The sequence below is a fragment of the Candoia aspera genome, chromosome 5 (genome assembly GCF_035149785.1).
Source record: "Candoia aspera isolate rCanAsp1 chromosome 5, rCanAsp1.hap2, whole genome shotgun sequence".
Lineage (NCBI taxonomy): Eukaryota > Metazoa > Chordata > Lepidosauria > Squamata > Boidae > Candoia > Candoia aspera.
The window spans coordinates 5903980-6048158 of record NC_086157.1 but is presented as its reverse complement, the minus strand read 5'-3'; the positions used below and the strand labels follow the sequence as shown (position 1 = coordinate 6048158).

Genomic DNA, 144179 nt, shown 5'->3' with positions numbered 1-144179 from the left:
GAGCGGCGAAATGGCAGTATTTCTCTGCTGTTATTGCATCCGCAGATTGCTGTCCGACAGCCCTGTTTAAGATCACACGTACCCTTTTGGGGAAGGTGGGCCCAGTGACCCACCTACAGGGCCATGCGGAAGAGTTTTCTGAGCATCTGCAGGATAAAATCACTCAGATCCATTCCAAGTTGGACTGCACGCATGAAGCAGGGTCTGAGGAGATGCCGAGGGAACATTTTAGCCTTATTATCTGGGAGCAGTTTGATCCTGTTGGACCCAAGGAAGTGGACAGGATCCTCCAGATTGTGAATGCCATGACCTGTCATTTAGATCCATGCCCCTCCTGGCTGGTGATGGCAGCCTGGGAGGTGACATGTGGTTGGGTCCAAGCGATGGTAAATACATCCTTGAGTGAGGGGGTGTTCCCAGCTGTGTTCACAGTCCAACTGTGCTGGATAATTTTTATCCAGTCTCCCACCTCCCCTTTTTAGGGAAGGTGGTTGAGAAGGTGGTGGCATTGCAACTCCAGAGGACTCTGGATGAAACAGATTATCTGGACCCCTTTCAGTCAGGTTTCAGGCCAGGATATGAGACAGAAACTGCATTGGTCACATTTATGGATGATCTCTGGCCAGAGCGGGATGGAGCATCCATCCTTGCTCTCCTTAACCTCTCAGCGGCTTTTGATACCATCAACCATGGTATCCTTTTGGGATGGCTCAGAGAGTTGGGGGTGGGCGGCATAGGTCTGTGCCAGTTCACTTCCTTCCTTCAGGGCCGATGCCAATCAGTGGTGATAGGGAGTCGGAGATCCGACCCTCAACCCCACTACTGTGGGGTGTTGCAGGGTTCAGTTCTCTCTCCTCTCCTATTTAACACCTACATGAAACCACTGGGTGAGATCATCCGTCACCATGGGATGAGGTATCATCAGTATGCCGATGATACCCAATTATACATGTCCATCCTGGGTGAGGTAAGTGATGCAGTGACTGCCCTTTCTTGGTGCCTGGGGGCTGTGGGGGTCTGGATGGGGAACAACAGGCTTCAGCTGAACCCTGGTAAGATGGAGTGTCAGGGCAGCCTTGCTCCAAAAAAGACACGGACTCACTTAGAGGGTCTAAGGATTTCCGGCTTTATTGGAACAGAATGCATGCAATGAAAAAGACGGGAATCCTTATGTGTTGGCAGGGTGTCCTGTTTATACTCCAGCGGCGGACCTTGTCCTTCTCCACCCCCCATTGACCCTTGAGCCAGGACCGGATGGGTGCTTGGGACTGTGATGCATCTGCTGATGGGCGATTCCGGCGATCTCCGGCATTCTCCTTTGTTTCCTCGCCTTCGTCCGGTGCAGGTGAATCCCCCAGGGTAATGGGAAGGTGTTCCCCCAATCTTTCAATGGGTGCCAAGTCCAGCCTGAGGGGCGTTTCTATTATGTTGGTGATTCCTTTATGGATATGGGTGCTTGAGGGATATGTGAGTGATTAAGGGATTATGATTATCCCTTCCTCTTTCCTAATGTGCATGTTCCCCATTGTGATGCACTTATGCCTTGCAATGGGGAACATGACATGGAGTGGCTGTGGATTGATGGCGCCTCGGCTTCTGGGAAATTGTCATCTTTAGTTCTGGATGGGGTGGCACTGCCCCAGATAGACTCAGTGCGTAATCTGGGGGTTCTCCTGGACTCAGAACTCCTGCTCAAAAAGCAGGTGGTGGTCGTGGCCAGGAGGGCCTTTGTGCCAGTTACGCCCATTCCTGGAACGAGAAGCCCTCCGAACAGTCACTCACGCCCTGGTCATCTCCCATATAGACTACTGCAATGTGCTCTACATGGGGCTACCTTTGAAGAGTATCCGGAAGCTTCAGCTGGTCCAGAATGCAGCCGTGTGGGCCATTTTTGGTGCCCCTAGGTTGGCACATATAACACCTTTGCTGTGCAAGCTGCGCTGGGTGCCAGTTTGCTTCCATGTCCAATTCAAGGTGTTGGTTATCACCTTTAAATCCCTACATGGCATGGGGCCAGGTTACCTGAGGGACCGTCTCATCCCCATTACATCGGCCTGCCCCACCCGATCATCCAGAGAGGGCATGTTGCAGACCCCGTCTGTAAGATAATTTCATCTGGCGGGGTCCAGGAAATGGGCCTTCTCTGCAGTAGCTCCCACCCTGTGGAACATGCTGCCCCCTGAGCTGAGGCAGGCCCCTTCACTCCTGGCCTTCCAGAAGGCCCTGAAGATTTGGTTCTGCCATCTCACCTGGGGCGGGAAAGTGGGTAACCACTCTTGGGGGTGGCTCGCACCCTAGAGTCCCTCCCACCAGCTTGGAATTTTATAGCCTCTTGGATTTTATATTTATTTATTGCATTTTATAATAAATTGTAATGTGTTTGATTTTTATGAGCTTTTAACGTTTATGACTGTAGTTTGATTTTATTGTAAACTGCCCAGAGTCCCTCTTTTGGGGGAGGTGGGCAGTAATTAAATTTGAATAATTAAATAAATAAATAAATAAATAATAAGCTATTGGTACCATAATTACAACTCCCTGATAGCAAAATACTTCCACATGCACCATGCCATTGGCTCAAGGCCTCCTGCTTCTGGGCAGCAGGAGTTTCCATCTACCCTTGTTGCAGTATTGGACTAGTCTATGTGCCTGCTACACAATTCAGACCTTGCCAGAACTTTAGCATAAAGATTCTGGAGAATGGAAAAAGACCAGGGGCAAGGATAACTGGCTTAAGGAATGAAGCTGGTACACTAGGAACCAGGCCTTACCAAGTAAAGGGAACTTTTATGTCAACACAGATCAGTGCCCCCAACGACCATCAGGAGAATGGTCAAGTATCTATTGACTTGGAAAGAGGGAAGGAACAATTCTAGGATTTAAACTCTGCAGCACAGACCTCATATAAAGGCTTTGATTTCTGTGTTCCTGTGGTGGGCAGTATCCTGTCTGTATATGGCTCCTTTCTTGTTTGCAATAGACTAATATTGCTGAGTCATGGCTGTAAGCCAATCCCTAGGTCAGGAACGTATCCTTAAAGATGAGGATTTGTATCCGAGCCAGGTAAGAAATTTGTCAGTAGGTATAAATGGAATTGGGAATGCCTATGAAAGAAAAGTCAAGATTTTTTTGACCCAGAATGGTCTTCCAGTAGCAGAAAGGTACCTTGGATCCAAATCACTGATTTTAGGAAAACATTGCAAATAGAAAATGAACAGTAGGATAAATATTAAAGCCCTCAGTATTGTGCTTAGATATCTTCCAAGTGTAGAAAGAATTACTAAAATTCTTCACAGGAGACATTTTCTGGGTTCCATCTCATATTTAACTACTTTGGTTTAGAAACAACAGCATAATAATAAAGGGGATCCATGATCCAGACTTCTGTTCTAAAGAAAGCCGTCAGCAGTTTCTTCTGAAAGCCACTGGTCTTTTCAAGACTATACTCAATTTTATTGTAAACCACAAAGTTGGAATAAAAGCAGTGAAATTTTATAACACTGCAAGCTAGGGATGTAAAATTATTCTCTCGTGACTTTTACTAGGAATCACCATTGGCAATCCACATAATGCGGACTTGGATCAAAGTTTGGCTAACATTCATCTTTCGCTGTCAAAAAATCACAAAAATAAGGTACTTTACTGAAAGTTGTTTACTCACACTGATATGTATGTTTTGAGGGTATTTGAATTTTTTTTTTTTTAAAGGTGCATTGGGAAAAATGACATACCAAACAATGAAAACAAGATGATTTATGATACAGAAGGTACACAGCCAATTTATGTTAATAGTTATATAACATAGGAGGAGATATGCACACAGCTTCCATAAACTGTCACAAACTTTTCTATAGATTTGTTTTACAAAATTGTAGAAAATGCTGCTGGGTTTATTTATTTCTGCTATGAATCAGATGCAAACGTCATTGAGTCAACCCCGTTTATGAAAAGTTTCTACCTCTTTGTTAAGTCCACAGCAGAAGCTGAAGCACAGTGTAATGTTAAATATAGATAGGACCTTGTAGTGTCAAATCTGTGGATTTCTGTCTGTCATGATGTTCACCTTTTAGCATTTTTTCCCCTTCCCAAAACAATTTTAAAGCATTCCATTTGCCTGAACAGAGGAAGTTCAATATTACGATGATGATGATGATGATGGTGATGATGATGGTGATGATGATGATGATGGTGATTTTATCAGCCTTTTCATATCCATTATCCTCTAGATGCATTCAGTTAGGGCTTCCATCATCCACAACAGCATACAATGTGCAGACTGGAATATAATTGGAATTGTAAACCAGCAACATCTGAAGAGTATTGTTTTAGATTTGACTGATCTTCAATTTTGCTGCTGCTGCTGCTGTATACAAGACATTAGCCAACTTGCAGACTTTGGTAGAAAGATCAATCATTGATGTGAATACATAAATCACCTAGGTATGTAACCTATATAATATCTGCCACATCAAAGGCCATATCCAGAACAACAGGGATTCATTTCTTCTAAACAGGGAGTGCTAGGTAGAGCTAGGTACATTAAAGAAAGGATGGTTTTTTGTCTTTCTCTTCCAGGATTCCACAAGAACTGAAAAACAGGATGTAAACTGAGTCAGTAAATAATCTGACCCTTATAACCACAGCAGATTTTCAGGATTTTTAGCTGTTTGAACTGAACCCATACAAAATCAGGGAAGCTGAGTAAGAAGACACAGAGTATGGTTTTCCCTAAAACTAGCAGGTTACCAGCCCTTGTTGCAACCTGTCAGAGGGCTTGGTATGGATGGTGCAAGCTACACACAGCATTTATTAAATAAATCAGAAGAAAAAACAATTAAGGCAAAGAAATACTGAGCTGTGTTCTTTTCATAGCAGCCAGTGGCCATAATGCAAGGACATCATTTTCATAAAAGGAAGAATGGAAAAGACCAATGCAGGCTTGAGGGTGATGAAGTTGATAATTAGGCTAAGGGTCACCTGCTTTAAATGTTGGGGCTGGAGGGCCATTCATTCCAAAAACTAGCTCTTTTGTAACAATATAAAGGAGTGAACAAAAGATAATATCATCTATTATTTACTCTATCAAAAATAAATGAATCCAGAGCCTCAAAGGAGTTGGTAAAAAGCAAGAAGGAGGGAGGCATTTTAGAATATGTTGTCATATACAGTGTAGGGGTATATAGGATAAACAAAATACGAATTTCTCAAACTCTTCCAAGAGGTCGGAAGAGTTTGAGGAATGGTTTGAGCAGAGAAGCAAAACAAGCTTTTTTCCATTTGTTGTCCTAGAGAGCCCCCTATCACTGGGTCTAAGCTTTAAAGCCAATGTTCTCAGATTAATTCAGCCATTGTTGATTTTCTTGTAGGTAACTTGGAAAACAGATGCTTCATCCTTCTCAGACATTAATCCATACACATGGAAGCCAATTTCCCCACAGACACACACACACACACACACAAACACATCCCCCCCAAAACTTTTCTTTTCTAAGAAGCCATAGTTTCCATTTGTACTTAGAAACCAATGTTTCTTGTCCAGAGTCATGTGCATTTATGCCATCATCATTCTAAAGGGAATTGTGCAGCAAGTCACATACCTTTGTCCTAGACAGTTACAAATCTAATAAAAGCTCCAGTTGAATAATGTAATTTTCTTTTTCAGTCTCTATTAGGCAGTATTACATTTTCAGGAGAGGGAGCAGATCTTTGAAGTTTCTTCATTAACCTTAATTTATAATAATCTACCATCCCATAAAGAGCCCGTTCAGTGCGGTGGTTAAGGTATCAGAATAGAAACCAGGAGACTGTAAGTTCTAGTCCAGCTGGGTGATCTTGGGCCAGTCACTCTCTCTCATCCCTGAGAAGAAAACAAAGGAAAACCACTTCTGAAAAATACAGGGATTTGTCCATATAATTGCCAGGACTCAAGATTAACTTGAAGTTGCATGCACATGTACACACACACACACACACACACCATCCCATAAGCCTCAGCAGGGGGCCATGAAGACACCAGGAGTCAAACTCAACTTGAAGGAGTGTTGCCTATTCTATGAATGCTCAAAAAGGCACTTTAAAATTAAAAAAAAAAACCAAAATATGCAAAACATACATGTAAAATAAACAAGAAAAAACACAAAAACCTATATTTGCTAATATGGAGAATAAAATAAACTAGATTTTAACTGATCTGCACATTCATCATGAAATGAGACAGTCAACTCCAAACTCTGATGTCTTTGTCCTTTTGAATTTTCCCACCCTCCCTCAGAGGGTGGGGGGGAAAAGACCTCCCGAACTTCTCTGATAGCTCCTAAGGTCTAAAAAAAGTTTGTGTCTCTGCTCCTTTTCACTCCCTGAACTGTGTGATGCTAGGCAGTATCTTTCAAGATCAGGCTCTATAATTGAGGAAAATAAGCCATACTTGCAGAGTCCATTTGATACTCTCTGTAGGCATCAGAATAGCTTCAAAATGGAATAAAAAATAACAGAACTTTGTTCAGTGATTCCTTCAGCAGAGATGGAATGCCTTCAAAAAACCTTTGAGCTACCGCTTAAAACATTTTTTATTTGTGAACAGGCAGAAAAGTGAATTATAGCCAAGTCACACCTAGTTTGGCCCTTGGAGTATTTGACAAGCATGTCTGGGCACCATGAAAAGGGCACTGTTTTTATTTTATCATTGGTCACATATGTGTCCTTGTTTTCTCACCACAGCCACACTTTTAAAAACAAATCAGACTCATACTTGTCTGGTTTTGGTTTCACAACTTCATCCTGCATGCATTATCTGTGTATTCATCCAGCCAAAAAGAAAAAGTAAAATGTACAATTTTCATCTCTCCAGAGACAGAAAGACAAACACACTCTGAGTCAGCCCCATTTCAGTCACTGGGAATTACTTACTGTAGGTCTCCTAATTCCTTGTGAGCAGGAATCACAGCCTGGAGTCAGTTGGGTTTCATCCAGCCTTTCTTAGGTTTATAAATTGGTAACTTTATGGCATGTCAAGCCAGGGAATATTTCAAAATACCAAAGCAAACAAGAACAAAATAATTTCACCAGATGGTTTATATTTCAGCTGTATCATAGATGTCCATGCTTGCTTGCTTGCTTGCTTTCAATTTAAGTCTTCTTTCAGGTTTTACTTCAGAGTCCTATACTCTGTGCTCCAACTGTCTTGTTTTCCCCAGGACTGGCTTTCCCCAAGCCATAACAGTACAAGATTCCTTAAACTAATATCCTTCTCCTGCTTGTGATACAATGAGAGAAGAATCATACTTGATAAAGGATATGATATATATGGAATATATACAACATACTTGTCACAATGGCCAAGGAGGTCAACCCACAACTGGTTGAAGATGCTGAGTTCCAAAAAAGAATTGTCAGGTCTTCAAGGTGGATCAGACTAGAAACCCAATGTCATGTAGGTCAGTACTATTTTTATTGTAAAGCTATAGTAACAGAACCTTGCAAGTCTGAATACGCTTCCCCCTTCCCCCCTTTATCTTTGTGAGAACTAGGGAAGGTCTTGTCTGAGTTTTTCAGGTTACAGTTCTGGACCGGACTCAGTCCTCTTTTATCTAACCATTGTCTTGGTATTAGGTCTTCGTCCTGTCCCTCAGGGCCATTCCTTCTGCCCTCTACAAGTTAACTGAAGGCAGAAGGATTCATTACATGCTTAAAAGAGTTCAGAGGCTCTTTCCAACAAAAATATTTCTATCTATCACCTATTCTAAGTACCATGGACCTTCTCTAGAACCCATTTCAGTGCTCTTTCTTAAGCAATTCCAAAAGGCAAGTACAATAAATTCCCATTAATTCAGAGGCTTTGCCCATGTGTATCAGGAAAAATCAAGTCCGTACAGCATGTTTTCCAACAATGTAAATTTTATTTAAATCTGTGTTCCAGGGTACTTCAGCCTTTCTTTAAAAATAAATAGATAAATAAACGCAAGCCTGGCAGAAACATGAATTTTATGTAAATTACTTTTTAGCTAGACAAGCGTTTATAAAGTTAGCTACCTAATTGCAAAATTTTGTTCTTTACCAATAAGGGCACACTATATCAGTGTTAGTTCTACAGGATAGGAAGCACTACGTGCTGATACTATTACTGTTTTATGTTTGTTTTGTCTGAATTCTGGTCTATGGCTATATTAAGGTTTATTGTTTCTTTGCTACCTGTTATAATGTAAAATTTTAGTCTATCCAATCAGGTGTCACAAAATGCCAGCAACAAACAAAGAAAAATCTGTACCATGCTAAAAAAAAATTAAAAAAAACCAAAAGTTCCACTCAGAACTTTGACTGTTCCATGATCCAACAGGTCAAAATTCTATGCCTTATGAATGTTTTGCAAGACAGAAAGCCTCTTGTCTTTTTTTGGGGGGGGGGGGGCTGTCATTTTGTGATACGATTCCCCACCCTATCCCACAAGGACAATTGCTAGTTCAGAGGCAGATGTAAATAATGCAGTATCCTTTGATTCCACTATTTTTCAATGTCTATAACAGTCACTGTCCTCTGAAAGAGGAGAAGATCTCTTCCTGTTGATCAAACAGTGTCTCCCAAAACTCAGGATTAAAAACCCTAACCCTCTTTGCTACCCACCAGACTTGGGAAGAACTGGTACTCATGCGAAGTCTATTAACTCAGTCTAGGAAGAGTACATTTATTTATTTAAAATCTTTATCAGCTCCCATAGAATCCTATCTCAAAACACATCAGTGTCTGACATACACTGAAATCCAGCCATTAACTTTTGAGCCCAGATTTCCATACCTGATCTTCAGCATCATTAGCCTTTAGCTCATCATGTTTAATTCTTATTTAAATACAAGTGAAACAACCAGCTATTTAACCCTGTTTTCCTTCTGAAGCCCTAACCATTAAATTTGCAGATGCAGATGCAGAAGTATTAAATACAACTCATTGCCAAACAAATCCTAGTTGGTGGTGGGAATGATTGTGTACAAAATCAACACCATATGCTCCTGTTTACATAATGTGTAGCAAATTAAGAAGAATATATGCCATGAAGCTGCCTTTGAAAGTGTCCAGCCTTAATTATGGTATTATACATTCTTCCAATTTTAACAAGCAGTAGTAGTAGTTATTTTATTTGTCATGCACCTATAAGTAAACATAGCATAAATTTGTTGTGCTAATTACTGGATACCAAACTCTTAAAGAGACTTGTTTTTAAAAAACAATTGCTAAACAATTAAAACACAAGCCTTTGGCTGCAATTCAAAGATTTTTTTTTTTCTGGAAAAAAGAATCTCCTGAAATCAACAGCACTTGCTTCTGAGTAACTGTTATCAACATTGGGCCATTTCGCATATTATGAATTCAGTGGTGTACTTAAATAAATCTTGAGTAGAGTGATGCTGAGCTAAATAGCAAGTTAAAATATTAAAAGTTTTTATAGGGGAAAAACCACATATAAACTTGGGGCTGTGGAGTTAAAGAGGCTTAATTTTGCAGAAGTATTTTTAAAAAGCTAAATAAATGTAATTTCGTACTTTTAACATTCTGCACTCAGTCTAAAGTACAATCGCACATTTAGAAATTCCAAGTAAGGTTAAGAGAATGAGCTATTTTTTATTTCTCTACAGCAGTGCTCTATGTAAAGTCAAATGTTTGCATGGAAGTGCTTCATGAAATCAGCTTCGAGGATCTTTTACTGTGCAGTCTTCCAATTCATCCACAACATTTTATGGACCTCCCCCCTGTAATTCTGCCAAATTTTCCCCACAGCTTTTAATATCTTTCTTCCTTTTTTTCTTTGTTGCAAAAAATAAATGAGGGGGAAAAAAGCAAAATAACACACATGTGCAGACTGGACTACTAACCAAAGATGCACCTTTGGGTGTATTGCTTCTGGGGAAATTATTCCAGGAAATGTGATGCCTTCCATCAGTGTTTTGTAGGCCTCTGCACTGGATTCAAAATGGGCATTTCACAAAATGTGTAGCAAGTGTTAAAGCATCTGCTCTCTCTAGAAGGGTCAACAGAGTTTTTTTACAGGGTTTCCCTGGCTTCCTGTACATTTGTGCTTTGAGGGAAGTCTCTGCAAAAATGTTGTCTGGGAATGCCCTTGGTAGCTTAGCAAGGTCATGCCATGTTAGTTCCTGGACAGAAAACCAGCTGGATATCCCAGGTCTGTAGCCTAGACAAGAAAGCTGAAAAGATCTCAGAAGCCACTTTTATTTTAAAATTTGAGGTGAGTGTGTATGGGAGAGAGAGAGAGAGAGAGAGAGAGAGAGAGTCTGTTGGAATTGGCAAACAAATTTATATTCACTACTTCAGTTTCTGAGGGTTGTTACATAAGGGGTTAAGTTAAAACTAAGTTTTAGGTGGAATTATCTAGGTCCGCATAGTCAAAGCAAGGGTATTCCCAGTAGTAACATATGGCTGCGAGAGCTGGACCATAAGGAAGGCTGAGAAAAGGAAGATTGATGCTTTTGAACTGTGGTGTTGGAGAAATTCTGAGAGTGCCTTGGATTGCAAGAAGATCCAACCAGTCCATCCTCCAGGAAATCAAGCCAGACTGCTCACTTGAGGGAATGATATTAAAGGCAAAACTGAAATACTTTGGCCACATATTGAGAAGACAGGACACCCTGGAGAAGATGCTGATGCTAGGGAGAGTGGAAGGCAAAAGGAAGAGGGGCCAACCAAGGGCAAGGTGGATGGATGATATTCTAGAGGTGACGGACTCGTCCCTGGGGGAGCTGGGGGCGTTGACGACCGACAGGAAGCTCTGGCGTGGGCTGGTCCATGAAGTCACGAGGAGTCGGAAGCGACTAAATGAATAAACAACAACATCTAGTGTTAAAAGGGCATTCCAAGATGGCCCATTTGTCCTCAACTTTTACCCTTCCTTTCTAAAAATGCCTAAAGATAGAAACAGGTTTGATTTTTTTTCTGCTGGACTTTTTATTTACAATACTGCAGCATCTGCAAATAATTGAAGAATTATTTAGATATTTCTTCATTCCAGCAACCTTTAAGAAAATCCAGGATGTGACCTAACGTCACCACTGGTTTAGGTTTTTGCAGTCCACTCTCACCTTCTGCTTAAAGGATGTAGACATGGCTTAACCCCAGCCACATTTTTCCCGGGGGTGGGGGCAAGTTGTGATAGTGGTGGTTTGCAACCCCTTTACCTCTTGATGAGTTGAAATCCTATGTACCATTTGGACCTTGAGTTGGGCTGTTTCAAGTAGAGAGCTGTTGATGTCTAATTCATAGCATTGACTCACACATTATTTACTATCTACAGTAGTATTTAGTTATTTATTTATTTATTATCCCACCTTTATTATTTTTATAAATAACTCAAGGCGGCGAACATACCTAACGCTCCTTCCTCCTCCTCTTTTCCCCACAACAGCAACCCTGTGAGGTGGGTTGGGCTGAGAGAGAGTGACCAGCCCAAGGTCACCCAGCCAGCTTTCATGCCTAAGGCGGGACTAGAACTCTCATACCATGCCTGATTGGCTCTTGGGCTGAGAGGGAGGGACTGGCCCAAGGTCACCCAGCCGGCTTTCATGCCTAAGGCGGGACTAGAACTCTCATACCATGCCTGATTGGCTCTTGGGCTGAGAGGGAGGGACTGGCCCAAGGTCACCCAGCCAGCTTTCATGCCTAAGGCAAGACTAGAACTCTCGGTCTCCTGGTTTCTAGCCCAGCACCTTAACCACTAGACCAAACTGGCTCTCATTTTAATATTTTAATTACTAGAACTGTGTTAAGCAAGTATTCATAGCTTAAAGTTCAAAATGTTAAATTAAAATTAAATTAAATTAAAACATTAAAGTTTGCACGTGGATTTTGACTGGAAAATGGATATGAAATAGCTTACAATATCATAATCTTTTAATGATGGATTAAAATATATTAGTTTTATGAAATTCCAGATTTGTTACTTTCCCGCCTGTATTTCCCTACCTGTCCCTGATGTTCTTTTCTGAACTATCTATTTTTTTTTTAATATTCTTTCAAAATATGTAATAATAAACTGGCAAAAAAATAAAAAGGTAGGTACCTGTTGCAGGAGAATCTGGATGTCGGAGAATCTGGTTATCTCAGAGTTGTTTTGTGTTTTGAAGTTTAAAGGGCACAACGTAATAACTACCTGCATAGAGAAGCAAACTCTGCTGAAATAAACAAGTCTATTTCCAAAGAAGCATAATTAGAGTTTTGCTGTTAATTGGAACATTAATTTGCATGCCAGAAAGTAGGAAAGCCAGGGACCCAGTCAGTCTACAAAACTTTGCTTTTGTTTTCCTGCATATTTCTCTGAGCAAACCAGCCTCCGTTAGCCAGGCAGGACCTTGAGCCAGTTTTTATGCACACCTGTGGGGAAGTGAAGATGAAGTGCACAGGAAAACACCTGTAAAAGTGTACCAGCCAGGGCACAGAAGTGGAAGCTCCCTCTGAGCCCCAGCTGATTTTATCAGAGGGATCAAAAGTAAGCTCTGCTTTCCTTCCACTCATCAGTTCCATGGGTGACCTAGCCAGAGACTGCTTTCATTCTGATCTGAACTCGCCCTGGACTCCTTGGGCAGATCTGCAATCCAGTTGTCTGATTAAGCACAATTTTAAGGGAACTGAGTTGAAATCAATGCTGACCGGGGACATTCAGGAAATAAGGCTTCCCTCGAGTTGAGCTCCTGCATGAGCAGAAGTGATTTCCTCCTGCCTTCTTCTATGAAGTTTTCATAGACTAGCCTGTTGACCTGAGATTTCCAGTGGTCTGCCATCTGAGTATGAACCATTGCCAACCTGCTTAGCTTTTACACGTTCAGTAAGGTCAGCAAGGTAAATGTCACCCCTGGTGATGGATTCATTGCAGACGGTCTCAATTGTCCATGTTTATACATTAGAAAGTCAACATTCTGATACTGCTAATGCTAAAAGAGTGGGTGCCTTTGAGTCAACGTGGACTCCTGGTGACTGCAGTTCCTGCAGTTTTCTTGGCAACATTTTTGGGAGTGGTTTGCCACTGCCTTCTTCCTAGGACTAAGACAGAGTGACTGGTCCAAGGTCACCCTGCTGGCTTGGTGCCTAAAGTGGGATTAGAACTCATGGTCTCCTGGTTACTAGCTGGCGCCTTAACCATTACCTCAGCTGGCTGTGATAGTATAATTCCACCTTTCTAAAGTTGTGAGGAAAAAAATCCTAACCCATAATGTTTTTCCTACAAATCCTCAATTTTTCAGAGTTCCTTCAAGTCATAGGAAGAAGTAAGGAGGAGGAATTATGCAATGATATTCCCATCCTCCTGGCATCTTGCTTAGCAAACCTTTCTGGATCTGAAATATCACCCAGCATTTCTCACTGGTTTTTAAAGAAAATGACAGGCATATGTGTTAAATAGAAACAGTGCTACATGTTATATTTGCATGAAACACCCCTATCTTCCTGATTTTCTGCTGAACAGAAGGCTTTCATCCTTGTTTTGTAAGGGTGAATGATACAGGAAAATCTGAAAATAGAATCAGAGAAGATATCCCAGTGAAAGGGGCAGAAATGGTCAAGAGAAGGTCATTCAAACTAGAGGCAGAATTGTGAAATATTATATTCCTCAAAGAATGAAATTAAGCAGAGCTCAAGAAAGGAGGCATCTTCTAAAATGGTATCACCGTGACCTCTTCCTTCTGAAGTATTTAAGGCGGCAAAAGAGGTGGCATAAACTGTTTAGTGCTAAGCCCTTTCCAAGACCCAATTCTATATGAGAAAGCAGTAAGGAAAGGGAACATACACCCAAACGCCAACTTTTTCTTTATGCTTTCAAAAAATGTATTTGAAGTCTGTTAATGCAGACAAAAAAATTGGCAGTCAAGATATCTAAGCTTTTCACCTCCCTTAGGAAAATTCCTTAACTGGAATTAAGATTATTACAATCAGATCATTTATAGCAGAGATGTTGATCAACAGCTTCCTATTCCACGCCATATTTATGTATTGTCTCCAGGGTTTTATTGGTCTTATTCTGGCTTCTATGTTAATTTATACTGTTCTGGGTTTTTTTTGGGGGGGGGGATCTATTTTTATTGTTTGGGTTTTTATTGCATTCTAAAATAAATACTTTTTAAAGAAAAAAAAAATAGAAGGGCAAGATGTAATGTTTCTAAATTGGCTAAAAGGGTCCAGATAATGCCTTTAACATTCATTCTCAGCTTCCAAAAATAATGTTCCACTTGCCAAAAATTATGACAGCAGCTACTTCTTCTAAATATGATTTATATGCACTCAGGGGAATTCCAGGTTTTGGGAAAAGGCACCAGGTCTGTGGGGAGACAAATAATATTCTCTATTCTCACATACCTGTACACGGTCACTCTGAGGGATTTTGAATCACACATCAGAAGGAGCAGGGAAACTGAAATTGCCTGATGACCCTAGAGGGGAAGGTGACAGATAACAAAAACCAGGTGGTTGTCTTTTCTTTGGTGTGAAAGGTGTCAACATATGGGAAAAATAAAGGACATTGTTCATGCTAAAAGGCGCTTTTATCAGCTGAAAGGGTCGGCGGTGGAGCCTCCTTAGAAATGTAGAATGCAGAGCCTTATCAGATATTACGTTCTGGCTGGAAAGGTCATGCTATAATTTACTTTGCCTTTGTGAATCCTATGTAGCATTTCACAGGGTATATAATCTGTAACCTTGTAGGCTTTGGGTCTCTTCTGCATTCTTGAAAAGGAGCCTGCAGTATGTTGTATCTATCTCCAGTTACATTTGTTCCAACTTTAAGTGGGCATTTTCCCCACAAGAGTCATGAATGCTGTTCTAGAACCCTGAAGCTTTCAATTCTTGGCAGATTATCTTGTGAAACTAAGGATCTTAATTACAAGCGTGAGGTCATTGAATGAGACAAAATTGCCAATATACAATCTCTGACATTCTTAAACCCGAAGAAGAAATAATTATAGGGGAGGCCCACAACACATAAGTGTCAATTTGTAATGGAACATGTTCCTGACACATTATAATTCATAATTCGTGATCAATAGAGTAACTCAAGAGTCAATAAACTCTCAGCATAATTTCATGCTGGATAACTTATCATAAATCCAAATATGTCTTAAAAACTTGGAAACTGTTTTTCTGTATAAATCTCTGTGATTATATCTTCAGATCAGAAGCCCACTTTAGCTCATCCAACGTTTGTTTGGTTTCAGCATCTGTATACATATATTGGGGCCAATGGAATCAGCATCCTAACAATAATAAAGTAGCATGTAAAATGTTTATTTCTATAAATTAATTGTGCCATTTTTATAATGCCAACCTGTTAGTTACTACTAAAGTACCCAGGTTATCAGGAAATGTATTTTATAATTATGAAGCTTCAATAAACCAACTTCTGCAGTCTAAATGTTGGATCCAACTAATATTGTTTTCTCTGCATCCATAATACAGATTCACAATGCAAAGCCTTCTGAAAGTGGGCTTTACTGGTCATTAATACCATAAAATATGCTATAAAGTTAGGCATATTACATACGTTGTTTTAGACATTGGCAACCATAAATACATACAGTATAGGTGGTTTTTCTTCATCCTAAGTAAATTGAATTCAAAAAATAGATTTATAAATATAAACTACTGAAAATCTATTAATCATGGAATCACATTCACTTAAGAAATTCCTTAAATTCCTTAAATTTTTTTTAAAAAATCTCATTACAGTTTAAAGGTTTCCATCAGCCATCCAACATATATACCCGTGGCATTACATTTCTAAATATTGAAAATGTATATTAGTCTTTTAAATAGCTAATTGTCAGAACTACCTCATTGCAAACCCTTGAGATTCATCCCATTTTATTGTCAAACCAGAAATCTTTTCAAATATATCAAGTAAATGTGTAGGCTTAAGAACTGTTTATACTATGAGGATAAAAAATTATTTTTGTTCCCCACTCCCTAATTTTACCTCTTTTTGTTAGACATATAGTTCATGACAGCATTTCAAGAAGCAAGTCCATCAATAAATAAGTCTAGACCTTTGGGTATTTCTTCTCTGACTATTTATGAAACATTCACAGTTTTTCATGTATAATTCAAAGCATGGCACATTTAAAACAGCAAATTAGGGGGTCATTATTAAGCAGCCCAGCATTAAAACCCAGAAAAGAACACTTACATCAGGCAGTAGGCAAAAGAGCCACAGTCAAGACAAAGTAATCAAGATCCAGAAGACTGACAAGCAAGGTGTTACCAGGTTCAGGACAGACTAGGATGTTCAGATCAAACAAGACATGGAAGCATAACCCTGTAACAGAGGTTACTCTACATATGACTGCTCTGAAGCAGAAGCATTTGTCCTACAAGTGCTGGGGCCTACCTAAAGTCCAGTCAATGGTAGTAGATATGCTAACTGAAACCAGGAACCTATTCCCACACTCCCACTTAGATCATCACTTGTAGTAGAACAACTTTTTCCAACACCTTCCAAGAAATCTGAGGTTCCTTTGTTGCTCAGCATTTCTGGGCTTGGCAATTATGTCTCTCAACTGAGGTCAAAGTTCAAGGTTGGACAAACATAGGTAGTGAAAAATGGTTTCTCCAAGTACTACTTCTAGGACCTGGTGCAGCACTGGAACACAGTTGATGAGCTTTTTACCCAACTTCTGTCCTTCCCTTTCCACAGGGCTACACAGTCTGACTACAAATATCCAGGCAGCCACTAGATGCAAGCAAAGAGACTCAGAAAGGCCAACACTTTGCTTCTCTCCTCTTATTTATTTATTTATCTATCTATCTATCTATCAAATTTATATGGCTGCCCATCTCAATAAACATGACTTTGGGCACTGTATGACAAACAATTAAAACAATGTCACAACCATTAAGACACTTTAAAAATAAATAAAAGCAAGATTGCATGAGAAAAACCTAGTATAACATAGTCATCTCAGAAGACTGGCCAATATGGGCCATGGCACCCAATGGATAAAAGGAATGGATTACCTTCTTATCAAATCCATACATGCTACAGGTAGTCCCTGCTTAACAACCACAATCGGGCCCAGCATTTTGGTCGCTAAGCAAAGAGGTCATTAAGTGAATCTGACCCAATTTTACAACCTGTTTTGCAGAAGTTGTTTAGTGAATCACTGCAGGCATTAAGCAAACCACATGGTCATTAAGCGAATCACACCGTTCCCCTTTGATTTTGCTTGCCAGAAGCTAGCCAGGAAGGTTGAAAATGCCAATCACGTGACCATGGGACTCTGCGGCAGTCATAAATGTGAACCGGTTGCCAAGCACCCAACTTGTGATCAAGTGGCCGCAGGGATGCTGTGACGGTCATAAGTGTGAGAACCGGTTGTAAGTCAGTATTTTCAGCACCATCTTAAGTCTGAACTGTCACTAAACAAATGGTTGTTAAGTGAGGAGTACTTGTAATCACTGAGCATTCTGGAAAGCAGCATTTCTTCCAGCCCATGCTTCCCAGCTTTTTACACGGCCTAAAACTGGTCATTGCCTTAAAATATGGAAAACCTTTTAGCTGGAGGACAAGAAGGTAGGGAGGGAAAGAGACTAGCCAGGTCTTGTCTATAGTCAGTATACATGTTCACCAGCTTAACCCTAGAATTACCATTAAAAGCAAACATCATGAATCTGCATTAAAGCTTCTAATACCCTTTTCTCAAGTGCTGTTTTAAAAATCCTCAAAACATATCTGTTAACTGAGGGTAACCAACCATTCTAATAGTTCCAATTGCCTTTTTTATTCTTTCCAGCCCAAAAGAATGTTGGAAGGAGATTATATATCGAAAGTTGGGACTTTATGTGTCCATCAGCAACACAAGGCTAAGAAAACAGAACAGAAATTTTGGCTATTTTGATACTAATATGTTGGTCACTTTCTGCTACTGGCATTACCCAGAATTTGGTTTTGCTTCATTTGGAAGTAACAGCAAAAGAAAAATAGAATAAATAAATAAGTAGATAAATAGTCATGCTTTAGCACAGAAAACACAAATGTCCACCTAAATAAAGCTTTTATAGGAGAGCAGAAGTTTTGAGATTCCCTGGGTAAATGGTAAATATCCAGGGAAATGCCAATCTGTACTGTTAATACTAATAGTAATGTACTGTTACAAAAATGATACTTATGCTTCAGGCTAACTCCTGATTTATACAGCTTCCCATAAAAGTAATCTTGAAAAAGAGAAGGACATACTGTTTTCCACTGAAGGGAAACTGGCATCATTTAAATATTGTGTTCTGACTGGTTAAAAGCAATCTTTCACATTTCTTCAGGAAAGGGCAGAAACACAGAGTACTCACTTTTCTTTGTCTCTTGCTCAAGATGCTTTAAGATTCTTCTTTAAAGTATCATTGTCTTAAAGAAAAAAACAACAACACAGATCTTCAACACAATATAGTGGCTTTCAGCAAGAAACTTCATTTCAGCAACAGCAACAAAGGAGGAGAGTCAAAGAGAATGTGCTGTGTGGAAGTGTGCCTGGGAAGAAAGGCAGAAGTGACCTGAGATTAGCAACCTCTTACACAAAGAACTGAAAGAGTGATAGACAAAGAGGGCCCAGAATAAATCTTTAACTTGTTATCTCCATCCTGGCAATCTGTGGTCAATAGATGCTGAAGAGTCAATGCCAGGGGAGTCACACACCCAACAATGAAGTGCGACTGTTAACTCCAAGTTAAAAGTGGGGAAACAAGATAAGACTTGAGTTGGCATGACACAGTCAACCCAAGTATAACCTCCCTCAATCATCGGGTACTCCTTTTATACAAGATAGAGTTTCACAAGGTTAAGAGACACACTGGTTCCTCTTTCCCATCTTTGTACTTTCCTTGCTAATTCTCACACTGTTTCACCGTGCTGTTCCTAATTAAAAGATGGCAATCCATTGGACAAATGAATTGCGTCCTGTAGAAGAGGCTTCTCTGTAAAAAAAAAAATGTATTCTTCCTTTAATTCTGGATAATTATCCTATAGGTGAAAATCTCATCATCTTGTGCCAACACCTGGCATGTTTGCTAGCCAGCTTCTTTCTCACTCTTTCTCTTTTCAACGTTTCTGAGACAAAATGGCTTTAAAAGCCAAAGGTCTGTGTTCATTACAACTATGTTTTCAAAAAGTAAAATCAAAATAGGAAAATCTTTTTGTCCTGTTCAAGTTAGAAACTGTGCTAGCAACCCACTATTATCAAGACCCTATAGCGAGCACTAGTGGGTAATTTTCTATTATAGGCAGTAGCTCAACCTTCAAATATGCTGCAATTTTTTTAAAAAAATACATGGCCTTCCTTTATATTACCTATGTTAGATTACAGCTGGAAAGCACTTCACTGAGAAAGTTCTTCTGAAGTTCAGTTAACTTCAGTACAAGCCATTTATGGCCATTGCTATGGACTGAAGGTGTTGTCTCAGAGGCTAATTCAAGAATGTCCAAGGGCCTAGAACTGAAGGTGTGTGGATAAATCTAATCCAAAGGTGGATTTTTTCCGCATCTTTCCAATTTCCAATTTGGATGGGCTAAGTGGGAAAAAAGCAGAGAATGCATCCAAATTCTCAGAACTAAATCCAGTGAAACTCAACACGTTTAGAATTGCAAATGTAGAAACACGTTTGCTAATTTTTATTTGGTATAGTAATATATGGTACTCAATAAAATAGTTAAGAGCAGAGACATCACACTGACAACAAAGGTCCGCATAGTTAAAGCAATGGTGTTCCCTGTAGTAACATACGGCTGCGAGAGCTGGACCATAAGGAAGGCTGAGCGAAGGAAGATCGATGCTTTGGAACTGTGGTGTTGGAGGAAAATTCTGAGAGTGCCTTGGACTGCAAGAAGATCCAACCAGTCCATCCTCCAGGAAATAAAGCCAGACTGCTCACTGGAGGGAATGATATTAAAGGCAAAACTGAAATACTTTGGCCACATAATGAGAAGACGGGACACCCTGGAGAAGATGCCGATGCTGGGGAGAGTGGAGGGCAAAAGGAAGAGGGGCCGACCAAGGGCAAGGTGCATGGATGGTATTCTAGAGGTGACGGACTCGTCCCTGGGGGAGCTGGGGGTGTTGACGACCGACAGGAAGCTCTGGCGTGGGCTGGTCCATGAAGTCACGAAGAGTTGGAAGCGACTGAACGAATAAACAACAACAATATATGGTAATGGCACCCTTTTTAGTGGAAAAGTGTGAAAGGGTAGTATCATCTAAGTCCCAATGCGAATTGTCATTTACAACCATCTTCTACTCACCAGTGACCTCTCCTGGATCTGTTTCAATTTGGAGAAACTACATCATTATTTTATTTATTTATTTTTTATCCCGCTTTTATTATTTTTATAAATAACTCAAAGTGGGGAACATACCTAATACTCCTTCTCCTCCTATTTTCCCCACAACAACCACCCTGTGAGGTGGGTTGGGCTGAGAGAGAGCAACTGGCCCAAGCTGGCTTTCATGCCTAAGGCACGACTAGAACTCACAGTCTCCTGGTTTCTAGTCCAGCACCTTAACCACTAGACCAAATTGACTATGATGATGATGATGATGATGATGAACTTAATAAATTGTTATTATATGAACTTCCCACCAAAATTTCACTCCACTAAAATAATTCAAAAGGTGTTACCAAACCAATCAATACATATACTAAATGATCCAACTTTTTATTTTTGGGCATCTTATACTGTATATTTATTTCATTGCATTTACATCCTTTTTATGCTACCCATTAAAAGTGAGTTCTTTGCAAAATCCAAAAAATTACAAATGAAAGGTAACATATGATAAATACTAAATTAAAAGCAAATCAGCACAGCACTGGAATATAGACAACAATATTACAACAGCTGAAGGCCAGGGTAATCCATCCATCTATCTCTTTATCTCTCTGCCTCTCTATCATCTATTTTGGCAAGCCTAGGCAAAAAGAGATAACAATGTTTGTTCATTTATTTATTTATCGAATTTCGTCACTGCCCATCTCCCCCCAAAAGAGGGACTTTGGGCAGTTGGTCTGTTGGGACCAGACAAACTTCTTTGTGCTGTTCACCATCAGGTTTTTTAAAAGATCTTCTTAGGAAGAGAATGTGAAATTTATTAGATCTGAATAATGACATATTGGTTTCTAATTAAAAAAGAGAACTCTTTGGACACCTAACATTCCTCTGCAGCAGAGAACAAAGCTAGAGGTGATACAGGTGAGCACTTGGCTGCAGTTTGAAATGCAGCATATGCACCTTCTGCTATGGACCCACCAGAAGCCTTTCCAAAGGTACAGGTTGGTAGGCGTAATTTCCAGTGTGCCAGATAAAAAAAATATTAAATACACAGAAGAAATCATATTAACTGTGTTTAATTAATATACTTTATATTTTATTAATGGCAAATTGGTTTTAATGCTTGTTTTTGCTTCAGATATTATATATTTGAAGGACCAATTAATGCTTCAAATATTATATATTTGAAGGACCACCTCTCCCTGGTTGCATCTGCCCATCCCACCAGATCTAGTAGAGAGGGCATGCTGTGGGTCCCACCAATACGGAGTTTCATTTGTTCGGTGTTCTGCTGAGTGTCCAGGCAGTGATCAGGTGCCCTCAATCAGTTCTTTCAGATCCAGAGACAATGAGCACACCAGTGAGGAGAGAGATTTCAGCTTTATTATTAACTTAAGCAAACAAATTTAAACAGAAACACAGTTTAAGCAGATTAAACAAAAAGCATAACATAAAGAAAAATCAGAACATACCAAGCAAGATGATACTTAATCTCCCATAGGCTGTCAGGAGCCCCTGAACAATGACAGTGGAGATACCTCAGGATGGCTCCATTTCCAGAGTGTTCAGCCCTAAGTCTGTGCAGAAGCTCCCTGAGCCAATTTTGCACACAGCACTGTGTACCAGGGTCTGTGGCCAAGTGCCCAACTCAAGAGGCAATCCTAAGGTTTTTATCAAAGTCTGGCCCTGAAACCTCATGACCCTGTTTCCATGGTACCGAGACCGCAGGACATGACCTTGACTGGATAGTTCCCAGGGGCTGGGCACTGTTTATGACATAATCCAAGAGCCTGGGAAGCTATATTGATAAGCTAGTGCTAACATAAAGAATCTTGGGGTTTTCTCTTCTCCCACCCCCCTTTCAAACAAAAGTAAAAAACAATAAGCCAGCTAAACATTACTATGACTCAGAGTAAACTCTAAGCTTTTTTGTGTGAAGGAGAAAAATCAAAATATGTCACTTCTCTTCAAATATGTCACAACTCCTCAAAATACAATGGTTTTCCACATTGCCACTACATTGGGTCCTAGGTGGCAGGCCTTCTCTGCTGTGGCCCCCACTTCATGGAACATCCTTCCCCCTGAAGTGAGGCAGGTCTCAACCCTTTTAACTTTCTGGAGGTCCCTAAAGACCTGGTTGTGTCCACAGGCCTGGGGATCCCAGGGGACTGGTGAAATATTAAGATGGCTCCTGGGGGTAACACCTCCTCTTTGCCTAACCTTTTTATTCTGTTTTTAGTTTTGTGCTTTTTATAATTTTAAAGTTTTTAATATTACTAACATTAATATTAATTTGTATATTTTGCTTTTAACTTTGTTGTACACTGCCCAGGGTCACTTGATTGTGAGATGGGCAGTCATATAAATATGATGAATAAAATTAAAATAAATAAAAACAAATAAATAATAGTGGTTAGCTGCTTTGGGCAAAGAGGTTCACTAAAAATCACATTAATAGTTTCTACCATGGCTGTCCATGTCCTTGTCCTGACATCTCCACAACTTTTATGGAGAGGATGCCCTGGCCGACTGCTGAAAAAATTACGCTTTCTGGAGTACTTGTTGATGAAGATCAAAGATTGTAGTCAGCAATATGGACTACACCTGAATGTGAAGAAGATGAAGATTCTCACAAATGGACCAATAAACAATGTCATAATAAATGGAGAAGAAATTGAAGTCATCAACGATTTCATTCTACTCGGATCGATGATAATCAAGAAATCAAATGATGTATCGCACTGGGAAAATCAGCCATCAAAGACCTATCTAAAGTTTTCAGAAGTAAAGATGTAAGTTTAAAAACAAAGGTGCGTCTGACTCATGCCATGGTCTTCTCAATTGCCACATATGCCTGTGAAAGTTGGACGTTAAAAAAGAGAAGAATTGATGCATTCAAATTGTGGTGCTGGCAAAGTTTATTGAAAATATCATGTGCCAGAAGAACAAACAAATCACTTTTAGAAGAAATACAACCAGAATGTTCCCTAGAGGCGAAGATAACTAGGCTCAGACTCTCATACTTTGGGCACATCGTCAGGAAAGACCGATCGCTTGAAAAGGACATCATGTTTGGTAAAGTCGAGGGCCAGCGGAAAAGAGGAAGGCCTTCAATGCAATGGTTTGATACAATCACCGCAACAATGGATGCAAACATTGGAAGAGTCAGGCATATGGCACAAGACCAAACGGCATTTTGTTCTGTTATACAGAGGGTCGCCGTGAGTCGTAAACAACTCAACGGCAACTAACAGCAACAACGTATGAAAGGCTTAAAAATGGAGCAGGCTAAGTCCCCCCTAAGTGGTTGGAAGGTGTCAGGAGATGCTGAAGTAGACAAAGCATCTAATCAGCAGATTTACTCCAACTCGCTTTCCCTATGCTGTAGTTGATTCCACTCATATGGAATCAGAAGGCAGTGGTTTCATGCATCAAATGTACAAATGTCAATTTCCAAAACAAAATTTGTCAGCTAAGCCTGTAATTTCCATTTAGATTTGTTTCATTTTTCAGAGCACAGAAGCTGCAGAGCGGAGAATAGCTCGGCTTATAAAGCCTCTTTTCAAGTAACCAGAACTGTATTCTAAGGACTGCTTCACCCATTAACTTTTTCTGCAGCAGCGAGGTAAACAAGGGAGAGAAAAACAAATGTCCTCTTTCATGCGACGTGCGGAGATTCTTTTTGTCATCATATCTGTCACTCCATGTTCCTGATCCAGTCCCATTAACCAATTGTCCACTTATCACAGAATTAACCTTCCAGGGTGATTCGGAATCAATCCCTCCTTCTCATCACCATTATTTTTCTGCAGCCTTTCCGAGCAAAACCTGCCTGCTTACGTGGCTTTTTTCTCCCTGTGCTGCTACAGAGTCAGAGGATGAAAGGCCCCTGAATCAGATGTATAGATCTTGCAGATGAACGGCAGTAGTTCCTCGGGCTGCACAGACTGTTTTTCAGATAATCCAAAGATACTTCTATAGGATAGTTTGTGAACAGGAGTGGAGGTTATCAGATGTGAAAAAGGCCATTCCAGCTTCAACAAGTCAGGACATATCAGTAATTTAGAAGAAATGGGCACGGCAACAGGAAGCTTGGTTTATCATAGAATATATCACTGCCATTATCTTGGGCATTTCCTAATCCTCTGCTGCCAATGTTTTTTTTTAGGAACACAGTGCCATAGAACAATTTGCAGAGCTGGCCTTCTCTTTTAAAGTCTCTCTGCATGGATCATTTTTGCATTGCTCCTACCTCAAGGCTTTCTCTTCTTGCCACTTAGTCTTCCTCTGTTCGGTGGATGAGAATCCCTCCTCCTCTCTTTGAAAGGCTTTGCTGGCTACAAGCCCGCAAAGAGAGCAACTGATTGGCTGAGTTTGTTGCTCCAGTCACACTGGGAAAAAAACACTTGTAATTCAAAGACGGCATGGTTGCAGTCTTGAAAAGTTTACCAGACTGGCTAGCAAGCTGGTAAGAAGGCTGGGGAAGTTCTGCTCTCAATGCCATCAGATTTACAAAAAGTAATAATAAAGCAGATGGAGATGGGGGCAGGGAACAGCGGCAGAAAATGTGAGTGCCTGGAATTTTAAGTGGAATGATTGCAGGGAAAGGCCCCCTGCTTTAATTCTTGGGATGCCACCATCTATCCCAGTGGACAGTGCTGGCTTAGGAAAAGCCATGATCTGATCCAGAGAGAGGATTCAGGCACTGTGCGAAATCGTAAGGGAGTCTGCTTGTTGTGTGAACCCCGCCAATTGCGCTGTGTTTCAGAAACGATGACTGAAAAGTCATAGCTTAACATGATGTATGAAGCTGAGAAATATAAGGCAGCATTCATACGTTGAAAGACAAGGAAGGGGATAAAATTGCCTTTTTAGGTGTAATTAGGTCTGGCATGTATTATATTAGTGTAAAATGCAATGAACACGTTTTTTAAAAAAATGAGGATGACCATTGCCATACCCCTCCTTCCCAAATATTATTTATCTACACTTTCCATTAACCCCCATATGTTTAGTTAGGCTGTGTCATGTTCACAGTTTCAATGTGCATTGTACATTGTAACATTTCACATGCCATGGCACTGACATGCATTTCTGTTTGGGAGAAAGCTGCTGTGAGACCTTGTACCAAGCTCTGTATGTGAAATCAGTACAATGGAATGTGCTTGGGTTATGTTATCTGTTCAAGGCCTTTTCCCACAGACCATCAGAGACCGTTAGGAGCACCTGGGATTGTGAGTTTGAGAAGACTCTATGGGGGGAGGGAACATGCCGGTGGCATGTTTGGGAAAAGGAGGCTTTTGCTGTAAAAGCCGCTTTGGAAGCCTGGCATCACCTCCTGGAAGGCACTAAATGCCCTTTCAAGGTTTGGACCGATCACAGGAATTTGGAAGCCCTCTTCACCCCCCGGCGTCTCAGTCCTAAACAAATTTGCTGGGCTCAATTTTTCAGTCACTTTAACTTCCAGTTAAAATTTATTCTGGGAAAGAAAAACTTTCTAGCCGATGCTTTGTCACGTTTACCTAAAGACCTTGACCAAGTAGCAGATGTGGTTGGGACTGTTCTCACTGAACCACAACTGGGCTTAGTTGCTGTCACCCGGAGCCAGACCCATGCGTAGGCAACCCCGCCCCCAGCCCAGTCTGGGAAGCGGAAAGTGCAAGTTCCTTGTCAGTTACAGAAAGACTTTCTCCAGGCACTGAAATCTGACACTTGGTTGCTAGCTAATAGAGACACTGTTTCTTTTGAAAACGGTCTGGTGTGGGTGCAACACCACCTTTATGTGCCTGAAACTTTAAGAGCTGATGTTTTGCAGCGTTCCCATGATGATAAACTTGCTGGACACTTTGGTTTTGTCAACTTGCATTTGGTTCGCCATCAATTTTGGTGGCCAACCTTAAGGCGTGATGTAAAAGACTATGTTGCTTCCTGTCCTGTTTGTGCCATGTCAAAGCAAAAAGAAGGGAAACCACAGGGACTTCTACAGCCAGTGGCCAGCCCATCCCGTCCCTGGGATGAGATTTCTATGGATTTTATTGTGGACCTACCTCCCAGTCAAGGGACGCGGTGGCGCTGCGGGTTAAACCGCTGAGCTGTCGATCAGAAGGTCGGCGGTTCGAAACCGCGCGGCGGGGTGAGCTCCCGTTGCTCGTCCCAGCTTCTGCACACCAAGCAGTTCGAAAACATGCAAATGTGAGTAGATTAATTGGTACCGCTTCGACGGGAAGGTAACGGCGTTCCGTGAGTCATGCTGGCCACATGACCCGGAAGTGTCCTATGGACAACGCCGGCTCCAAGGCTTTGAAACGGAGATGAGCACCGCCCCCTAGAGTCGGACACGACTGGACTTTACGTCAAGGGAAACCTTTACCTTTACCTTACCTCCCAGTCAGAAGAAAACTGTCATTTGGGTTGTAAAAGATTTTTTCTCCAAACAAGTCCATTTCATTCCATGTGAGTCCATCCCGTCCACCCCGCAATTGGCGCGCCTATTTCTCATCCACATCTACCACCTCCACGGTAGCCCCTCCCATTTGGTCAGCGACTGTGGGACACAGTCTACTTCCCAGTTTTGGAAATCATTTTTAAAATTGATTGGCACCAAACAGGCACTGTCCACGTTGTCCCATCCTGAGACTGATGGATCTACTGAGATTTTGAACTCCGCCCTTGAACAATTCCTTAGAGCATACATTAACTACCATCAGGACAATTGAGTGGACTTGCTGCCTTTTGCTGAAGTGGCTTACAACCATGCTGTCCATCAAAGTACCAGGCAAACCCCTTTTCATGTGGTTTCTGGTGACAACTTTGTTCCCATCCCTGAGCTGCCACAACCCCCTCCCCAATCCTGTTCTGCCTCTGACTGGGCTGTTAAGCTTGCTGATTCCTGGCCGGTGATTCAACAGGCTTTGGCTGATGCCCAGGCTGCTTACAAGTTTCAAGCCGATAAACATCGTTCTTTGCAACACGATTTCAAAATTGGGGATCAAGTATATCTATCTACCAAATTCATCAAGTCCCCACAACCCTTTAAAAAACTTGCTCCCAAGTTCATTGGTCCTTTCCCTATTGTTGGTCTTATCAATCCAGTTACTGTTAAGTTGGACCTGCCTCACAATTTGAAACGCTTGCACCCTGTTTTCCATTGCAGCCTGCTCAAGCCTGTCCACCACTCTTCCCGCTGGCATCCCCAACCTCCTCCTCCTGCTCCGATCATGATTGATGGCCAACAGCACTTTGAAGTCAAGGAGGTCATTGATTCTCGCAAGCTTCGAGGCACCCTCCAGTATCTGATCCGTTGGAAACAATTTCTTCATCCTGAATGGGTGCCTGCTTGCCACATTAATGCTCCTGATTTAGTTAACCGTTTCCACTTGGCTTACCCTTTGAAGCCTGCTGCCTAGTGTTTTCTTTCTTTTGGGGAGCAGTATGTCATGTTCACTGTTTCAATGTGCACTGTACATCGTAACGTTTCACATGCCATGGCGCTGACATGCATTTCTGTTTGGGAGGGAGCTGCTGTGAAATCTATGTTCATTTCAATAGAATGTGTTTGGGTTATGTGCTCTGCTCAAGGACTTTTCCCGTGGACCATCAGAAGCCGTTAGGAGCACCTGGGATTGTGAGTTTGGGAAGATTCTACCGGGGGAGGGATCTCATTTGTACCGAGGGTTTTTAGTTTGCATTTGGCGCGCTTTTTTCATTCTCGGCTTTCTTTGTGATCCTGCATACTATTCTTTAATAAATCAGATATCTTTGTGATCCTGCTCATGAGTCTGATGGTGTTCTAGAATAGGCAATCATTACAGGCTGTTTTCCAAACAGGAAGAGGAGGAGGAGGCTGATGCCAAAATGTATGGCACTCAATAAAATTGATTTGTAATTTTGCTTTGAATTTTGGTGATATTTTCCATGAACTTTAGCACTCTTAGTAGGGTTGGGGAAAACCCTGCTAAGCAGCCACCCACTCAACTATGTTTTGTTGTAGTAAAAATAAAGCCTTCTTTCTTCCAACTTGACAGGAAATGTCAAAGTTGCTTTAGAGAGCAACCTTGGGAGAATGAAGAGATGTTCATAGTTTGACAATTAATTTCATAGTGGGGGGGAGCACTGAAATTACCACCAATACTACAAATGCAAGTTGATGCTTTACCTAGGATGCCTTTCAGGATTCTATCAGCTTTCGACTTTGGTTAAAATAAAGTTTTCACTTTTTCTAGAAAAGAATTTTAAGAAGGAAAGAATCTTAGGGAAGAGGATGGGCAAAACAGAAGTGCAAAAGCTGAGATTATGTATCAGTTTGGTAGAAGAGGGAAAAGATTTAAATGATCTGAAGAAAAGCCAGAGGATCACTTTGGAATAATTACTGAAAAAAAATTGCTCCAGTTTTTAGCATTACCAGCTTGTTTCCCAATCTATATGCAAAATGATTCTTAACCATTGAATAAAAATAAGGGGGAGACCTTGAGGTTGGGAGACATTTCCATCCAAAGAACAGAAACTGGATTCACATCTGAGAGCTTGCACACACAACAGAAAATGTCTTAATGTATATTTGCTGGGAGGGGTGGGGGGTGTAGATGAGATAAGAATAGATACTATACTTGTTCCTAGCCAAAATGCTGAAAAGTAATATATCAAGTGTAGTGTGTGGCATGCTTATAAACACACACATATAAGCACAAAGATCTGCTGCAGAGTTTCTATTTACTGTTTGGTCCCTTGAAAAATAAAATAGGACTCTGAATCATTGTAACTAATGATCACAATAACATTGTAAGTGACAATATGTAGCAGATCATTGTATTCAGGGTCCTGCATAGTAAAAGAACATTGGCTGCTCTCATAGATACAAAACCAGATTGATAGAGTGTTTCAGTTCTTGAAAAATGAGTCCACTGAGTAGCTGACATCTGTACTCATTTTTTAAACATATTCTACCACGGGACCCAGTGGAACATTTAGGGTTTTTTTTAATTGTGAAAATTAACGTACATAGGTAATTCATATTTAAATAACAAGTTTCTTCATAAACTTCAAAGCCACTATTGTCTTAAGAATATGACCTTGGCCATGCACTGAAGTGTGTTTATAGTATAGCAACAGCGCTAGGTTGCTGGGGTGAAAAGATGAAGGTCTCCTTTTCAAGAAACCTTCTGGAGTTACTCACACTAGCTCCACTTTCTGCCTTGGTGTAGCAGCTTAGTAGTTACTGCTGCAACCATGTATTTTCCAGGGTGATGCCTTACTTGGTTTCATTCCACTTTAAGCATGTGAGTGAGTCAGGTACCCCCACAATCAGTGCAGCTTACTGGCAAGTAAGAGGAGAAAAGATGATAACAATGAAATAACTGCTGCAGTGCCACCTCTTCACCCTAGATCACTGAGACGTGGAACTACGGAAATCATGCCTCCTCTCTTGGAGCCAGAATGTCACAAGGATTAATAGGATCAGACTGTATTTTTGAAAAAAGAAAGTAAAAAAATGTAAACATTCCTTTTTAACTTTAGTCATATGAAGAGCATTCAGTGGTAGAGAAGAGAAAAATGCAGACCTGTTAAAATCACAGCAGCTTAAAAGCATCTCCCACCGAAAAATTATAAAGGGCAATAGAGGATTCTGAGCAGATCACAAAATGATAGACCTGCTAATGACACAGAAGCATCTCTGATGTAGAGAAAGCTGCCACTGCGTACTGTAATAACACACCATTTACTGAATATGTACAGAAATACATACTGACAATAAGCATTAACTACCAGACAGAAAAGAAATTAAACTGAATGCAGTTCTTTGCTAACTTTTCTTGTTCCTGTAGATATTAGACTAATCCCCAAAGAGATATTACCTTTGTGCCAATTTGTTACCAGGATAATACAGCTTCCAGCAAATTCTACCTCAATTTACAGGCTGAATATCGTTGTTAATATCCCACTTAAGTCCTCCTGTTTTCAGCCTCTCGTACAGCAACTTCTGCTTGATTTTACAAGAAGAAAATGTTTTGTTTTGTTTTCTAATTAACAAAAACAGAGAGGTATGGGGGAATCTGCTTGTTGTGCATGTATTAAAACCCATGAATTTCTGTTTGAGATGTATATTCCATGTCTGGGAAGTAGCTGTCCATGTTGTGAATGGTGGGTGACATCACAATCTTTAACCAGGTTAGGACAAAATAAGTGGACTGCACAATAGTATAAGAATCATAGATCTTAGCTTGCCTGACAGCCCAGCTTTGGACAGAAAGCCTCACTTTCTATTCTTAATGGGGAAAAATGCAAAACTATCACAGATGAGTCAAGCTTTTTATATAGCCTTCAGCCAACCACCTTTCTGGTGCCTCAGGACAACAGGTCACAACATACCCATGATTCAAGATTAGGATGTATCTTAGAAAAGGTGAGTTACCACCTGCTGCCCAATGCAACCAACATCTCCAGAAGGTGCTGCTTGTTTGCTTCTGTTTTTGACTGAAGAGTTTGACAGAGTTATCAGAAATGACTTGTATTAAAACAAGTAAGTGAGGAAGTGAAGATACACAGTGATAAATTAAAAGTGACAGGGAGAAATATACAATATAGTCTGTCAAGGTCAGAAAGAATCAGGCTGATCCAAAAGGAATTAACAGCTGTACAATCTGTCCACCAGGGACTAATCATCACTTACTGAGAACTGTGCAGTCCTTCAGAAGCTTCTTCATTCAGGTTTCCCTAAGCAGTAAAAATATCAAATACAGCTGAGGCACCGAACATTTGAGGATCAGCTGTGTGTTTATCTGCAAAACTAAGTCAGATTTCAGACTAGCCTAACAGAAACTAAATTGAGAATGCTGACGATTTCTTGTGCCTATCTGTTTAAGCACCAGCGAGGTTTATCTGAACAAGATTGAGCTTCAGATAGTAAAAATAGCCTCAGATAGTGATAGGCAGAAGGCTGTGCCACAGCGCACATTTAATACTTCTCAGTGAGTATCTAATTTTTGTTCATGTTTGATTTTGGAAGTTTTATCCAGGGAGTGTTACACTGAGACTGTTTACTAGTTTCTGCGGTTGGCCTTGTCAGACGATTTACTGCACTGCAGTTTTTCTGAGACAGACAGAAAGAAAGAATTTTGTTATTCTTCTTGTGGGACTATAATCATGAAGGGGAAAAAAGATCCTATATTTCAAAGGTGAAGTTAATGAGAGGTCAGTCTGCCATATTATACAGAGTACAATGCTCTCAGTGCAGATTTGCAAGAGACAAAAAAACTTTGTGACACGGTTGATGTTCTGCTCCAGTGGGATAATCTGGCAATTGAGATCCGCCAGTTGGAAAAAAAGTATCTCACTTTAGAGACAAAACTGCTGCTACAACTGAGAAAAGACTAGTTTGCTGTATGGCTATGGAATCTATGGACTACTGCCATATTATCATGGAATATAAACTAATCCACCCTGGATGAAGTAGTTCTGTGCAAGGGTTTCTTTTCCACCTTCTGAACTACAGAGGCTTCAGAAGAAGCAACAAGTCTGGAATCCTGTGAGTATTTCTCCAGAGTTTACATCCTGCCACGCAACATAGTCTGTGGGCTCCTGAGCAGGAGTAATTTGAAATGCATACACTGCTGAACTATATTAATTGCATGGGAGGAGGAGGAGGAACATATTGGGCCACTGGGTGAATAAATGTGCTAAAGAGAATAAGGAGATTTCCAGAAAAGTTCAATTAATTCTTTGCATCTGCCTTCACTGTTGAAAACATAGGGCAGATGCTCATGCCTGAGCTGTTCCCCCCCCCCACACCCCTTATGGGGAATCTGAAAAAACTGATGTAGATGGAAGTGAAGGAGAGGTAGTTATGCACCATATTGACAATTAAAAATAAATAAATCACTATGCCAAACAGTATTCACTAGAGCAACCTTCTCCAACTTAGGCCCTAAGATTGCAATTTCTGGTCCTGCTGGCTGGGAGTTTTGAGAACTGCAGTCCCAACCCATCTGGAAGATGCCAAGTTGAGTTGCACCAGAGGGTTTTAAGCTCGAAACTGAAAATGTTGTTTGTTTAAGGAATTATAAATAAGATGTGGAGTGTGGAGTTCCAAGGGACACAGCTAGCACAATACCAAAAAGAATGATATCCGAAACCTTGAAAGGAGCTATTGCAGTGAGTTAAATGTAAGGGAAGGTGGTGTTGTCTTCTGCATCTCAGAAGTTTCCTCACCTGCAGTCTCTTTCATGGGATGATTGACTTCTTAAGCTCTTTCCAGCTTTCTATCCTTTCAGATTAGGTGGGGCTGCTAAACGTGCCCATGTCAGGTTCAGTGCATAATTATCATTTGGGTCCTGATTAGATAAGGTATTATTCTGAGCAAGTTCTTCCTCAGTCTACTGTGAGACACATGTTGTACATTAGCTGTCTAAACCAAGCATCAGATACCGAGCCTCCCTAAATGTTTTGATGTTTACTTTATCGGAATAAACTAGAGTTTTCCTCCTGGACTAAATTCTTTTGCACTTTTAAAATCATTTTGAACAACATTAGAGTTTTCTTAAGGTTTGGCAAGAGCTATAGTTGTGTTCTTGTCTTCATTTCCACAAGCTATTTAATAGGGCGATGGACCAGGCCTTTTAACAGGTATATTTGACTACACAAGACACTCAGTCTGGATCATCTGCCATTATTTCCATCATGACCTTGAAAGGAATTTAGCTTTAGCTGCTTTGTTTGCACAAGATGCAATTTCAGGTCCCTCAAGTGAAATCAAGCAACACATTTAGCACTATTATCCAACCTCCCCCATCTCAGATAACTATCACTCTTTGCTATCTTGTATATCTCCTGTTCCAAAATAAGAAAATTAGTTTTTCAGCTACCTTATATTTTATCACCATCAGCTTACTAAATGAATGAGTAAATAATTTGGTTGATGAAATGGCTTCTCTGCTTTTTAGAAAGTATAAAGATTCACTGAATACATCTGAAAGATACCAGATTGGGAAATCTTGTTCTAGAAGCTGTCAGAAAAATAAATAGTACATTAGTGGGGAAAAAAGTGGGAAATGATGGAATTCTACTGTTAGGTAGCCAGATAGAATGCCTACCTAGTTACAACTTATACTTGTGATGAAGGTTTAACTTTCTTTAACAGTATTGAAAAATTGCATCTTAGAGTGATAGCTCAAAGGACTAAAATTTTCCATGAATTCTGCTTTTGATTTAACAAAATGAAATGGGTATTTGAATGCCTTTTTAATTTAAGTAAATGAAGGGATTAATGAAAACCTGTTGCTTATAAAAATGACATTGTTGAAAAAAATGCCTTAAAACTTGTTTATAGTTATTTGACAAGAATTTCCATTGGTAGAGCAAAATCAATATATTTATTTTGTAAAGTCTGTAATTGTCACATACAGTGAGCACAAGCATATCTTTTATTTCCAATTCATGTGATAACTATGAATGTACCTTACTGAGGTACATTAAATAAGAGAAGCCTTCATTAGTTGCTCAACGTTCTTTTTTTAAAATAATTGTATTAGATTATAATTGCAATGGTAAAAACTAATACAAACTTAAAGAAACAATGAAGAGTAAAAAGAAAGAGTAAAAACTGCAAAGAAAAAAAAGTAGAGAATAGAAAGAGAAAGAATATAGTCAAGAATATGTATGTATGTGACTTCCAACCTTCATCACAAGTATAAACTATCTTGTGGTCTCCTCATGAGGAGCAACTGCCCGGAGCACTTGCGGCTGATTTTTGGTCCTCTTTTTGTCCAGAGAGGTTCAAAGAGCTGGCTTACTCACCGGCTGTTTGTTCTTCACTCCGGTCATCAGCTCCGCTTCACACGGAGCTGTCTTCAGTCCACCATTTCTTCCTCCGGAAGTCTGGTTGCTCAAAGTTCTGAACAATAGTTGAAACATTGCTAACCTTACTGATATTGCAATGGTAACTGTCCTGCAAAAGCTATGAAAACAATTCTTTGCTGTTCTCCATGGAATGGCTGCATTCGGGTCAAAAGCAAGTGTGTTGCAAGGATATCAGCATCCACAACGAGACATGCTTAATGGATCCTACCTGCATCGCATTTCCTAGAGTTAACAGAATGTAATGTCACAGACCCAAGCCATCTCTTCTGTTAAAGATGCAGAAGGCATCTGCATCTAGTTCTTAATTACTCAGAAGCAAGTACAGGAGTCCCAGTTCAGATTGCAATTACTAGGTATGTACAAAATCTACCATTTTATGAACCGAACACCTGTAGAAAGTAAGGAAGATGACCATGACAGGAACTGTTGCCTAGGCAAAGGGGCTGAAACATTTTTAAAGTCCAGAACATCCAGATAACATTCAGCAGCAGCTCAGGCAAACTCCTCCCTGATTCACTGGAGTATAAGAAGCAGGAGTAGGTACAGCACAATCAGACTTGCAAGATTTGGTTATTATAGCCAATTTCAATAAAAGTAGTTTTAGCCTTCCTGTGGGAATTGATTTCCTGGTCTGGTCCTGGTCTGACAATGCTGGAAAGTCAATTTCTCCATTAGAAATGGAGAACATACTGATCTAGCATTCTAGTTCAGTCCAGTGGTTTTCTGGGTGTGTATCTTCTGACTTGGAAACAGTTGGCCCCATTCTAGATCATGGTATTCTGAATGAAATGGGGTCAGAGCATGACCAGAATACCATGAAGTGTTTCTTGTTTTGAAAATGAGCTTGCAGGAAAATGCTGGACCACCTCTGCAGCAATCTGGTTTACTTGGCCCAAAGGATAAATGGAATGGTCTGGAATTGTCCAAAATATTAAATACCCAAATCAATAGGCTTATCCAGGTAATCCCTAGAATGCATGGAAGGGAGGGAGGGAGGGAAGGAGGGAGGGAGGGGTGCTAATAACAGTTCCCATATTGTGTGTGTGTGTGTGTGTGTGTGTGTGTGTGCGTTTGTTCGTTCATTCATTCATTCATTCATTCATTCATTCATTCAATGGAATAAGATATTGACTCTGTAAGTGGGTCGCATGCTTGTGCACAATTTAGGTCAGCTCCCTGAACTTATTTGTGGGTATAGAGAGGCTCCACATATTTAGCATACCCTATAGCAAAGCTCTCAAGGTGGGTTGAGGGGGAGGAATAGACTATCCAACACATCACTCCTTGTTCTTCCTTTCCTTGAAAAAAGGAAATCTGTGGATTGCAGCCTTTGTGGCCTGGGAAACCATAGAGAGAAGATTAATCTTCAGAAAAGATGCCTTCATAGAGAAGCTCCTCCTCCCTATTGCCACCAAGCAGGATCACCCCCAAAGATCACATGTTACCAGGACTCTGATGTAATTGAAACATTCTTTACAATCACTGGTTCCAAATGCTTTGGTTATTAATAACAACAATTCAAGCAACTAGGAAACTTCATAGTGTTTCATATTATAGAACAAGAACAATAAATTAGCTTAGATCTTTTTCTGTTGAGAAGCAGTGCCAGGAAGCAGTGCAATTTGAAGCAAAGAAAAGATGTGCTATAAGAATGCACTTAACCTTTCTACTTCATTTCAACTAGAACACCAAATCACCTAGTCCATTTATCCTCACCAATTATTACAGTTTCAAGCACATGCAGACATCTTGTAACATAGCAAATACTGGAGATCTAATAGTGAACAGATTCTTTTCTCATTCATGATACTAAGGTTATAAATCTAGAATACATAATTTAAACTTGCACAGCATTCATTCTTATTGTGGACTGAGAGAGCCTAAGAAGGCTGAAGGAATTAAATATATAAATGGAACAATATATGAACTTGGAACTTCAAGAGACAAAAACACATACTTTTTAGATCTATGACAGCAAAATCTATACATACTTGCTCTATATATAGCCAAGTCCTGATCAAGTTTTTCTAATTCCATGTTCTATAGCTGGACAAAGGAGAGACATTTTGAACAAAAGCTTGATTAGGTGTCCATAACTGAAATAATTGTTTGTGTTCTAAGGTTGACTGGAGACCAGATTTCTGCTATAAAAAATATTTTCAAACTTTTTAAAAAAACTGGGTCCATTTTTTCCAGCAATCTTTAAAAGCTCGATATAAGGGGTATCGGTATCCACATCACAAATCAGCCTCTCCATCCTTATTAACAAGATTAGCTTTAAAATTTCCCTTTGCTTTTACTTGTTTTCATGTCAACATTGATTCTGCTTGTGTAAATCATAAGGTGCTCCAGCAAAATCCCTTCACAACATACTATAATTTAATTAAGATTGCTGTATGCTGTTGTTTGTCCCTGAAAAGAGGGACAAGTGCAAGATCAGTAAATGGTTACCATTTACTTACCATTCATTTCTATTCTTTGATCTCATGGAAGGTGTTACAGTACCCTGTATAATCTAACTTCTCTAGGGAAAAAGGATTGGTGTCAATCCTCAGACTGGGCTGGAAGATCAAGACAGCCTCTCTACTTCAGATGAATGAAGCTATCTTTTGAATAGAAGGTTCTAACAAGTGAGGTTGATGCAAACAGAAGAATTGTAGAAAAGGGTAAAAAAGGGAGACACACCCCAATGTTAAGGACTGGCCATCTCCCTCTATGGTACAGTTATGACAGTGGTAACTGAAGTTTCTTGTGTTTCATTTTAGGCCTGATTATGTTTACATGTTTAATTTGATCCTGGAACCAAATAAACAAAAACAGGAAATAAATCTCCGTTGTTACCAAACTGTTCTTCAGTAACTTGCTGTAACTTCTGGAAGCAACAAAACTATACTACCAGAGGCTTTCCAGAAACAAAATCTGCTTTTATCTTAAACTGGAACCCAGCTAGGAATGCTAATAATACAAATTGAATTTCTAGGCTGAGATTCCATATTTTCCTTCTGATTCAGTTCTTCCTAAGTTAGTGGGGTGGGACATCTTCTCACTTCATTTTTCTCAAACCTATATTCTTGGGCTTTTCAATTATAGTAACTTAAAAGGCCAATTAGCAATTAATTAAGGGGATAATTCTATAAAGGGTGTAATGCTATAAAAGCTACAAAACCCAATTTCTATAGGAAAATCGAACAGGTAGATAAAATTAAAGGTATTAATCATAATCAAATTGAATATGTGGATGTGTGGGAGAGGCTTTTTTATGCTACTTCCTAAAACCTTCACGCCTAGAGAGAGGAGAAAATACAGTTAATTTTTCTTTGCATTTACACACCTCCCTTCTTGAACACATGGCAGAAAGCTTTCCATGAAATATTTTGTATTTGCTGAACACAGAATTTTTCCTTGATTCTAGTTGAATTCAGGGTTCAGTTTCCAAGCTCTCATTTGGAAGAGCTCCTAATTCAACAAAGGAGAGAGCCTCGGTGACAACACCTCTAGGAGGAAACATTATCAGATCTAGAATTTCAGTGCATTAGAACCTCCCTCCAAGGAAAGAAAAATAGTCAATATTTTTAAGATAATCAAAGTGGTCTATAATGGTCTTCCGTGCCCCTGAACAATCATCTCCAAGCAATCACATAAACAACTTGATTTGCTTCCTCCTAAACTGCTAAATAAAAATATAACTGGAATAGGTACACAATTTGTCGCTTACTACAGATCTTCTGGTGAGTGTTCTAGTTTCATATGAAGATACAAATCTATTTCTAATAAATTAATGTTTTCTTGTAGAAGGATGATTTGCCAGCCCTGGCTACAGATCTAGACCACAGTGGGGAATGAATACATACACACATCCTGGTATTTTGTATCTGTTCCAGAAAGCACCCACGGAAAACCAGATTTGTTTGAAGCTCAACTTGTTTGGTAGGTGGCTTGAACCAAAACCCCTTCGAAAACCCCCTTGACATGCAAAGACAGCTGAATACACAAAGAGCAGCAGAATGCAATCCAATTTTGGAGACTGTAAACTGTAAACAAACAAACAAACAACCTAGGAAGCAACACTAGCTTACTGACAGTTGGCAGGTTACTGCTATAGCTTGGCTAACTACTGGAGACAGAGAAAGAAAAATAGCTCCATCCCAGGAGAAAGTAATGTTAATCTACTGTTCGTAATTGCCTGTAAAGCTGTATCACAACTGGAGTTTGACTTGAAGGCGGTTTTACCTGTGACAGAGATAATGAGTGATTTGCAACAATCTCTCTCCATCCTTGCAAGCATCTTCTAATGCTGATAGATGATGTGGCACCACTGTTTTAGCTCTCGCATCACTGCCTTATTTCACTGTGGTTTACAGGATACAGGGCGACTCTTATCATAATGGCACATGGTCATTTTTTAAAAATTACACTTCTGTCAGTGTTTTTCAAACTTGGCAACTAATAGATATGTGGACTTCAACTCCCAGAATTCCCCAGCCAGCAGAAACACTGACTTACACAAACAATCTTTTAGTGTAGGATAGCCCAACAGGAAAGATGCACATTTTTCATTTTAGGAACAAACATTCTGGACATTTCCAGAACATTGTTTTCCCTTCTCATCATGGTGATTTGGCAGATGCTTGGGAATTCTGGACAAAATAGACCAGAAGGGTAAGTTTTGCACATACCTAGTAAACAGATTCTCCACATCCACAGACTTTTTCAAAAGCCTGTTAGCCTGTTCTTAAACAAGAAATACAGTAATGAATTAGCACAGCAGATATATTTAGATAAAATATGTTTCAGCATTCTTTTATTTGTTTAGAAATAAATAGGGCAAAGAAAAAGCTTAATAATGGCTTCAGTACAATACTTTCAAGAAAATTACTATTCAGCATCACCAAATAACCTGCAAAGTAATGCACTTTTACAGCAATGATTAGCCATCTCTATAGAGTTGAGCAATTGACAAATGAATTACTAAGTATGCCAATAATAATTCACAATGTAAAATCCGTTTTCAAATCCAACAGAACTTTTCACAAACCAAAGGTATGCGTGTCCCCCTGTATACAAACCAGAAAATGAAGGTTGGTTATATGAAAATAACCAACAAAATTGCTTTGGTACTTATATTTGTGCTGTGAGCAAGAACATTTTATGATTCAATTTGAATAGCAGCTATATTTTGAATATAAATTTCAGATTTATTATAGAAATAACAATACATTTTACACAAATGTGCATATTGCCTATAGTGAATGCAGCCATCCAGCAAACACCCAAAATATTTATAAAACCTTATAAGATATATGATATCATATTGCACATTTTTATATTAAAATTTCAAAGAGCTAGTACTGTAACAAAATTGTAAACATATATAGCTTGATTTGCATTTTTAACATTCAACCAATAGCTTAAAATGTTGTATGTGAAAAAGCATGTCAGTTAATAAAAGGTGAGCTATGGGAAAAAAAAAATCAGTTTCACTGTTATAATTGTCTCCCAACCAGTTGCAAAATATGAAATCCATATATTATAGTAATACAACAATTTTAATTCAGACCCAATGCATTTATGAATGTGCATTTCAAAATGTAATGACAAATGTGCAGCATGCAAAGTGTATATATACTTTAAAATATGTAAATGTCATGAAAATATTATTTGTGATAGCAATTAAAAAGTTTTTAAAAATATATTTTACCAAAATAGTGTCACGTTAGAAAAACAGTGGAAACTGGGAGTTTTAAATTAATAAGGAATACTTCTCCCTGAATGTTAGAAATATGCTAATATGCTACTTGCAGGTATTTACGATGTGAAGAATCATTCTGAACTGGTACAGTCTTATGAATAATGTAACCAAATGTTTTCTTGAACATCTAAAGGACTCCACATTTTTATTCAATTGGTTAAAAATTTTACAGTGCTCGTAATCTTGCAAGCAAAGCCTCCACTTCAGGAATCACTTCTCCTTCAGAAACAGAACCACCAAGTTCTATTTCGTCCCTTCTGTTGGTTCTTCCACTGATGGCTTTCTTTTTTCCAACAGGGTTTCTCTTTTCTACTGATGAATTAACTTCTATTTCATGATGAATGTCCTTGCTCATTGGGTTCCTTATTAAGGTTACATTCATATTGTGGTGGGGATGTAATTTTTCTCCTGTTGGTGCTTTCTGGTTTTCTGTATGAAAAAGAAAACAGACATTATTTTTGCTATACACAGCAGTGACATGCATAAAACAGACTACATATTTACAAGGCAGACAAGTGTTTCTGGAGGGCAGAAATGGATGCCCCCACCCTCTATTAATCCCCACTCCCCTTCAAAACCACCTCAGGGAACATTTATCTGCTTCATTTCTGAAGTATTACCTCAACTGCTCCTGTTCATTTGGGCTAGAATGCTTCAGTTATTTGCAGGTTAACCACAGCAGTTAATTGGTCACTTTGTAAAAGAAGGATCACCCCTTCAACTGAGCCAATGATTATCGTGAGTGTCTATGCCTCACTTTACTGGCATTGCTGAAATAGCATTGTGGTTAAGATTTTTGCTTAGCCTAGAGAAAGTTGCTCATTGAATCACTGCATCATGAAACTCTACAGAAACCCTACAGAAACTATTACAATTTTTCTTCTTTTGAGTAGTTTTTCCCCATCACTTTTTAAAAAAAACCAACAGAGAAGTTTACCATTTTTTCCAGATACCAGAGGTAGAAAGGTCACACCTTCAATTCCCAGATAGCCCATCGAGGTTCCAAGTGGATAAACAATTCAAGAAAAGGAGAGGCAGAAAAACTATTAGAATGCATGCTTTTTAAGCTGCTTGTATATGGCCTTAGGGCTGTAATAAACGTGATGACGATGAAGCTGCTTGCTGTCCCTACATGTATCTACACTCTAATGCTTTTACCTTGAATATATAAATTTAACCTCTTTTTGTGTTTATGTGTGTGTACAAATACACAAAAATGTTTGACAACTGGAAGAGAACAATAGAAGGGCAAAGCAATGGAGAAATTGTCTGGTGGGAAGACATGGTACTTGGTGTGAATAATTGGCAAGTTGTTGCCAATGTGTCTTAGTTCAGACAGGATGTTTTCAAACCAGCTCAGAATTAAGCCAGCCTGAGCACAGGACAGGAACAGCTTAAATATAAGTGGGGATATGCACTTAAGTTTTGACTAGAATCAAAAGGAAGAAAGAGTTTTTTATATCCTTTGAGTCATGAAAATGGGTACAATATGTTTTGGATCCTTAGTAGATTTTTTTCTACTTTGATATATGTATAATCCATTCAAACAGTATATAGAAATTCCTGAGATATTGCACTGAAGGAGCTTAAAGATCTTCTAGAAGTGTTCCAGGGATTTGAACAAATCTTCTCACCTTGCACACAAATAAAAAAGCCTGCTACATGTCTACTAAACTAAAACTGCAGCAGCTAATGCTGGATTTGGCTGAAGTAATCCAAACAGCTGTATGGCACAGTAGAAGTCTGAACATAAATTTCTGTAGCCTAAGCAGTGTGTTTTCAAGTTAACCTATGTCACAGTTGTTTTGAGGAAAATTTGGGGAAAATACATCAATCCCGGAAAGAAGGATAAATTGAAAATGAGGCAGAGGCTGTCTTAAAGCAGGAGAAACTGAGAAGCTTGTATAAGTCTGCAGATCCAACTGGCATACCCTGCCCTGAGGATAGTAACTATTGGGGCTTGATGTTTATTTTATCTGGCATTCTAGAAGATGAGTAAAGCTTATTTTAGCTCCACGTGGAGTGAACAGTCCTTTCAACTGATTTGTCAGTGTACAGCAGTAACAGCAATTGAGAGAAATGTATGCTCAAATTAAGTTTACAATCATGACAATGAGTCAATTAACAGGATTTCCCAATTTGTAAAAAATTGGAATGAAGCTACACCACACGGGGATTTTTTTTTTAATAACTAAGTGTCTGTACATAAGTGTTATCATTTAGTTAATCAACAAAACCGAATTCCTAATAAAATTCTTCAAAAAAACAACAACAACCTATTCCTTTTTCATATATAATTTAGTCTCCTACCAGTTAAAAAGTGACACTTCTAAACTAGAATCTGTGTGCTGGTTCAGACTAAAGCATCCTCTAATACAGTACTGTCCTCAAAAGTGCCAAGTCCTAGAAATGTCATTGTCCAACCCTTGTTTGTTCCCAGAAAGTGCTAAACGAAGAGTAAAAACGAATTGCAGATTTTAACTTAAAACATGAGACCTTAAACAATGAGTCAGTCAAACTTCAAACAATCAATGTATTCTTCTATGATTTCCCTTTTTAATGAACCTTCTGAGAGATTTCAAACTTTTTAAAAAAGGAATATTCAATATTCATGTAACCTTGAACAAGGCTTGAAAATGGCTTCAACAAACTTGACATGACATTTAGAGTTTTTTGGTTATTCGCTGAAAGATGTTCCATCATCCCAATTGTAATGACTTTGGAGCACAGGCAGTCACTCATGACAGTGTGTTTTATGTGACTGCTGAAAATCCCTACCGAAAACAGCTTGTACATTAAAAGGCTGCTGCTGAAGATATTTACTGCACTGTCAGTCCCTGACCAGGGGCTCACAATGATGGATGAGTTTTTTACACAGTTTCTTGGGCAATCTCGAATTCTAGAAGTATGATCACCTTTTGGCTGTTAGGGGAAAATCAAAACCTTCTTCTATAGCTTCCTTTATCAAGGGGGCAGTTGTTACTTAAAATCTAATAAGAGAGGAACAATTTTCATTTAGTCACATTTACTGTATGATAAAATAACATAAATATATTGCCAGGATTAAACCCACACAAAACTGTTAGATGATGTGCCTTTTTAGATGTCTATAAATATGTAAATCTGTTTTGTGACTGTGTGTGTGGTGCACACACATGCATGTACAATTTCCTTCAAGGCAAAAAACATTCTGGAATAATCCTGTTAGCCTGAAAAAATAAGAACAGGTATATGAGAAGCAATTGGCAATTCAAAAACTTCATAAAGGCCCTGGATATGTTCTTGGGGAACAAAACTATCTTCCTCACATGTAAATTCTCCAGATGCACAAAGATTTTGACAGGAGTGTATTTTAAACCTGCTATGTAGAAGGGTAAAAAATGTATAATGCTGTGCTTATTTTTCTTAAAATATAGGGGAAGGTTGTTCTGTGCTACTGCCCCTTGCCCTTTGGGTATTTTTTAGAGTTTATTAAAAGAATGTTTGAATTTGGGTTTAAATTACCCCAAATGTGACATTTCTTTTTAACGATGTAACAGGCTGCTGTATGTTGATGCCATTCTGAATCTAACTATGGAAGTATTACTCAATTTCTCTGAACAGTTACAGAAAAATACTGCTCTACATTTGAGTAGCGTTTCTAAATCCGTAAGAATTTATCCATTTACACCTACTCCATCCTAATTTGATCCTTACAATAAAGCCTGTGTGTTTGTGATACAGAGACAGCATCCAAGACCCACCCTCTGAACATCATGGATGAATGCGATCATGGACCTGGGGCTTCCCAGTGGTCATCTGACACATCAGCCATCACGGTCTAGCAGTTTATGCTGGTTTGGAAGTATGACTGCATATAAATAAAATTCCTCTACAGCTGTATCCCTGGAATGGGCTTGGTTGCTGCTGTTGTTGCTTTCAAGTCACTGTTGAATTATGGTGACTGCCTGGACAAGTCCCTGCAGTTTTCTTGGCAGGGTTTTTCAGAAGTGGTTTGCCATTGCCTCCTTCCTAGGACTGAGAGAGAGTGAGTGGCCCAAGGTCACCCAGCTGGCTTCGTGCCTAAGGCAGGACTAGAACTCACGGTCTCCCAGTTTCTAGCCTGGTGCCTTAACCACTACAACAAACTAACATGTTTTTAACTCTCCTTAATTACCATGTTTAATATTGAATTAAGCACACCTTTTTTTCTGGTGGCATTATTTAGACTTAATTAAGACGTATTAGTTAAGATTTATTTGGCCTGAGTACTAGTGTAAATCCCTTTCTAAAAAGAGAGCCAGTTTGGTCTAGCGATTAAGGTGCTGAACTAGAATCAGGAAAACCTGAGTTCTAGTTCTGCCCGAACCATGTAAGCTGGCTGGGTGACTTTGGGCCAGTCATTTCCTCTCAGTTCTAGAAGGCAGGCAAACCACTAAGAAAATGCTGCCAGAACACTGCAAGGACTTTTCTGTGCAGTTGTCAGGAATTGATCTAATTCACTCAAAGGCAAAAAAAATAAAAAAAATAAAAGCCTTTCTACAAGTCTAAAATACATGTCAGACATGTGTGTTTGGAAGTTGTAGCACTTGATGTGAGCCTTGAACTTTGCACTGGTGGTGGAATAAATTCAAATTCTAGTTAGACTAAATTTAATTTCCCTAGAGCTTTGTTAAATATGATTGTAGGTTATACGTATCTTTTGTATTTCTTCTTTGGTAGCAATGTTAGCATTTGCAGTACTAGCTTTACTCCTAAATGAATATAACTTGCATCCCAAAGTTGCATGTTTAGAACTAGATGGGTTACAGTCTACATCAGCTGAGTTCATCGGTCTATACAGTTTCTGATGACTTTGTATCTTCTTTAAACACACACACACACACAGACACACAAACAAAGAGCACTATTTCAGTTCCTGTTCTGCTGTTAAACGTTTTAAGGTAGCCTTGGCAAATTCTATCCATTGGTTGAATTGTAAAATGGCGGCTGTTGTGGGAACTTTAAGAATCAGAAAACTATAGAAGTAATAACATTCTTACTCTTTTTCTCTCTGCTTGTTAAAACAAAATATTTGGCATGCTATATTTCTATTTTTTCCCTTCCAAACAAATAAACCATAATGATCCCCAATAAGGAAAGTTTTCCATATTTAGCGTAGCTTATAGAAATAGCTGTACACCTAACAGTTTTAAAAATTATAAATAGAAAAATAAACAGGAATATATTCTTTGAAGAGTTGGGGCTGACTGTCAATCCTAACTGAATACAACAGATCTGAACATGCCTTAAGATAAATCTCTACTGCTAGTAATGACAAACTTCACATGCCAAGGTGGTGTACATTCTCTCCTATATTTCCTACAAATAATACAGTAATCAGGAAAAAACAACAACAACAACATATATTTCCAGTACTTAGGTTCTCCATGTATATCTAGAATTAAAAATGCATACCCCAGTATGGGTATCAAATAGCACTGGACTGATCTGAGAATTTAATTCTTAACGGCAAATGATAAGGTCTGACTTTTCCACTTTAAGTTTGACGAGCAGCATCTTTGAGAACTTCCAGTTCAAGACAGTATATTTCGAGATTTTTTTTACATAGTTTTCTTTTCCTAACCCTAAACCTGCTACTTCACTTCTGATTTGCTAGAAATTGTGTTTAAAAAGGTTTTCTATATGGTTCAGAACTGATTCACCTTATTTTTTTCCCTGATTTGGATATAATTAATCATGTCAAGAAGAGAGTCTTAAATGTTATAAGCAAGACATTGGACATTTTTCTTCCAGTGGATGCATCAGGAAAGAGATAAATGCAATAGTTTCCTATTCCCTTTAGAGAAATAGATATTTGTTGAGTCATATATTATATTTCGCTTGCTTGCTTTTTCCACAGAAATGTTAACCGTTTTGTTAGGAAAAGTAAAGGGGTTCTCCAAAAGCAGGTATGCCCATGTCCTTGTTCATAAATTGAAGTATCTGATGTCCCAAGTCCTTCCATAATATAAGAAGTGACAAAGTATCATTCCTAAAAGTGATTTTTAAAGAACATCAGATTTCCAGCATGCCTATTAGGATCCAACTTTATAGAGTATGCTGTGGTTTAAGGCCAGTAAGTTCAGTTAAGTAGGCTACCGATTACCTTGTTTTTCAGAATGTGTTGCAAAAGGCTGAGCCCAATTTTGCCCTAAGAGATGGTATGGGGGCTCTCCTGCCATGGTGTTGCTCTCACTGTCTTCTATCAGGACAGCAGAGGATTTTTCCATTTTGGAAACAAGGACCACCAACACAGCCTCCCCCCATCTCTGTTTAGCAAACCAATCCACCAACTGTGTGCCTTTGTCCAGGGGCAGAGAAGCAACTGTTTTTTCCCAAAGTTGTTTTTCCCTATAGTGGCAGTGGCTTGGGTGTGTCCTGGTTGTGCTGAGTTTAGTGCCTGCCGATTTACCTCCTGATGATGAGGGAGGAGAAGCTAGAATGGCCCATGAGACACCTTCCTGTGAAACACCTACTTACCTACAGGCTGTTGGGTACAGAAGAGGGAGGGGAAAAAACCCTATGCAATAAAACACTGAAAAATAAACTTCTCTAAATGCTCTGAGCTGGACCAATCACTCCATTCATTAGGTAGATCCCATTTGGGGAGCCAGGGCACACTGTTCCTTTAGAAGGGGTAAGATTTTTAAAATGGAGATGCTCTTTCTGAGTTGGGCAATGCCCTCTGAAGAATACAGAGCCTGAAGCTAATTCTGTTTGAAGGGATAATCATACATTCATCCATTAGTCATATTCTAGACTCAACGGTCAGTTCCTCTTCCCCCCAACCATTTTGTACTATCATTTACCACTGTGTTCCAGGTTTCTCAATACATCTTTAATGATAAACTATACAATCCCAGTGATCCTATATCCTAGACAATCCCAGTTACAGTAGTAACAAATACTGGGAAAGAATGCATACATTTGTCATAACTCATAGTAAGGTCTATCTGTCATCATCCCTACTTTCTTCCACTTTAAATAGACAGGAAGAAAAACAAAGAAGGTGACCAGGGTAAAGAAAGACAGCATAAGCCAATGTCTGCAACGACACAAAGAACAGAATTTTTCAGCAGCCAGCTCTGCATACCAAACTAAGTTTACTGAAGCTCCATCTTTTATAGAACTATCATCTGGTCATTTTGGGGAAAAAAATGCAGAAGCCAGCCAAGTATGTTACAAAAAAACAAGTTTAAATAGCTTTTAAGACATCCCTAAAGGGATATATGGGCTCAAACAGAATGAAGTTTACTGCAGTTGTAAATAAGATTGTAATGTACAAGTTAACAGCCACATGAACACTTAATACTGCAGCTGTAAGTCTGATGTCAGGTCAGTGTAAGCAACCTTGAAATGTTAGCACAAGCCCCTTTCCCTAACACAACATTTTTTCTACATTGTTCACCAATCACCCTTCACCTAAACTAAGCAGATATGACAGAGTAGGTCACATTGTCAAAGCATTTCAAGGAAGAAGCTTTGCAAACTGTTGACAGAAAGAAGGCAAAAGAATCAAGGTGGTAGAAATAGAGAACATGAAAAGGTGAGAGACACCATAAGTGGAAAATATAAATGGGATTCCAAAATAAGAAATATATAACAAAACTAGCAGGAATCCAGTAGGGGTAAAGCAAACAAACTAATAAAGGCAATAATGCAGATATAATAAGATGTGCTGTTGACAATGGGAAGGCACATTTGCTGAATCATAGCCTTTGATCCGTAGAAATGCAGGCCCAGAAATTATGGCAATTAGACTGTAGTAAAACATTCAGAAAGATGTACATACTTGGCTTTCTGTTTAATAATGTGATTGACAGTGAATTAATACCAAAGCACATGACTCAAGAACAATTTTAACTTATTTTCAATGGCAATCTGCTTGTGGCATTCCATATTTTATTTATTGGCCTGTTGGGTGCATGTTTTTGGCCTTCCTTTAAAGACAAAAGGAAGTTGAAGAGTTGAAGAGAAGCTCTCTTCCTTCCTCTTTTTTCGAACAAACCTGTGTGGTAGGTAGGCCTGAGGTTATAACTGGCCCAAAGTTCCTAGCCCTATACTTTAATGCTGCTTGGAAATTATATGAATGCTGTAGTAAATAAATGGGGTGAGTTATAATCCATAACATCTGAAGACTATCCACTGGGGAAATCTCTAAACCAAATATTTCTTGCCCTATTGAAAATCTGCACAGATTTTCTCACCATGCTAACAGCTGTTATGGCACAGATTTATTTTTTTTTTGTCTCTTTATAGATTTACAATGTTAGCCATGCAAAATATGTATCTGCATTCTCTTACTAAATTAGTCTGTGGTCTTAGAGGAGTTGGTGCTTCAAACTAATATTGTTCATTAGGACAAGAAATCCACCAGTCTCCATTCTGTATCAATAGTTCTCTTATGCAACTAATAAACCAACTTAAGCTTAATTCAGGATGTGCAGAAGCCTTTAAAGCCTTATGTGTGGCTTAAACATGTACCCAAAATAGCATCAGGGTAGCTTTACTTCAGATATTATTTATTAGCTACATTTCAAGGGCTCCCGGGAAACATGATTCCTAGCAAGGATCTGTTCATAGGAGAACACTGATTTAAAGAGAAAAGGAAGTAGTTTTTGGAAACCATCAAACCCTCCAATAAAGGCTATTTGAATCAGTTGAGGGCTTCCTCGAGCAGAGCTTGACTCTTGGACATTAGATGGAGATGTCCACACAGTTTTTTTTACCAACAGTACAGAAGTGGCTTTCTATTGCCTTCTTCTGGAATATTTTCTGAATCCTAGTCTAGCCTACAGTCCTAGGATTTTCTGGAAATCTCCCACTCAAATACTGACCAGTACTGATCCTGCTGTGTTTCTAAGCCCAAAAAAGATTGGCTACGTAATTTATCTAGTTAGGTGCCTGAGTCACAATCAACTCCTGAAGACTATACAGACACTGTGAGGTTTCAGCCAGCTTCTGACTTAGAAAACAAAACTTTTTCTGAGTCAGAAGGGGAAACAGAAACTTACCAGGCAGAAACTGGGAAAGCAAAACCCAGAAGTGACTCAGCAGCGTGGTAGAAGTTACAGACACTGATTGGCCAATCTTCGGAGGAGAAATTGAATCCTCCAGTCAGCACACGCAAAAGACGCGCAGAAAAGCGTGTGAAGGAGAAGGCAGCCCCATTGGCTGCAGAAGGGAATAGGTGTGCATGGGATCAGCATAAAAGGCAGATGCATGAAGAGCAAGCTGCCAGAGACAACCGATCCTTCGAGCTCGCAGACCCAGCAGAAGAGTCCTTACCTGTGTCGGAAACCTTGTCTGTAGCTGGAGGGGAATCAGCACCTGCGTTTCCTATCGTAGAGGACCTGTATCCTGCAACCACTGCCACAGAGGATCTTCTCCCTGCCAAATCCAGCAACCTCAGCCTAGTGTCCAGCATTGGACCTCGCTGCCGCCATTCTGCATGTTCCAAGCATGTTCCCAGCCTTGTTCCTAGCTCTCAGCCGTGCCCAGGATCTCCTGTCCAGTTTTGTCATGCTCCAAGCTCCCAGCCTTGTCCAGGGTCTCCAATCCAGTCTCATCATGCTTCCAGCTTTGCCCAGAATCTCCAGTCCAGTTTCGTCATGCTTCCAGCTTCCAGCCTTGCCCAGGATCTCCAGTCCAGTCTAGTTGTGCTTCAATCGCCCAGCCTTGTTCAGGAACTTCAGGCCTCTCTTGTTATGCTCCGGGTTCTCAACTTTGTCCAGGATCTGCAGTCCAGTCCAGTCATGTTCCAAGCTCCCAGCCTAGTCAAGAGCCTCCAGTCCAGCCTAGTCGTGTGCCAAACTCCAGCCAAGTCCAGACTTGTTTCAATTATCAGCCTTGTCCTGAATCTTCAGCCCAGTGTACCCAGTCCAGCCTGGATAGTCCAGTTCAGTCCAGTCCTGCTTACAGAGCCAAGCCTTGCCTGGTGGTTCCAGTTTGGTCTTGCCTCGCTTCCAGGTGCCAGCCATGCTAGTTCAGGTGGTGTTCCAGATTGCAGACACTTGTCTCCAGTTCCAGTTTTGCCACGTGCCCTATCCTCTTCCAGTTTCCCAGCTCTGGTCAATGAATCCTCCCTAGCTGTTTTGCCGCAGTCTCCTCCTGCAACCTTGCCGGCTCTCCTGTTGTTGCCCGGGTGGTTTTGATCGGAACCAGACTACCTCATTGATCATAAGGACTTATTATTGTAAATAGCTGTATTAATAAAGAGTGGTTTTGATAATAACCCTGTCTGGCCACCTCATAGTCTGAACAGGACAGACACATCCATGTAGCTTTTGTTTGCAGAGCTATAGGAGTGCCTTATCACTGTATTTTTCTGATGATTTTCAGACTTCCTTCTTCAGCCTACAACCCTGGAATTCCCCAGTGGCCTCTAGCCAAGTACTAACCACCCCTGATTTTGCTTAGCTTCTGAGCTACACCAGCTTGGCCAGGTGTCACCATTTAATGGACAAATGCATGTCTTCATGGGATGCTTTGGGGGCTGCAAGGTTGGTGGCAAATTATCATGGTGCCCAATGTCATAAAAGAAACCCTGCTCCCTCTCACACAGATGCTTTAACAAAGTTTCTTCTCAACCCTTCTGTGCTGGGATTGTTAGTGGGAGGAGGAGGAGATGCCAAAAGTCATGATCAGGCTATTAGAGGAGAGGACAGAATATTAAAACTTGCCTCTCCTCACATGGACTTCAGTAAACCAGAGGGATCATGTAAGTGAAGATTTCCTTTCTAATAACCCAGACCCAAACTATATAAAGTGTTCAAGGTAATAACTGCAAGCTTGTACCTTGTCTAGAAACAAATACGTTTTTTTCAAAAGTGGTATGACATTCTCTCAATATGTCCTTCCAGAATTTGACTGCTGAGTTTTATAGTAACTGGGGTTTTCAGATGAGACACAAAGATAGCCCCTAGTAGACAGAGCACATTAGAGTAGCCAAGCCTGGAGGCTACCAACACATGTCTCATTGTTTCAGGGCAATTTTCTCCCAAGACGGGATATAATGGCACATCAGCTGAAGCTGGTAAAAGGTGCTCCTGGCCATTGCTTTTATCTGGGAAATTAGAGAAAACTTCAGGAACACCCAATCCACTTTCCTGCTTTTTCTGGCAGGATATTATTTTGGCAGCATCTGCTACTTCCCTGGAACTGTGATTCTTCCATTTTGTACAGATTCAGCTTTAATTTATGATCCATCATTCAATTATATCTTGTGCACAACCTAATCACAGCTCGAACCACTCAAATACATTATTAATAAAGCTACAAAGCATACTGGACAATGACACCATACAGTACTTCCTCAGGCACTAGGAAGAATATACATACTTGCATACAGACAATCACCCAACTGGAACAGATTCTCATAAGCAACCAGAAAAAGCAGAGCAATTATGTTAACGTAAGAACGTAAGAACACTGCAACAAATGTTTGTTTTTCTTTCACATTTACACCAACAGAAGCATCACAAATCCCAACAACTTCACATATGCATTTAGAAACACCTTCATATGTTCTTCCTCTACTGTGATATATGTAATCACCTGCCAGAATTGCCCCTCTGGATTCTACATTGGACAAAGAGGCCAGTCTTTGCACAAATGAATTAATGGACACAAATCAGAGATAAGGGCTCAAAACAAACACCAAGGAATACCAGAGTATTTTACCCTCCTAGGTTGAGTGGCTCTCCACCTACTACCTCATGCAGGCAGGCATTCAGGAGAGCCAGAAAACAGCCTGAATGTATTCTAGATCAGTAGGTTGGGTGTCATCACCATATGCACAGGATCCTGCTCTAAAACTTTGCCCAGCAGTTTCATGTGGATAAATGAAAAACACTGGAACTATATAATCCTTTTAAGAGGACCTTTGAGATAACAAAAACAGTGTACCCTGTTTCAAAATTCCAAAGCAATCCAGAAGAGTATTAGGAAAAAAAAATGCTGATGCTGGGCATTAAAAAGATGGTATCTGAAAATTCCTTTGAAATCTGGCATGGTTCTTCCACTTAAAAAAATCACAATTTCTTGCATATTTCACTTCATTTTGATAAAACAAAACAAAAGGAAAGGAAAATAGCAAAACACTTGGGTCAGGTGGTCCTTACACAGCCTCCTATTTGCCATTAACTGAAACGAGGTCTGAGTGAAGGACAGGCAGTGGCAGTTTTGACGCATTCTTCAACAATGTGAGAATTCTTTGTAAACTGTACCCATTTTGAGTTGCTTGACTAATGATTTTCCAGTTTCCAACTGCTATCAATTATCAGCCCATTTAGTATTATCTTTCTTCTTTTCTTCTTCAGTAGTATAAATATATGCCATAAAAATATGATAAAATATGTAAGATTTAGGCTGGACTAACTAATACTTATTTAAAGAAATAGTTTTGGTAACTTTTGGTTCATCTAATATATAGTTAAAATTTTGCAATCACAATAATTAATGCTGTGATAACACGTCCTTCTAAGAGCCTTTGAGCCTCCTTCTAACATTATGAAAGTTGCTTTTAGAGGAATAGTATCTACAGCAAATTTGCTGACATCGTCTGGAACTTTTGCACTGCAATGCGAGATTTAAAGCTTAAATATTTAGCAGATAGGAAATATTATTTCAAATAGGATATCGAATTAAGAATAATAAACACTTGAAGAAACACACAGACATGCACACATCTGTGACTTAATTCAGATGTATTTTTAGCTGTTAAAAGAGTTCCATGTAAAATTTATTCAGTTTGAATAATTTACTAACTGCATTTCCATAACTATCATAAAAAAACGGTACCTAATATAAACATCATAATCATCCTATTGTCTTCCAGCAAATCACAGCTGCTTTCTAACTATTAACATTATTATATTCTGAAAATTAAAGTCCTGCTAAACATTAGTCATGAATCATAGTTTCATTCTAACATATGCAGTACTCTGTCTAATACTCAACAGGAATAATCTAGACAATTGTTTGGGATTATTTTTATAAGAATACACTAGCACGCATGTATGGAGAAGTAATAAAATAAAATTAAAAAATCCTTCAGTGCAGAAAATGCTTGAATATTTATTCATTTGATTTATATCCCGCCTTTATTTTTGGTCAACTCAAGGCAACCTATATATGTAATGTTCCTGCCTTCCATTTTTCCCATAGATGTGTTAGGCTGAGAATAAGTGCCCAAAGTCACCCAGCCCGCTTTCACACCAAAAGAAGGACCCGAACTAGATCTCCTGGTTTATAGCTCCATTTTCTTGATCTATTTTGTTCCCAATAGCAAATTATACCATGTTTCTAAAACTTATCAGCCACCCTTTGGATTGGTAGTTTTATAACCTCTATCACATTCACTTTAAAGTTTCAGCATGTGCCAACTATTTTTGAACAGTGTAACCTTAAAACTCATTACAGATTGGTCCTGCACACAATATCAAAATAAAAAAGATTCTGCCGCATCACCTTCATTAGTCACAAACGTCTGCCACCCTAATTAAATTGGTCTTGTGTCGGACACAGTAGATAGTTATTTAACAGCACAACTAAAACAAGGATCTGTCCTTGCAACATCAAGAGATCAGACAGACACAGGTGTTTCAAGGAAATGATGCATTAACATAGCAATAATGAAGTATTTGCAGAAACTGCCATTTCTGACCAACTGAAGGTTTGGAAAAGTAAGACATAAGACATTTTTGGACTGTTTTAAATTGTTTCCTGCTATATCTCTGTAATGACCTATGGCTTATTCTTTTGCCGAAAACAAAGGCAACTGAGGCAGTACAGCACATCAGTTTTTTTCTGATTAACTCTAAATTCAGGTGGTTAACACTGAAATGCAATATCGTGGTTTGTTATAATGAGGAATATCAATAAGTGATACTTGCTATTGCTTGTTAGGTAACATTTTAGCAAAGGTCAAGGTTGTTCTTCCCTTAAAAATAACAAAAATAATTTGGCAACATAGAAATACCCCTTATCGGAAAGGAAATTACTGTTTGAACTTGGACAGGCAATTAAAAAGATATGCACTAGTATGCTTCAGTATTTCAACTTTTTTTAAATTAAAAAAATAGTTTCTAATGTGCCTACACAATAACAAGAGAGGTAACATTTTTTTTTATTTTAAAAAGCAAACTGTATTTAAATGACATGAAAGACCTTGAATGTTAAATAAAGGTGATTTTCCATTTGTGATTACAACACAGTTCTGTTTTAATTGCCTTTAAGCTAATTGACTTTTTCCTGTGCAGATAAAAATGTCCTTTTTAGCAACTCTAATTGCTTTTAAGGTAGCCCTCAGGAAATAATGTCACAAAAATGAAGTATCAGAAGACTTGTTTGTTTAGAGGTACATTCACCTTAAAAAATAAATCACGTTTCTATTTTATAATTATTTGGCTGATTATATCCAGGATACAAGACAGCTATTACTTGGATATTATTAGAGGAGAAAATTGAGTGTAATTTTAAAAGATGTCAGTTGGTATTCAGTTTCAAAACATAAAGAATTGTTATTCAGGACAACTGTGACATGTTCTGTTATGTTAGAACTCTGTTGGTCTCGATATAAAAACAAACAAACATGAAAGCCACTATTACGATAGAGAGGATGGATATCTGCAGTGTAACTGAATTTCCTGATGGTGCATTCATTCATATTTATAATACATCTGCACCGTTGATGCAATCACTTCAGGCCGCACCATTATTTCAAACCAATCTATAACATAAAAAAGACAGGCCGTTGACAGGAGTTAATGTGGATTTTATTTTGCTTACAATTGCTTTCTAATCTACTAAATGGCTATGAAAATTGATGCACTGAAGTGCTTTGATACATTCCTATAGATAAAAGGCTGTGGTGCTATACTAATCTCCGTCATGGTAAATTGAATTTGACAAAGTTCTTTGTTTTCTGGTTTCAATGTAAACAGCTAAGCTTGCTGTATGTACGTTAAAATTAAATTGAAGTGTAGTATGCTAACTGAAATGGAGGCTGGAGACTACTGACATGAGATAGGATACTTAAAACAAAGCCACCTTTAGATCCACAATCCACGCACAGTAGGAACAGGCAATTACTGGTGCTCATACTGAATCAAAACGTATCATAACAAAGAAAAAAAATTCTAACTAACTAAAAAAATGCACTACAATACATTCTGATTCCCAGGAGCACCTTCCCTTGTGCATCAGCTTCCTACATTTTTAAAAGACTCTGTTTTAGATACCATTTAATGCTATTCCAAAACTGACTCTTGAAGACTACAGGACAGCATCATCTCCAACTAAAAGATTTCATCTTTACTGCTGTAATTTTCATCTGCTATTATGAATCAGGCCTACCCAAACCCAGGATTTTTGTTTGGTTTTTTGCCCCATTCTACAGAAAGCTTTTCACATCTTTTCTTTTACACCTCCATCAAACCGCAGCTTTGCCTGGTGCTGGTGATTAAAATTAGAGCTAGAGGCGATGGGGGAAGATGTAAAATACCTCCCCCAACTAGATGTCTATGAGTGTATCAGACTATGACTCCCACCATCAGCAGCCAGCAGAGGGATGATGGGAATTGTGAACAATATGTCCAGAGGGTACCAGACTGGAGAAGGCTGATTTTGAGGCATAAAAATTAGTCAAGAGACCTCAGCTTGGAGATACTTCAACTCCCTTTGAGTATTTTCTAGTGTATACAACTGCGATAATCCTGCTTCTGAGCCAAGAAATCTGTAATTCTGTTTATTTTTATTGGTGCTCTTGGGAAAATGACTGCTCTGCCACTTTGTTAGAAGCATCAGGGGAACAACAGAGGAGGAAAACTTCCTTAGACTTCAGGCCATCTCAATTTGCCAGAGCAAAGTAGCTTCTAAAAATAGTTTGGGTAGCACTATAAATTTTGAAGACTTCAGATCTTCTCCTCTATTTAAATGACAAGTAAAGGAAGTGGCAGACTATCCTTTGGGATTGGCTCATATCTCAGCAGGGGTGATCTATTCCAAAAACTAGAAAGGGAAAGAGTACATGAAGGGAATAACAGAACTGGAGTAAGGAGGTAATGTTTATATGTGTTAATCTAGTCAGCATCCCTGTCACTTAACATTTTCTGTTTAAAAAATACATCTGCGATGACATGGTGAATTTGCTCTTCGCAGTTGGCTGATTTTTTTTCAGATGTGTGGATTTTCTAGCCAATTTCTAGTTCTCACTCTTTTTAGGCAGATCTAATAGTTTCTCTCCCACCAAATGGATGAGATGGCCTGAAACCCAAAGATTCCTCCTTTCATTGGAGAGGCCTCTGACTATTCTAGCTTGGAATGAATTTTGCTTGCTGGAATCAACAGGAGGAAAAGCAACACAAAGTGATGTTCATCTCCTCTGTTCACACTTAGAAACTGATTTTCCAGTATCAGACTCATAAAGTAAATTTTTTAAAGAAGTCAAGGTCCTATTTTAAATTCTTTAACCCAAATTTAAACAATTTGATTAAGTTCTCTAACCAATAATGATTTAATTATTTTAATTAGGAGAGAATATATGTAGCTCAGGGTTGAACTGTGGAGTCCGTGATGCTCTCTGAGCTTGGTTGTTTGCTTGCAGATGTTTCTTGGTACTGATGATGTTACCTAGTCAGGTAATGAAACGTCTGCAAGCAAACAACCAAGCTCAGAGAGCACAAAGGACTCCACAGTATTTTAATTAATTTTACCATGTAAGCCATTCTGATGCGGGGTGAGGAGGGCACAGATCTCTCTTTTTGAAAATGTGCTGTTTAAAGTTTCCTGATCTCTTGCAGCATGGCAGGAAGGGAAAGCATGGTGTAGACATTCAACTCTGAGATAGTTCAGAGGTTTTTCTTTTTTTCCCCAATTCAAGGTTCATGATGAAATCAGTTTAGATTTCCAAAATGTCTCCCGAAAGCTTTGTTGTTAAAAATGAATGAATGAATGAATGAATGAATGAATGGAGAATACGGGCTAGGTGGGCTGTTCCTGCTAAAAGGAACTTAGAACAAGCCAAAAGGGGTCAACAGACCAAAGGGAAGCAGCTTCCTATTGACTGAAATAGAGAAATGTCAAGAAGCATGTAAGACTTGTAGCCAGCAGAAGATAAGCTATGAAAGCAGGAAGGAGACTGCTGAAGCAAGAGTTGAGGAAATAAAGGCTGTTCTCTTCTAATTCTCATACAGCTAAGTTAAAAGAGACAGGCACATCCTCAGAAGTGTAAAAGATAATTTTAAAGAAGACCATGAGCTTCAATACATTCTTAGATAGCCTAACAGCCACCACTCATTCTCAGTGGAAAAATAATATAAATTTCTATGGTCACTTCAATTAATGAACATTTATCAAGTTATGTCAATAAAATATTCACTTGTATATGCATATCAATTTATGAAAATAGGTAAAGAAATTACTTGATTTCACTGCATGAGTTGTGAATGATTGCTTGAATCTAGAATTAATGTAGATAATTTACAGAACATGCAAACTGCCAAGATTCAAATTATTCTGGAGACACATAAATGAAATAAATAAAATGAAATGTTGACCCTGGTAGAAAGAAGTATTATGGCTGAAAAGCAGGTATAAAAACTGAAGAATCTCTTCATGAGCAACTTTTAAAGTTTGTATTAGTAACCAAAAGTGGGAAGGTGTCTGGAGTTAAACATATAAACTCTGGAACTGAATGTCAAGTTGAGGCCAGGTGATGTGGATAACATGGTACTGTTTTCCTCTGAGATTCCAAGCAACTTGACCTTTCTTCTTGATGTCAGTTTAAATAACCCAAGACATCATTCAGACATCTTTGGCAATTCATTCAAATAGCCAGGAACAAGTGTCAATAAACTCTAATTTCCTTCCATCTTCCAAAAGTGAATTAGACTTTACTCTGTTACGAGAAAAAAACTACCTCACATTTGTATTTTTGAGATGCCCTCCTAAAGTATTTTTGAGATGCCCTCCTAAAGTATTAATAAAAACCCAAACCCAACAAAGAGAAGGATTTTAGCTGCATTCATGTTACAGTTAAATGTTGTTATATCAGTTTCCTGTCCCTAAAAATTCAATTTGCCACTGAACATATGGCATTGCAGTGGACGGGATATGCATCTTTTTGACAAAATCCTCTAAAATTTAAATTGAATTCAGTCTTAACATCGAATTAAAAATAATATTAACTTTAAATAGATGTTTGAAAACTGACAAAAATAATACCAGATTGAGAAACATTAAAACTTTATTTTCTGTTTCAGAGGAGACCCTACATTTATTAAAGTAAGATCTGGAATTGATGGGTAAAAAGTAGTAGGCAGGTCATTCGCATTAGAAAGGGCCCAGAGTACCAAGACCCTAAAACTCTTTGTCCGGTAAGACTTAATTGGCCTTTTTACAATTAGTGTTGGTGTTTTTTCAAATACTTTCATTATTTTGCCAGTGCTTTCTTGTTCAACACTAAGTTGTATGCTAAGCATGGCACTTATATACATTGATAAATAAATAAAATAACAAACGTTGAAACAATGGGATCTTGACTTTCATGAATAGTAGCTATTTGAGACAATCAAGCTTTTTCTTTTTTTCTTTTCCTGGACAAAATGTTGAAAGATGGGCAGTGGTGGTGAAAACCTGATGAGGCAGAACCTGCATTATCTTTTCAAGTGATATGTTTCTTTCAATAAAGCAATGCAATGCAAACAAATTTATCCGTCAGATAGGTTACCAACATGTTACCATTTTATCATATCGTCTGTCAGACTATGTAAAAGAGCGTTCATGCAGTTGTTCAAGGGGCTGGACAAAGAGAATCACTGATTCTGAGGCCAAATGGAAAGATGAACAGGTATAGGAAAATCTTCATTGGACAACACTTGAACCAGTTTATTGTTTTAAAGCAATGGATACTAAATCACACAAGTGTATATAGCCAATGCACTAATTCCAATTAGTACAGGGACAAGGGTCAGACTTCAGGACAGGTGTAATGGTTGCCTAATCCCAAATACTCAGTCTCACAAGCCCGGGCTTAAAGATAACTGATTTATTAAAGGAATAGTATGCAAATACAGAGAAAGCTGAGAATGAGCCAAAGCGCGTGAAATACAAACTAAATACCCTCGCTTCAAACCCAATCCCGCCCCTCACCCCACCATAGTAACCACCCCCTCCCAGGTGTTGGCAACCGTCACACATCGGCCTGGGAAAGCAACCTTGAATACATGTCATAACCCAAACATACATTCCTGCAGAACAGCAAGGAGATTACAGCCTGGCACGGCTGAAATTCCCCTCCCCGCAAATGACAGACACGGAACAGGAAAGTGACATGTGAAACGTTACGATGTATTCAAACCATTGGAACGATGAACATGACATATCGCCCCCCTTAAAGAAACTAAACTAAGCAGCAGGTTCATGCGGCTAGGCAGAATAAAGACGGGCGAAGTGATTTTACAGTGTGGGACACGCATCAGCAACTATACATAGGAAGACGCGCATCAAAGAATTCACATGTGAAATGCTCCAATTCATCTCTACACAAAACCTAAGCATTGGCATGAAACTATTTGCGATGCATATATATAGCACTATTAGTATACATCTTTATTCTTCCAAAAGCACAATCCCCCACTCAGAACTCAGTAAGAGTAGAAATGTCAAGGCTTTGATTCTGCTAGATTAGTTAGTTCCATTATTGCAAACAAGAAAGAAGCCATACATATTCAGAACATCTGTCCGGTGCAGAACAAGCAAATCAAGACTTACATGTTATTTATTTATTGGGCTTATTGGCTGCTCTAATCAGATGATTCTGAGCAGTGTACAACTCCCCAAATAAGTAATTTGGGATCAGAAACAACAATTACAGATTTGGGATTAAAAACAATTACAGATCATTTTTAATGTAATGCAAATAAAATTGGGAATCACTTTCAATATAATAAAAATTGATTCATCACCTGGACAGACAGTCATAACAGGCCAGCCTCATGAGTTGGTGAAATAACCAGATTTTCACCAATTTCCTAAACAACAGAAGGGAGGGGACTGTTCAAATATCTGCATTTTGGTTTCATCCAGTTCCGTCAGAAATCTCTGATTCTGCTGCACAAAATTTAACAGAATATAATTTTTTTTTTAACTGTTCTTGATGCTACTATGGAAGTGGCTAAACCTTTCAGATGAAAAGCAGAAGAATAGGCATTTCCCCTCCTATGTTAGAAGGGATACTACACCAATCAATTGTTATCTACATTTGCCATATGGATTCTCAACATACCACCACTGATTATTAAGAATGGAACCGGAAGGCAGTCAGTTCAAAACACAAGGGAGAAACAGACAAATACTGTAATGACACAAATTCTGTTTCTCAGCATCTATTGCTTCTGGAGATTCAGTTTACTTTTAGAGAAAAAGGACATAGCATCAGTAATTCTGAGTTAGACTTAACAGTATCTTAGTGTGAACATCTTGTAAGCAGTAACAATGAAAATGGAGTTGTTCCAACACAACCTTAGCAAAAAAGAGTTCAGCTCTGAAACAGATGAATGGGTGTCAACATACCATACACAGCTCTTTGGGTTCGTTTTCTTCCCCCAGTATAAGGCCAGGTATTTACACTAAAAATGGGTATATAACATTACTGGTCAAACACTTGCACTATATCATCATAATCAGAATGAAAATACACATGCTAAATTAAACAATTCTCTGGAACCTTATAAAATTTTCTGAATCCAACAGACAATTTTCTTATCCAAGTTAGGTACAAATTACCCTCATTAGTATAGGATTTAAAAAAATATATATATTCTTTTAAATTAGTGTCGCAGAATTTCTGTTTAGAAAACTTCATTTGTACAGTTAAATAGATAAATTATTTTTCTCCAATCACCTAAAGACAGTCAAACCTTCAGAAGGGAAATCAGCAAGATGTTGACCCTCTGTCTAAATCCATTGTTAACAAAATGGTATTTTGGTTGGCATCTTAATTTAAAGAGACTAAAGCAAGCTTTCCACTCCCACTCCTACAGAAGCCTTCCCAAAAATTGCAGTGGCAGGCAAAGGCTCCATTATATAATTATATAAACACCTAAATGATTAAACAGTACTCTTTAAGAGAGAACACTAAAGCTCTCCCTAAATGTTCATATTCCTCTGGGCATTTCCTGTGAAATTCTCTGAAGTTATCTTCTGGTGAATTTCTGAGTGTCCAAAGAGTAACAAGGCCTATTGTGAAAAGGAAAGGGAAGGGGAGCAGAACAAGGAAGCAGGTCACCTTCAATTCCTTCCAGAAGTAGAGATTAACTAGGACCCACTTTTTGCTACCCAGACAGACTGGTGCCTTATGAATCCTTCTCTAATGGCAGCACTTTCTGCCAGGGCAGATTTCCCCCAAACCTCAAAACTTCTAATCAGAACAGAATCTAATGCAAGCTATCTATATCTTGATAACATTTGTGCTGAACTAATGTAATATATTATATATAGGGAAACCATCTAAGACAGTTCAAAACAGCATTTTGTCGAAAACGAATAGTCAGTGCAGGAATCTAAACTGGATTATCCCCCCGCCCCCGCCAGGCTAAAACTTGATACAAAAATCTGGGTCGTTATACCTTATTTCTTTCCAATTTGACAATGGCAGCTGAAATTAAACATCTGAATGAAACTTGAAGTAAATAATTATTTTATTCTTAAGAATAAAGATGTATGTTTTAAGGCAGAAGCAACTGTGCACTTTTAAACTGTATATTTACTAAAATGAATTATTTTACAATTGTTCATTGTGGCTATGTATCACTTTATTTAGGAATAGCATGACAGCGATAGACCTCCACATAACTTTAGACTGTTAGGAGTCAAAGAGTTAGGAATTCAATTTAATTAGCTTTTTAAAAAGTTAAACGCATGCCCACACATGCACTCCTTTTTCCTCCATTATACTCTCAGACTGCTGTTTAAAATTATGCTATAAGAGCATAAAAACTGCCTTTCTTGATTAAACAGAAGGGCTCTAGCTAGTTCAATATTTTCTTTCCAACAATGAACATCCATTAGAGGCTGTGAAATCTAGATGTGAGCTGGAAGGCAGCACAGAGCGAGATCTTTCTCTGACTCCTAACTGCTGCCTAGAGGGTTACCTAGGATTCTGCAACTGAGATACAGCAGCTTTATATGCATAGAGCAGATTAAGTTTACAGACTTTAGTATCACTACTCTACCATCAATCTGTAATCACAAAACCTCATTTGGCTTACATTAAGCATCCACTGATAGACTTACCTTCCATAGACTGCAGCGGAGGGCTACAGTTTAAAAGAGAGGTCGTTTGGGTTTTCATGTCTTTTATGAAGAAAAAGTATTCTGTATCACTCCTCATGCTATTTACAAGGATACAATACTGTAGACACCAACAGCTGTATGTGTTTCTTGACATTTTGTTTAGAAGTAGGAAGCTCACAAAAATCATTCCGAACAGTGGTCCGAAGGTACGTCATTAAATTTTTTAAGTTTTTAAAAAAATATGTGATTTGGATACTTTAGTTAAGGTTACAAAACATACTCTAAAGTGTATGTGATGTATGCATGTAATTAACAGATGAAAAACACCCAGAACTCAGAGCAAATACTTATGCCCAAAATACTAAATCTTGAAGCCTCTGCTTCATATACTGAACTGCGACCCAACAGAAGCCATTCGCAATTAAAGCGTGTTTAATCAATGCAATACAGCAAGCATCTTTAGCTACTACAGCAACGCCAAGAATGGCACATACCCTGTAGATATTTTGGAGAAATTGGCAGGATTAACTGTGCGGCAACGTCTTATCACCACTTCCTCTCTTCATAAAGAGAGTTATTTATCATCATTTACAACAAATCCAGTATATATTTTGATGTCATAACAAAAAGGGCCGAACTGGCACGCAACTGCTGTTTGCCAGCCACATTTTTCCTAATGAATTGCCCCTGTTGCTCTGCATCTCCCTGATTACAGGCAACAGCTTTCATTAGTCATTGCAAATAAGGCTTGCTGCCACTGTATTTACACTCCTCTTGCAAATAATTAGAATTTCATATTATAATCATGGAAAAAGTTTTTGAACTGCAAAGGCAGCCATTTAATACCATACAGCACTACATTTTGGCTAGAATTAAGGCAAAACACAGCATTCAGGAAATGGAGTATTAATGTAATTCTACAGAGTCTCTCATTTCTTTCCATGTCCTCTCTACCAGTTTCACACAGAGAGCTAAGCAAGGATGTGAAAAGCAACTATTTGAACAATATGTTATCTTAGGTCTTTATAATTATGCTTTGAAAATTAACAATGCATATAAATCTCTGGGCAGAATCTGTAGGTAAATTAATATTACTAATGTGTGTTATGCAGCATTAAAGAAAATCACAACTGTTTAGACACTGGCAATAGAATTATTACTTCCTGCTTTGAAAATTAGTAGGACTCCCCCAGAGTGAATTAGCGAACAGTTACTGCTTTTAAGTAAGGAGCTGAATTTTATGACTCATGATACCCTTTTTGAACTTAGAATTCTATCAGTTGAAACAAAAGCTTGCTTTAGGTTTCTGCGACCAGCTGATCATCACTGGGACTCTTAATCTCAGTCAGGAGATTAGGAATGGATCATCTAACTTAATCTCAGTTGGGTCATCAAACTTAATCTCAGTTAGATTAGGAATGATGATTAGGAAATATTTAGTTCATCCTGAAATATTTAGTTGTTGTTAGGGCTAACGGTTGTGTGGCTCCTGAAGAACATCAAACATGAGGAAATGGTCCAAATTTTGGCACAATCACATTCAGAGATGTATTCCCCCTCCTTCAAACATATGCTACTTTGTTCTGGGTAGCGTGGAAGCAGTGAAGCAGGTGGGACATTAGCTGGAACAGCAGCAGTAGAAGACTAATTATAAATTCATCAGAAGACAGCTAGAACCCATGTTATGGAGCTCTGGTTAAAGCTCCAGTAAAACATTCAAAGTACAATTAAAAAAAAATCCTGAAACACAAAGAACAACAACAAAGAAGATGCTGCAGTGCTTAAGTTAAGAGAACATCCTCTGGAATAATTCAATTTTCAATATTTCCCTTCCCTATAGGGTACTATAAAGGGACGCGGTGGCGCTGCGGGTTAAACCGCTGAGCTGCTGAGCTTGCCGATCGAAAGGTCGGCGGTTCAAATCCGCGCGTCGGGGTGAGCTCCCGTTGCTAGTCCCAGCTCCTGCCAACCTAGCAGTTCAAAAACATGCCAATGTGAGTAGATTAATAGGTATCGCTTCGGCGGGCAGGTAACGGCGTTCCGTGCAGTCATGCCGGCCACATGACCACGGATGGGTCCTTACGGACAACACCGGCTCCAAGGCTTAGAAACGGAGATGAGCACCGCCCCCTAGAGTCGGACTCAACTGGACTTAACGTCAAGGGAAACCTTTACCTTTACCTATAGGGTACTATAGGATATATCACAGTCTTATCTTATAGGAGTTTTGCCACTCTATCATCCAGCAGGGATAAGGAGAAGCAGTAGCAAAAATATACTTAGATAATCTTCTCCTTCTCTGCTGTTCTTTCAGATGTTGCCAAGTACAGCTGAGAAGATGGTTGTCAAACCAAATGATCTTAGGAAGTTGACATCTAGATTTTTAATTATACTAGTTAAGCATTTTGCCCAATGAATTGGACTGGAAAAAAGTCATAATTCAAGTAGATACTTTGAAAATCACAAATAAGGTTCATTATGGTTAAATCAACATTTCCTCAGTGGGGTCAATTCCAAGTATGATTTTTGTGGATCAAACCCTATACAGTGCTTTGTTTTGTTCACTCTATAATTTACATGCCATTTTCTTTAACTGCTGAAATTAGGCTTCTAGGAGGATATGGGTGCAATCATCCTTTGAGCTACATGACTTTTAATTGTTAATCAAAATTTAGTTAAAATCACAAGTATGTTCTGGAACTAATAGGCATTTTACGGTCTGTTATTAATAATGAAACACAAAACTGGTTATCAGTTCTTTCATCTTCTTTAGGATCCTATTTTTGAAATTATAACTACTTTCATAACATTGCAGTGAATGGGAAGGTTACGGAAGAAGTGACATTAGCCGTCTAAAGTAGATTGTCAACGCCATCCCATCATTCCTTTCTACTGTTCTTCCTAAATAGACAATACTTGCTGTGTGTCTCCGACCACTATTTTGAAACACCTTGGGCCACTTTATCAGTTTCTTAAGGATCCATAAAGGCTTAACTAAGCCTTGTATGAAATACTTTCAATTAGCTACATCAAGTCCATGTTGCTCCTTTGTTAGGAGTCGGGAAAAACGGACTACTGATTCCTAAGTTAACTGCCATTGCAGTTCTGCTATGCAAATTGCTCATCAATTAAAAAACTTGTTATTGCCAAAAGGGTAGGTCAAAAGGTTATTTATTACACATTTCACTGCAATCTTAGAATACAAAGAAGTACAGGATTCATACCTGCGATGAAAAAGTTGCTTCTCTGCCCTCTACTGCTGCTTGCCCTTAACTACACAGCGTAGTTGTTTTAAAACTTTGGAAAAGTGCTAGAACACCACTTTTAAAATAAATGAGACATTTCTGTTCTCTGCCTTTGGAATACATGTTAGACAAAAATATCATTCTCCTTCAGTGAAGGGGTTTTAGAACAAGTTACATAAAACAGCAATAAAAATACGACATTACAAAACCAGCTATGATAAAGCTACAGCTGAAATGGTAACAACCGTGCATCTCAGCAACAGTGCTTCCGGATATACCAGTACAAGCTGCTTATATCTTTGTGACCCCCTAATGAAAAGTTTAATTTCTCAGTAAAAGTGACCCACAGAAAAGTGTTTTTTAAGAAGTGAAAAGTCCCTGAGGAAGCATGCTTGCACTTCCCAGGGAAACATCATATCCCCCCTTATTTCCACATATCCTCTGCCATTCCTTTCAACCTAGGTCTGTACAGACCCCTACAACCATTCTCATTCAAAAATTGGAAACGTAGCACATAGTAATTGCCATGGGAATCGCAACTACGATTCCGTTCTTTCAAAGGGTAAGATTATACGATCTGAACCGTGTACACGCTATTTTTTTGTTTGTAATGTTCAGTGCATGTGACCAAAAAAAAGCACAATTGAAGATGAACCGCTAATTAACAGACATAATTTGTCATGCCGTCTCCAGGAGTGAAGCCTGCCCTGAAGCTACTTAACTGAACCATAAGTTTAACTTGATGGATGTATAGAAATTTCAGATGAGACTCTATGATGGAGTCAACAATCATTTATAGATTCAATAGCCCTTACACCAAAGTGCCATCCATCATATTCTATATCTCTCCCTGTGGACCTCCATCTCTCCATCATACCATAGCAGTGTAGGGAGCCATGGAGATGAACGTAACAATGGGTGCGAAAACATGCTTTGAGCCCAAGAAACAGGAGAAATATTAGGAAGGCACCTCCCTGACTCCCTGGGGTATAAGAGGGAGGGAAGAGAAAATATAGTCAAGATTCCGTTACAATAGCCTATTTCAATATAATTTTCGTCTACTTGTAGCCTGTTTCCTGATCTGGACAGCCTCAAAGTACTAACTCAGAGACTGAGATTTTTATATCATTAATCATTTGCATATGAGTATTTCTATTTTGCTTTTTCTGCCCAAATACCTTCCTGCCTGCCTGCCTGCCTGACTGAAAACAGGGGCTAAACCCTTGTGTTACTGTAAGCTAAACCAGGAACCTATCTAGCTGAAATAAAGGTATAAATGATTTAAATAAATGTATGCATAAATAATTAGCAACGTAAGTTTGAATTTAGAAAACTCAAGGTGTGATGGAGTTGTTTTAAGGTTTTTAGGAATCAAATTGCCGAGCCGTGAATCTTAAAACTGCTTGCTCCATGTTTAAAAAGTAGAGGGTTGTGTAAATTAATACATACACAGTGGGAAGATCAGACATAATTTTGATCTTTGAAAGCTTATATGGAAATCCTAAGTGGAAGTGATAAGAAATGTCCGAAAAGATTTTCTGAAAGGTAGCCTGCCCACTTCTGTGCCTTCCCTGAAATGAGCAGCTTCTGGAAAGCAATAAATAGGGTAACTAGGCTATGCAGGCGGTGAACGCCGATTCCTCTCATTGGCCCATAATCGACTTCGGAGCATGAGATTCTGTGGCAACTAGACTATATCAACAGAGAAAAGCTTTACTGAAGAAAAGAAAAATTGACATAATTTTACATAGACATACACAACCCTCTGCTAGTCTGTGTATATAGGGAAGGCATGTTTTGTAGAGTACAAAATGTGCCTTCCCTATATGACTGGTGACAGAAGGAATCATCTCACCTGAAGGAGTTCAATGACCAACAGCTTTTAAAAATTATGTTCTTTCTTAAATTATGCAAATATTTAGAAACAGCAAGCATTCTTCAGGTAAATGTAGCTGAAAACTTTTGCAGGATTACTGTGGTAATTACACATGGTATCCCTTTGACTCATTTAATTTTCAGGTCAATCCTCTGCATCAACCCCTTGCAACAATGAACCCTAGTAGAGCCAAACTCAGCTCTAACAGTTTCCCACGGTCTTACACCATCACAAGGTGATTGATAACACAACCTGCCTATTTTCTACTCCCAACTGACAGCAGCAAAACCCATTGTGACTGCACTCACACATTTGGGTATTTATCATATGTCAGTAGCTAATTTGCCATTCACAGAGATGCTGCCAAATCTGTTCAGTCCGTGTGATTTTACTTCCAACTCCATTTTTACTAATCTAGCAGATGTGGCTTCTGTTTTCCTGAAAACAGAAATATAGCATCAAAGCACTATGGCTCTTTAATTAAAATAAGAGGTAGAGATTATTACCTTAGTAATGTTTCAAGCAAATACACTCAGATAAATCTCTTTCAAAATATTGCAGTTGACGTGAATGAGCCCGTAGGCGATCTAAGCAAACTAGCGGGATTTAGACTTATGATATATAATAAATGGGGTGGTGACGACCAACAGAAAGCTCTGGCGTGGGCTGAAGAGTTGGAAGCGAATGAACGAATAAACAACAACGTATAATAAACGGCACAAATGCTTGTGAATTCAAAGCAAAAGGGCTCATTTCAAGATTAAATAGCTGTTCCAAGTTCAGGGCAGGCTATTCTAACTTTACGTGGTATTTTGAGTTCAAAATATCTAGTATATGACTACTCATGTGTGCCCATATTATGATACAGAATCTTCTGTTTGCATGGATTTTCTCCTCGGATAAGCTAGTTGAGTACAGGCTCAAATTCCTGGATTTATAAGCTGTTTATTAAGACAAGACTACTATTAAACATTTGGTTAAGACAAGATGAATTTTCCACTTAAGAAACATAGGCATGCAAAGGGATGAAAAGTCAAATGTAGTCATTTGATTTCCATTTTAAAAATAATTGTACACAATATTAATCTAAAATAAATTGCAAAAAGAAAAAGAAAATGATTTTTAAAGATTTTTTTAATCCTGCCTTTATTTCTATCTTTCTATCTTTCTATCTTTCTATCTTTCTATCTTTCTATCTTTCTATCTTTCTATCTTTCTATCTATCTATCTATCTATCTATCTATCTATCTATCTATCTATACATCTAATTTGTCCCTGCCCATCTTCTCCCATCGGGGGACTCTGGGCGGTTCCATCTCCTCCCATTGGGGGACTCTGGGTAGACTATAGGCTGATATCATTATTGAACAATGACTATAAGTTGTTTACAACAACTCTACCTGATAGACTGAAAATAATTTGGCAAGAATTCATTCATGAGGATCAGTGTGGGTTTTTACCTAAAAGACAATTAAAGGACAATGTTAGAAATGGGTTGGACATTTTGGAATATTTGGAGCAACCTAATGAAAAACAAGCTGCATTGATCTTAGATGCAGAGAAAGCCTTTGACAATTTTAACTGGGCTTTTTTGTTCAAAGTTTTGGAAGACATGAACTTTGGAGAGAACTTTATAAAATGGGTAAGATCAATTTATACTTTAAAGAAAGCAGAAATAATTGTTAATGAAGATCTAACAAAGCCTTGTGAGACACAAAAAGGAACAAGACAAGGATGCCCGCTGTCTCCTCTCTTGTTTATTTTGGTTCCTGAAATACTGAACAGAGATATCAGACAAGATGAGAGGATTATGGGAGTAAAGATTAAAAAGAGAAACTTCTAAATTAAGGGCTTTTGCGGATGACTTGGTACTGGTTTTGTAAGATCCTTTAAATGGAATTGAAATATTAATGGGAAAACTAATTTGGTGCATTAACAGGTTTTAAGATCAATAAACAGAAGACAACAAGGTTAACAAAAAACATGAAAACAGAAGATCAAACAGAATTGATTAAAATTCTGGGTTCTAAATCTAAAGTTTAAATTTAAAATCCTTAAAATGGGTTTTAAGTTTGAGAAGAAGGTAAGATATCTAGGTATTACTGCTACAGAAATGAATTGTATGTTATTTCAAAACAACTATGTTGGAATCAAGTTAAAAAAAGACATATTAAGATGGGAGAAGCTACAATTGTCATTGCTGGGGACAATTCTGTGATAAAAATGTTTTGCCTGGAATGATGTTTTTGTTACAGAAAGTATCTGTTTTGACAACTGAGGCATCATTTAAACAGTGGCAGAAGGATGTATCTAAATTTGTGTGGCAGGGGAAAAAAAACACAAGTTAAATATAAGGTGTTACAAGATACAAAGGAAAGAGGAGGATTGGGTCTACCTGATTTGAAACTGTATTTTGCAGCTTGCTGTCTGGTTTGAATTAAAGAGTGGGTGCTGCCGAGAAACAGAAGGCTTCTGGAGTTAGAAGGACATGACCTGAGATTTGGGGGGGCATGGATATCTGTGGTACGATAAAGTCAAGGTTAATGTGGATTTTAAAAATCATTGTTAGACGTGCCCTATTGAGAATATGGAATTGATACAAACCCAGGTTTGCCTGACAAGACTTTTGTGGCTCTTAGCACAAGAAGCATTTTATAGCAAACACAAATGGCTAACCTATCATGAGATACTAGAATTTTGTCAAGGGGAATACAAAATAAAATCAAGAGAAGGACTGGTGGCAGAGGGATATAATTGCCAATGTTTTTCTTATTTACAGTTATTAGAAAGACTTAAAGTAGACAAAAGAGTTTATGGTTTTGAACATTGTAAGACTGAGTTTGAAATAGAATTGTGTACCAATGATGAACATGTAATTGCTAAAATGTATAAACTTTTATTGAAATTTGAAACAGAACAAGTGAAAGAATGTATGATAAAGTAGGCTAAAATTTTTGGTGATAATATACAGATGGGACAATGGGAAAATATGTGGTTGAAAGGACTGAAATTTACATTATGCTATAATCTTAAAGAGAATTTTTATAAAATTATATACCATTGGTATATGCCACTAGAGAAATTATCTAGAATGTATAAAGGCACTTCAAATTTACGTTGTAAATGTGAACAAGGACATTTTATCATGCTTGGTAGTCCTGTAAAAAAGTAGAAAATTTTGGATTCAAATACATACACTGATTCAGAGGATTTTAAAGATTCATATACAATGAGAACAGAGGTCTTTCTTTTGGAATTGATGGACAAACAGTTGGAAAAGTCATGGAACCATGCACAAAGATGGAAAGATTTGGCATTACCCACAATGGAGAAATGGTTGGTGAAGATGATGGAACTTGCTGAGATGGCTAAACTGACTTCTTTGATCAGAGAGAAGACAATATCTATGTTTATTGCTGATTGGAAATCCCTTATGGAGTTTTTGTGTAAAACAGAAAAAAAATAACTTATGATTTATGGTTTTGATGATTAGATAAGATAGATTATAGAAAGAAGAGAGTCATGTTGTAACCATAGAGTAAGAGGTAAATTTATAATTGTACTTATAATTGTTGTAAAGATCAGAAGCCACTTTTTAATTTTTTTCTTCCTTTCCTATTTTTCTTTTACTTTTTTCCCCTTTCTTGCACTTTTAGCTTTCTTCCTGTTTTCTTTTTCTTTTTTTTATTCCTACTTTATATTAGCTTGTATTAGCTTTTATCTTCTTTTTTAAAACATACATATATACATACAGACGCATATATACATACATCCATATCTGAAAGACCTAAAAGCAGTGAGCTAGAGACTGACCTATCTGTTTCAAGATATGATGTAGTATTTGTTTGCAATGAATAACAACCTGTGGCTGAAACTGTCTGCTGTTCATGCAGGAATAGGATGCTGCATGCAAAAACTGGAACAAACTATGCTGGTTGGTCCAACTGCCATCAAGCTATCAGTTCAAAATAAAAAAGGTTACCAGCTAAGCATGCAAAGTGAGCATCCAACAATATAGCAGAATGAATGCTTTGCTGCAAGTTAAATAAATCTAAGAGCTAAAGCTTGAGATACAACAAAATCAACTTAAGCATATCAAAACATATTTTACATTTAAGTACTGTATCGATGCGCATTCATGTAATAGGCTTACAGGAAAAAAGTTGGGATAAAGAAAGTTAATTATTTCTTACACGTATCCAGATATCACTTGCCATTCTTACTTATGAAGTTTGCAATTGACCTCTTAATTTTTAAAGCAACCACAGACAATACCTTTATGTGTATAACTATGCTTTGTATATCTGAATGAGTCCTGGACCAAGTTTTTTCCCTTCAAGAAGCTGAATATACTGTATTTCTCTTTATTTCATGAACTTCTTGCACAATTTAGGATCAGACTAAAGAGATTAGGGAAGACCCACAGATCAGCTAGATATGAGCTCACTAATATTCCTAAGGAATATGCAGTGGAGGTGAAGAATAGATTTAAGGGACTGGACTTAGTAGATAGGGTCCCAGAAGAACTCTGGACAGAAGTTCGCAACATTGTTCAGGAGGTGGCAACAAAATACATCCCAAAGAAAGAGAAAACCAAGAAGGCAAAATGGCTGTCTGCTGAGACACTAGAAGTAGCCCAAGAAAGAAGGAAAGCAAAAGGCAACAGTGATAGGGGGAGATATGCCCAATTAAATGCAAAATTACAGAGGTTAGCCAGAGGAGTTAAGGAATTATTTTTAAACAAGCAATGCACGGAAGTGGAAGAAGACAATAGAATAGGAAGGACAAGAGACCTCTTCCAGAAAATTAGAAACTTTGGAGGTAAATTCCAGGCAAAAATGAGTATGATCAAAAACAAAGATGGCAAGGACCTAATAGAAGAAGAAGAGATCAAGAAAAGTGGCAACAATATACAGAAGACCTGTATAGGAAGGATAACAATATCGGGGATAGCTTTGATGGTGTGGTCAGTGAGCTAGAGCCAGACATCCTGAAGAGTGAGGCTGAATGGGCCTTAAGAAGCATTGCTAATAACAAGGCAGCAGGAGACAACGGCATCCCAGCTGAACTGTTCAAAATCTTGCAAGATGATGCTGTCAAGGTAATGCATGCTATATGCCAGCAAATTTGGAAAACACAAGAATGGCCAACAGATTGGAAAAAATCAACTTATATCCCCATACCAAAAAAGGGAAACACTGAAGAATGTTCAAACTATCGAACAGTGGCACTCATTTCACATGCCAGTAATGTGAATTGATTATGGTAATGCTCAAGATCCTGCAAGGTAGACTTCAGCAATTCATGGAGCGAGAATTGCCAGATATACAAGCTGGGTTTAGAAAAGGCAGAGGAACTCGGGACCAAATGGCCAATATCTGCTGGATAATGGAAAAAGCCAGGGAGTTTCAGAAAAACATCTATTTCTGTTTTATTGACTATTCTAAAGCCTTTGACTATGTGGACCATAACAAATTGTGACAAGTTCTTAGTGGTATGGGGATACCAAGTCATCTTGTATGCCTCCTGAAGAATCTGTATAACGACCAAGTAGCAACAGTAAGAACAGACCACGGAACAACGGACTGGTTTTAAGATTGGGAAAGGAGTACGGCAGGGCTGTATACTCTCACCCTATCTATTCAACTTGTACGCAGAACACATCATGCGACAAGCTGGGCTTGAGGAATCCAAGGCTGGAGTTAAAATCCCTGGAGGAAACATTAACAATCTCATAAATTATTGTTATTGTTGTTGTTGTTGTTGTTATTATAGATTGCTGGAAGAAACATTAACAATCTTAGATATGCAGATGACATCACTTTGATGACTGAAAGCGAGGAGGAACTGAGGAGCCTCATGATGAAGGTGAAAGAAGAAAGTGCAAAAGCTGGCTTGCAGTTAAACCTCAAAAAAAACCAAGTTTAGGGCAACCAGCTTGATTGATAACTGGCAAATAGAGGGAGAAAATGTAGAGGCAATGACAAATCTCGATCAAATAGTTAAGAGCAGACACATCACACTGACAACAAAGGTCCACATAGTTAAAGCAATGGTATTCCCAGTAGTAACATATGGCTGCAAGAGCTGGACCATAAGGAAGGCTGAGAGAAGGAAGATAGATGCTTTGGAACTGTGGGGTTGGAGGAAAATTCTGAGAGTGCCTTGGACTGCAAGAAGATCAAACCAGTCCATCCTCCAGGAAATAAAGCCAGACTGCTCACTTGAGGGAATGATATTAAAGGCAAAACTGAAATACTTTGGCCACATAATGAGAAGACAGGACACCCTGGAGAAGATGCTGATGCTAGGGAGAGTGGAAGGCCAAAGGAAGAGGGGCCGGCCAAGGGCAAGATGGATGGATGATATTCTAGAGGTGACGGACTCGTCCCTGGGGGAGCTGGGGGTATTGACGACCGACAGGAAGCTCTGGCATGGGCTGGTCCATGAAGTCACGAAGAGTCAGAAACAACTAAACGAATAAACAACAACGATCTTTATTTCAGTGTTTACCACACTCTCAAATAAAAAAGTTAGGGAATCCTTGTGAAGTTGAATTATATGGTATCACTGGCAAAACTGTATGCATGCCCTTTAAAATGTTAGCACTTGGTTAGAAGGAAAAGGGTATAGAGATACCTTGAATTTCCATCTTATCTGTGTGGATTTTAGAAAATTAAATTAGTCATCCTTAGTTCGCTCACTGCGTACTAAGTAAGGCATCCATAATCCATGAGCTCATGAATAATTACAGAAATCTGCCTCTCAATTTAACACTAAAAAGAACCACATTTCTGCAGAATGTTCCTGCTTTTTCATGCACTCTACTGCAATGTTTTAAACAAAACACAACAGGATGCACCCCACTGGCATGACCATTCCCCACTGGTCTCAGAATAATAGAATTGGAAAGGGCACTGATTGTCTTCTAGTCCAACCCCCTGCCATACACAGAAATCCTCATACTATCCCAGACAAATGGCTGTCCAGTATTTTCTTGAAAACTTTCAGTGATGGAGCACCCATGACCAGGAAACAGGCTGTCCCATTGCTTAATAGCCTTTACAGTCAGGAAATTCCTTCTTATCTGACGTTTGGATCTCAGTAAAGTAAAGCTTCTACCCATTGGTTCTTATCCTACACGGACACAGTGACCAGAAGTGGACACAGTATTCCAGATGTGGTCTGACCAGTGCAGTGCAGTGATACTTTCTGTGATCTTGATGCGATCTGTATTGATGCAGCACAAAATTGCACTGGCTGTTTTGGTAGCCACAGCACAGTACTGGCTCATGCTTAATCTCTGGTCTACCAAGGCACCCAGACCCTTCCCACAAATGTTACTGCTAAGCCAAGTACCGTCAATATTGTACCTGTACATCCAGTTTTTCCTGCTTAAGTGCAGAACTGTACATATCTCACCAGTGAACGTTTTGTTGGATAAGGCCCAATGCTCAAGTCTCTTAAGGTTTTTTTAAATCTTGAGCCTGACTTCTGGGATGGTAGCAACCCCCCTCCCCCAGCTTTGTGTGATCCACAAACGTTATGAGCATCCCTATTCCCTGATCCAAGTCATTTATTAAGATGCTGAAGAGCCTGTGGCCTGGACCATACCAGTATTGGAGAAAGAGAGCTCTGATTTTTAGCATTGCCGTGGAATATTCACCAGCTACAAACAGATCACCAAAATCAGCAAAGACTGTTCAAGGGACTTTCTCAATTTGTGCAGCTATGTTACAATCCAGACCAGGTGACTCTGGTGGTATCTCACTAGAGATAGCAACCTTAGCAATGTTATGTTGTCATGGCATCAAAGTTATATCTATTTCCCAGGTTTTAATTTTAAATATCAGTAAAGGTTTTAAGCATGCAAAAATACACATTATGAAGTAAGAATGACATGTCTTCCTTCATTTCCCACATGGCGAATTTAAAAGAAGTTATTGTTAAAAAGCTGTCATCTACACTTTAACATTTGTTATGGAAGAAAAGTAGTAAGGTGACACAGATGTATTAGACATTATAGTCATTTCTCTATTAAGAACATTTCCTTACTTTATCTAGAAATTTATACTCCTGCAAAAACATGAAGAACTAAGTCACCTCCTATGAATATTGTGGTTTGTTACTTTTATGAAACATCCATTCAGTAAAAGAAAATCACCTGAAATATTTGGTATAAACATCTGTAAATGACCACACCATTCATTACAAAACTTGTATGGAAACTTAAAATTATACAAGCTGAAACTCTTTGACTAAGATAAGCCTGCTAATGAAATTCCCAAGGTTCCCTGTTAAGTTTCAGACTGAGGCATTATACTTATACAACATTCTCACCTGAAACCTGGAGAGAACTGTATGGCTCATCTTTGAGAGGAATTACCATGAAAAAACCATGAACTCAGAGTGTATCTTGTAAAATATGCCAGAAATTACAAAGACATTGTCTACATTAAATATAAAAAAAATATTTTTTTAAAAAAGAAACAGAGCAAAATTTTATTAGTTCACCTCTTCCATGCTACTAGAGCAGGGAGTAATCAAATCATGCATTATTTAATTTGATTGTTAAAATTAATTGCAGTTGATAAACTTACAGCCCATCTTTCCTCCATGAGCTCAAGATGGAATACAGAACACTCTCTTTTCCATGCAAGGTAGGTTGATCTGAGAGTATGATGGCCCCAAAGTTACCCAGAAAACTTTGATGGCAGGCGACTAGAGCCTGATCTCCAGGTCTAAAGAAGATTGCTTCAGCTAGCCATTCCTTAGCTATGGGTTCCCAGATCAAAGAAGGGTTTTTACAATGCAAAATTAGGGAACCCCCCCACCATTTTTGATTTTAAATCCTGATCTCAAGGAACTCCTCCTTTCTTATCTACTAAAGGGCCCTGAAGTCATCTTGAAAATGCTACCACATGATGAGTTGGCTACAGGGGAAAGAACTTGCAGTTGTGGGGCCTTATTTATGGAATGCCCTCTCTAGGAAAGCATACCTAGTGCCTAAACTCATGCCTTTTGGGGTGCTGGAGACATTCTTCTTTTCCCAGTCATTTTTATACTTTTCTAACTAAACCTCATTTTAAATATCCTCCTTGGACTACAGTGGTGGATTTCATGTCTCCTGAGTTCTTAACTGCATTTCATTTTCTCTACTTCCTTCTTTATAATATCTTTAAACATTTTAGTAATATTGTCCTCCACATGGAACACTATGGTTACCTGATGAACTGGAAATATATTAAGTTAATAATCTTAAAGTTGATTTGGAGGTCTCAGCCCAGTTCTGTTTTTTTTTCTACAGAACCAGTTGTTGGGACACAGCAACACATCAACTGAAAGGATTGCTTTGGTGGTGTTGTCCAAAGGTCAGAACCATCTCTCTTTAGTCAGCTTTGAACCCAGAGTTTACCTGGCTCCACTTATCACAGCCTCTTTGCTCTGCTTTGTTAGTTGCTCTGCTCTTTCCTGCAACAGTTACCAGCCATGACTATGAAAGGAAATTATTCACATGTAAAAGCTGTGTTAGGGAAGGCACGCAGCCTTACTTTGCCAAGGTTTCAGCACACAGAGAAAGCATACATAGATACCCAATAATAGGGGTGATGAAGGGAAAGTTCTTAAAAAAAGAGATTGTAAAAGGAGAAGAGGCAAACAACAATTATATACAGAAAGAAAGCTTCATACATTGGTGCAGATCACAAAAGATGTTCCTGAGCATTGAAGCCCCTATGGAGTAGTGTCCAATCTAGAGAGATAGGATTTAGTTTAAACGGATAGGAGTCTTTGCATTCACAGACCATAGCTTGATAAACAGAATTGAACTGAAGAAAGAAGATGAGGTATGGGTAGGGAAACATAATTCAAACTTCTACTTCAACAGATTATTTTTCTAAAAGGTAATGGCATTTCATTCTGAAGACTGTGTACATAGAAAATGCAAAGCATGACAGATAAAAGCTCTTTGGCTTTATTTGAATAAAGTTAAAGGTACATACAGCACAAGGAACGTACTGTCATGTTCTCGTTCTAATGTCTGGTTAACATTGTAACGTTTCACATGTCATTCTCTGTTCCGTATCCCTTCACCCGGGGTTTTTCCATTCTGTTGCCCTCCCTTGTTTTGAGGGCTTGGAATGCTTGTTTGGGTTTGCGCTCCTGTTCAAGGTTACTTTCCCAGGCGCGTCTAACGGCATTCAGCACCTGGGAGGGGGAGCGTCCTGACGAGTGACGGGGCGGGACCTGCCCACAAGCAAGGCTTTTAAGTTTGTATTTGGCGCGCTTTTGCTCATTCTCAGCTTTCTCTGTATTTGCATACTATTCCTTTAATAAATCAGTTATCTTTAAGCCCGAGCTTGTGAGACTGAGTATTTGGGTTTAGGCAATCGTTACATAAAGCTGAGAATCATTTTTTTTCATTTTCCGCTGGCCCCATCCAATCCTTGGATAAGAGGGAACGCTAGCGATGACAGAACCTCAACTTCGCGTAAGTGAGGGAGGCGAAGAGGAGCGGGAGGTGGCCAAAAGCCGGCCAGCGCTAACCTCGAGAGCGCAAAGAGCAGCACGTCGGGAGTTGCGAGATACCCAATTGGACGAGCTGCTGACATCCATACAGGAGAGTCTTAGGAGTGAACAGAGATCTGTTATGGAAAGAACCACGGGGAGGGGGTCTCCCCAATTGTCCTGGGAGCACGAAGTCCCCTTGTCACCGAAGGTGGTGATAACCAACCAACCCCCGGAGGAGTCGGTCACTCCGGCCCGTATGAGGGCATTGGAAGATAAAATGGATTTAATAGTGACGATCCTCAAGGATCTACCCAGAGAGGATCAGCCCAGAGAGGCAGAGCCCACCCCGGAGGATTGGGAGGAAGAGCCGTCACAGTATCCCAGGCACAGCACCCTGTCGACCCGGGGGAGAAGTAAGACTCGATCAGCCCATCAAAGGGGAGAGCGAGAGGCAAGACCTCCTAGGGATCGACCACCTGTGGGGGCTCGGCGTACGCTGTCATTCGCGGCACCGCCACAGCCAGCTGAGCCGGCAAGAACCTTCCCACCATTTGGAGTGAAGTTTGATGGGGATCCCGCAACGCTCTCCTTCTTTATTACGAATGCCAAGCATTATATAGAAGATTGGGGTCGGAACTTTCAGTCGGAACACGGCAAGGTCAATTTCATTGCCAACAAGCTGAGAGGAAGGGCAGCAGATTGGTATGTGCAACTATGCCAAGCTGAGGCAACTGAGTTAGAGGACTTTGATGAATTTTTGTGGGCACTCAAGGAGCATTTCGAAGACCCCCTAGCTCAAGAAACGGCCAAAAATGACCTGCGCAAACTCTACCAAGGGTCCCTCTCAGTTGCTAAATATGCGTTGGAGTTTAAAGCTTTAGCAGGAAAAGTGGAAGACTGGTCTGAGCCAACAATCATCGAATTGTTCAAGCAGGGGCTAGAACCCGAAATCCTTCGATGGGCGCTAGGCAGAGACGATCCCAAAACGCTATATGGGTGGATTCAGTTGGCGGGAAGCGCAGAAAATGCCCTACGAACCTACGCCCATACCAAAGAGCTTAGACAAACACGTCTTGCTAGAGGAGCGCGCACATCTGGACTTGCCAGCCGCCCCAAACCGAAAACCTGGGAAGAGGAGAGGGAGCAACGGTTCTCCAAGGGTCAGTGCCTCAGATGTGGGAAAGAAGGGCATCGAGCCACGTCGTGCCCGAGACGCCGTCCTGAGGAACGACAGACGAAACCCACGGTAAAGACGCCTGCTCCTGCTCCACCGCGAAAACTGAAGGCGGCCCTCGCAGAACTGGACCCCCCCGACCTACCCTTCGGAGAAGAGGAGGAAGAGTTGCAATTCCAGCAGCCGGCGGGAAAAGCCTACCACCTGCCCTGAAGGGCGCCCTAGGGCAGGTGGAAGAAACCGGGCGTAACCATGATTCGGTGAGTGGAAACTTCCCCACACTGACTGTTAAAGTTAAACTGAGCTCAAAAACCAAAACTGTGGAAGTGTGGGCCATGCTAGACTCGGGTTGCTCCCGTTCCCTAATGCACCCTGACGTGGTAGCAGCTCTCGAACTGCCCACGTTCCCTTTGGCAAGACCCATGATTTTCACCCAATTGGATGGAACTATGGCGGGAGGGAAAGCAGTCAATCTTTCCACGGGACTGGTTGCTTTGCAGATGGGCTCCCATCAAGAAAAGCTGCCATTTGTGGTAGCTCCAGTAGGGGGTCCTCTGGTAATCCTGGGAATGCCTTGGTTTGTGCAACAAAACCCTTTTATCAACTGGCTCCATAGAACTGTGACGTTTGCAGATGGATTTTACAAAGTACCCGAAAAGGACCTACTGGAGAACATGGAGGGTGGAGGGGTAGCGTATACTACTGTGCAAACGCTTCAACCTCTTGAAGGACTACCCAATCAGTATCAGGATTTTGCTGAAGTATTTGGGGAAAAAGAAGCGGATCGCTTGCCACTTTTTGGCTGATGCACTCTCGCGCAGACCCCAAGATGCTGGCCCAGGGCCAACGGTCCAAGGCACCGTCTGGACCGACAAACAATTAAGTCTGGCAGCGGTGACTCGCAGCCAGACCCGAGCACAATCGACTCCGCCTCCAGCCGCTCAGCCTTCCAGCGGCCCGCCTCCCTTGTCAAGTCCCTCCGATTTGCAACAACAGTTGCTCTCCCACCTTAAAACAGATACTTGGTTACAAGCCAACAGACACATGTTAACTTTCACCGATGATCTTGCCTGGCGCAACGATCGTCTCTATGTACCCGACGCAATGCGAAAAACCATACTCCAGCGCTGCCACGATGACAAGCTAGCGGGGCATTTCGGCTACGTGAAAACTTTGCACCTCGTTCGCCGCCAATTTTGGTGGCCCACTTTACTCAAAGACTTAAAGGAATATGTCACTGCGTGCCCTGTATGTGCGGCGATAAAGCGCAAACCGGGCAAGCCCCAGGGTCTCCTTCAACCCGTGGCCACTCCGTCTGTCCCTTGGCAAGATATCTCCATGGATTTTATCGTTGATCTACCCCCTAGTCAACGAAAAACTGTCATTTGGGTCGTCAAAGACTTTTTCTCCAAACAAGCCCACTTTATCCCATGCGCTTCTATCCCCACCGCACAACAGCTGGCACGCCTCTTCCTCATCCACGTGTACCGCCTCCACGGTATCCCCGCCCGTTTGGTGAGTGACAGAGGCACACAATTTACGTCACAATTTTGGCGGGCATTTTTGAAACTTTTGGGTACGAAACAATCACTTTCTACTGCTTGGCATCCGGAAACGGACGGATCTACAGAGGCGGTTAATTCTACATTAGAACAATACCTCAGAGCTTTTGTTAACTACCAGCAAGACAACTGGGTCGATCTACTCCCATTTGCTGAGGTCGCTTACAACAATTCCATTCATCAAACCACTGGTCAAGTTCCCTTTAAAACAGTTTTTGGACGTCAATTTGTTCCTATTCCTGAACTTCCTCATCCTCAACCACTCCCAGCCACCCTCGCTGGCTGGGCAGACTCTCTCAAAGATTCATGGTCTAATATTCTACTCGCTCTCCAACATGCCCAAGCCACCTATAAACGCCATGCTGATGCAAAGCGTTCCCCAGAACCATCCTTTGCAGTCGGGGATAAAGTCTACTTATCAACTAAGTTTATCAAGTCCCCACAACCCTCTAAAAAACTTGGTCCTAAATTTGTCGGTCCTTTTCCAATTATTGCTCAGCTCAACCCTGTTACGTTTAAACTTGATTTACCTCACAACCTTAAACGTTTACATCCTGTTTTCCATTGTAGTTTACTCAAACCCTGCCTGTCATCGGACCGTTGGCATCCGCAACCCACACCTCCACCTCCCCTCATGATTGACAACCAGCAGCACTTCGAGGTGGCATCTATTCTCGATTCCAGACGCCAGCGCTCTACTCTACAATACCTCGTCCGCTGGAAACATTTCCCTCATCCTGAATGGGTTGCTGCTCCAGACGTGCATTCTCCTCGTCTCGTAGCCCAATTTCACTCTGCCTATCCTGACAAACCGGCTCCCTGATTTCTTTTGGGGGGGCAATATGTCATGTTCTCGTTCTAATGTCTGGTTAACATTGTAACGTTTCACATGTCATTCTCTGTTCCGTATCCCTTCACCCGGGGTTTTTCCATTCTGTTGCCCTCCCTTGTTTTGAGGGCTTGGAATGCTTGTTTGGGTTTGCGCTCCTGTTCAAGGTTACTTTCCCAGGCGCGTCTAACGGCATTCAGCACCTGGGAGGGGGAGCGTCCTGACGAGTGACGGGGCGGGACCTGCCCACAAGCAAGGCTTTTAAGTTTGTATTTGGCGCGCTTTTGCTCATTCTCAGCTTTCTCTGTATTTGCATACTATTCCTTTAATAAATCAGTTATCTTTAAGCCCGAGCTTGTGAGACTGAGTATTTGGGTTTAGGCAATCGTTACACGTACTCATGTCAGACCAGATAAACATTTAATTTTTATTCAAACTCGGTAATAACTTAGTATCTTAAAGCAAAGATATACTATAAATTTGGCATATGCACACTTCATCAGCTACCTGATAATCAGCACAATGGAACTGAATTTTAATAAAGGTATTTCGTTTTAAGCCCACCTGAATTCATATGCTATGCTACCTGGAATCTCTTAAACTGTGTAAAAGTAACTGCTAAATCAGACCCATATTCACACAAGCCAAGTCCCTTGTGTTTTATGTGAATATAAGCAGTCTTGCTCCCTTATTAAATGTGGAAGTTCTCCATCCCTTTGAAAGGATTACGTAATGTTTCTAGAATACAGAATGGAGAATTGTGCTGGATGTTTCTGCATCCAGTCAGAGCAGAACAAAGCAAGCATGCCAAAAAGATTGATATGTCATCCTTTTGATATGCTAGCACACCTTAGGTAAACTTCCTTATTTTGTTTTGTGGGATCATTCAGTTTATCCCTTTCCTATACTGTAGAAGACTGCTAAGCCCGTAAAATCTGTTCACATATGATGTATCCTCATAATTTAGCATCTGGTTCCCTTATTTTTGCGCCTCAAGTGTATTTTGTGGGGGGGGGGGGGACACCTTTTGAATCACCTCCAAACCAGGGCAAACATGGGCCAAAATAGCACTAGAAAATTCAGCCATTTTGCTACCAAATGTTGATGGTGCAAACTCAGAGCAGCAGGGCCCTCAAATGTGGTCCGGGGGTGCCATGGAACTCACACTAAATAAGAAAACTTTTTTCTTCTTCTTTGTAATACTACTGCTTTACAAGCCTGTTTGTTAAGAGTATGAGGAAAGTCTTTTTCCTTGGTTATCCCAATTTGTGATTGCCACCCCCTCCCCACCCTTTGGCAGCCAACCTGAAGAGGTGCCATTTTGCATTATACTATTTGCCTCCCCTGCAGTTCTCAATCTTTTCTTCCATGTGGGCCACCATCAAAAGCTTTTGTGGCATCACACTGTGATTGGGTAACGCCATCTATAGGACCCAGAATTAAATAAGGATGAAATCTCTCACCAAATTTTGACTACATTCACTTGTACCATGGGCCAGCTTTGGGAGCAATGGGTGCTAAACCATTTTGGGATCCTTAAAAAGTAATTCAAAACATCTCTGTTAATTGAGCAGTTGCAAATGCCACTTTGCAGAATCCTGCTCCCTAAAGATTTGAAAACAGAAAACAGTTTTTGAAAGGGATCTGAGGGGAGAGAGCACCATAAATTGTAAGCCAGTTAAATTGGCCAGTTCCTATTTATATAATAATGAACAGCATGTTGGAAGAAAAAAAAATTATCAAGCTTACTGAAGAACAAGCCTTCTTAAAAAAAGAAAAAACCAAGATGGCTTCTGCAAACTTAAGTTTTGTCTCACTAAGCTCATAGACTATACTGAGAATGTAAGAAAACATGTTGACATCGTATACTTGGACTTCCTGAAAGCCTTTGTGATCATGCCAACATAGGATAGGAAGAAAGATCTCTCAGGGATGTGTACTGACCAAAGAAGCTGAAAGAGGAAGAATGAATGGACAGAGGTGCAAATTAAAGAGCCATTCAAAATACTCTTCATCTGTTCTTAAAACAGTGATGGGAGAGTGACTCATGGAATCCTTTTGATCTCATACTGTTGAAAGGGGACCGTGAAGTAATACCCTAAGCGGCTTCGTACTACAACATCACCCTGTTTATGAAACATGACAGAACCCGAGTGAATCACTCTTGTTCAGGGATCAAAGCAAGGAATTTTGCATGCAGACCATATCCAAGGAACCTAAGAGGTTTTGTACCCAGGCTCATTACCATTCCCCATGAAACCATCTTTATATAAGCAGACTTTCCATGATGGTTTTGAAACTCCTGTTCAACTCAGCAGCTCCCTAAGAGGATGCATGCCGACCCACTCAGCAGCATTGTCCATACTGCTCCTTCTCCACCATGAAGCATCCACCTGCCTTCTGCAACAGCCAGGACCATCCTGGTGGCTCTGCAGCAGCGCTACATAGAGGAGGACATGGAAGGGAGCACTAAATGGTTGCAATTAACATTCACCCTGCTCCTGCAACTGAGTTCCATTGCTATAGCAACTGGAGTTGCCCAGACGACACAGGGCTCTGGCTTCAGCTTGTGTACGACATAATCACAACCGAACAGAATAGCTTCAGTTCTGGCCCATGCATTTGCCTGCTGGCACTTTAAAATGTTCACTTTATTTTTCAGGATTAATTAAGAAATTATGTCTTGATTTTCCTAGCATTCAGTACCTCTAAGTGTAATTAACGAGGAAGATTTGACAGAACTCAGTTTCTGCTTTCCTTTAGAAAACCATAAAATAAAATAAAAACATGCTCTGGAATGCAGCCAGAAAGCCAAACAGGAGTTCTTCCAAATATGCAAATTCTCACAGGTGGCTAATATTTTATAGCAGCTCATAGAAAAGAGGATAAAATATATTTATTCCCAAGCAATAGAGCTGGCCCAAACGAAGTCTACAAGCTTTTCTATGGGATGAGCTTGGAAAGCCAAGATAAGAGCCCACAACCATTTAATTATCTCAAAGTATGTGATTTTTAAATTGAAATGCGCTCAAGTTAACTAAAAATATTATATCAGGAATCAATACATGATAAAACAGCCATTTATTTTTTTATCAAATCCTACTGAAGCAAGGAAATCTAAAAGATTGGGTGCCATTTTGGGCAGGAACTTAACACTATTTTAAACAGAAAACCCCAAATATTTCCAAAATATTTCAAGTATTTTTGTTGCTGCTTTCTTGTAAACCAACAGAATCCTTTACGTAATAAAATGAAATAGTTAAAAACATCCTGCTCAAGATGATCTCAGAGACCTAAAGACTGTTGGCAATGACATGAACAAATGGGATAAAAGAAAAAAAGCCCTTCAGATATTCTCAAATACTGGTCGGGACAAGATATAACTGCATAAAATCCAGTTATTTTACTCAACGGGAGCCAAAGTATCCACACTGGTCGGCAGGTCAAGCAATTCCACTTGGCTTGCATTAAGAAAACCAAAAAGGGAACGGCATGGACACAGAGCCAAGTCTTGTTAGGAAACTATAGTTTCTGACAGACTGAGAAACTTCAGAATGCTAAATAGTAGAGAGGGTAATTATACATATTGGAACATCTGTCCATTTGGAAGTTCAAGGCAGTTAATACCATATTACATGAATTATAAATTTGTGCTGTCCAGACCGTTACACGCGGCCTTTACAGCAAAGCGTCACTTGGTTTATATATTTTGCTCAAACAAGGGCTGCTGAAAGGAACATCTGATACATTTCACAATCTTCAATTCAAATTTATGGCCAATTTACAGTTGAATGCACTTCTTTCATGCACTGGTGACACTTTCACATGCTGTATTTTAAAAAGAGCATATTAAAAGGACATTAGTCTAGAGTAAACCACTTTCTGTTTAGACGGTGGAGTGGGGGAGAAATTTATGGTCTTCCAGATGTTGAACTACAAGTAGCATTTTTCCCAAGATAATTCATCTTCAAAATGAAAAGGTGGTCTCAGGTGTGCTGAGGTTATGGAAATAGAGAAGGTTCTATGGGAAAAGCATTTTTTAAAATTCAGGGCTGTCTTGCTTTGCACACTTTTCACATCAAGAATATGCTTATATGCTTCTCTGAAGATATATAAGCATAATATATGAAGAGGCGAACTAATTCACTAATAAATGAACTGTACAACCTGAAGCTGTTGTATGAAGTGGGTTTTCAATTCAGATTCTGCAGATATGAAAGAAAGTAGTTAATGTTCAAGGAACAGATCTTCCTGCTTTATGTGACACATGTAAAACAAATGAATGAATAAAGTAACACTCAGCAAGGTTTAGAAATAAACACAATTTTTCTCCTCCTGTTGGCTGAAGTCTTATCAATCCAATTTTATTGGACTTTGTTTGATAACCCTTTTCAGGGTGAAAAGTGGAATATAACTGTTCTTCTCAATAAATAAATACAATGAAATCCAGGTTTTCATAGCTAATGAAATGTGGTAAACCAATTACCATCAGAATAAGTGGAAAATTATGCACCTTCCTTTTCATGGAATTGTGAAGACACAACTATTAACTTCAAGGCCAGAAATTCACAGAGGAAGTGTTTGGTAAATATTCCAAGGAACAAAAAAGACACGCTATATACAAGCCATAGATAAATCTCAGGTTTTAGATCCAGTTGAATTCTTGGGTCTTACGTATCATCTGGTTTAACCAGAGCTACTAGACCTGGGCTGTGAAACTCCAGGAAACTGCTGGATGGCAGCAAGAAGCTGAAAGTCTGCTGCCATCTAGGGGTCACCTGGAAGTTTGCAGCCCCACTCTGATAGTCCTTGTTTTCTCTACGAAGCACTAATGTCATTAAAACTTATTTGGTAGCAGTAACAAATTTGCTCTGGTGGCCTGGCTTTCAACAGCACGTACCTTTCAGTCAAAGGTAACTAGCCTTAGAATAACATTTTCACTGCTCTCAGTACTGATGCCAAACATGCATTATTTCACTAACTGATTGCAGCGCAAACATCTTTATAAACGTTTATACATTTTCATGTATTTTATCTCGAGATGTTTAAATTATCCACCCAGTTGCCCTCCAGTTCAGTAAGACACAGGCCTGTGAGTGCTTTAGTTAAAGAGCATTTCAAGTAGAACATAATGCCACAGCGGGGAGGAGTCGCACCTAGAAATAAAAGGGCCATTATGATCGTTCTCTGGACGCCGTGAAATGGGGTTAACTCAGAGATGCACTGGTGGTGTCCCATTTTCAGCCAGTGCCTGGCAAACAGAAGACGGTCCAGCTGAAACCGGGGTGTAAGCTGGAGACTGATTAGTTAGGAAGCTATTGCTAAAGGCAGTCAGAGCACAATCTGTCCCATGAGCTCTCTCACATAGCAGTTTTCTCTGCCCTGAGAGATTCCACTGGAAATCCCTTAATGCACTATGCCCTTCATTTATTTTTGCTACTGGACATTTGAGAGCATTTTAGAATGCTGCTCTCTGAACAGCTGCCTGATGATGGATTGTGCTGAATTAAATATGTTTTTATCCCCCCCCCCCCTTGGTATGAACAGGCAAAGACTACCATCTACAGTGCGACTGTGAAGCTAGATCTTTCATTTGATAAATTCACGCTACTGGATAATATGGAGGGATACTGGATAACACAAGTACAGTTCAACATCTGGATTCTACTTGAGCGAGTCTATGAATAAGGACCGTGCCCAACATTCATGACAAAACTAATTTAGCGTAGCACTATAAAATTAGTTCTGAGTATCAGAAGAGCTACTGTAAGTTATATAATATAGACAGGGTAGAAAAAAAAATATTAAGTTTATGTTGTTCTTTAAAAGTATTTATAAATTAGTTCTCCATTCATGTTGTCTTACATATCACACAAATGATTGAGTTTAAAAAATCCTTGTAAAATATACCACCAACATTAAAACAAAACAAACACACTCATTTCATTGTGATTTCGGGGGGGGGGGGGGGGGGGAAGCAGTATCTGTTTTCCAAATTGTGAGTGACTGGCACCCCCTAGTGTTCGAATTAGCAGAAGAGTGTGTGAGGGTATGTGTGGGCATATGTGAGTGTGAGAAATATGCTAGGAGAAAATATGGCTAATACTGTAGCACTTGTGGAGGAAATTGTAGAACTTCCTGTCACCTTTGGAAAAGATGACACCTTATACAGAAACACAGCTATGAAATTAATATTGGATTTATAACAGGTTTCATGAACAGAGATGCACTGATCCGGAAAACAATCTGTTGGGAAAATCTAAATTAGCCTAAACTATTAGGATTTCAGCCTCCTTTCTCTACTCATTCATCCCATTACCTTTATGTTTTATAGTAATATTACCTAGAATTCATATTGATATAGCCACTCATATTTTTATATTTTGCAAGACTTACCATGTGCATAATACACAATTAACGAAAATGAATGACACTAATACTAGAGAATCTCCAGTTTCTAGCTGGTAAATTTCTCCTATGTCAACTGCTGTCTATTTGCTGAAGTGAGTAAGGCTCCTACAGTTCCTAAAGACCCACCTTCTTCTCTACAAGACAAGTTAAATCTATTTATCCTACCTAGTATTAATTATGTAAGCATGTAGTTTCAGGGTTCCTGGCAGGTGTTTTTCCAAACTCTTCCTGGAGAATGTACAGATTAAATTTTGAGTCCATACGGAGTGTAGCAGCATATAAACAGAGCCGATAAATAAACCTTTTCATGCAAATCACCTATTCTATCAACGTGCTACAGAATTTCCCTGCTGTTGACTAAAGTATATTGTACACTTTGAGGATGGGCTAAAAGAAAAAGACTGTAAACAATGTAAAAAAATACGAAAATCCCTTTTAGCCCCCGCTTTACTTTCTCCTACATAAAAATAGATAAGCAGAAAAAGTAAGCTGCTATTCATATATATTCGCTTACAGAATTTGCTTTCATAAGATAATGACCTTAAGCTATCAAACATTCATGAGAGCAAATGGAACATCTGTATCCAGAACTAGTATACCTCTGATTACCTCTGGTTGTGAGTGTTCAGACATACCTTGGTTGACTGTCATTAGAAACAGATGCTGAACTAGATGATCGTTACTCTGAACCATGCTAGGTAACCCGTATGTTCTTTAGCGACTACATTTCCAAGATTAAAACCAAAAAGAATCCCAGGAATGTATATTTCAGCTTGTCTTACTTATTGTTAAAAGGTAATTCACTTTGATTTTATTCCCCAAAAAAAGGTTTTGTAATTTAAAAACATGAACAAATTCTGACAAACTTTCGTAGCATCTGTCAAAATAGTTTGTGTATCCATTTCCTTTAGCCATCCAATGAATAGTGTGTGTGTACACAAGCACAGCAAAATTTGAATAAATAAATAAATAATAAAAATACACATATCCTTCCATGGCAGTGTGTTAGGGCTCCCAAGAAGTCAGCCGATGAAGCACTGATGAGATCCAGATTTGATTTATCTTCAACAGTGTCACTGTGGGACCATGGAATACACAGTATTCTAAATGGAACAGCTAACTCTCCTATAGTTTATGCATATGTATATTACTGTGTTTTTAAACTTTTGAAATCGATAATTGAAGAATGGAAAAAAAAATAATTCAGAGTAACATATCGTATCTTCCCACCTAGCGAGTTAAGAACGTCCATTGACCAAATGTATCAACTTCCTTGTTGTTCTTGTGTCAAAGCTCAACATCAATTTACCTATTCTTATAAACAGCACAATCTGTTTCAGAAATTAAATACCTGCTTCTCCAATTAAGAGAGCTCATATCTAAAACATGCATTTTAGAAAGAGAGGAAATGAAAGCGGGACAACTAAGTCTCATGCTTTATTATATTAGTCTAGACAGACCAAAAACAAGGAAGCTCATAGCTGCTTACGGAAGTACAGATTAATAGAAACTGGGATAAGAAGATGTGATTTATGAATTACCGTGGTTACAAGGTTTCAAAACAGGTGCTGCAGAGGTAGAGCTGAAATTCTGTGGTACATCTGCAGATTTAAAAAAAAAAGCCAAATAAAGGACTTTAGCACATATATTTCCAAAAGTTTTTTTTAAAAAAAGGTTAAACAATTGATAGAAAATTTGCACTTTGTCAATTTTGCTAGTTATCATTTTTTTTAATGCAAAGAGACCATGAATCCACAAAAGTATCTTGTAATAAATCAATCCACAGGTCCTTTGGACAAAAGTTACAGAGCAGAATGGAAAGAAAACTTGGGGTAGAGAACCCTGTTTACAGTGCAAATCTGAAGGCTGACATTTCTCTTAATCTTGACTCTGAATTACACTCTGTTCTTGGTCACACTGACCAGGCAGGGAGAGAAAAGGTGATACTTTCAGTAGAAAATGACAGTTACTTAAATGTCTCTAGACGTTTTTCAGTAAAGGAAAATGATATCCTGAACTTACTCTCTACCAACACAGAATTCAGTTTTAATTCCAAGCGGGTAAGAAGTCTCCTTGAGGCTATTGAGCAAAAAGAAAAAAAAGTCTAATAACTTTTTAACCCTAACTTCAGTCCCCCCCCCTTTTTTTTAATTGTACATGGGGGTATTTTCTTGTTACCTTCAGAAGAAGAGGAGGAAGGAGGAGGAGGAGGACTTTGATTTTAGATTCTCTTATCTTTCTGTTCCCCTCCCTCCCCACCAATGCAAAGTATTTTAACATACTCTTTCAATACCTCTAATTCATATTTGATGTTTCTTTTGGAATATTTTACTCTTTCAAAATTCTGAAACCATATGACCTTTTGCTTCGGATAGGGAATCAGAAGCTAGAGCTCTGATCCCCAAGAGGTAGGCCAAGCTTCTTTCAATAAAATGTATGTATGAATACACAATAGTTTGGCGCAGACACAAGGTCTTGCATGATATGCCTGGAGGCTCCCAAGGGGCCAGAAAATATTGCTGATCTGCTGTAATTTTTCACTTTAGGCAAAATTACTATATTGGTAGAGTCACACTAATACATGGCGAGCAGGTCAGTAGGGAATTCATAAGGTAGAGTTTTATAAATGAGTCACCACAGCCCACTTTTCCTACAACAAGCCATCTATTTATGTAACTTGTCCCACATAATTTAACTAATTCATTATCTTTAAAGATTGTTTTATATTTTCATCACAAATGTTATTTCTGACTCTATAAAAATATAACCTTTATATACAAACCTGATTGCTTGTTTATCTGTTACGGTTAAAATAAATCTTTCAGGCGCTTCTAGTCATTTCTGGTTGCATCCTCTTCCCACCAGGGAATTTAAAAGAATCTCATTTTTATTGTCTTGTTGACTTGTAAAATATACTGCTCAAGTGGACATCCCAGCTACATTTGCCTTTACAATCTGAAATGGATCAAAACTACTCCAAAGCAGTTTGGGCCTGTATTTTTCCACTAATGGGTGGCCTATTTTGAACTAGGCTGATTCTATAGAAAATAAGAGGGAGAGAGAAAAATATTTACCTTTAGACCTGGGTGTCCGCTTTCTTCGATCACGGAAAGCAGCCCCCGACTGCAGAGCCTCTAGCAAACTATCCATCACGCCTGTCTCATCGCTCTCTGTAAAAAAGAGATGGAGGGAATTCCTTCTGTTTTCTGGGTTACCATAGTAATGTCAAAGGATTTACAGGGATACAGGAAATACTGTAGCAATAAAAAGCTGACGATTCCAAATTCAGAGAAGCCTTTAATTTACTCATTAATCAGATTTTCAAGAAGTAAGCCCAGATAGCTTTACCCTGCAGCTGCTAAAGCAGACTTAATTCGATTAACTTCACAACAATGCATTCTCAAATGATACAGCAGTAATTTTAGGTGTAATGCAACTTCTTTCTTATGCCTTTACATCCCTCTAAACCTTGTATGAAACCAGAATTCCTCATAACTTGGGCTTCTCTTGCAGAAATTTATCTGTAAGACATAACCTGAGGTGTTGAGATTTGTTATTTGCATAAACTATATTAAACTGCTCTCATTCTGCTTTCTTTAATGGATCAGGAAGGGAGGATGGGTCTCTAGCACTTCCACTCTAGACCTGTAATTTATTACACTTAACTTCTGTATTTTTTTTCCCAAGTAACATTGCAATGAAAAGGAAAACTCTTCACAGGACTGCCAGACAGGAAGCAATCATTTCTCTCTTACAATGCTAGAGGATCTTATAAAGCTACTTACAGTCTCAATAGCAGCTGAAAAACTATGCACATATAATACCCCCTTGACAATAATTTCCATCTGTAATTGGAGTTACTTTTTTTAAAAAATCTGTATGTATGCAGTACTTGTTAAATAATTGAGCAATGTCTTTGGTTTCTCAAACGCAGTGTGTTGATGACATTTTTCAATGAATAGTTATCTTGATTTTAACCAAAAGGAGCTTACAAAGGGAATAAAATTAGTACCACAAGGTTAAATGTTACAACCGTTTATTTAAATATTTCTAGAGCTGTGCGGCTTAGCTATCACTGCCATTTACTTTGAGAAAGAGATCTGAAGCAATCTGGGAGTTGCTTAAGGCTCGCTTTTCTTAAGTGAGGGGTAGGTAGAAGTCAACAAGTTGAACCTGAAATCTGGAGCAGCAGGAAAGGGCCAGCAAATACAAGCATTCATAGTTAATCTAAGACTATGTCAGCTGAACACAAGATCTGCCAACTATCAAGACCCTCCGGTTGCTGATTTACAACAGTGAGAAACAATAAAATGATTTCAAACATCTAAAAATCCTTACTTGAAAAACAGCTAATGAAGTTGCTGGTGGCTTTTTAAGCCTAGTTCAAGGTTCTTCCCATGGTGAACAAAGCCCTATGCAGTTGAGGCACAAACTTCCTGCAGGACTGTCCACTCCCTTACAAAACCTTAAATTCTCCAGCTCTGAAGGGGGCATCTTTTGCAGGGCCCAGCCCTTTGTCTGACTAAAAGCAAAAGCAAGTTTCTGCTTCAGTGGGAACTTCACTGTGGAATAGACTGTTCTTGGTGTTCAGGAGGGGTCTTCTTCACTGCCTCTGGCCCATCAGTGTTACTATTTTGTTTCTACTTGTCATTCTTTTCCGTGTTATTTTATATACGTTTTTACTGTAAGCTGCCCAGAGCTATTAACACAGTGGGTTGGCAAATAAATTTTCTGGACACAATAAATAAACCAAAGGCAGGACTCTTGTGTTGATTTAAATAATTAGTAGGAATCATGATGAAGTACGTGCTCTCCTACTCAAGCCAGACCTAAAGTGTTTAGAGTTTTGTCGGTAATCACCAGTTCTTTGTATCTCATCTGGAAACAGCCTGGCAGCCAGCATTTCCTTGCCAATTACACACATACACACTTGAAGTTCATAATTACTCTACTTGGAGTCAGAGCCTGTCCTGTTGACAATCTTCAGGCTGCATTAAAAACTGAGCACTATTTATCTAAGAAATTATGTCTGAAGTCAAAAAGTAAAGCAAGCTTTTAGCTATGCATAATCACAAGAGATTCTTTCTGGGCAGCTGAACATTTAGTAGGAACATCAAGCCTATGGAAGCCGGATAATCTATATCTGCTTTTGCCCTAGGATACAATTTCTTCAGGCAATACAGCTGCTTTATATCCCAAAAGCAGAAATATATACCTAGGCATATATAGATAGGAGAAAAGGAAATAAAGTTCAAAATGTTAACTACAATGGTGGACTTCAAAAAGACACAGGTAACTAACATCATAGCAGAAGCCAAGAGGCACTTGTAACATTAACACAATCACAGTGTGCTACCATTTTGCAACCTATATTGTTCTCTCTTAATGGCCCATTTTTTAAATATCGTATTAAATGAGATCCATCAAGCAGCCAACATCAGTAATCAGCATTGAAAGGCTAACTTTATGTCAGCCTATAAATGTTACTAGATTTGCTTTGTAGAACTCCAACAGATGTCCTGAAGGACCCTTAAACCAGCCCTAGATATTCCTCTATTGACTTAAGATTCTTCTGGACCATTATATAGATGCCATTGTCTTGTTCCATCTTTTAATGTTGACAGGACTTTTTCCCCTAGTTTTTCAATTCTTATGTTATGTGGTTTAAAGCATTGTTTTACAGAGCCCATGAATTAACCCTAAAATGCAGATTATCCATCTTTTAAGTTACCCATATGTACCTGCAGCCCATCTGCTCCTCACTGTTACTTTCCTTCCACTTCACTTTCCCTTTGAGTCAATAAGTCAGCACAAAGAAAGACATTAATGAAAGGGAAGTAGAATCAACACCTTCAAAAGAACCAATTTTGCAATCCAGCTTCCTGTTATGGGTATAATGAGAAGCTTGGGTTTGTTTCATGCAAGAAGCAAAGAAGGATTAACTGTGGGTGCACATCCTCAATTATTAAATCAGCATTTGTCTAAAAGTAGTTACAATTTGAGGATGAGGAAATATGAAAAGAATCCAGAAGGGATCAATCAATCAGACTTAAACGCAGCAGGGAAACTTAAGTAAACTGCCTCTTCTGTCTTAGCAACCGAAACGACAGTTTATGAAACAATTGATCTAAACACCATCTAGAATAATCAGGCTGCTGACCACATTACCTGTTTTCATTTCTAGCAGGTGCTTTTTCTTTTGTTGTTTTTCTAGTTTTTCTTTTTCTGCTTTTTCTTTAGCTATTCTAGCACGCCTCTGCTTTTCTTCTGCTTCTTTCCTTCTCATGTTATCCTTTGCTGCTTGCTAGCCAAAAAACAAACAAACAAAAACCCCACCATCAGTATTAAATATTAAGATTTATTTTTTTAAGATTTTACAGCTCAGATAGAATAATGAATTTTTTTTACTTGGTCCACACAGACACAGTTCCCTTAAGGAGTGTCATCATTAGGGACCACAAGGCCAAGCCTTCTCAGTTGCTCCTTCCTTCCGTGGAACAGCATTCCTTCTGACATTAGACTGGCATCCAACCTATTACTGGTTTGGAGAGCCATTAAAAGCAGGCGATTTCAGGAAGCCTCGGGAGCAGAGCTGCTAGGTGAGGAAGACTCCTGTCATGGATTTTTGCATGCTGTTGCTGTTCTTGTAATGTTTACTTCAAAGCAGCTAAGAGTCCTACAAGGATTAGAAAGGTGTACTTGCAGTAAGCAAGCAAGCATGCGAATTTAAGAAAAAAAAGCTCTGTTGTTCAAAAGTAGTACAAATATCTTCTAACTTCAAATCCCCACTTGATCACAAAGTTCACAACATGCCCTTAGATGAGTTGTTCCCTAGCCTGTTTTCTACACTAACTTAAAATGACAACAAGGTGAACAAAGCTTCAAATTCAGCTTTGGTTCTCTCTCATGCATCTGAAATAAGGAGGATTTTGGTATAACAGCACAACAACTGTGCAACAAACTGAACCTAGACTGGTCAATCACATTTTAGTCTAGTATCTCAACTCATGTAGTTCCAGAAGGCAGCAATGATAAAAAAAAATTCTGTGTTGCCGTCAAACAAAAACTACACAAGAATGCCTGCATAATCCTCATCCGTTGAGTACAGCTTACGGTGGAGGGGAGTGGAAGTCTAATGAATGGGATGCTCAAAAAAAGCAGGCGCAGACTAGGACAAAAAGAAATGTAAATAAATTGTAAGTAGATTTAATACATTAACAGGACTTCTCACTAGATACCCAAATGATTGGAATTAAAACATATTTTGGGGCAAAGATGGGAAATAAAACCCATCATTGATAATCACAGTGTAGAAGCATCTTGACATCTGCTGTTCCTGCACAGTATATAATTTTGTTATGTGTTCTTTACCATGAACATTGTTCTGAAGTTGTTCAAGTCAGTCAGAAATTCTTCCACTGAAACCTTCTTTAAATCAATGGCGTAATATTCCATGATGTCCCGATACCCTTTTTCCATGCTATTATGTATCCTAGAAAGTTGCTGGAACTGTTCTTTTGCTTGAATGAGAAAGCTGTGTTAGGCCTGTCAAGGTTATATGCAGAGCAGAGCCATATGAAAACAAACCGAACTGAGACAGAGATTTCGAAAAGCCTTTCTAAGATTATTCACAAAGCTATAAAATGAGCAGTGCTATAGGGACAGCGCAATAACAGATCACCTTTTTTTGCTCCACAAAGACCCAGCAGCGTGCCTTTTTTTCCTTTTGCAACAATAACATTTCTCTCATGATATGCTTGTATTTAATATCTTTCAGAAAGGATTTCTCCTAGGAAACCAATGCAACCAATAATTAAGCATTCCCCAAACGATCCCAGCAACTTATCAAAGTGCTAACCCTCTATAACATTATGGGGGGGGACACCTATTTAATATTAAATTTACCTCCCAAAAATTATTTGCCATCATGCTTGTGGTTAGATTTCCACTAAAGGAAATATTATAATGCACATTTATATTATATATTAAATATTATAGTACATATTATCTAGCACAGTAGGGGGTGTTTTGTATGTAAATCATTTTCTTTTTTTTAAAGTTTATTACAATCTTTAGCCAGCAAATAAAGCAGAATTAAAAAAAAAAAAAACCAGAGAAGAGTTTTTTTAGATAATAGATAAACACAAATAAACGTCTACGGCAATCCATCATGCCAATTTCTTACTGTGGATACCCTGCCAAAGACCTGTTGCTAGATAACAAAACGTAGCAACGTTGTTGGTTATATAAAAAGCCTTATCAGCGAGTAGAAAATCATCACAGAAATGGCCTGATTGTCTGGGGGTTGCTGCTAGATGGGAGAGAATAAGAATGATTTGGTCACAGTGTCATATGAATCATTCATTCCAGATAAATGGCAACTACTTCAACTACCACAGATGCATGGGTAAAGAATGTGTATTTTCATGCCAACTGCTGTCATTGTTTGCAAAAGCCAGTCAATCTTTCATCAAGGCTTAAAATTGTGAGAATGATTTTGATAAACTGTTAAGGAAAAATGACGACAACTAAGTATGTAAATCATTTAATTAAAAAGTTCCCACTCACATAACTATCTATTTACTCATTGCAAGTGCTTAATACTTTTTCTTATGCAACATTTTCAAAGAGATTACAGTGCTGTGATTATTTATTAAATTTATTATTGCATGGAACACTACTATTTTATCTTTTCTATGGCAGCACTTTCTTGTGTCTATGTAAAGCCCAATAACCATGTTTAGCTTTATTTGTATGTTTCAACTCCATCCCGCCCGGTCCAGGAGCTTTACAAAATCTACATTAAATATCATGCTAAGAAATCATGAAAAGGTGCTAGCTACTAATGAAGCTTAGTGCCTCCAGGGCTTTTAGATTCTCAGCTGTTACTAGTTCACTAAATGTAACAGAAAACCTTCATTCAGAAGACCTTTATTTATTACAGCAAGTCTTACTGGCAATTTGATTTACTCTCTTATTCACAGGAATATATCTCCCCCCGCTCGTCATTACCTTCAAGTGGGGGATGTGGGTGTCAAAATACTTGCAGATGCCTTTGGAGATTAGCCTGAAGATTAATCCTTGATAGTAATCCTTTTTGCAATAACTGAACATAGCTTCCGTCTTCCCCCCTATTTCTCTGCAAACCTTTCACCTGTCTTTCACTTCTTTCCCTTTTTTCCCCTTCCCCTGTTACTATGGGTAGAAGGGAGGGGAGCTCATGTGCACATATTCACATATTTCTAAGTACCAGACTGGTTTATGTGTCTAGGAGAGAGTGGTTGAGAATTTGCAATAAATTCTAGAAAAAAGGAAGTGAAATATAACGTTCAATGCACTAATCTGGACATAAAATCAATATTCAATTAAAAATGGATTTGCTATCTTTAAATGGCCCTTCAAAATAAGAAGCAAGATGTGCAGACAAAAGAAAAGATAATGAGTAGCATTAAAATATTACATCTTTTGCTGTAATTTACTTTGAAAATCATATGTGCATGTTTGTAAGTTCTTAAATACTTCTCAAATACTTGATCTTTGTTTAACTTAGTGTTTAAATCCAGACAAGCATTAGATAGCAGCAGGGATACAGAGGACTGACGGCCCCCTACAGATGGCATTGATTTTTGCCACTCAGATATGATAAGCCTAATCTATATTCTGATGTAATTCTGACTTCTTTCTCCATTATAGTTGCGCAGATTTAACATCTTGGCTGATTTCTCTAAAATGTCCATCTACAGCCAACCAAATGCCACAAAAAAGCAGAGCTGTACCTAAACAGGTCTGGAAAAACCTGAAATGCCACTAGATGGCAACAGAGAGTATTCAGAATCTCTTTGCTACCATCCACTGGACTTGCAAGTCCAGATGTCGTGGCCCTAAGATAAACACAATAGTTTGTCATCTTAAGATATTGTAGCTGAGTGGCCTATAGAAAATAAGCTCATGCTGAATGAAAACTTTCATTCACAAACTTTAAGGAATCTCATTCTTAAATTTCTGATGGTGCGTTTTTACCAGGCACTGTTCAAAAAACCAGGCCATTCTGTTTTCCAGCCATAACAGCAGTAGCTAGGACAGCTTCTTCAGGCTATGTAGGATCATCTAACATTTACATCAAATACTCCAGTTTTCCTGGACATATTTTTTTAATTAGCAAGCACGTATCCATTACCAGAAACTAATGTAATTCCACTGTTCCCCAATTATTCTCTGTCTACAGGGAATGTTAACAGGAGGCTATTACATTTTAACAGTGTTTAAAGATCAGACCATCTGTTTAAGTATCACATGTGGATTTAGCTTAGAGTGCTTAAGTATTTTTGTGAAATTTCCAATAATACTGTTTTATAAGCTTACAATTTGTGCATGACTGTTGTCTGTGTTACACAAACATTTCACATTACCAAATATTTCATATCACTTCATCTTGGAACAATGCATTATAAACAACTTGCAGTATTGTAAGTTTTCCAGTGTGGGAATTATCTATCATATACAACTATCTTTTTAAATGGAAACAAAGAACATTTTTCATTCTATTTCATTGAGTTAGAAAGACTGATCTGCACTCTAAACTCATCACCTCTACAAATTAGAAATGGAAGAATCATTAAGCCACGTTGACCGCTGGGGGGCGGGGGGGATCTTCATTGTAGTGCTTTCAGGCAAAATTATTTTAAAATGTGAACAGGGAAATACATTCTGGTGCCATCATTTGCTAAAAGCAATCAATGTAACTGTTTGGAAAATAGTGCATGATTCTGGAAGGAAGGAAGGAAGGAAGGAAGGAAGGAAGGAAGGAAGGAAGGAAGGAAGGAAGGAAGGAAGGAAGGAAGGAAGGAAGGAAGGAGGGAGGGAGGGAGGGAGGGAGGGAGGGAGGAGGGGAGGATGAAATGGGATGTGAACCGTAAGAGAAGCAGGTGACTTCTTCTTGTACAATCAGATCAAGCCATCCTAGAGGCAGAGGGAGGTAGCCTTTTTGTAACAGCAGTCTTGATTTTACTATTTCAGAGACCAGTAGTAACATGATGGTAAGACTAAAAGTGTTGAAGATGACATTTTCAGCGACACTCTTTCCTTCCTTCTTAACCTTCATAAGCATCTTATTTTGCTATTCAGCATAATTATTTTGTTACTTGCTAAGAATGACCGAGAACTGGGTATTCAGGAGCCAGAGAATAGATATTTGGTGGCCCTTCCCAGACTGACTACCTCAGATATGGGCCAACAAAAACATGACACTTTATCTGCTTTACATGTCTCCATCCCAGAGTTTTCCTTTCATGCAAAGGGGACACAGAAACCCCTTTGTTTGTAAGAAGCAAAATCAAATCCATACATGCTAAAGGAATTCAGCAGAAGAACTATTGGAAGGAAGTAGCATAGTTTCTGTCATTCAGAAAAATTGTTTTAGATATTCTTTCAAACCTTAAGGAAATTAAACTAAGTGCTATTTATAGAAAAAAACTAACCAGCTTCAGCTCAAAAAGAAATTCAAGATGGGCAAACTGAACAGGTATCCCTCACTGGAGAGCTCCCCCTCATTTCTAACTATCGCCAGATGGCAGCAAACAGATGTAGGATTTAGCTTCTTTGTAAGAACAATTAAGATTAGTTTTGTTGAAACTGAGTGCTGTATGCAAAATACAAGTTATGCAAATACATCTAAAATCTCTTTCGAAAACAAAGAACGACAACAAAAGGATATGGACATTTTTGTCACAAATTTGTCATGAAGGTCTTCAGAAAGAAGAAAAGTCTCCAGATCCTTCTCAAGTTGTTTGAGCTGTCCTTCCATCTGTTTTAGGCTCTTTTCCAAGCTCTCTACTGAAACTAAATGCATGTGACACACACACACACAAACATAAAAGTTTAATTATTAATAAAATATTTTTTAAGTACAGGATACACAGCCTGCTCCAGTTTCATAGCTTACCAAACAAAAAATGTATTAAAAACATAAACAAGTTTCTTTAGCCACAACAAGATAATGCATGCACTTACTACTTCAATAAATGAACACCTTTTTCATGGCCAAGATAGAAATATAGACATGCATCATGGAAACCAAAGATGGCTTCAAACATTCAAAGATAATAAGAGAAATACAATTCTATCCGTGCAACCCATCCTAAGGGGAAGAATAATTTTCTAAAGATACCTTGTGTCTAAAAAGACAGTTACCTATAACCTTCAAAATATTATTATTTCCAGGACTTAAACATAAGCTATGACATACATTTGGCTAGAGGTCGTGACCTCATGTACCCAGTAACTTCAGTCATTGAGCTATTTCAGATCTTCCAGTTGACCTGTTAGCTCCAGTAATTTCTCTTGCACATTGCTACAAATCTGTTGTGTCTGATCTATGAATGTCCTGAAATACCTAATTCCTTGAGCATTAGCAAATTAGAATGTCACTATTCCTTATCAGAATATCATCTATACCCTGAGATATCACACAGCACCACTGTCTCTTTCAAGTGGATGAACCTGTCAGACCAAATGGCAATGTCCATGACATGCCTGCAATAGTAAATAGTGCAGGAATGGTCAATTGAATAATCCTATCAGAATGTATGGTATATGGAAAGCTTCTAACATACCTATGGATGCCAGAATATTCTCTTACAGTAACGTACAGTAATAGTTTTCAAACTTTCCATCAAATATTTTTAAGGAATCCAAGCCTCCTTAAAAATCCAAGGAATTTTATTCACACCAGGAAACAAACAAACAACAAACAGGTTCCAAGTACTTGTAGACCTGTGGAACTAATGACAAATGGGACACCTAGGCTAGTTGATGACTGCTTTCACTGCCACAAAACTATTCCTCTTACTTGTAGGCATTATCGCTTGCCTGCTTTCTTTCTGAATAAAAAGATAAAATAAAAAAGCTTCAAGATGAGAGAGTTGCACAAAGATGTTGTGTCTGCAAAGAATTTCTTGGATATGACACAGGAACAGGAGTAAAACAAATGCAAGATTTAAAAGAGGCAAGATAAAACAACATGCAGTGTGAAAAGTACCATATACGGTATACATTTAGAAGATACGACTACAGGTGAAATCAAATTTCAGATTTAATTTCATGAACTTTTTGCTCCAGCCTTGTAATTTTTAACCTTTTATTTCAAAGGCATGTATGGAAGCTATGAAAAACATTTTAATCTCCAGTTTGCTGCTTTTTGTATTTTTAACACTCTTGTACTTTGGATGGTGTGATACGAAACATAATCACTTTCCCCCTATATATTCCCTGCTAATTTAAGATAAGGGAAAGTCGTCCCGAAAGAAATAGAAGTAACTGTGAACGGATATTCTTAACTGCAGGCAGACGTTAATGCATACCGCAAAGTTAAAACTGTCCATTCAGAAATTATTCACTTTGTTCAGAGTTTAACAAAACAAAACATAAATATCAATACAGACCTCTACTTGCTTTGTCTAAGTGCTGCAAGTCTTCAAGAAAGCTCAAAACATTAGGATACTTTTCTTCACAGATTTCAACCAGGAAATGAAGCAGTGTTATCGTCTGATCAACTGATTTGGTATCCTTTAACTAGGCAACAATCAATACATAGTTTAAAGAATTGATATATTTCAGTTTCATCTTATTAAACGTTCACTTTTTACTCCCTAACACAGCATTAGATTTAACACTGAATTCAGATCCACAAGTTAAACATGACTTGGGGTGTAGACAGGTCTTAGAATGAAGACTGCCTGATGACCTCTAAGCTTCTTTGAGTTCTATCAGGAAAGAAAAGAGGCTGTACATTGAGAGATGAATTATGATAGCTAAGTTTAAATTCAACTGTGGGGATGATATTCAGATGCCCATCACTCTGTAACTTAACCAAAAAGGTACAAATCCAGCTAGTGGCATCCACTGGGGGAGTCAAAATGGGCAAGATGGCACATGCCTTTTCACCTGTTTGGTATACAACATGCACACACATACAGTACATACATTGTGGATACCACTGTATCCAGTATGAACATCAATCTGCAATCCCTGAAGATAAAGTTGAGGCAGATGTATTTCAAATGTCCCTCAAAATACTCTGCGCTTTAGAAACTTGAAGCCCTTAGAATGTGCTTATTTGCCCAGCTGAAACCTTAATAATTATTTGGGTTCTGAGGTTTATTGCCGATATATTACTGACATTATTTGTGCACAGGCACACATGGGCCCATCATGTTATTCTCATTTGGGGTACATAATGCAAAGCACAGAAAGAGTATACAAAATAAATTAAATGGACGAGGAAAGAAAGTGAAATATATTTACATCTAGGCCTCACAGCAATTCCTTCTTTATACCAACTCATACTTTTTTAATCTTCGCAAGCCATCCTCGCTTCCACCACGTCCATACACCAGTTCATGCATTATCTTTCGTTCTTTCAGCGTCTCACCACTCTCTGGTTGAGGATCTTACCAACTCCATCCAACTTCCGCTTTCTTGTTCTTCCTCTTTCTCACAATCCATTCAGTCTTCCTTCATAAGTTTGTTTTCTGATTTCATTCTAATTTAATCTCCCTCTATAACCAAAGCCACCTCAACATGCTTCTTTCATACTGGCCATGCACTTTTGTATTCAATCCTCAGCATCCATTCATTCTCGACCCTACATCTTCTAATTTATCATACACACTTCTTCTGCAGTAGCACATTCACCTCCGCATTCAACTAATTTTGGTTTCTCCTGACATACCGAATTCTCACTTTTATATAACCAAGTGGGCAGAAACACATTTTTATATACAGATATTTTCAGGTTTTTTGACAGCCATTCTTTACAATCAACCATATACTATCTATGTACCAGCATCTGCACATTTTAAAACTTCTCCATTTTCCGAACTTCAGTAAATGCTACCAAGTTACCAAAATTCATGTATCTGCTCTAGATAGAACCAGTATTTTTAACTGAGAAGATGAGCAGTCATAATTTCACTAAAACCACATTCATTCTGTCTGGTTCACGGAAGGAGAAACATAAAAATTAATTGATTCCACGCGCAAGCTATGTTGCAGTTGGTAGACAGAACAGATATTTACTGTTACTGTATTGGCAAAAAAGGAAGCCTAAACAGCATCAGCAATACGTAAAGGGCATGACTGCTGCACCAGATTCCACACGCATAGTCTGCTGAAGCACTCACTTTACATAAGGAGCAGAGGTTAAATCCAAACGTCTGTGCATTTCGCGATCCAGCATTCATATAGTTTCCCATCAGCAGGACTAGTTCTAGAAGCTGACTAAAACTTCTGCTCTTCTTTATCTCTCCACAGGCTGTGCTGACAGACATGATATCAGGCTTGATGTTATTCACTTGCTCCTCAAACTGAAGCTTAAAAAGTATAGCACTCAGCCGTGGTTTCAATCTCTTCACATCGCTCATCTAGTTGAAAAGGCAAGGACAAAACCCATGTTACATTTTAGCATAGAGCAATTTTGTACAATCTTGATATATACACATGCCAAACTTGAAGCTGCAAACTTTCACCCACACATTTATCTAGAGACTGGATGAATCGAGAATGGCTGTGTGAATGCTATTAAGAACTCTCTCCCGCTTCAAGGCAACTAGAAATGTGTATTGTAATATGTCAGGTTTAAAATAAATGTGCTAAACTCATCTGAATATTAGCTATTGGCTAATAAAGAATGACATTTTCGTTACAAAACATCGTTTATTTCAAACATCTGAAAATGTGATTAGTATATAAATAGTAAGTTGTATAAATAATCACAAATCTGTTAGTTCAATTAATTTGTTAGGAATTAGTAATTCCTTTTAGAATTGTGCTTTCAAGCTACACTATGCATAAAATACAAAGGACTATCAACAAGTAGTATTTAAGAAAAATGGTTCTTCCTTCCCCTATTTAAATATTCAGCTTACCGAAGTTTAAATATGCAGATATACAGAGGCATACACAGAAAAAAAGACCAAATTAAGGTAGCAGGATGGTGGTACCATGATCTCCATCAAGCCTGGAACGGCATATCATCCATCTATCTTAGTGTGGTCTTCACTCACCTACCTACCCTCCCCCAACTGGGTGGGGGCAAAAACAATGAACTGGATGTGTAGCCACTCAATTGTTATTTTCAAAAAAAGTGCCATAACATTCTTTCCTCAAGAGTAACCTATGAAAATTCCATACAACTTCATCTTTAGTCAACATGTAAAAGTAGTTCTTGGATCTTTAATTAGATATTGTATCTGGGCTGCAAGAATCCAGGGACCATTAGCTGAGTATCTGGCATCTCTCTGGTGTTATTTAGGGGTTGTCTAGATTGTCTGCAGACCAGGTATTATACGCCTACTTAAACATTTCATATGATGGAGTTTTTTTCAGACTGTGAATAAATGCCATGAAAAGAACCTGCAAAACATGGAGATACTGATATACTTAGAAATACTCTAAGCACAGCAACCCAGTATGAAACCAGCCCAAGGAGAAATATCTATGGACAAGCATCTTACACCTATGTCTTGAGAGCGGCTCCATAAGGTAGGAAGTAAAAAAGGCAGACACACGTTTTCAAATTTTTTACTTATATTTAGCTTGTGAATGATCTATGACCCATGCCAGAAAGCTTATTAGCCATTTATTTCAAATTTACTAGACTTATAAGCTTACTTACTTTTATTGATTATAGATTTTAATCTCACATACATGTATTAACCAGATTATAAACCTTATACTCATCGGTATCTTATAGTAAGTTTTATGTTACAATCACCTAACCTTATAGGCTGTTTCCATGTTACAGAAATATTTTATACTCTTGTGATTAAAAATATTTAAGAGTATAAAATATTGGACTCTATTTTAGGTTGGCCAAAGAACAAAATAAAATTAAGTGATTGATATTTCAACCTCACAGGCGCTTGTTTACCAAACTTTTATTAGGACATCATAGCTGCTACAGCATTGGTGCTATGAAAGCATCCAGGAAAAGATCCTAGAAGTTGGGCACAAATGAACGACTTCCAAGGCAGTTGCACAAACCTTGCACAGCTCTCAGTGATTTAAAAAACGAGTGTCTTGTGTGTGCTCTTACATGTCACGAAGCCCCTTTTCAAGGGTTTTGGACAGAGTAAGAGTTTAATATAATTATTAGCATGTTTACTGCAAAACTAGTCTCAGTATAGAAGGCTTATTCTCATGTAATTATTTTAAGACATGGGAAGGTTTCCTCAAACCTTTCCCCTCATACTTATAATGAGAAATTGAAAGGCAAGCAGAGTTTGTTGGCATAGCAGTAGAAGTACAAAGGCAGAAATTCAGAGATGTCAGAACTCCTCATTCATTGCCTTGGTGACAAGGGCAAAGCCTTAAAAATTCCTCATGTCAGGAATAAATGTTTAAGAAGTTGGTTAAAAGTCACATCAGAAACTTGATGTGACAGATGATTAACTCAGTCCTGACTACCAACAACCAAAGAGAGGCAGCTAGAAGACAACAAGAGACTCACAGAAAAGGACCATTTTTTAAAGAATAGAATCATGAAAATGATGTTTTGAAGTGATATTTTGAATGTCATATTTTGAAGCGAAGCAATCTGCTTACCACAACAGCAAACTGCTCTGGTTCAGACAAAGTCTGATATTCATCCTTCAACTTGGATAATTCATTGAGTTGTTTTTCTTCAGGAAGATGCTTTATTAAATTCTACATTCCATGGAAAGATCAAAAATTAAAAACTTTATAGCCTTTTCTTCGCAAGTGGTTCTGTGAGGCTTTATTTTGCATAATTAGTTGCACAAACAGGAAGGGGATAAATCTCTCTTCAGTCTCGTAAGACAGCAAAGCCAAAAACAGACAGGAAGGGAAAAGTAGTTATTACTGAAAAGTTAAGCACCCCTTAAAAAATCCTAAAAAATAAATGCCAAACTTAGTAGGTTATTTATTACATTTTAAACTATCCAAATACTATGTCTTATTGAAATCTGCTCATATGCATAGTATAAAAGAAACAGTTATCAAATCTTACAAGCTTCGTTTTATTAATAAAAACAGCGAGTACAATAAATACAGCAGATACAATCTGCTATTTTTGGGGATAATACCAAATTATTGGTATTATGGGTGTATGAATATAAAATTATGGTTGGCTGTATACCTAATAACTTCATGCATGACTTTCTTATATTTTAGTGCAAATGTGGTGGAATTTATGAAGACATAATTATTATAAATCCTTGTTGATAAAACTGTTCATCAATTTACTGCACCTGGATCATGGATTCTGATAGCTGCGTTTCATCTATTTCCAGAATCATTATTTTTATTTCTTCATAAGGTACTCGAAAAGAACCTAAGAAAATAGCTAAACACACCAACAGAGGTATTTCAGTATGCTTTTATTTGAGAAGGACAAATCAAGCTTAAGTACTAAAGTGTTTCCTTGATGATGGAGGTGGCCAGCCTGATCGCAGTGTTTTTCAGTCACTGTGTGAGAACTAACTCTTCACACCTGCTTTGGGAGGCAATAAAGGTCTGAAAAACAGGATGAATGTGGCTCAAATAAATAATTATGCAAGTGAGTTAAGAAGAAAGCAAGCTAAAGAAGGCAGGCAGGCCGGCCGGCCATCACCAGTAATAGCCAAGAGTGACAGAATAGTGATAGCAACTGCAGCCACAGGTGAAGAAGTCGTCATGGGCTGACTGATGGCTGCAGTTTTGACTCCTCCCTCCCCCCCGTGATATCAGGGTGAACCTCTTTAAGATAATTGGGGAAGGAAACCGAAAGTCTTTGCAAATGTCCAGAAATGTAACAAAATTCTGCCCTTCAGTTTCTTCCTTCTTCCCTCCCTCCTTTCCTGTTTGGAAGTCACAGCCTGCTCTCTTCTTAACCCACATGCATAATTGGGTGTGATCCTTATTTGGGGTGGGGGAATGTGCCTGTTTACTTTTAGTGGCTTTACATCGTTATTTCCAGTCTATTTTATTGCATTCTGTTATGGATGCATTCCCCCACCCACCTCCAGAGAGGAGTCTCTGACCATAAATAAATCAAATTATATAAAGATTTCATATGTGAGCCCCTAAATTATCATCTGGCATCAGAACCAAACTGAAATATTAGGAGGGGAAAAAAGCACCACAAGGAAGGGACAGAAGATGAAATAACTGTTGTGATAAGAACAAAAAAGCAAGAATATTCACTAAATAAAGGTGGAAGTGCTACAGTAAAACAGAGTAAAAAAAAAGCTCCAATTTTAAAACCAAAAGCTAAATTAGCTTTGTTTTAAAATGAATACTAAATATATGAGATGTTTTCCAACTTCTGTGCCTTCATTTTCAGTGCCCTGTTGTTTACAACAATGCACTCCTTCCCATTTACACATTACTTGAAATTATTTCTCTCACAATAGAATTATATTTAAACTATTCATTCCATAAGTAATATTAATGCACAACATTTCTTCAAATAATAACAGATATTTACTTACAAAGGTTTTGCGCAATCTTTGGATCCAGGATTTTGAGTTCTTTGATTCGTTTTTTAATAGGTTTCTTCTCTTCAAAACCTTCATCTCTCTTTACTGTCAAGATAAATGGTGCGTGTCAACATATAGCAATGTTTATATTACTACACTTGCATAGAATTTAAACTTCCAATATAGTTTCAAATTAGGTATGTACAAAAATACTCTATTCAATTACACAAAGTTCCAGTGTACTACAAATTACTTAAGCCAGCTTTCGTGTACAGGTGGTCCTCACTTAACGATGGTAATTGGGACTGGCAATTCCGTCAGTGATGTGGTCATAAAGCGCGACATCATGTGACCACACTGACTTATGACAGCAGTTGTGGCAGTTCCAGTCACCATTGTTAGGTAAATCTCACATGGTCGCAGCATCCCATGGTCCCGTGATCTCCATTTGCATCTTCCTGCTGGCTTCCTTGTCGATGTTGCTTGTTGAAAGCCAGCACCGAAGGTTGCAAATGGTAATCACATGACTGCAGGACGCTGTGACCATCATAATTGCAAGCCAGTTGCCAAGCGCCTGAATTGCGATCACATGACGGTGGGGATGTTGCAACAGCCACAACTATGAGGTTGTAACTTTCGTAACTTTGAACAGTTGCTGAACGATGACTTCCTGTATTCAGATCTCAGTGCTGAACAGCAAACTGTCTTTTCACATTGCTCTGTCATTGTACTGATGGCTTGTGATGCATCAGGCCTCACCTGAGCAGAACCATCCTTCCTGCTGCAACCTTCATTTCCTGTTTCAGCTAGTAATGAACAAGGGCTATGCTGTCATGAATTGGGCCACTGAGAAACAGAAGAAAGTTATCCACACATTCAGAGGAAACCTTTCACTCGCAAACACTGCTTGTTTAGAAACAAAACAAACCAGTTCAACCAATACAGTACTGAAAGGTTGAAATGCTACAAAATACTAGATTAGAACAACAACAACCCTGAAATGTGATTGAGAATGGTGATTATGGAATGAAAAACACATGAGTACTGCTAGTCGACACCTTACACACAAGTACTGAAACTATAAATATAGCACACCAAAGTCCAAGGGAAATCAGTGACATGTTATTATTAGATAAGTATTCAAGTTTTACCAGTTGCTGATGAGGCAATTACAGAGTTTTACAAGTTATCCTGAATAAAACCAGGGTAAGGTTTCTTAGGGATGGAAAATAGGGATCATATTTCATATTTGGAATTGGGTACTCATAATTAACTGGAATATTAGGTTCACTAATCACGAATGAAGAATTCCACACAACCTACTTCCTTAGAAGAATTCAACTGATATCCTTTGGCCAAAAAAAGTATTCATGCCTGTCTATAGGCGTGTGTGTGTGTGTGTGTGTGTGTTATGCATAAGTTTCAAACGCTATTCTACAGAGCCAGTTTGGTCTAGTGGTCAAGGCAATGGACTAGAAACCAGGAGACTGAGAGTTCTAGTCCCGCCTTAGGCATGAAAGCCAGCTGGGTGACCCTGGGCCAGTCCTTCCCTCTCAGCCCAACCCACATCACAGGGTTGTTGTTGCGGGGAGAATAGGAGGAGGAAGGAGTATTAGGTATGTTTGCCGCCTTGCGTTATTTATAAAAATAATAAAGGCAGGATAGAAAATAAATAAAATAAAATAATAAAATATTCATCTTTCCCATGAAAATTAATACTATTTAATGACTGTGTTAATAAAAATATAGGGCAAAAGGACAAAATAGAAAGGAAATATACATTATCTTCACACCAAAACAAGTCAACCACGGCAACAATTTGTCTGTTTTTATTTATTTACATGCATTTATATATGGTTTAGCTGCCAAGATTGTTTTGTTTCAACAAACCAGTTAGTAGAAAATATAGAGCAGGGTTTGGCTACCACTTACATATTAGGGAGAAGGTTTTGATCTCAACTCTTGCATCTTAGTAAGTTTATTGGGAAACGATAGTAAAGTGACTTGGGCTGTGATGGAATGATGCACATAAACACCAGGATAAAAGCTAGATAGAATGAACAAGCACATAGAGAGAACAAACACAAGCTCGCTAAACAAATTTTTGAACCTGGCCACTGCTTCAGAGCTATAAATGTCTATAAATATTTGGGTTTCTTAAACTGAACCATAATTTCAGTATTTATTTGAGCCAAGCCAATATCTTAGTGGGTGTTTCCTGGCTTTACAGGAAGTAAACAACACAACTGAATAGTCACTGCCACTGAACATCACAGACTATCATTTCCAGGGACAAAGTAGTAGTGGAATTCACTTTTTGGATTTTCTGTTCCACTGTCCTTCTTAGACTCTTTTCAATATGAATGTAACCTATACTATCCTCCTTTGGTCATTACTCTTTCTAGGTTCTAGTGATTCCCTTCCGTTTATTAGACAGCGGGAATTCGTTTTCAAAAGGGCTTATTGTACCTTAAAAAGAACTAGCACAGCACAATCAGGTCCCCCCCCAAAAAAGAAAATTACTGGTCATAACTAATATTCATGGTATATTTTCTCAGCTTTGAGTCATAGTCTATAATAGAATAAACAGCATTTTTAACAGTTCAATGAAGATATGTCTGCAGTAAGTGCACATTTTTCTTAATTGCACTATGTAAGGATAGCTTAAACGGAAAAGTGAAATAATACTATTGGCTAAGTTCTATTCCATACCTGTTGCTGTTATAAATGAATGTAACCCCAGTTATTAATGTAACAATTACCAAATGACACACATAAGTATTCATCAACTGTAGTGACAAGAGCTGCAGGTGTTTATTGAAAATAAAATAGGCTCATTTTCTAAAAGAACAATTTAAATCTGAAAAGTCATTTACTTACCATTCTTCTGACAACAAAAGGTAAGTTCCAGCTTGCATAGCAGATCAGTACTTTCATACTTTCCATCATTTGCCATTATCCAGAAACAGTTCTCAGTCATTTCATGCGGTCTAATCTGCAAAAGTAATATCATAATTTCATGTTATCCTTAATGCCATACTTTGTAGGGGTGAAAAAAGTGTGGTTCATGGCAATGTGAATGCCACCAGCCATCTACAACCTGCCAAGATTCCTGAGTGGAAAAACTGGTCTCTTTTGGAGGATGTGGATGGATTTATAGGATAAAATGTGTGTGTTTTAATTCAGAGTCTTTAAAACACCCAATTCCCATCGAACAATTAGGTTTTGGTGCTATCTCCACTGCCTTTCGAAGTGTGGCTTTCAACCGGTTATGGCTGAAAAGAAGTCAGAAGTTTGTTTATATATTTATTAAATTTATTCACTGCCCGATTCCCAGCAACTCTGGGCAGTTTGCAAATTGTTAAAAACATTAAAACAAGCTGTGTACTTCTGACTGAATTTCAAAGGATCAGCTACAGAAAGAGGATATTCCTCAACAGATGAATACTGCTGATTAGAATATTAGTATAGGGGCAGAGAAAAACATTATGGATGCTAAGATTATTGAGGATATCTAAACCACAGTAGCATTAAATAGATTCACAGAAAGCTGAAAAGCAGATGACTTCAAAACACAAAACAGCAATTGCCTTCAAAGGTGTCACAGAGTGAAAATTATTTACAATGGCAGTTGTAAGGTAGTGTGAACATTAAGAAGCTGAGGAACAACAAAGGGGGAAGGAAAACTGATGTCCTTAGCTGTGATATGGGAACTGCCAAGTCAACATCTGCATGATATCAACCCAACACCCATCAAAGAATAATGATGCTGGAAAGCTGCAGCACGTTCCTCCTCTCTAGTATAGCATCTCCATTGTCACTGCTTGCTATGTCTTAAATTAAAAACTAAAATTTAGTCAGTTAGTTTCTTAGAATTTATTTCCATGCTGCAGTGTATGAGGTACTTTGCGTCCTTGTCTTACCTTGGACCAGTTGAGTCTTTTCATGGTCACTTCAGGCTTAAACTCTTTTTTTGGCTTCAATCCAAAAGGCAGCACGTGAGGAGGAGGAGAGCACTGACTTCCAGGCAATCCATGTAGCAGAGGTGGTGGTGGTGGCGGGGGAATACCAAAAGAAGGATGGTTTTTTGAACCACCAGCGAAGGAAGATGGTAATGGGGGCAGAGGAGGTGGAGGTGGAATGGTTCCAGTGGAAGATCCTAAAGCTGGTAATAAATCTGATGGTGCATCAGCTGATGGAACCAGATGTGTGGGTCCTTCAAGAGAGGTCAGCGGGCAAGCATCAGTTGAGCCATTCTGGAAAGAAGAAAATGTTGGTGTTTGGAATTTAGAAATTTGTATAGTAAGTGCGCACTCACACCCATTCTCTTTCAAAGTACAGGTCAATAAATAGGTAAATTCAAGCAAGAATGGCTCCCTTATATATAATACATTACACAACAAGACAAACATAGACATTTAGAATATGGTTTCTAAAGGAAAATCCAGGTAGGTGAAAGGATTCAAATAGAAATCAGAAACCTTTCCTGATATACCGGTTTCAGTCAACAACCAGGGTATAATGGGATGGAAGGACACAAATTGTAAGCAAGTAGTTTTTAATACTGTAATGTTCTAATGATTCTTACTCTTTTTTATTTTTTCTTCCTTATATATTCTTTACCTTTTCCTCTTTTGTAGTATAGTAACTTTTTTTTTCTTAAAAAGAATTCATCAATAATTTCATAATTTTATTACATGATCCCTACTGTCTTGTTATTCTGATATCTGCATTGCGCATAAAGTTTATTAGTGAGTTTTGGGTCCGAACATATTCAGGTATCTTAAATCACTTACAAATATGGAAAAACGATTAACTTCATCGCATTTGTAAATTCTTTGTTCTTTACTTGATTCTATTTCTATGTTTGTCTATTTTTTCTTTCTTGTAAGTGGGAGAGGAAGTATATGTGATGGAATGTGTTCCTGAAGGAGGGGGTGATGTGGTGGAATTCTACACTGCCGCTGATTCCCAGGAAGGAGGGAACACATTCCAAGCTGATAAGAGGGCTTGCAGTCTAGAGAGTCTTGGCAGGGGGCGTCAAAGAGAGTCAGGGTAGTCCCGCCCTAGACTCTCCTGGGTTATTTCCCTGTAGGTTAGTTAGGATAGCTTTAGTCTGGCAAGATTCTGTCTATACGGTGAGAACTATAAAGAACCAGAGTTGGAATACATTGACTCAACATTGTTTCTTGGTCCGGTCCCGACAGTGTGTGTGCGTGCGTGTGTGTGTGTGTCTAAAGTAAATTCTACCATAGGAATACTCAAGGACTACCTTGCCTAAGGCAAGAAGATACTGTATATATATCTCACCTTTTTATTTAGCTTGTGCTGGTTTTTAAAAGAAACTGATAATTATTCTAAGATTTCTGTCTAACCCATTTTGTTTGGTTCACTGAAAAGCAACAAATAAGCATATTTATTTTATAACTTTTAAATATATAAACTCATTTAAAAAATACTGGTTTCAAGAAAGCCCTAAACCACAATGCAGTGCTTATAACTACAATAGCCACTTCTGTCTTACAGGGCTTATAGCATTTGCATCTCCAGACTCACAGCAGACAACATCCCAAAAGATATGGGGCAAATGCTGCCTGGACAACAGCTAAACATCCATCAAAAGTGCAATTTATTTATTTATTTGTTTGTTTGTTTATTTATTTATTTATTTGTCATATTTTTATCACTGCCCATCTCCCCCACTTGGGGGACCCTGGGTGGTTCACAATAAAACAGTATAAAATACAATAAAATCAGAATAATATCAATAAATATACGTATAAAATATAATAAAATCCAAGTGATGGAAGATCTAATTCCACCCAAAGGGGACCGGAATCGGTCCTGGCAGGACTAGGGAATCAACAAGCCCCATGAGTGGCTCTTCCTCTCCCCACTCCAGGCATGGTGACAAAACCAGGTCTTCAGCCATTTCCTGAAGTCCAGAAGAGAGGAGGCCAACCTCACTTCTGGGGAAAGGGTGTTCCAAAGGGCGGGAGCTGCTGCAGAGAAGGCCCGCCTCCTCGACCCCGCCAGATGGAACTGTCTTGCAGACGGGGTCCGTAGCATGCCCTCTACTGGCAACCAGTGCAGCTTGCGGAGCAAGGGAGTAATATGTGCTGATCTTGCACGAAAAACTGCCCGCGCGGCTGCATTTTGGACCAGCTATAGCTTCCGGATACTCTTCAAGGGTAGTCCCATGTAGAGCGCATTACAGTAGTCTATATGGGAGATGACCAGGGCGTGAGTGACTATTCGAAGGGCCTCTGAGTTAATTTGAATTAACTCACAGATGAGATGGGATTTCTAGCAGACCAACATTCAGGGAGGGAGGAATTGAGGACAGTAACACTGATAAGAAACAACCTGGCAAGTTCTTTAAAATAAAATAACAAACATAAATAAGTACCCAAGGGACAATCTCGACCAGAATTCTATTAAAAAGTGGCCAAGGAGATGCATTCAGGGAGCTCACAAGCACAGAGGGCAATAACTCTTTTTCATAACTGCTTACTACTAGGTGGTATTCAAAATGTGCCCTCCTGAAGATAAGCCACTGAATTTGTATAGCCCTCTTTTAAGACTCACTAAATTTGTAGCCACTGCTGTATCTGAGACAGCATGTTTCGTTGTCTAGCTACATATAAAAAAATAAAAATTTGATTTAACTAGCAACGGTTTAGGAATCTTCAGAAAAAAACAGAAAAAAAGCCCTGTATGTATACTCTTACACATGTGTAAGTCCCATTCAAATTTAATGAATATTTTGCTAACACAGATTTCCCCCTCTATTAGTCCAAGGGATTAGTCTATTAGCCAAGGGATTACTCTCTCATTTTATTAATCTTGAACCTGCCTGCATTTGCTTTGAACACCAGTCTGGAGTTCTAAACACTACAAGAGAGGGAGGAAAATGCCACATTTTCTGCATTATGCATGTTTTTACAGTATATGCATGGAACATCGTTCTTCTTATCTTCTTATAAATAGAGCAACTCCAACTACTGCTGTCTTTCTCCATATAGGAGCAATCCAGGACTAACACTTCAGGCATCCCTCCCTGGATGTTGGTCTGCTAGAAATCCCATCCTGTTTACTCTTGCAATGGACTTCACGGGGGCCACTGCATCATCTACAAGTTCCAAATGAGCAGTCTTACCACAAACTGCATATTCCAGGCTACATCTGGCTGAGGAGGCGGACACTAACACCTTTTGGCATACTGTGATGAAGGTCAGCCTTGAGGAAAAAGCCATTTTCAAAACACCAGTGAAGGTGATAAGGGAATTGCTTAATATTCCCATTATACTTCTAAAGTTAAGCCTGACTATGCTTCTTCTAAATTCTGAGAAACATACATAACTATGAGATAACTGGCATCTCTTAAAAGATGGTCTTCTATCCCGTCAGACAGCTCAAGATAATCCTCCTTCTCCTAAGACTTATCCACTTAATGGTATTTTTCTCTCTCTAATGGAAAGAGCGCAAGATGGGAAAGATGTTGGTAATGATGAAGATGCAGATGGAGGACAGAGATACAAGATGCTACAATCCATCAACTGTACATCTGGACACAGAGGCACACTTCATAAAGTACAAAGCATCACTAGGCTGAGCAACAATAAAAAAAAAAAATTGTTGCACCTCAGGTGGAAAATAACTTGCAAGACTCTTTAGAAGCATAGCAAGATGGAAGCCAAGAAACACCAAAAGGAACTAAATTGTTTCTATTTATGTCACATCACACTACCAAAAATATTAGGAGTCCATACAGACAATATTCTGAGGAATTTCTATTATGAGAGATGTGTAACAAGCTGGACCACTAAAATAGAGGCAAATTAATTTAGCAGCAAACCACTGAAGCAATGTGTGTGTCAACCAGTAGTTACTCCTCCTTCCCATTTCCACTGTCCCAAAACTCTACTTCCAGTGCCACAGCCATCATCCTCAGCAGAACAACCACTTCCAACACAAGCTTTTCCCACCAAGGCCAGAGGCTGGAGGAACTGAAAAATTACCACCATTGTGTGCTCCTTATTCAGAAATGACAAAACATAAGGGGTAGAAGCCTTTTATTGATTTCCATAACATAGCAGCATCACACGTTATTGTTAATTATTCTAACTTCATAAACAGTACCTTATGAATACAGATTTTTTTTACCTCATTTTTATACGCTTTTCTTTCTGCTTCAAGGAGACTAATCTTTTCTTCAGTCTTCTGAAGCTGTGCCTTTGTCTCTTGATGAGCTACAAACTCTTTTTCAAACTAGAGCATAAATGAGAAGGTACTGTATATCATTAAATTTACTGGGATAATTGTTCATTACCTTGAGTATTTCCATGCTATATTACCTAGATTTACATATTATGCAATCTTAAGTGGCTCTGGGGAGGTATGAAATATCAAATTGACTTTTGCTTCAAAACCAGGGAGTGAGATGGATTAGGCTCTGCTTTCCTCTTGACAAGTACATTGATTTCCATACCCTTTCCTTAAAAGTCCATTACTGGCGTCTATGCAGGATGAACTGTTATACCAGTTCCAGGCTGCTGTAAAGATAGAGGCTTGATCCTTGGATATTTTCAACAAATTAATCCACTGGATTCAAGACTTCTTTCATCTCATCCTTAATATTATGTTATTTTAAATGCTGGCTACCTCTTCTCCAAGGACACCAGTTTATTAGATCAGAAATTGGCACTTAGTCATGGCACCATTAGGCAAGCAAAGGGTCTTATTACCACTGTGGTTTTCGTCTTCACCAGAAAACAAGTGCAATGTGGGAAGACCTCATAATTAGTCAAACTAGCCACTTCTTCTTTGCCTTGAATTTAATATGAACCTGCGCAAGTGATATCTAACAGCCATATCCTATGAACTGTTACATACAGATCACACCGTACACAGTTTAGTCCAGGCATGGGAAACTGCTTGCCCCATTTTTAATTAATTTGCACTAGACCGAACGGGTGTGGTTAGAGGCATGTTGTCACTTGAAGGGTGAGGCCAATTATTTTTGTCCCTCTTTGGGAAGTTCTTAAGGATCAAGGCCACCAAATCTCCCAACAATGTCCAAAAAATCTGGACCTGTCCATTTCAGGGATGCTCTGGAGGGCACAACAGAGGGTGCTGGGAAGCCATTTCCTCTAACAAGCTTCAAGTTCCCTTGATGTAGGCTAATAATTCCAATAACAAAGCCAACACACAATTTATCTTGCAACAGGTCCTACTGTAAAATAGCAGATGTCTTTGATGTTCTTATGCCAATGCTGTTTTACAACACAGTACATGGATAAAAGGTAAATTGGTGGAACATGGTTGAGACAACTGAGAACTGTAGTTGAGTAACAAATGGAAGGACACAAATTCTCTGCCCAGAATTTAGAAGAAGTGATGAATTGATCCATCGTGATTTTTCCTTAGTGAAATTTCTTGAAACATTTCCTCAAAATTTCTTTCAATCATAATACTGTCTGTTTGTTTTGCATCAAATAAAAGGAAGCAAAGATGAAAGCTAAAAGGCTGATGTACAAACATTGTCACTGACAAATGCACACTCCAAGGGCCAGAAACACATAATAAAACTGTTTGATTGATCTCTTGATACTTTAACTGAAAAGCAGCTGTAGGCTCCAGCTGTGGATCAGGGCAGCAATAACATTTTACGATCAAACTCCCTTCTAGCTATTATGTTTTCGTAAGGAGGGGGAAAAAAGTGGCCATCAATTTTGGATCACACAACTAGGTTTTAAACTACAGGTAAAATGCAGAGCTCTACTTTTGTTACCTTGCCTCTTATAAAATAATTTTGTTTCAAATCTCAGAGATTAGAAGACATTTGGACATTGAAATTTGTAGGCTTGTAAATAAAACGTTTCTAAAATTACTTACCTTTTTCAAGAATTCTGAAGCTTTTCCTTCAAGTTCTTCCATTTTCTTCTGTTCAATACAGATATCTAGCAGAAAACAGTCTATATAAATCTTCTGGATAGCTTTTACTGCCTGGCCAATCTCAGAGAACAGTCAATAGCGAGAGTAAGATTTATGTTAACTCATAATCAACCCTGAGACCAAACAAATCTGTACAGTCAGCATATCAAGAAAAATATGCATATTTAGTTCCTAATTAAGTAGAAACAAATTTTTAAAAACTGCTTCCCTTAACGACTGACAGCTATGCAGCTAGTTTCAAAGTGCAATGACTACAATTTTCATAAAGCAGTTTAAAAGACATGGGGATTACTTTAATCTATGCAAAACCATAGGCTTTGAGAATATTTTGGGGACAAGGATTCAGAAAGAGCAAGGCAGAGGCCAGAAATATCATTTTGGATGAATTTCCTCCATAAGTATCAGAGATGTTTAGCAATTACATTATTGGTTTTGATAGATACTGAAGGAAATGGCATTTGTAACTGTGTCAGGATCACGAAAACACGTATTGCAAGTATGTACACTGATCAGGAAAAAAGATTTATTGCAGCTTATTACCAAATGTATACACAAACACAACTGGCAAAAACAAATGTACATCACTATAGAACACTTCCAGAATTTAATCTTTGGAATTATTCTTTCATTTATCACATCTATATGGCCTCCCATCTCATAAACGTGACTCCGGGCGGCATACAATAACGGTCCCTGTGAAATCTGTGCAGCAACTCATTTTTTTAAAATATAATCTTCCATACGAACATAAATATGTAATATAAATAGCCTACCCAATATGTGACTGAAATTTACGTCCAGCCTTTTTCGGTAACTAAAATCTGGGTCCAGACCACTTCTGTGTAAGACTACCTGTGAAACACACTCTTCGATTAACTTGAAATACAGAGGTCTAAAGAAATGACAAGAAAAGTATGTTTTTTTAGTTATACACTTCTGAGATGATACTGCTTTTAATGCAGCACAACGTATCCATCCTCCAGGACTGATCTGAGGTAGGATTTAAGACTTCTGTCAGTCTTGCCAAGACTGAACCCTGGCTAACGCTAGCTGGAGAACTGATTCAATAATCAAATATGTCTCAGGAATACGACTCATGCTTAAGCAGGATGGAAACTGATCCATCCTATCCCTTGATGAAGTGCCTACAAAACCTGACAAACAGCTAGAATATCAGCATGCTACTGGTGGGGAAGAGCAGGAAATGTGAGTTAACCGTATGTCCTGCGCAAGAGGACTATGGAAGTAGGACAACTGGACACACTTTGCTCTGATCCACTACGACTCTGTTTCTCTTGATGCTTTCCTTGGATGTCCTTGGGCATCTAGTTGATCACTGTTCAAAGCAGGATGCTGGATTAGACAGACAAATGGTTTTCAAACCTGGCAACTTTAAGATTTGTGGACTTCAACTCCCAGAATTCTGGCCTGATCCAGGAGAGGTCTTATTAGGGCTGTGTGAGGCAACATTTCACTTTGCAGAGCAGCCTTTACTTTAATTGCTGGAGTGAAGTTTTGCCGTAACAGAGAAAAGCAAGGGGCTGTGCTTTGGTGCACCGCCACAGTCACTTCATTTCAGTGGATGTATCTTCTGTGCCCATGTGCAAAGAAGAGAGCTGAAGACTGAGAGTGCCTGCTTGCTTGGCAACTAGGGAACACTCCACTGATGGCTCAATCATAGCACAGTGCCCCCACCGACTTAATTTTTATGTTTCTTACTCTATCTACTTCGCATACAATTTTATTTCATTATTTGGTAGGGTCCTCTAAGCTTCTTCCTGCTTCCATTTATTTTTGCCACGTAAAAATCTACTGCTTCGAGACTTGTATCGCAAACCTTTATCTCACAACATCAGTTAGAACAATCACAAAAGTGCTTATATGAAAAGACTCTTGTTTCTACCCATTTCTCCCCACAATATTTTACAGTGAACACCAACTTCTATCATACAAGGTTTAACATTGGCCAAATAACTATGTGGAAAAGCAGTTCAAAAAGAAAAAAATAAAATAAAATAAAATGAACAGAGGAAACAAATATGCTATTTGTCAGTCTTCGGGGATGCTGAGCATCGGTGTGATAAACACGCTAACAGAAATGAATGTTTGGAATTCAGTGGGCAGCAACCGGCAATCTTGAACAAGACATTTACACCTTCGAACATCAAGCAGCTTTTTAACTTAACTTTATTTAACTTAACTTAAATTTTAACTTTAAATGCATTAATATATAAAGGAACACATAAAGGTTCTTGTCCCTTTACATATTAATGCATTTAAATAGCCTGCCATTTCACTGTGAGCTCAAGATGGCCCTTATTATGAAACAATCATTTCGCAATGAAGACCCTGCGAGGTAGATTGGGAGAATGACTGGCCCAAAGTCTCCCCCAGTAAGGTTTTCATTCATGGAATGAATTCTCTAGTCAGTCTAGTACTCTGCTTAACTCATTATAACACCTTCTCTCAATGTCACTGTTTCATTTAAATGACCCACTCATGTCATCGGCGTAACAACAGAAGACGGTATTTCCAGAAGACCAGTTGGATTCCACCACAAAAATCTTTCTTTTCTCTTTCTCAGAACCATAGCTAAGATTGAATTATCTATTAAGCAGACTAATCACAAATATTCCCTTACACCAAATTATGAAAACCGTTATCAGGCTCATACCACACCATAGGGTAAAGCCAACATTTGGAGACCTGTTTCTGTATTTTGGGGGAACTATGAGGTTTTAAAGAACATTCCAACTCTTAAATATTTCTCTCAAATTAGGCTGTGGCTCTTGACCTGCCACCCTTGACGTGACAGTTGTTGCACACTTCTACGTTAAACTTCAGATGTATTTGAAAATCTTCTACGAAACTAAGACTCTTTCTGTAATAAAGTGTGAATAGATTGCATATTTGACACTCCGTAACAAATATCCCAACAGGAGCTTCAGTGAGTTTTCTTACCATATGATTGCTTTCTTACCGTATAAACTGATCATTTCGTATCAGCAAGAGATGTTGCAGTATAGAAAGGAAGTGACTTTCTGCACTTGTATCCTTAACGGTATTCCACACTGAATTATAAACATCATTTGCATCAGTAATCAAATTAAGGATAAAACAGCTAACTTGGATTGTAAATTATAGATTCATTTTTTATTTTCAAGATGAATTTAGATTTTTGCTGGAGTCGTTATGTAAAATAATCTAGAGTGAAACGTTTTAAGTTGGTGAGGAAAATTGATTCATGTATTTGGTCCAAAATGAGGCATCTGCCCCAAACTGATTTTGTTCCAGAACTTCTTGGAACAACATAGCAATTCTTACTGTATATCCATAACTCCCACCTTTAACTATCACTCAGTAATGAAAATTGTTGACTGTGTAAGTTGATTCAACTAAGAATCATAAAAATGACATCACTGTTTGGATGCTTGCTACCAAGTCTGGTTTAACTGTCTGAAAATTTCCAGTTTTTCTTTAAAGGATATTCGAATTCTGATCTGATATCATCTAAACGGTGAGAAAATTCAATCATATCTTCTTCTTTGTGTTCACTGAACACTTTGAGCTGGATATCCAAAGCATCATTCCTCATGCATCTCAGGAGCTGCAGTGGGGAAAAACAGCAACAATACTGTAATTAATAACTGCATGTTAAAATGAGTTATTTTGAACAAAATGCACGAATCAAAAGATTTGGGGAATTTATGCTATTCAAATATAGTTTGTGAAACAATTTTTACAGGCAACAGTTCTGTCTTAGTAATTCTATGAGATATTTCACACAACTTCTTCCCATCCCAATCTTCTAATTTAAATATTAAGTCACGCATAAACAGACTTACTGGCAGTTGCTCTTTCAATCCACAACGCATAAACTCATTTCGAATGTGGAGTCTGAAGTCCAGATCATCCGGAGTTGTAACTAGGGCATTGATGAACTGCATACAAGCTATCTACAAAAGGGAACAACTTTAATCTGCAGAATTTAGCCTTCATTTGTTTATGTTACCACCTTCGTAGCATATTCTGACTAGGAAACACACAGAGAAAACAGACCATTCAGCCATAGCCAACAATGACTAACTATTTAATTGCTATGAACATTATGATATTCTCATAGCATGAACAAATGTCTGTGTATAGTTGGGGGAAGGATATCCGTAAAATAATGTTATTAAAAGGAGAATATCTATATAATTTCAGGGGGTTATTAAACATTTCCGTTTTTATCTGCCAAAAGAAACTCAGGAACACATCTAGATATAGACACACTTAAGAAATGATAATAAACATTTTCAAACTTTTCTTTTGTTATTTTAAGTCCAGGTTATTTAAGCTTTACAAATACTGGATAAACACAAAGTTCCAGTTAATTATTCTTTATTTAAAACAAAATATGATATTTAAAATAACAGAAGATGCCCCAGCTATTACAGTCAAGAGAATTTCAAGGGTTAAAATTGAAGTGTAGCTATTGTATTTTTTTTAGGTAATCAGGTGGCATTGTCTGTCTTTCTAGATGACATAGATAGGCAGTAGTATAGGAATGGCGTATCCGAAAAGAGATTTGATATCATATGTCCTCTGCTGAAAAGCCAAAAGTAATTAACTGTACCTTTCATGGAAAAAATTGGAACCAGTACCCACCAAATCAGGATAGCACAAGCTTAGGATTCAACCTCAGTTTGTTTGTCACTATCATTATGTAACTGAAGGTATCTACACAGTTACTTTTTCCAACCTGGCAAGTGATTAACTAGAGAAGTTGCATAGGATAGACCATTCCCATATTTTGAGTGTAATAGCCAGTTTAATGAATGAGCATCCCATTGCTAAGAATTCTAGATAACTGATAGGCTGATTGTTCTGTTCTGATGTCCACCAGAAACTGACTGTCGGATTTCATAATAATATCCTCATCCGGTGTCTGGATGTAGGCTTGCCTTGGTTAAGTACTAATCTTAGGCAGAAATGTTTTATTGTGAGGACCCCTGATTTAGCCCATACCTGCAATTCTGGAGTCAGCTATTGAAGTGAGGCATATTGAAAAGAAAAGTATTTGAAATATCCACAAATCTCTTTTGAACATAAACAACAAGCAGTAAGTGTTGTAAGGCCCACTGCAGCAGCTGCTACTCAAGCTGGAAAGGTGGCCTGAGAATTAAGTCTTTAGGGCCACCACCAAGAAATATAATAAACCCTACATCACCTATATCTTTCCTGCAGTAATTTTCAGTCCTTTGTGTGATCAGTTCTGACACTGAAAAGATTTTCCCCATGTAGTGGACAATTTTCTGCCTTTTAAGTGATTCCTGCCAACAGCATTCAGGCACAATATCACAAAGCAACAGCCTCACTCCGGACATTGGAACTGCAGCCTGCTTCACGTTTCACCACGTTGATCTTCTGATTCAACTGCTGACTTCTGTCATAAATACATTAGCTAATGCTTTCTGGCACATGGAAAGTGAGCAAAAAAAGAAGCAGATGCCTTTTCTTGCAAAAGATGCTGGTACCATAAGTGTGTTATTTATCTATTTGAAAAGAGAGGGGTTTAATGCAGTTCACCATTTACTGCATCTAGTTCGTGACCTTCAGTCGCTGGCTCTGAATGCACTCTGCTTTTGGTTCAGTTTTGAATGTTGAATACTGGAACAGGAACTGACACTCTTCCTGTTATTTTATGGAAAAATTCCAATTATTTAATCATAAGGAGTAATGAAGATAATTTCTGCCATGCCTGCATGGCAGACTAGTGGACCTTAAATTCTCAAGAAAAGTTGTTTTTCAGAGTGGTACAGCAAATTAAAGGACTAGATCTAATACTTTTTTTTACTTAAGCTGATTCCATATTTGTCACAATACATAATATTTGACACACAACATGCCATTAGTCACACAAAGACAACATAAATCATTCTGCAGATATTTGTCTGTCTAGCTGCATCCATGATTGAAGGGTTGTCCCAGGATTTCTTTTTCTTTACAGTTACTAGATTAGTTGCATTTATTGGCTTTAAAATACTACAAGAAGTATTACTTACTTGCAGATGGACTGAACTTTCCTTGAGACCCTTCAGAATGGGGCAAAATCGGTCAATACCTCTCTCTTCTGCTGCTGTAGTCAAGGCTTTCAAAATTTTTTCAAGGCTATGGAAGGAAGGAAGGAAGGAAGGAAGGAAGGAAGGAAGGAAGGAAGGAAGGAAGGAAGGAAGGAAGGAAGGCAGGCAGGCAGGCAGGCAGGAAGGACGGAAGGAAGGCAGGAAGGAAGGCAGGAAGGAAGGAAGGAAGGAAGGAAGGAAGGAAGGAAGGAAGGAAGGAAGGAAGGAAGGAAGGAAGGACGGACCTATTATTACTTGACACTTAAACAGACATGAATACTTAAGCCTCACCTGTTAAATACTTTTTTTTTCAAGGATCTTGCAATCAGAAATAAATTATCAAGCAATATTTCCCAGAAGCGTCCAATCACCAACCAACCACACTAGAGTTCAAATTCTACACAGACTATAAATCCTGCAGTTCCCACTTTGGAACTCTTGTGCCAGGAAACCCTCACTGGATCACAAAGCAAAACACCTGCAAAAAACATGATCTCTTTTTTTGATACCAGTCTCCCTAAGCCTGGAGAACCCCAACTAAAAGTGTATAGAAATATTTCTACGCACTTAGAACTCCGCACAAAAAACGTCCAGAAGCATGGGATCTTTATGACATCTCTTTCGAAGATTACGCAGATATTCAGAAGATGGTGTTTCATTCTACTGTGTTTATTATTACTTCCAAAACTACTAGTACTTTCAGTAAATTTCAGGCCTTTATTTTTAACACAATTATTTCCAATCAAAATAAGATTTGACTCCTTAAAAATGTTCTAAATTAATTGGCTACATATGTCATCAATGTTATACTTACATGTTTTCCTCTCCAATAATACATATTGCAGACAGAAGTTTAACTGCATCAGTCATCATGTTGATTTGTTTGGGATCAATTGTTTTGGCCAATAATGAAAAACTTCTTTCTTCACCCATTATTCTTTCCAAACCATACTAAAGGACAAGAAATAAAGGTTAATTGGAGGCAGAAGGTGATCATTAACAAGATGTACCAATGCACATACTGTAAGTTGCCTAGCCATGTTTCTACCTATATATAAAGAAAACCCATGAAATCCTACAAAACTATGAAGATTTTCATAAGGCACTTCCACAAAAAGGAATCAGCAATGTTAACTATGTAAAAAAATTGAGATTTACTTAAAATGTTCAGTTTTCTTTTTATTTAATAGTCTTCCTCTCCCTCCCCCCACCTCCATATATACTGTTTTTACAACCCACACATTCCGTTAGGCGGGTAACTAATATCTTTATAATATACCATTCTTGTTTGGAATAGTTGCCACATACGTACTTAATTCTTTCTGTTTTGTTTAAAAGGATTTCAGTCGAAATCTTAAAACAGTCTCCCAAGATTCAGTAGCAAGCTATGCCTTGTAAATTCTCATTTCGAATTCTCAGTTCCAGAATGCCACGTTGTTCCTCAAATCTGCATGTTATTCTGTGATAACAGGCTGTGGTCCTTGAGAATAACCCAAAATGGGCTTTGCAAATACTGATGTACACCAGCCTTTGCCAACACAGTGCCTTCCAACTGTGATACTCCCAGAAAATTAAAAAAAAAGAGGAGTCCAGCTGTTCCAGGAGCCATGCCTCAAAATGCAAAGTGTCCATTTTGAAGCAACAAGCAAGGGAACACAGAAGTTAAACTGGTGCACTCCCAAGATGACCTCAAGACTCAAGTCAATTTGGAATGACAGTCAGCATTCAGGAATGTTTCCTCAGGAATAGAAAAGCCAGTACAATTAAAAAAATTCTTCCACATTTTAACAATTCACCAATATTACAAATTCATAAAAAGCAACATTTCATTATCAATAAAGATACTTATTTTGCAATCAGAACAAGGAGAACCAATCTTGTCCTGCCAATTACTAAGCAACTGCTAACAGTGACAGGGTTTGTGCTGTTTACAAGCAATTTAATACGTCACAACCTGCCCATTTCATATCGACTCTGGTTCTAAATGCTTTATTTTCATATGCATCAGCAGCTATCTCTACCACCACATGCAGCTATCCTTTCATAAACACAACGTTTATATAGCATTTGGACAACCTCAAGGAGGGATACTTAAATTACTGCACTATTGAGAAAAATGCTCTACCTGCTATTGCTTTTAAAAACTGCTTAAGTCCTATTAGGGAAAAAATGAGATCCTACAGATACAGAATTTGACTTGGATGTGAAAAAAAATACAGATTCAATGCTCTCCTGCATCATTGACAAATTGTGTCCTCTAAGTATCATTAGAATAAATTTGAAATTTGAGCCAAAAAATTGCAAACCAATTAAAGGTTTCATTAAAGGGCAGACCCACAAGAATACTCTTGACAAGCAGAGAAAGCAAACGGTTTCTCCTGGGTACACTTCATGTTACTGCCTTTCCTGTCCCCTTCCTCTAGAGATAACCTTCATGGAATCCTGATCCTTTCAATGACTAGAAAAAAATCCCAAATCTGAACCTAGTCCTAAAAGCCATAAGGTCTTATGCCTACCTCATAAACCTCACTGAGTTGCATGTGTGTAAGACTGCAATTTTAAATAATTAAGTAAATTAGTGCACTGACCTTGTTATTCATAAAAGCTTTCAAGCACTGAATTATCTTATGCTGTATCTTCTTTAGAATTCTGTCCTGTCTGAATGCAAGGAAATAAATATACAAAATTATAACATGTTGATTATTATCCATCCTTTCTGAGAATTATACACTTGTTAGAAGACTTACTGTTTCGTTTCAACCAGTCTCTCTAAAATGTCCAGTAATAATCCAAGTCCTTCATGTCCAAAGTTCTCAACCCAACTGCAAAAATATATTTTATATATTAATTTTAGGTATTATGAGTAAAGGCGATCAGTGTATGGATCTAAGCCAAAAACCACGTTAATGCAATGGATACCTATACCCCTGTCTGCTCAGTTCCTCGCTGTCCCATTTAGTTTCTATGAACTTTGGGAAGAGGCAATTGGGGGGGGTGTTGGGGGCACTGGAGATGGGTAATAGGATTCTGACATACATCATCACAAAACAGCTGTCCATTTTCTCTTTATGTGCTTTGTTCTTTAACATCATATTTCATAACAGAAGACAGCACATCAGATTTAAGGATATATTCAGTGTTTTGTTTTGTTAACAGCAGCACTTCTTAAAATAATGGGGGGTTTCTTCCTGGAGACAGCGCTTTCCTCGCCTTAAATCAGCTTCTCTTCTATCACAGCATGCAAACACTGGTAGGTCACAAGCTGATTCTGGTGCTCGCTCCTAGCACAGCTGCAGGGCGGTTAACAATCACAGCCTACTGTTTGTCCATCTCTCCCCCAACTCTTGCAATTTCTTCTTCTCTGCTTCCTCACGGCCTTTCTTCTCCTCCCCTGCCTTGTAATTCCCTCTACAAAGTGAGGGCCAGAGCTCTGCCCAGAAGCCTTATGCCCTCCAGCCATTTCTCTTCCTTTCAAAGGGGGAAGCAGGTGTTCAAGAACTGCACTTTTTAGTAAGGAAAGGGGAAAGTGGATTAGGTTACAAGCCTCAGTGTACCCGTGCCACATGCAGCATCCCCTGCTACTGATAGACACAATACCATTCGGTTTAGGCCCACTTCACCCAGTTTTACCCAAAGCAAACTCACATTCTTCTATATAGGCTAGAGGCCACCTCTCAAACCAACAGGCTATTACCAACATCCACTAGCCTGGATGTACTGTACATGCTGTGTGTGGCATTGTGTTACTTACCCCAAAAGGGAATAGCATGGTAAGCACGTCTGACTTGACTGTCAATTCCCCAGTTTGCCAGGAAAAGGCTTACATGTTTAGAATAGGAATATGGGAAACCGCTTCATATGGGGTCAGCCATTGGTCCAGGCTATTCAGCACTGCAGCAGTTCTCTAGGATTTCAGAATGGAGGCGACCAGCTTAGGGCTCAATTACTGAACCCATGGAAAGCTGGATGAGCAGAGTAGGATCTGTGTGGTCAGCACTGTGGATGGCTACTTGGAGGACATTACTATGTTTTTATTATTTATCTTTGTCAAGTCTACTGGTGGTATCTTTTGTGATATCTGAGTTGCGGTTGGGGATTATTTCTCGATTTTATCGTCCATGTAAACTGCCCAGAGAATTTGGAGTTGGGTAGAATACAAATGGTGGCTTGGTTACCTTTTTGCAGCATGTATGTAAGAACAAGCATTAGTTACATACATTGGTTAGGATGCGTTAAAATATTTTTAATTGACTCAGAAAAATTGTATTTCTTTATAGTAAGTACTGAGTTAGAACATACGATATTTGCTCCAACTTTTGCATTGGATATGCTACTCCTTAAATCATAGCTACACCACAAGTCTGGGCTGCTTCTTCTTATTAATCTATTTTTACTTTATATATAATTTTTATTAAAACATTTTTTTTAAAAAAAATACAAATATAAAGGAAAGAAGAAAAAGCAAAAAAAGAAAGAAAAGAGGAAGCGAAAGGTGCAAGAAAAGAAAAAAAGCTAAAGAAAAATAGAAAAGAAAAAAGATACAAAGAAGTGGCTTTTGATATTCATTAAGAACCTACTTTTAGTCCTCCCACTAAAGAAGTTTTTTCATTTTAAAAAATAATAAACTGTAGACTATGTGTAAATCAGTCATTGCAAGAATTCATTTGCTACAAACGCTGCAGAGCTGAAACAACCCTTTCTTACAAAATGAACATATCTTGTCTTGGGCACAAGAATGACTAGAGGCTTGCTCTTTTTTCATATGTAGAATGGGATTTTTGTTCATCTGGAGGAAGCGCAAGAGCCCTACACAACCAAGTCACACACACCAAAGTGCATATATTTATTTAAATGCATCTTATCCCTAGTAACACGTCGAACATCTGGTGTCTGGACTAACATTCAGTGTCCCATAATTTGGAATACCTCTGCATACCTTCACTATTTGCAAATCGGTGTCAAATAATTTGCATAGATTAGCACTACAAGCTGTTTGGCATCTTAAATTCCCCGTTTGGGTATTTGATTAAAAAAGAAGCCCATTCCAGTCTTCACGCTACAACCCACATGGAGACATTTCAGAAAAAGAGCCTGATGCTGTGATTTAGATAGTGGTTACAGTGAAACAAAGTTCACAAACTTGTGCAAGCAAATTATCCAGATATTGCCATAAAAACACCCTACAACCACTGATTTAATCGAATTTTAGTGCCAGAGACTTCTGATGATATCATAATGATATGGAGATTAATTCAAGAACAAGACAACGTGCAACCAGATGAAGTACATCAATAGCACAGTACTACAGACATGATGAGACCTTTCTGGGTTGTTACAAAAATTCAGTTTCCAGAATGCACAGAAACATATTAAGCTACCAACTCCACTTTTTTTGTATCTGTGTATTTGGCCTATGACCGTATATTTTAATAAAGTTAAACTCTGTGACCTCACTTCCAAAAGTGGTTGGTGCCACTTGTAAATTCAAACAGTCAGAAATGAAATCAAGGATACCTGTGACAGGTATATGAAAGCAAGTGACGATGGTCAGTAATGAATTTGCACAAATAATAACTTATAACTCTTAACTTACAACAAAATGAATGTACGGTCTTAATGAAAGACACTTGCAATATACAATCATGGCTTTGTTGGATTCAGATTTTTTTCTAAAAGACTTTGTTGAACTGCTTCCATTACCTGACAGGGTTACTAGTCAATGACACGCGAAGGGATTCTAAGCAACTGACAAGTTTTTCATCCACTGCTCCAGATTTTAGTTCATATATGAATTCCTGTGGCAAAATCTGCTTTCTACTCTTGAGGCTTCCCTGAAAGAAAATCATCACACATATTATGAAATTGATATCCCTAGCCTTCCAGAGGAAGTTGAAGACCTGGCTCTGCCACCGGGTTTGGGGCAGGTAGGAGCATAGTCATACTTGGGGTTGGCTAGTGCCCTGAAGTGCCCCTCCTACGCAAGGACTGAATGAGACCACAGCCATCTGGATTTTATCATATTTGGTAGGTTTGTGAAATTGTTTTAGAGTGTATTTTATATTGGAATTTTATTATATATTTATTGTTTTATATTGTAAACCTCCCAGAGTCCCTCCGGAGGGGATGGGCCGAGACAAATTTGATAGATAAATAAATAAGTATTACAATATTGTTCACATGCATTTTAAAAAAACACTCATTCCAGTCAATCTGGAACCTTCTTTGGTTCACCTGTTCCAAAATCACCAAGCTAAATGCATATGTCTATGTTAAACAGGAAAAGTAGAACATCATCTTGAAAGCATGCTCAAAGATGCATGCACATTTTAAAATGGTACCATTGGGTGATTAATACATGCAGATTGTTTAAGAAGACTATACATGCCATGTCAGAACCCACTTGGAGAACTGGACTTCCTAATTAAACCCAGCAAAAACTATGAGCTGAACTAAATCTGTTTCTGTTTCTTCTGCCGATTTGTATCCGTCTCATTCAACAGCACATGCTGTGGTCTCCTCATTCCAGGAGCTTACCGGCTTCGAAGCAGTACTGGTATACTGCAGAACCATTTCTTTTTTGGTGCTGAAGTCTTTTTCTCTTAGTGGAGCTTTTCGATCCTCGTTTAAATTCATATCTTCCTAAGGAGAAAAGGTAAAACAGGTGTTATATCTCAAACTTGTTCCAAAACATTTCAGAGCAGTGAGAAATAAGATGAGGTCTGCTTTAAAAATCAGAGGTCATAGCAATAATAGTATCACTCAAAGGTCAATTGGATTTCAACAAACAGCAAGGCATAGAAAGAAAACAAAAGGTAAATGCAAGGCAGGAACAAGCAAGCAAAGAGATAAGGAGGCTTTTCTGGAGAGACCAAGTGCCGTTTGTCAGTATGAGGTGGTGTTCTGGGATATTGCCTTTGTTTAGTTCAATAACTCTTGGGCCACCTTGCCTGGTAGCCACCAATAAACAGATATTCCATGCAGGAAGTGAAGACAGGGAGGGACACATTGCCCATTTCTCCTGTTGAAATAAAAACCACCGCCCTTCCATTTTCTCAGTCCATTGGGTGGAAGGCAACTTTTTAACTGGCCTGCTAAGTAGGCAATACGCTGCATTTCCATTCTGACTGTAGAAAAACGATCTTTTTTACAGCCAGCAAATGCAGAAACCAATACTTCAACAAAAACCTTGACACTCTCCTTCTCCTTAAAAAAAAAAAAAGTGTTATTTTCATCAAGCTTTCCATCATAACCCCCAAACGCAGCCTTCCTCCTCTCTTATTGATGGATTAAAATCTACACTGCAAAGCCGACTCTTCCTATGATTTAGAGGCATGTTGAAACAGCTACTCGCACATGCAGGAAACCCACAGGAATTGACCCAAACTCCTTAGAAATTCCTTCATTTGGTAACATCGACCTTTTGTCTCCAGCTGGCTGAGAAGTCTACATCATTAACTATGAAGATTCAAGAGCCTCTCTGCCAACTATTTAGTATCGTATTCTTAAGTATTCAGGTACCAAACTCTTAGTTTCTGAGTTTTTCAATGCTTAATTCTTTAAGAAATTTGGGCTCCATTTTCTTTATTTTGAAAGCAAATAACAATTTATGAAACCTTTGCTTAATAAATATTGCTAGGTTCATACATTGCATAATATAGTTTGATTTTTGACTTAACTTGTATGTTCTTGCTAGTTTGCTTGACAAACTGATTAGTTATATGGATCCAATCATTTATTCCATTAACCATGATTACACAAACCATGTCTATCCATATTCAGTTAAAAATTGGAGTTCATTTAGTCCTTTTGCCTAGCATGAGAGTGGTCTGAGTCACATACCAGACCACTGAACCTATGTATTAACAATTCTCAGGAAAGAAAAGAGCTCTGGAGAAGCTTCATCTTCTCCATAAAGATAAGTCAGAATGCTGGAATTCCACAGATACAAGTCAGGACTTCTTGCCATTACTGCCCATGACTGGTTGGAATGCAAATGTCCAGTTGCTACAGTTAGTCATCACCAACTCAGACTCCCTCAGTATGAGTAAATTGAACCACATTTGCTGTTTTAATATTATTTTCTTCAATTCAGAAATACTTTTTGGAGATAGTTGTTCTTACTTTTTGCTTTAATCAGCTTAAATAATTTGGTGTATTCAGCAAGCTTCATCTGTACTAACAGATGAAGAAGCATAGATCCCAACATAGATTCTTAGAGTATGTGTCAGTTTATTCCTGTCCTCTTTTCCCTTACCAGTCCATAAGAGCCTCTCATTTTTCCCACAACTAAGTTTGCTCACTAGTCTTTAGAATGGGATTATCAAAAGTCTTCAGTAAGTCCATAGAAACAGTTTTATTGTAAATATATTGCCTAAATTAATCTTATATAAAACATTTTTCATTAATTTAAAGATATAAATTAATCTAATTTAAATTATTAAATTTCTGTCATGAATACTTTGGATAATCTAGGACGTACTGTTCTCACTCAGCTTCATTACTCCATACAGTAAACGCAGTACTATAAAGGGGATACTGTTAGTGATTAAGCATAAAAGACTTACATAAGAAATATAAAGCTATAATATGTTATTCTATTACTTGTAGTGAGCAACATCTTTTTTTAATATAAAACAGTAAGTTCACACATTAAGAACATAATAAATTGCTGTCAAGGAAGATCTCTACTCTATTCTTGCTACCACAGGAGGAGAAAATTATGAATGCCTACTAATGTTTAAGAACAATAGTTTGGTTTGTCACCAAGGGACAGGGGAATGCAGAGAAGTAAATTGTTTAAGATGTACATTATGGCTTCACATTTATACTTGTTAAGGTTCTATTAGATCAAATGTACTAATTATATTCTCAATATTCAAGTAAGTACAGGGAGAGAGGTGTTTGCTTTGCCATTAACTAAAAAATTACCAGTGTCCACAATGTACCTTTCAATTTTATTCTCTACAAGCGTGTCTCTTCTCTCACTTCATCTTTTACCTATTGGCATCTGATACGCACTTCTCATTTACCATTCCATGCCTCTTGTGTCACACAGTAGCTTACCATTCCTTAAAAAACACATATGTGACCAAAGAGAGGGAAGCCGAATGCACCTACAGCTGAAATGTATCTAAATGTATAGTTTCAGTTCATATACGCATCCTTAAAAATACTCTTGGACCGCCGCATAGATGTTGCATGAATTTTGTACAGAGGAATAGGTTGAAGCATCTTTAGAAAATGCACTTTTTCACATATCTTAACCAGCTAATTTAAATTTATCAGCTCCAAACAATAATATGTACATTGAATTGGTACTGGAAGCGGGCAAAAATTACATCAGTAGGCCTGTTTGGTAAGGGAGAGACATTTATTATTAGTAGACCCCTACTAATCATCACTGTGCCTTTTCAATCTCCAACAACTGCAATTAATTGATTCTTTTTATGGAAAAAAGGAGAAGGCATTTAGCACCAGAGTATTTCAGAAATATTCCATAGGGGTCACTTTGACTTCTTGTCTTGGAAAAAAATACATTAAACAATGATGACTTTCTCAATTGATTCTCTCTCATGTCTGTTGCTTTAATGAGCTGATTAGCAGACAATTTTCGTCAGTGCAGTTATTTCTCAGGAAAATAATTTTCACAGGGCAGTCAGGAATTACATATCCAATTAAGAAAGAGATCTGTGATTCTTACCATCATTTTTTCAAATAGTACAAGGATCTCTTGATCTGGCAAATGTGTAGGCGTGAAGTCATCCGCCTCTGCAGGGGTAGAAGATTCCCTAGATGAGCAATGTGACTGTTTCAGATGCAGGAGAGCTGGTCTATCCTTTTTGCTGCCTGGAATTCGTATGCTGGAAAATTTATCAAACTGAACAAAAACCAAAAAGAAGCATGTCTCAGCAGGTACACACTTAGCCAAAAAAAAAAAAAAAAAAACCACCATCCTTTTCCCCAAAAAATATTTGGTGTAAAGAAATACAATTGATTACCCAGGAGCCTTTAAAAGCAAGCAAGCAAGCAAGCCTGGTTATACAGTATGACAAGCCCCATTTTATTCCTACCACTAGACTAGAAAGCAATCATCTACAATTAGAGATGTGAAAGCTGGACGAGTAAATGAGAATGGTAAGGGCAGTGTTGCAAAGAAAGAAAATGAGCTACGGAGACCTTTAAGAAGAAGAGAGCGGCCAGTCGCAGAACACTTAAGATTCCCAGCAAGCCTTGAAGAAACTTTCCACACTGGAAACAAGATATATTATGCATCCATCCTCTTTTTCTCTTTGGTTAAGGGGGAAAAAAACCCCTTTCATGCATCTTATAGTATGTGGTATGAACTGGGACTCTGCCAAGCATACAGTTCTTGCACCTTTACAGCACTGCTTGCCATGCTTCTTCTCATTTACTTCAAACTTCCGTATCTTCTATATCTAATGAAATGAATTGCTGACCATTTAAGGATACACATATATATGGTCAAGGCTTGATTTGTTAAAAGAATGGGGGAAAACATTATAAAAAATATTCCAATGTCATAAACTTTATGAAAGTCAAAGTTAGATAGCATTGACCTAAGGTTACCAATTCTAACTAAAGAAAAACAGGATTAATATGCTATTTCTGCAAATAAGGTATTAATAATGTCAGTTATAACAAAACTGTTTTCTATATCCTAAGAAAACTAGCTCCTAGATTTTTACTCCCTAAAATTATAGTCGTTTTCTAATATTATATTAAAGCATAACACCGAGCATCAACATTTCTTTCCTTTATCACTTTGTAAGGTTATTTTCCAAGCTGCATTTCTTGTGGAGTCAGAACAGGCCATTTAGGCACTGAGTCCAACTCTCAGCTCAGGGCATGAATCCAATTTAATATAGTACTTGCAAATGGAACAAACACATCTTCTGCCTGAACGCATCCTGCAAAGAGGAGCTCAGCCTCTCATAATCAGGCTTACTATTGAATGGGTAACTGTAAGTTACATTCAGTCAGAATCTGCTTTGCTAGAACTTAGCATAATTACTTTTTGTCCTGTTTCCTAGGATGGTAGGGAATAGATTTAGTCTCCTTCTGTATGACAACTTTTCGGGTACTTGAAAAATGTCATTATGTTCTGTCTCAGTCATCTTCTGTCAAGGTTAAACTGTTTCCTTATTCCCTCTTAACAGTCCCATGATCATCTTCCTTGCCTTTATCTGAATCAGACAAACTGTGTTGTCTAGTTCCAATTCTAACTGAAGTGGCTTTTGACAATTTCCTGAGATTTTGAAATTATGCTTCTATAGATGCAGCCTGTGATTGCTTTTGATTTTTTGGCAACAAAGCCATACTGCTGACCTTTGTTCAATTTGTGATTAATTACAAGTCCAAGGTTCTGTTTATGTGTCACCATCACCAAGCCAGGTAACCTCCTTCTTAGACCTACACTTCTGATTACTTTCAACCTACTCCTCTAATAATCTTTTGTCATCTGCAAATTTACTAAGCATTTCAATATCTGTCAACTTTGCAAGGTAGTCCAGACAGGAAGCTCACCCAGAAGTAGTAGTTCTAACTTTATTGTAAGGTTACATTAACAGAATCTTGCAAGTCTGAAAGTACATCTCCCCCCTCACCTTTACAGCCCAAGAAACTAGGGAGGGTCCCTTCTGAGATGTTTTCTATACTCCCATTGCTTCTGTGGACTCAGCTGCCGCTTGTCTGACCATTGTCTAGTCTGCGGCTCTTCCTCCTGTCTCCCAAGGTCATTCCCACATACGGTTACAATATAATCAACCGAGTCATTAATCAAAATGTTGAAGAATATCAGCCCAAGACCAAAATCTGTGGCATTCTACTTGATAACTCTCTGTGTTGGGAGGAGAAATCAACTGCTAAGTACTATTTGGGGATGGGTACCAAGACAATTGTGGATCCACCTAGCAGACATGCCATTGGCCCATACATATCTAGTTTGCTAATCACAATATCATGACATATTCATCAAATGCTATTAGGTCCACAGCATTCCCAAATGCTAGTACTGGAAGATATCCACTCAAAAAATGAAATACTCTGACAAAACTTGTTCTTCACAATCCATGCTGACTTCTTGTAATCACTGTACAATCTTTAAGGAGCTTACATGCTGACTGCTTAGGAACAAGTCTAGAATCTTCTTCCTAGATCCATTTTTCCATTCTTTCAATGAAAACTGTATATAGCACACTGTTGTCACAAAAAACTGTATATAGTACACTGGTGTCACAAGAGCTATTTTCTTAACTTTTGTTCTTCATAAATATTCTATATCCAAGTTAACAACAACAACAACAACAACAAAAAATAGAGCCACAACACATCTTGTTCAAACCTGCAAGAATGAAAGGCCATTCCAAATTGTCAAAAGCTTTTTTTTTGCATCAAGAAAAATCAGGGGCTCTTGTTTTTAATTTATCTTGTCAAAAACATTAGGAATATGTCTGATATTGTGCCTTATGTATCTCTTCAGGCAAATTCAGTATGCTCAGGATGTATCATTTCAATTAAAAAAAACCCATTATCTCTGAAAGTATTGCTATGAAAAGCTTATACAGATTTAGTGTATGATTTTGTGCAAGTTGAATCTTTTCCTTCTTTATGAATCAAACAGATAACAGCTTTTTTCTGTGACAAAGGAAGCTCTTCACATCCCTGAATCTCATTAATTACTTGAATAGTTCTGCATTTTATTACCCATTTGTCACATCTTCTCAGAGCATCAAGTGTTTTGTGGCCCTTTTTTATTAATCTTAGCAGTCCTCAACAACTCACCTAATTCTGAGCTCCTTGGCTTTTTCTGCTTTCTTTTTTTCCTTCATCTGAATGGTTTAACACCTTCTTTAACATCTTTATTTTAACATTAATGTAATAAAAGTACCCTGTTTTAAAGTAACTCTCAGCCATCTTGATTACTTTAACTGTTAGTTTAATATACCATGGAAGCCCAGTTACCGTGTTCTGAGTGTATTACCACTGGCTTCTTAAGTCCAGACCACAAATTTGATTATACACAGTTTCAGTTTTCTTTCATATCAACATTTCTGCATTAAATGATCATTATCCCACAGTTGTTCTATTATTTACACTTTTCCCACTTGCTTTCCATTTTAAGGTCAGGTGAAAGAGCAAGTTGTGATCAATTCAAGAAATGATTTCTAATTCTCTCGCTTCTACTCATCTATTTTAGTTTCAGTTAAGTTGAAGAGACAAACTATACTATAGCTGAGCGTTTCTCAACCTCAGCAACTTTAAGGTGTATGGACTTTAGCTCCCAGAATTCCACACATCTTAAAGTTGCTGAGGTTGACGTACAACACTACACCTTATTGAAACAAAAGCTTCAGACTATAGTTTATGAAACTGGCAAGTATCAATAAGCTATAAATAGGTGACTTGGTTAGACTTTGTATATAATACGAAACTGAGGTTAGATAAAAACCAAAGTGAAAACTTTCAGTCATCTCTGTTCCACCATACACACAAAGGAGAGAAAAAGCACTCAAGCTGGAAGGAGGCTCAGGTGATTTATTTCATAAGAACCTGCCGTTTAGTGTTTTGTTTAACAGAACATTTTGATAAGTGAGAAGAGTTCCAACTGCCACCTGCAACTCTGATGTAATCTGGGGGCCCAGAATATCCAAATATAGCTGACACATCACACTTGAAGAGGTGCTTTGGGACATACAGGAGCATGGAAAGCAGCTTCTAGCTACAACTTATTAAAGAAGTTGTGCTCTTTTCTTGGATCTTGCAGCTGCAACAGAAGTAACCACACAACCTTGGGAAAAGACATAGTTATTTTAATGAGGTGCAGACTGGGTTGCTACATGTTCTAAAGAACCTATTATGCAGCATTTCTGAAGCCCTATTATAGTAATCCACGTAGAAATAAGTTAGCATGGCAGGAGATCAAAGCCTACCAAATCATCTGAGGCAAACAGTATATAGATGCCACATTCAGATCATAATTCCAACTCTAGTCTCAAGAAAGTGCTTGGCTAGGATGTAAAAGCCAATTCATCACAGAACAGAAAGGATGGGATAGTGATTGTGTTTCTACAACAGACAAAAGCAGGACAATCATGCAACATCTTAACCTGTTGTGTGAATGCTGCTGGAATAATAGAAGCAGGGAACCTGCAAGCCAGAGGAAAGTTCATGCAATATCAAGGGTTTGGCTTTATATCTGAAGTAAGCTACTATATCAATAGACAGTTATATCCAAATAGCAAAATATATAACAGATTATTTTCCAAAACAAATTCTCCTTCAGTTTATGATTTAACAACAAAAACAAAATATCTTACCACATCATCTGTCAAAATCTTGAGGTGCAAGGGCTGTAAATGAAACAAGCAATCTGTTAACGTGATTTAAACTATTAAAAACAAACTAAAACAAAGAAACATTTTAACATCAAAGTGATAACTCCTATTACATATTTCGAATTTAAGTATAATATAAATATATATGAGTAGATGTATGTGACCCAATACTTGGATAATCCAAAAAAGCCTCTTCAAAAGGCACTAGAGAGTTCATACATAATCAAACTACAGTGTGCTTTGTTTTACAAGATTGTTCAACACCATATGCTAAGTAACCTGCTGGTGTGCTTCGAGGCATAACTATAATAGTATAGTACTAATACATTGCATGAATAAAACGATTGCTTCATCGTTGGCATATGCAGCAAGTGAAAATGTTATGACTTCCAACTAACCTTCCATTTTCGTACAACAATTGTTGTTTTTTGGACCTTGATAAGTAATGGCTCAACAAATCTATTTTGCTGTCTCTGTTTTTCCTTTAGCTTCAGCTTATGAAATGTGATAGTTTCTCCTGAAGATTTGACTTGCTCCATTCAAACAAAGCAATATAAAGATTTGAGCATAATATTCTTTTCTTCTAGAAATGTCACCATCAGGAGAGATAAGCTAAATAGAAGTGCCCAAACTGCCCATTAGTTCTTTCAGATCTTCCTTCTCTTCCAATACTGAAAAGAAACAATAATCTAGCTGGTAGAGATTATGAAAGCTATAAAGCTTTCATAATCATTTCAAAATGGTACTTTGTAACATTTGTTAAACTTGTCTATTACAAGACCGTAAACATCTGCTTACTGTATTTAAAATAAATTTTAAAAATAACCTTTTAAGTTATTTTATACTTCCACTTTATATGGCTGCTTTTCAGTGAAAGCTCAGACTGACAATAAAACAAAACCCCAACAACAAAAATATGCAACAAAATAATACACATCAGAACAAATACAACTGCAGCACAAAGACATACAGCCAACGATCCTAAACAAATAAGCTAAAGCTTTCACCTGGCAACAAAACAAAAAACAAAAACAGCAACAGCAACAAACAACAGGCAAAACTCCTTGGGGAGATAAATGAGGTGTCTGAATTCCTCTATCTGTCACTAGTCACCATCTGCCTCACCTGCCAAACTCTTAATGTAGCAATGTTCTCACAGGAAACAACAGTGTTTTAACTATCCTGGATACAAGGCGTTACAAAGAAGCAAAGTCATGATGGCTTTCATTCAAATACTTTGTTTGCAGTATCCAAAAGTCTTAAATAAAGCCAGTTTTTTTTATTGATCATAATAGAAAGGGACAGATAGGCAAGGCTGTGGAACAATGTCATCTACTATTTGTTAAATTCATATTCTGCCTTTGTTCATACAATACACAATGCAGTTTTAACACTGTTTGTGCAAGAGGTTATAAACTTGTATTCAAAGACATCACCTTAGACAAGCAATCTCTACGGTAACTAATCAAACCATACTCTGAGTCGGAAATGTAGTTCTATCCTGAAATCTTGTTACCTACAAGCAAGATCAGCAAGTAAAAATATTATGAACCATTTATTGGTTCTTTCATTTTGAGAACTACTTTTCGTCCCTTAGAAGCTTAGCTTTTATAACGCTTTATCACTCACTTCAAATTCAATCCTGAAACCAGAAGTGCATCAGTTAGTAGGGTTTGTAACAGTCTCTGAAATCCCAATGGGTCTGAGAAAAGTCCATGTTCTCAAGAAGCCAAGATGATTTTTATTTTATATCCCACCTTTTTTTTTATAAATAACTCCAGGCAGGGAACATACCTCATACTCCTTCCTCCTCCTCTTTCCCCCCCAACAACCACCCTGTGAGGTGAGTTGGGCTGAGAGAGGGACTGGCCCAGGGTCACCCAGTCGGCTTTCACGCCTAAGGCGGGACTAGAACTCCCATGCCACGCCTGATTGGCTCTTGGGCTGAGAGAGAGGGACTGGCCCAAGGTCTCCCATCCAGCTTTCATGCCCAAGGCGGGACTAGAACTCTCCTACCACGCCTGATTGGCTCTTGGGCTGAGGGAGAGTGACTGGCCCAAGGTCACCCAGCTGGCTTTCATGCCTCAGGCAGGACTAGAACTCACGGGCTCCTGGTTTCTAGCCCAGAACCTTAACCACTAGACCAAACTGGCCTGTTTTGAGGTCTGTTCAGAATTATCCTCCTACTGTACCAGGTTTCCTCTCTTCAACACTAGAAGAAAAAGATGAGGCAGCTCCCACAGACAAAAATCTGGGAGTACAGTTAGATTAAGGTTGAAGGTATTGAATCTTCATCCCAAGCTCTCCCTGGTTCAACTTTCACTGGAGTAGTAATAAAAATTACAGGAATGCTTCTTCTAGTATGCTTCATACTTTATAGATACCCATTTTCATCAGGGCCCTGAAGTGCAGGCAGATCCCATCTGACTCCTCCAAAACGGTAGAGATGGGATTCTGTGGGAGAATAATAGCCACTTCCCAACTCTGAGACAGTGAATGTTAGTTACAGGTCACAGCACTCACAATACTGTAGTAGACTGTTGAACTATTGATAACAGGGAAAGGCAGAACTAAGTGACCAAGCACTTAAAGTCGCATGGTTCAAAATGTTGTCAGCTCCAGAGATTCAGAGAGCTTGAGTCAACCGTACTAGGGAATTGTTTCTTCAGCTGTTCTTATCACTAACAGAATACTAATAGAACACTAATAGAAACAAAGGCAAGCTAAGCAGCGATAGTGTTCTTGCTGTGTGCTGACTGACCAGCAAGAACTGAGCGGAGGGAGCTAGCTACATATGTGAGTAAGCCTCTTAAAGCGATCCTGATTTTGGGACATGGGCCAACTAGGAGCCTGAGTCATGATCATGGTTTCCCAATTACCCAATAAACATCCAGAAAAAGTGCTGAGCTTTCCCTGTTGCCTCCTTCCATTTGCAAAAATCCAGTGAGATACACAAAGACAGAAATGGCAGAGCTCCATGAAGCATGCCAGAGGTAAACAGGGGGGGAAAACCAGCATGGAAAATATGTTTCCTGTATTTTAATCAAACATATCAAACAAGAGAGAAGAATAAGCCAATATTCATGATATCCTCCATTGCAGAAAAAGGTTCATTATACTGGGAGAACTGTAAATAATTTTTCACTTTGTACAATAGCTACTATCATCTGAGAAATAACATATTCAACCCCCTAACACCAAAATCTTATGCATCTTATTCAGAAACACTGAATTTACTAGAATTTATTTCCAGATAAGCATGTACAGGTTTGCAACTTAAATAGAAGTCACTGTCCAATTTCTCTCAAATGTTATGCTGGTGTCATAGGGCTTGGTGTATGCAAAGGATTTGATGATCTTTTTCATAGAAGCATTAAGTATAACTAACAGATATTTACTGTATATACAGGACTGCCTGAACATCCATTATATAGTTCCATAATACAATACATATCCTACTCCAGGTGTCATTTGACAGTAGAATCAGCATGAGACCTTTTCCATGCTTTCTCATCATGAAATCCATTGAGAACATATTTATTGTGTTCATAACCTTATTAAAACTTGTCCGTAGAGTAACTGAAGTCTACAAAAGTACTGTGTCCCCAAAAATATTTGCTTTTCCAAATATATTGACCTTCCTTGGCCTCTGCCAGGCTCCATGACTCTCCTAGTATTTTTCTGAGATCCTTCCAATTTTAAAAAAGGAATTACAACTGAGACGGGAGTCTAGTCTAAGGCTGATTTCAAAGAATATTGCTGGAGCCTATATATGCCTCAAAGAAAGAAAATAAAAAGCAAAGTATATGAAAATCTCCTGAAAGGCTCGCTAGATCATTGGAGACACAACCAATCAATTTCCCTTCCACAACCACCCAGGCCATAGCCATTCCCCACCTGAGGTCAAAGCTCCCCTTCTCAAGCTCTATGCAGCCCCAATGATTTATCATTCCTGCCCAGGAATTGGTTAATTCCCTCTCCAATAAATGGTTGTTTTGCAACCTGCCACCACCCCCAATGAGAGCCAGTTTGGTGTAGTGGTTGATGGTATCAAGCTAGAAATCAGGAGACCGAAAGTTCTAGTCCCACCTTGGGCTCAAAGCTATCTAGGTGACCTTGGGCCAGTCACACTCTCTCAGCCCCAGGAAGGAGGCAAGGGCAAACCACTTCTGAAAATCCTTGCCAAGAAAACTGCAGGGACTTGTCCAGGCAGTCCCCAAGACCTGAACACAACTGAATGGATAAAAAAAAACACCCATCACCGCCGTGGGCAGCTCCTTTGTAATGTTCCAGTGGCCCTCCCAAGCCCCCACCAAGGACGTCACGCATCCCTTTCTTACGCCCTAATGCACCAGGTGTACCCCAAAATGCTTTGCCAGTCCTGCCCAGGCGCAGGTCAATTTCCTTTCCACTAAAAGGCCGCTTTGCAACCACCAGGGAGCCCCTCTGCGGTGTGCAAGGGACCATCCCAACCTCCCTTCCTTATGCCCTAATGCGGTGCTTCGCAACCTCGGGAGCTTTCAGATGGGTGGACTCCAACTCCCAGAATTCCCCAGCCAGCCATGGCTGGCTGGGGAATTCTGGGAGTTGGAGTCCACCCATCTGAAAGCTCCCGAGGTTGCGAAGCGCTGCCCTAATGCAACCTCAATCCAATCGCTGCTGCGAGCTCCGATACTTACGAACTTGGCTTTGCTGCTGCTGCTGCTGCTGCTTCCCTCCGAGCCGGGCGCCTCCGCGGCCTGCCTGCGGGGCGGCTGGTTCCCCCTGTGCTTCCTGCCCGGGCCCCTCTCCATGGCGGCCTCGGGGAGCGGCGGCGAAGGCTCCGAGCGGACCGCGCGGTCCAAATTCTCCCGCCGCTCTGGCCCCGCCCTCTCCCGCAGCCGCCGCCAATCCCGAGCCGCGCGGCTGGAACGCGGCCTCCCGATTCGGCGTGCCGGCGACCAATCGCTTCTCGCCTCAACCGTCGTCGGCGAGGGAGGAGCCATAGCTCGGCGGCTGAGTAGGTCTCACTCCGGAGTTCCTCCTCCTCGGGTTAAGGCCTTCGTGGCTGCTGCTCCGTGGAGTAGCCCGTTTCGGGCGCTCTTGTAGGAGGCTCATGGCCGGTGTGGGGAAGGGTTGAGGTAAGTTGGGGCTTCGTGAGGAGTAAAGGACCGCCGACTACGACCGAGGAAGGAAAAGACACCCCGTACCCCTCAGTCACATCACTTCAAAAAATTATGGAGCACATAAATTGGGAGCAACAACAGCAACTACTCAGTGAAGCGCGGAACTTCCCAGCGGAGACGTGAGGTGCAGTCTCCGCTGTGGTGAACGTGAATCCCGGTTATCTCGTTTTTCTAACCCTCTGGACAATAACAAGGGAGCGATTCGCCAATAAATGTCTTCCCAGGATCCTTTCTCTTTTTTTTTTCCATAAAACTTTAATAGGTTTCAACAAGAGGTAAAATACAAAGAAACGGGGAAAAAAAGAATTAAGAATAAAAGATCACAAAAATAGCGAAGTACAGAAAAGGAAATAAAAGAGAAAATAGAATAGCTTCCGACTTTCTTTAGTGCAGATACAAATATAAAATACATTAACTTCTTATTCTAAAATTAGCAATAGTACACAATATTTCTATAATTATAAGCAGTTCTAATCCTTCCAGGACGCTTTCTCGACCTCCTCTAATCGACAGCTCTTGGGAGTACGAAGTAAGCCGGCCGGACCTTCATTTGCTTTTTGGAGATAGGCAGAAGGTGTTTTGGCACTGACATCCCTAACAGGACGCTGATCCTGTGGGGGAAAATATGAAAATTGTTATTGCTGGAAGCAGAGCCTTCCTCGGCAAGGAAACAAAGCTTGCCTTTGCTGACCAAGTGTACCTTCTTCATTGGAAAGAGCATTTGGAAAGTTATTCATACATTCCTTAGCTTGGTTCAATTCAACCTAAAGGAGATATATATATATATCATATCATATCACATCACATGGAAAGAAGCCAAAATACTTGCCCAAGACTGAAACAACTGGGGAGGCCTTACTGCCCAATATACCACATAGCATGAAGCTTGAGAGAGAGATAAATATATATAAATAGTCTGAATGCTCCATAATAGAAAAAAGAAGTCAAAGTTGGTCTCTTTTTGCAAGAGTGGATGGAGTGGTGTGGAATATGCCAAGCACACCGTACAAACTTTGCTAGGGGATGATAAGGAATTGGTTCTCACAACAAATGATGGAAACACCAGTTAAGCTTGCTCTTTTGTTTTTGTTTTTTAGAGGGTGTTTGGGAAAAAAACATGGAAAAAACAGTTTCCACAGAGAGAGCGCCACGGAACAGACACGACCAAGAAGCAACAGCAGTGGATTCACTTCAGTGGTACAGCCTACGAAAAGGATAGCAGCAGCTGAAAGAGACTTCTAATCTCTTTCTTAACAGTGTAACAGTTGCATTGTGAATGTTTTTTGTATTTGGTCTTGCATGGATGTGTCAACA

At 38.8% G+C, this 144179-nt stretch overlaps 1 protein-coding gene and 1 long non-coding RNA gene across 5 annotated transcripts; both read right to left on the bottom strand.

Moving 5' to 3' along the window:
* Positions 1-7932: 7932 nt before the first annotated feature.
* Positions 7933-21906, bottom strand: LOC134498451 (uncharacterized). 4 transcript variants are annotated; one of them, XR_010068039.1, is made up of 6 exons: positions 21760-21906; positions 18319-18373; positions 16166-16294; positions 14344-15580; positions 12059-12148; positions 7933-10814 (listed from the first exon to the last, which is right to left on the bottom strand). It is a non-coding gene; the product is annotated as an uncharacterized LOC134498451 (long non-coding RNA). The 4 variants fall into 4 exon arrangements; XR_010068042.1 differs by lacking the exon at positions 16166-16294 and having other exon boundaries at positions 14344-14417; positions 15558-15580; XR_010068040.1 differs by lacking the exon at positions 16166-16294.
* A 17016-nt stretch (positions 21907-38922) lies between these two features.
* Positions 38923-126004, bottom strand: DIAPH3 (diaphanous related formin 3). The gene is made up of 22 exons (XM_063304548.1): positions 125935-126004; positions 124161-124297; positions 123290-123395; positions 121088-121198; positions 120731-120849; positions 120223-120339; positions 118016-118134; positions 117183-117247; positions 115452-115556; positions 111209-111541; positions 110166-110280; positions 107298-107390; positions 106077-106171; positions 105412-105513; positions 102990-103229; positions 101250-101379; positions 99524-99648; positions 95182-95346; positions 93979-94114; positions 90885-90980; positions 89352-89411; positions 38923-40316 (listed from the first exon to the last, which is right to left on the bottom strand). Exons 1-22 carry the CDS (start codon positions 125944-125946, stop codon positions 40054-40056), a joined length of 2844 nt encoding a protein of 947 aa, XP_063160618.1. The 5' UTR covers positions 125947-126004; the 3' UTR covers positions 38923-40053.
* Between the last annotated feature and the right edge of the window lie 18175 nt (positions 126005-144179).

What these genes read in the sequence shown, in the direction of transcription:
- DIAPH3 (XM_063304548.1), bottom strand. An exon ending in CGAAATGATCAGTTTATACG is followed by an intron (nt 118,135 to 120,222) that starts GTAAGAAAGCAA and finishes TCATTTCTTTAG; the next exon opens with ACCTCTGTATTTCAAGTTAA. An exon ending in ACCTCTGCTCCTTATGTAAA is followed by an intron (nt 101,380 to 102,989) that starts GTGAGTGCTTCA and finishes ATTGTTGCCTAG; the next exon opens with TTAAAGGATACCAAATCAGT.